At 41.6% G+C, this 144179-nt stretch overlaps 2 protein-coding genes across 8 annotated transcripts; both read right to left on the reverse strand.

The window, feature by feature from the left end:
* Positions 1-10885: 10885 nt before the first annotated feature.
* TBC1D4 (TBC1 domain family member 4) lies at positions 10886-120046 on the reverse strand. Of its 4 annotated transcripts, XM_072994723.2 has the most exons (20): positions 119454-120046; positions 75947-76534; positions 73986-74075; positions 72376-72480; positions 67882-68014; positions 63367-63458; positions 62934-63044; positions 60538-60660; positions 56600-56674; positions 55226-55452; positions 49132-49281; positions 35974-36134; positions 34293-34502; positions 28938-29096; positions 28169-28327; positions 24327-24571; positions 21747-21906; positions 20395-20564; positions 16749-16925; positions 10886-14917 (listed from the first exon to the last, which is right to left on the reverse strand). In XM_072994723.2, the coding sequence occupies exons 1-20, from the start codon at positions 119895-119897 to the stop codon at positions 14699-14701; spliced, it is 3798 nt and encodes a 1265-aa protein (XP_072850824.2). In that variant the 5' UTR covers positions 119898-120046; the 3' UTR covers positions 10886-14698. The 4 variants fall into 4 exon arrangements, with proteins under 4 accessions (XP_072850824.2, XP_072850825.2, XP_020639157.2 ...); XM_072994724.2 differs by lacking the exon at positions 49132-49281; XM_020783498.3 differs by lacking the exons at positions 49132-49281; positions 55226-55452; positions 56600-56674; ... (6 more) ...; positions 75947-76534; positions 119454-120046 and adding an exon at positions 39138-40649.
* Positions 120047-133515: 13469 nt separating this feature from the next.
* Positions 133516-143976, reverse strand: COMMD6 (COMM domain containing 6). Of its 4 annotated transcripts, none has more exons than XM_078390778.1 (7): positions 143540-143976; positions 141318-141376; positions 139862-139927; positions 139671-139747; positions 137913-138081; positions 135830-135982; positions 133516-134062 (listed from the first exon to the last, which is right to left on the reverse strand). In XM_078390778.1, the coding sequence occupies exons 1-7, from the start codon at positions 143628-143630 to the stop codon at positions 134012-134014; spliced, it is 666 nt and encodes a 221-aa protein (XP_078246904.1). In that variant the 5' UTR covers positions 143631-143976; the 3' UTR covers positions 133516-134011. The 4 variants fall into 4 exon arrangements, with proteins under 4 accessions (XP_078246904.1, XP_020639214.3, XP_020639215.2 ...); XM_020783555.3 differs by lacking the exon at positions 143540-143976 and adding an exon at positions 143257-143449; XM_020783556.3 differs by lacking the exon at positions 143540-143976 and adding an exon at positions 142811-142943.
* Positions 143977-144179: the final 203 nt, after the last annotated feature.

The raw sequence follows: 144179 nt of genomic DNA on the forward strand, positions 1-144179 counted from the left end.
CATAAATTAAGATTTGGAATTCAGATTTTGAATCCACAATTACAGTCCTTTGGATACAGAATTTGGAATTTAAAAAATGTGGAATTTCTGTATATCTGGAGCTCTGTTACAAATTAATACAAATACTGTCTGGTGATTATTTTCTCCTTTAAAAGACACACAGGTAGGCAAAATATTTTTAAAGGATTTCCCCCATGCCCTCTGACACCTTCCCAGTGATTGTGCCAAACAAATAGACTGCACACCAACCACCAGCAGTGCCCTAGGTATTAGGATATGGCCAGTGGTGGGATTCAAATAAATTAACAACAGGTTCTATGTCCTAATGATAGATAGATAGATAGATAGATAGATAGATAAATAAATAAATAAATAAATAAATAAATAAATAAATAAATAAATAAATAAATAAATAAATAAATATGGATTGCTGCCTCCCCTTCATGGATTGCTGCCTTGTCATGGCGAAGGGGCTTGAGTAACTCAGAGAAGCTATGGGCTATGCCGTGCAGGGACACCCAAGACGGACAGGACATAGTGGAGAGTTCCGACTAAATGCAATCCACCTGGAGTAGGACCCGGCAATTCCACTCCAGTATCTTTGCCAAGAACGCCCCATGATCAGAAACACAAGGCTAAAAGATATGACGCTGGAAGATGGGCCCCTCAGGTCGGAAGGCGTCCAACATGCTACTGAGGAAGAGCGGAGGACAAGTACAAGTAGCTCCAGAGCTAATGAAGTGGTTGGGCCAAAGCCAAAAGGACGCTCAGCTGCGGATGCACCTGGAAGTGAAAGGAAAGTCCAATGCTGCAAAGAAAAATACTGCATAGGAACCTGGAATGTAAGATCTATGAACCTTGGGAAGCTGGAGGTGGTCAAACAGGAGATGGCAAGAATAAACATCAACATCCTGGGCATCAGTGAACTTCAAGATGGGAACTTCAATGGTTGGAAGGCAGAAGATACAGTGTCCCCATATGCCACACAAAAGCTTAAAAATGAAAAGCCTGGAAACATTATTTTTGGTTGCCTTAATGGACACTAGTATTTGGGTGTTACGTTTCTCCCTCCAACCCTGTTTTCCCAAGATTGGGGGCAAGGTACTGGACAATTCTACAGAAAACCTTGAAAGCTACTACCTTAAACACTCACACACACAAGAGACAATAAACCTATAACTGGAAACACATTCAAGCTGTCCCTGCACAGTAGCTGCATTTGATCTGAAAATGGAGTTGGGGTGAGAAGGTGTAGGCATGATGCCCCCTAGCCTGGGTGTCAGAAACATAGCAAAGGCTTCTAAAGCAATGACAGCAAGGTGAGGGTCGCTATAGGACAGCAGCAACGGCTCCCAGGTTGCTGCCATTCTCCTGGCAAAACCTCAGCAGGAAATTATATAACCCTAGAAGAGCTTCAGGGAATAATATAATAAGCCGGCCCATAGGAACTAGTGAGGGGATCGACAGGAGAAGAGGAAGAAGCAAAAGGAGGAACCCTATCAGGGAAGCAGAAAGGAGCAAGAGCAGATAGATCCACAACAATGCCTGAAGAATCCATGGGAGATTTGTACACATGGCTCATTAACCACTGAAGGTGAATGTTATTTTCATCCTAGCAGTCTAATAGCAGATGTCTGGGAAATTCCACTACAATACATAAAAGCAATGGGGACATCTAGTGGCTCAGATTATAGATGGGGATGAATAAAAAAATGGTGATTTGTTTTGATCCCTTATTTATCAAGGTTAACGGATCAACGAATACGAATATACGTATGGATATTCTTCCATGAATCAATCAATCGATGTCAATTCATCTGCAATTTAAATGGCTATAACTGGCCAACAATGACCTAGAGACACCAAATTTGCAGGGAAGCTTCCTCAGACACTTTTCTACAACTCCTGAAAGTTTGGTGAACATTGCATCATGGACCCATGAGTTATATAGTCACAAAGAGGACCCCCCAAGAAAGTCCCCCCCAGGTAATTAGAGAATCCAGAATCACAACGGAGCTTCCTATGTCTTTCCCCAACAAGCCTGCCAACTTTGATGAAGATTGAATATCAGAATTCCATGTTATTCACCCACAAATTGGGTCCCCCTGGGAGAGTTTATCACACGGCACAGAAATCCACGGCATTGAGGGAGTTATATTTAGCCCCAGCTGAATGAGAGGTCCCTTTGGCAGAGGCATGCATGAGGCATTGAGTTTGTCTTCAGCTCAGCACAACATTACATTTGCCAGTGAAGTAGAGTTTGCCCTCAGGAGGACTGGAGGCAAGGAGGTATTTGGCAGCAAAGCGGGCTTTTTGGCTCCGTTGGCTACAGAGGAAGTTGGCAGCAGCAAAGTGGCATGTCTTGCCCCATCAGGGCACTGAGGCAAAAAGCAGCAGAACAGACTCTGGTCTTCTTCAGCAACATCAGATTTGCCTGAAAAGGAAATGTTTTTGCCCCCAGGAGGCAACTGAGGTTGCTTGCAACTTCCAACAGCACCAGCAGCACCAGCAGATGAATAGGGTCGGTGCTACTAACAGCGGTTAATCCATGGGGCTGTGGGGCTGTCGGAAACAGATCAGCTCTGCAATCTGAAGCCAGGTGATGGGGTGATAAAGATGCTCATTTAGAACTAGAAAGCTGGGCATTGCTTGCAACTTGGCTGCTGAGACCACCCGGATGGGATAAAGATAGCCCTCAGAGGTTTTGGGGGGCTTAGACAGGCCGTCCCCCCTTGGCATGGGTTGAAAACCAGACAAGCTCTGCAGTCTGAAGCTGGGCAATGGGGCGATGGGGACACGCCCAGACAGACTCTGGGTGGGGCAGAGCAGAGAGACCTTTTGGAACTTAGCCCAAGTGGAAGGAGCTGCAGGATTAGGAAATTGTTCAAATAGCCAGCAACATCGTTGACTTTTTGCCCCATCAGGCACTGAGGAAGTTCGCAGCCGGAAAGCAGGCTTTTTGGCCCCATGGGGGAACTGAGGCAAAAGGCAGCCACAGGAGACTATGGTCTTCTTCTTCTGCAGCATCACATTTGCCTGCAAAATTACCTAAGTTTGTCCCCAGGAGGCAACTGAGGTTGTCAAAGCAGCAGCAACAGCAGGAGAATAGGGTCTGACTAATGGCGGTGAATCAGGGTGGATGCTGGGCTTCTTGAACAGAAGATCAGCAGTTTGAATCCATGCAATGGGGTGACCTGAGCTCCTGTCCCTTGTTCCTGCTTCTGCCCACCTACTGAGTTAAACTGCCACTGAGCCACTAGGCTCGTTGATCAGAAGGTCTGCCAACCTACTCAGACAGTAGCCCGAGTGGACTTTGGAGCACCGTGTTGGCATGGGACAGCCGGACAGGCATTGGGTGGGGCAGAGCCTGGCCCTCTTGGCATAGAGATGCCTGGACAGGCTTGGGGTGGCAGAGGAAAAGGAAGAGGCAGGGGCAAAGGGAAGGAAGCAGACTCTTTTCTTCAGCGCAAAGGTAGCTCAGTTTGCCCCCAGGAGGGAACTGAGGTTGCACAACTGCAGCAACAACAGCAGATAAATGGGGTCCAAAGTGCTACTAACATACGGTAATGGTGGTTAATCCATGGGGCCACTTGTGAGCTGAGCTCCCATAATTTGTTCAAAGTTCTGCCTACCTACTGAGGCTGTAGAATAGCTAGGAAGCTGGAATGAACAGTCTGCCAGTTTCAGGTAGGCCTGAGACAGGCCCTCTTTGGCACAGGGGGTGCCCGGATAGGCTTGGGGGGGGCTTGAGACAGGCCTGGTTGGCATTGGATGCCCAGACAGGCTTGAAAGCAGACTCTTGCCTTCTTTGGGAACATCACATTTGCCTGCATACTTAAGTTTGCCCCCAGGAGGCAACTGAGGTTGCACAACAACAGCAACAACAACAGATGAATAGGGTGGTGCTGCTAATGGTGGTCGCTGGGCTTCTCAAGTGGAAGATCAAATCCATGCAATGGGGTGAGCTGAGTTCCCATAGTTTGTTCCAGGTTCTGCCTGCCTGAGGCAGTAGGAAGCTGGAATGAATAGCCAGGAATTAGGAATGAAGCCCGAGTGGAGCACTAATGTAGCCCTTTGAATAAGGAGGCAGGCAGGCTGGAAAGGACTTGGCCTGATGAGCTAACTTCACCCAACAGTCAAGATGTGGAAGGCCCTTGGCCTGATTCTTGGCACAGAATCAGCAGCAGGGAACCCCAAGGCAGCTGGAGAGGGATGCAGTATTTGGGGCCAGCATGGCCCAAGGAGACTGGAACTGATGTCCGGTGAGGTGGGGGGACGCCCACACAGGTTACACATAACAGTAAAATTGACTGTGGCATTGCAGGTTGAACCGCTGAGCCACTGGGCTTGTCCATCAGAAGAACAGCACTGCCTTTTGAATCCGTGCGACGGGGTGAGTTATGTCCCATTGCTTTTCACCCAGCTTCTGCCAGCCTACTAGGGCAGTAGAGAAGTCTAGGAGGCTGGAATGAACAGGCATGAATAATTGGAATGAAGCCCAATGAGGCTGGAATCAAGAAATACTTACAAATATGCATTTCCAAGATTTTTCAGAATACATGAATCAGTGGATATTGATCCTGGTGATAGGGAGGGACATGTCACACACAGCACATCTCAGGAGGAGGGAGCACAATGGTCAGGTTTGGGTGGGGCTAGAGCTGGCCCTCTTGGCACGGGGATGCCCAAGGAGGGTAGGACACTGAAGTCAGCAAGCAGCATTTGAGAATCAAGCCTGAGGAAGATGGAATGAGCACGCAGGCCTTTTGGAAGTGGAAGGAGCTGCAGGAATCAGAAAGTTTTCATGTAGCCAGCAACGTAGACTTTTGGACCAATTGGGCAGCAAGGTACACAGTGGCGCTGTGGGTTAAACTGCAGTGCTGCTGAGCCACTGGGCTTGTTATAGGTGCTGCTGCTGCTGCTGTTGTTGTCCATCTTGGGATGGGGGATGCCCGGACAGGCTTGGGGGGGCAGAGCCAGGCTCTTGGAGAATCAGTAGCACCAACAGGAGAAAAGGGTCCAAGGTGCTACTAACGGCAGTTAATCCGCAGGGCTCAAAAGCTTTTGGAAACAGATGCTCTGCAATCTGAAGCCGTGCAATGGGGCAACGCCCAGACAGGCTTTGGGTGGGTCTGAGACAGGCCTAGGAAACTCACCTGTCACTCACCACCAACATCTAACTAGACTTGTTGACAACCTTCAAAAAAACAAAGATGCTCATTTAGAACTAGAAAGCTGGGGATTGCAACTTGGCTGCTGAAATCGCCCGGATATGATAAAGATAACCCTTGGAGGTTTTGAGGGGCTGAGACAGGCTGGCCCTCTTGGCATGTTTGGGACGCCAGGACCAGCTTTGGATGTGCCAACTGCCAAGAGGCCCAGCTGGCCCTCTTGCCATGTATGGGAATGGGGACAGGCTTTATGTGTGCCAGGAGAGGGTTGGCTGGTGCTCTTGTCACATTCAGGGGTGCCATGACAGGCTCTGGATGTACCAAGAGAGGGTTTAGGCTTGGATGCCAAGAGGGCCAGTCTGAGTCTGCCCCACCCAAAGACTGTCTGCCTATCACCCCATCATCATATTGCCTGGCTTCAGATTGCAGAGCTGATGTGGCTTAACCCATGCCAGGCAGGAGTTCTGCAAAACCTAGCCCGCTGGGACTACTTAACCCAGCAGACAGGCAGGGAAGCAGAAGGTGGAACAGACTTGGAAAAAGCAGCAGGCAGGAGTTCTACAAAAATTGGCCCACTGGGCTGACATGACTCAGCAGGCAGGCAAGCAGGCAGGTAACCAGGACTTACTTGGAACTTGGCCCAAGGAGGCGACTGGAATTGGCAGCTGGACTTCTGACTGAGGGGCAGGTTTACAGGCCAGCAGGCAAGTAGGCAGGTCTTTTTTTTTTCAGGAGGATTGGAGGGTGGGTAGATGGGCAGGTGGGTGGGCAGAGAGGCAGACGCAGGCAGGCAGGCGGTGTGTTAAGGGAGAGACTGTCATTGGGTTCAGTGAGGGGAAGCCCAACAAGGGAAGGTTCACATTGATGAACGACAGTTTCGCCACAGTAACGGGATCAAAAACACGACTGGTGTGGTTGGAGTATGTCTCTGAGATGGGAAAACATGCGCTCGCTCTGGACACTGGTGGGGCGGATGGAAAGGAAGTCCATGGCCACATTGGACAACTCTGGCCATATGACTAGTTTCCTAGCCCAGTAATGAAGAGGATCTGACTGGTGGGGCTGAGGGGACTCAGCCAGATATTCCTGCACCATTATCTCTACTGAATCCTCCTCAGCTGGTTGTCTTTCCTCTGAGGCAAGTGCCAAGGTCACCACAGAACTCCAGTATTGTTGGTGGTGAATGGAGCCTTCACCAGGTGAAGTCCTTCCCTGTGGTTTGGGCAAACCACCCTGCCCCTCGTGGCCTGACGTTCCCATCGCCCCCATGCAAGCGTTCTGCCCCCAACGCCCTGTGGACCTCTGTGGAGAGCTCTGTTCTCTACTCCTTGAGGTCTGAGGTGTGTGCTGCCAAGCCCCCCTTGATTCAAGGCTCACACAGGCAGGCCATGCAGTAAGCTCTGTCGCTGTCGACAGAATGGAGTCACTTCTGCATGCCTTCCTGCAACCTCTTCACCAAAGCCCTGGTCTGTGGAAGGAGGGAGGATGCTGGTGCCACAGCAATCTCCAGGGACCAATTGAGGGCATGAATCAGGGAGATAACCTGCCCCCGGCTTGCCATATAACCACACAAGATGTCTGTGGTTTCCAGGAAGGGCTTGAGCACCTCCACCATCTGGGAGAGGGCCAGCCAATCTGTGGCACTGATGCCCACCTCTCTCCCCCCCCCCAGGCAGAATGGGCATGGAGGACATGATGTCCTTCAAAACGGCCTTCTTCACCACAAGGTGGGACACCATGGTGTAGGTGGAGTTCCACCTGGTGGGCAGGTCTGTCAGGAGAATGTGGGTCTCCTGACCTAACTCCTCCTGCTTCTCATGTAGCTGGCACGTAGCTTTCAGGCTGTGGGAGAAGTGGCCCACCAGTTGGTGGCATTGCTCTAGGAGTGCCCACATCTCCCAGGTGCCTATGTCCCACTCGGGCTTGACGTGGCTGTCCAGGCCAAGGGCATCACACACCACAAGGTGTAATTTGTGCACCATGCATATGATGCCCTCAAAGCCTGTCGCATTCAATGCCGCCAGCATCTGTGACCATGTGGTCATGGGTCACCTCCCTCTCTGGTGCCCACTCCTGCAGCATGGACAGGAACTCATTGGCGATGTTCCTCCCTGTCACCCAAGCTTCCATGTGCCATGCCTGCAGCAGAATGGACCTCCCCCTGTGGCCCTGTCGCCGATGCCCTGCCACTACTCAAGTCCTCTGGCTGCCACCAGTGGGCTGTGAGACGTAGCCAACCTGACCTCTCCTCCACAGGTCCCCTGTGAAGTGCCCCTTGTGCCCCTGTAGTAGTGAAAAATGGTCACGGACCACCTCCCTCACAGAATCACAGAGCAAGGGCAGCACTCTACAATGGAGAGTTCTCCATGAGGAGAGGTTGTACCAGGGGGCAAAAAAATGCAGCAACTGGTGGAAGACTTGGGATTCCATGATGAGTAGTGAAAGTCCGAGCAGGGCGATCGTCTCAGTGATGAGACAAGTGGCCGTCTGCTGGGCCTTGCCCTTCGACTGCTGGCCGAGGGTCATGGCCAACCCAATGGGTAACACTTTGTGGAGCGTGGCCTGCCTCATGCTCCCGGCCCCAGAAATCCCTGTGGCTGCCATTTTGAAAGGAGGCACCTCCTCCTGCCTCCCCTGGAGCTCCTTTTTTCCCTCTCCCAGATGGCGTAGATGAAGTGTCTTCCCTGAACAGGAGCCTTTGGTGGTGCCTCTCCAGATGTTGGCGGAGGACGGTGGACAGATGCCTGGGGTCTGACCACCACCCCGGACCACCCCAAGGCAGGTATTGTAGTGTGCCAGCCGTGGGTCATCGATGAGCACCACGAAATGATCCCACATGGCCCCTCTGCCATGTTTGCCCAAACGAGGACCTACTGCCTGCCCGACTGCTGGCCTGGGAAGAACTCTGTCTCCCAGGGGTGCTGCTGGTCTGGGAGGAGGGAACAGGTGACTCTGAGGACATGGGTGGGGTGGGGGCTGTGCCCTGATGTTACTGGTTTCAAATTGGACTGGGGATCTTCGGAAACCAATAACTCCTCAGATTTCTCTAGAAAGAGGAGCGGCATTTCTTTTGCCACCTCTGAAAGTTTTGGTTCTGTGCCTGCCTGCAAGGCCACCGGAGGGGGGACAGTGGCACTGGTAATCGTAGACGTGGTTGTGCACGTGGTGGCCATAATGACAGTGCTGCTACCTAGCCTGTGTAGCTTCACAGCCTTCTTCCCCTTGGATTGCCCCTGAAGAAATCTCTTCATTTTCTACTGCCTGCCTAACAAACCAACTAAACAAATAAAGCAATGGAGATTGAGGAAGGAAACTAATAGAGGGCCAGAGAGTTTGTATAAATTTTATTTTTAGTATGATGGTGGTATAATTCTTTTACTAAAACGTGACCTGCCTGCCTTAAACAAAGCTCCCCCCCCCATAATGTAATTAGGAAAACTTCCTCCCAACCCACTGTGGCAGAGAAGCCAAAAAAGTCCAAAAAGAAAAGCCCTGCCAGCTAAGTTTCAGTCTCACACTCACACTCACACTCTCTCTCTCACACACACACACACACACACACACACGTGTTTTGGAAGAAAAAGGAATGATGGATCTAGCCACCCACCAAATTCTGAGAGACACAAGCCCCCTAAAATAAACTTTTGAAAACTGAATAATCCTCCCACCTAGACAGACAGACAGACAGACAGACAGACAGACAGACACACACACACACACAAATAAGTTTTGGATGAAAAGGGAATGATGGATCCAGCCACCCACCAAATTCCCTGAGAGACACAAGCCTCCCTAAAATGAACTTTTGAAAACTTAATATAAAGGAAAAGAGATTCCACAGTTGCACAACAGCCCCCCCTACTGGACAATACACACACACACACACAAACAAACAAGCCTCCAGGGAAAAAAGGCTTGGCTAATTTGAATATGAAGTGGAATTAAGCCTTTCCAAAGAAGTAGCCTAAGCTACCTGAAATCCCTCACCAAATTCCCAGTAAAGTTGATGATGATTGATGATGAAAAAGAAAAATATAAATCTTTGCTTTGCTGCCATAAAAGCGAAACCACAAGAGCACCAGCAAGCCACAACTGTTCTCACTCCAGAGAGCACAAACAGAAGTGGGGAACAGCTGGACAGGAAAAGCTTATATGAAGCATCTGTAAAAACAGATACACCTTTTAGCAGTGCTATTGGCTGCCAGACATGCCAATCCAGGATCTCTGCCCTGATTGGCCAGTGCTTCGATTTCACACCAGCAAGCTCAGAGAGGCCTCCAAAAAGGATAACAAATATAGTTGAATATGAACGGATTGATGAATAAAACGGAGGAAATATTCGTCAAGCCATATTTGTCCTGATTTAAAATTTTACAAATATGGATCGACGAATATATGATGAATCAGCTATATTCGTCAGAAAAACTGATCCATTTTTATATTCATCCCCATGTCTAGCTAAGATAATAAGGGAATACTGGCTTTCCTCATTCTCCATCTGTCTTGGGCAGCAAATAGGAGGAAGCTTCTAAAAGAAACCTTTAAGCTTGCCTGCAGTGTACATGTGTGCCCTGTTCTCACCAAATGAGAACTGTGGAAATCTTACTTACTCTTGGCTAAAACAAGAAAAGTTTCTGGGAGAAACCACATGTATTAACCATTGGGCCTGCATTTCAAGGGGAACCGTTTCTTCTTTCCCCTTCTCTGACAAGGTTTTTAATGTGTGCACAGAAATCAGGCATTTAGGACCTTGATTCCAGAGACATTCTATGACTCAGGAACTGCTGAGCAAAGCCATCATCAAACTGTTTAGCAAGAGAGTGTTGTTAGCAGTTCAAGGGTGGGGCTGTAGACAAAAAATTGGAAGTGAGAAACCATGTGATTTGATCATCTTAGAGGGTTCTTCAAGACAGAGGGGCTTCTAGTGCTACTTCCACATAGAGCTATTTCATCTTTTCCTCTGTTGAAAACAATCACATTCACCTCCCTTCCCTTACAGTAAAGTTCTGTGAATGAGTCAGCCAGCCCAGATTGACTGATTTTTAAGTCACATTTTTGTTGCAATCACTGTCCCAGTGACTTCCAAGACAGTGTTACATGGCTCCACACAATACCCCTGTGAAATAGATCAGGTAGGAGGAGGGAAAGAGAGAAAATGGCCCAAGAGACCCCTGAATTTTAATGGCCCACTATGAAAATGAACCTGGGACTCTCTAGTTTCTGTCCATCAGACTAACCGTTGCATTATGCTGGCTTTTGGATGCCTATAGGAAGCATAGCTTGCAGCCAGTGGCACTGAAACCTTGGCCAGCTTTGAATATGGAAGCAACAATTAACAGATGAAAAACTACTGATTCGCTCTTCGGGACATGTATGACCCTCTTCTAGAGTCCTTTAATATAACAGTGGCCACATCCCTGTAGCTTTTGACAGTTCATTTATTTATTTTCTAGTTGCATTTATATCCCATCTTTCCTTCATTGTGCTCAAGGGAGCATAACGGTTCTCTTCCTGCCCAACGTACCACTTCAAAAACCTTGAAAAGTACAGGCTTCATCTTTAAAAAGAATTAGCTCAAGAAATAAGCTCTTTTATCAGTCCTGAGTTCATGGTTGATCTGTTTAACTTTGGTGACCTTGCAGAACAGGAGGAACAATTTCTGTTTCCATGGACAAGACCCTGTACTAAAAATGAAAACAAACAAACAGAGGAAATGCGGCAATGACATTTATTGGAAATTCTTCAGGTGATACATGAACAAATCAGTCCAACATAGAGTGAAAGGTTCTGTGCATCTAAAAAAAGGTAAAAAGAAAACAACAAAAAAGGATACCAATGTGTGTGTCTTAATAACTTGATCATTACATGACCATTCCAACAGTTCCCTCTGACTAGTTGTGTCTGAACGAGATTGCTCCAAATGAAACAGAAAAAGACTAGTAGACATTTTCCTCCACCTGGTAAAATACCATTATTACTACCTTTTCTAGATTCATTTGGAAGGAAACAGCAAAGGCAAGATAATAAATCTAGGCACGATCAAGTAGAAATCTCTCTTGTACAACTGAAATAATTATATTGTGTCCCACTTATTTTTTCGTTCTTCAAGAAGTGCCCATCTTGAAACAACTGAAAATAAACAACTGCACAGAAATGTCAGCAGGTCCAAAACTCTACAGCCATATTGTTTTGGTAACTCCATCAACTCTATCTGACAACAGGAGGGAGGGGGGAAGACTTATATTACAGCAATAGAACAGCAAACTAAGTTCATTTTCCCTTAGGGTTTTGCTTATTGTTTTGCATAAAGCATTTTACAAAGGAAGCATTGGCACCCTCCCCACCTTGCCACATATATAATTTGTAGGAATAAGACACTTGGCTGAATTTGGCACTTTGCTTATTATTAAAACTAATATCTGGAGGAATCAAACACATTCCTACTGAATGTTCACAGCAATTCAAGCTTGTTCCAAAATGAGAATGCACATTTCTTAGGTATAACTGCCTGCTATTTTCATAGTTGTGTCACATCAAGTATAGATTCAGTGTCTGATCTACATGATAGAAGTGACTTGCAAAAATTAAGCATTTTCAGATTATGTGCGGAGTAGAGACCAATAAAAGGATAAAAGCTGCCTGCAAAGCCTCAGAGGTGTCTACAGTTTTGGGTACCCCATTTTTTAAAAAAAGTGCACTACTAAATAATTGTTTTAAGCTGAAATGTACCATCCACTAGATCTGGATAATAACTTTCCTGTAGAAATATACCACAATTAAAGCCTATATGCTTGTTTGAGGCTACTGCATTTCAGAAACATGATAATATTTAAACACAAGGGCTGGAGAACATGTTATCCACTAAATGTTGGTGGGTTAACTGGTAGCTCATGGACTACTCAGAAAGGACACCATAACCTGACATTTTGGGGTGAGACAGATCTTCTCCCTGTGCTTGTACCACCATCTGCCCCTGTTTAGTCTGTGACTTCCACTATCCCACACCATAGGCTATAGTAGCTGGGGTTGACGGGGTGGTGGGGGTGACCGTCAATAACACTGGAAGTTGGGGGCAAACATTTCCATCTATCTTCTTCATATTTAAGGAATCCTAGTATTTAACTGTTATCTACTTCCCTTTTCCCCAAAATTGAAAGAAAAAGCTGGATTTGCTCTTTAAAGATAAAAGGGTGGGGAATGTGACACGGTTTCTTTGGCTCACTGAAACCCTGTGATTGGCACACATTTAAACTGTAGGACAGAGCAACAAAAATGGACACTATTCTCCATTTTATGTGTGAACTCAGAATAGCAGGAGCCCCATGGGATTTATCTGGACTACACCATGGCAGAAAGCAGCTAAAAGAATAAGTATTTGAATGCTTCCCAAGATAAAGTAATGCCTCCTTGTATAATATTATGTCGATGGAAAGCTTACTCTAGAGTATTGTTTTTAACATGCCAGTTCTGCATTAGGTGCAAAGATATTACACAGAGAGCAACCAAACATCCCATCTGCCACGAACAGGTACATCCTATGAGACTTCTGCTCTTCTATTTTGGCTCCTGATTTCACGTACTGGTGTACAGGGAAGACAAGAGGTGAGAAGAGATATTTTCAGTCCTTCACCTTTCCTGATCTCAAACACAGCAAGGAGCTTTAAGGCTTGGACACTTTTTGTCACACATGTGAATGCAAGCTGACAAGAATGATGGGCTGGATCCCAACTGGCTCTTCCACAAGCCCTCTGCCACCCTGAGAAAGACTTTTTTTTTTTTTGGCCTCTTTTGCAAGGGTTTTGGGCTGAGAAATTCCTCAGAATGCTGAGCTGCCATTCTTACCTTTCCATGAACAGGGGGACTGTGAGATTTGAGAAGCCACACACCATTCTGCACAGCTTTGCGGCTTTTCTGCCTGCTTCATAGAAAGCCTCTTTAAAGACTTTAACAACATGGCTTTTTCCTTTGGAGCTTCTGGTTATTGCTGCCCATTAAATGAGAAAACTGAGAGAGGTGTTCTTGTTGCTTTGTGTTTAAAGGACTTTCTTTGATTATTCTAAATTTGCTGTTGCTAATTATCTCTGGTGCTTTTAAAAAGTTAGTTTGAAGAAAGGTGGATGATAGGCTCTAGGCATTAGGAGTCCAAAGAATTCCCATTGTTTACTGAATTTATTCTGACCACCAGCACCTTCAACTTCCATGGATGTCCAGCCAAGCCCTGTATTTAGCCTAATATCAAAAATGCCATCAGATAAATTAGGAAGAGGAAAGGAGGTGGGGTGGGGGCCAGTTAATCAAGATCTTCTCGCTGAGCAATGTTCATGACCGGCAGCACTGGAAGATGAAAACTTTTCTGCTGCTAGATCCACCCTACCCCACAGCCTCTCTTGCTTTGAACTGAAGGTAGGAAAGGGACTCCAGGAGTCCTGGGGGGGGCTCATAATGCTGAAAACCAACTGTGTACTTTCATTCACGTTCAAAGCACTCTATGACCTGCACATACAGTGGTCTGAAGTCTGCAAAAAGTTGGAGGTTACAGTAATCAAAAAGTCTCTTTAACATAAAAACAAACCTCCACTGTTTATTGCATTTACTAAGCAGCAGCTGTTGAAAGACCCAAGGGGCAAAATCAGAGGGCAAGTCCTTTAAGATGCTTTCTAGGAAACAGAAGCAGCCAGGAAGGATGAAGAGCATCAAGGAGGAACACAAGTACTGTACAGTTAAAGAAACAGCCCTCTCCCCACAAGTCCTGTAACTTCATTACAGTTATGCAGGCACAGGAGCCTTACAGCCCTCCTTCCTTCTCAAATAATCCAATGACTTTCAGTTGCAATTTTTTCACCTCTCTCCCCTCCCCCCCACAAGAGTTGAAAAGAAACAGAAATTTTCAGCACAGTATTTCCTGTGTCTCTTTTAACTTTTCTTAGCAGCACAGCTGCAGAATGACAGTCCAGAAGAATTGCTGTTGCATGTATGCATTTGTCAGCAGAATCAATTACAGGCACATAAAAATGTACATGGAGTTTCCCCCACAGAAAAGTTAACAGAAACAAAAGCCCTACACAAAACTCAAAGAAATCCCCCATTAAAAAGGGAAACATGCTATTCTTTGGAGGGGGGAAATTACATTCTTGCTTTTCTTTTCAAGTATTAAGCAACGTATAGAAAATACATGACTTGTTCCTTTCACTCTGTGTCCACGGAACATATGAAGGTTGACATTTAAGTTAACAGCAGTCTGAAAGGGTGAACTTTCATCCTCTTTCTTTTACATCAATCCTAAATATACATCCAATGGTCTGCATTAGATTCAGTCCTTTTGCTTTGCACATTGCAATTTATGTACACACTCTGTTAAAAACATTTAACCTGGGGTTTGCATATCAGGATTTAAAAGGCCTCTCTGCTGCCATAAGGTTCCCAGTACCCGTGTGAGATTATGTAGATACCTTTTAGAGCAGCCTGTTTGTGTCTTTCCTTTTCTTTATTGACAGAAACCACGTGGCTTGCAACTCTTCCCTTATGGCTTATTTCTGGGTTTTGCTTAGGTTACAGTTCACCTCCTTTAGCAGCTGTCTGCAATCAGACAGTGCTTCCTCGGGCAAATATCTACAGATCTTCTCAACCGTCATTTGATAACGCAACTTGTCTTGTTCCAGTGATTGGATTAAACTCTTCATTTTGTTCTCTCTTGCCAAAGCATCTTCGAGATTTGACTCCATAGTCTGGATTTTCACATGGGCTACCTATTGGAAAGTAGCAGGAATGCAATTTTAAAACAAGGGCACCCTCCAGACCAGACATGAGCACTTGGTATTTTGCATTAAGGTCTGGGAAGGAGGCGGGACAGGAAGTATCTCCGCTCAGCTGATGGGTGGTCAGCTGTGTGGGGAGGTCGGGAAAGGCTGGCCAGGCTCCTTCCCAGATTGAAGTGTTGGCACTGTCGAAGGACCCCTGCGCTATGCAGAATCCAGGGAGCAGCCTGACCTCTTCTGGTGATGGGTGCCACAGTTCATATTTTGTATGCTTAATACAAAATATGAACTGCCCATGTCTACTCCAGAGTAATGTCAAAACAAGTAGGAGCTGTGCTCTTGTACAGTCATCCACCCAGCCACATTCTTCTCTGTGATAGTCCAGTCATTCCCTCTTCAGCCTGGTTTTCCATGCTGCTCATCCTCTGCCCAGAGCCAGATAGCTGTCTGACTGTTACCACCAAGCAGCCTCAGTCTTCACTTGATTTCTATTGTTTCACAAACCCCCACCTTTCAATAAAAATATTCTGTACTCCTGCAAACAGTGCCTCAAAACTTACTGATACTTCCCTCTGCCATTTTGGCAGCATTTTTCAGACTACAACTTGACACTGGCTGAGGAGTTCTGGGAGTTAGAGTAAAAAAAGCCTGGTTAACATTGCACTGGCATCTATGTATATGTATATGAGTTGGTTTGCTCCTTTTTCCAGCAATCATATTATACAGTGGTGCCCCACATAGCGACGATAATCCATGCAGCAAAAATCGTCACTATGCGGATTCGTTACTATGCGAAATTAAAAAGCCCATAGAAATGCATTGAAACCCCTTCAATGCGTTCCTATGGGCTTAAAACTTACCTTTTAAGCGAAAATCCTCCATGCGGCAGCCATTTTAGCTGCCCGGTAGGCGAGGAATCCATCCCTGTTTTACCCGGCAGCCATTTTGGAACCACCGATCAGCTGGGGAAAAATCAGCTTACCGATCATCACAAAGCGATTTTCCCCCATAGGAAAGATCGTTATGCGATCGTAAAAGCGACCGCAAAAACATCGTTGCTATGAGGATTCATCGTTAAACAGGGCGCCCGTTATGCGAGGCACCACTGTATAATCATTGCAGCTGACCAAAGTGTCCCCACTGCGTTCCTACCCACACCTTTCTGAGCCCGTCATGGGCTTCTAGATTTTTTTATGCAGGTAGGATTGCTCTAGTTTGGTCTGTTTCCAGTATGTGTGATTGCTGGGAATAAGCTAAAAGCAAGCCCTGTCTCTCAAGGCTCCTTCCAGTTTGGATTTCTGATATTGTGAAGTAGTTTAAGCAAGCCACTTCAGGATACCAGAAAACTGAACATTTCCTCTACTCCTTGCCAGAGGAGCAGGGGAAGTGAACTGTTTCTTTGGACTGCAGTAGATCATCAGTGCCAAGGCTGGTTGAGAAACTGCCCATATGACATCATATTCTTCTTTCTGCCAATTTGCTAACAATTGTTCATACAAACTTCTTTTATGTCTAGCTTATTGACAACAACTAAGTACCTTCAGAACTAAATTGTTTTGAAGGTGGTGCTTTAGCCTGATTCCTTTTGTCAGCCTACCATCAGTAATTCCAACACTGTGTGCTAGAGCACAGCAATGTGCCATTAGAAGTAAGCAATAGTTTCTAGAGAATCAAAGCACCCAACGTAAATTCTTTCTATGTGTCCTGAAGTGATATGGGAGCATATGCCTCCAGAGTCTGCTCTTTGTCACATTTTAAATGCTCACCAGAGACCCAGATTCAGATCTTCTGCCAGACATCTAGCTTGGTTGTTAGGAGTTACCTGTAGTTTCTCCAAGAGCTCCATATTTTGTCTTTTCAACTGATTGTTTGCTTTTTCAAGTTTCTCTGGAGCCTCAACGTCATCACATAGATTTGAGTTTTCTTGGAGCTCATCCTGCAGAACATGGTACTCCACCTCATAGGCATGAAGCTGTTTGGAAATATCCATCTCAAATACCTAACCAAGAGAAAGTAAAACAAGTTTCTTCATGAGACCTCACACTCTGTTTAATCCTCAACTCTGAGGCAGAGAATTATGCCCAACAAGGTGGCCCACTCATTTGGCTACACAAAGCAGAGCATGCCTACCAGTTTGGCTAAGTGAATCAAGACAGCTTTTATAGGTGCCTACCAGATTGCTGCCTTGTTGTGGCGAAGGGGCATGAGTAATTCAGAGAAGCTATGGGCCATGCCATGCAGGGCCACCCAAGATGGACAGGTCATAGTGGAGAGTTCTGACTAAACGTGATCCACCTGGAGCAGGAACTGGCAAGCCACTCTAGGATCTTTGCCAAGAAAACTCCATGGACAGAAACAAAAGGCTAAAAGATATGACGCTGTAAGATTAGCCCCTCAGGTTGGAAGGCAACCAACATGCTACTGAGGAAGAGCGGAGAACAAATACAAATAGCTCGAGCTAATGAGGTGGTTGGGCCAAAGCCAAAAGGACGCTCAGCTGTGGACGTGCCTGGAAGTGAAAGGAAAGTCTGATGCTGCAAAGAAAAATACTGCATAGGAATGTAAGAGCTATGAACCTTGGAAAGCCGGATGTGGCCAAACAGGTGAAAACATTTACATCCTGGGTGTGAGTGAACTAAAATGGACAGGAATGGGCATAGGAACCTGGAATGTAAGATCTATGAACCTTGGGAAGCTGGATGTGGTCAAACAGGAGATGGCAAGAATAAACATCGACATCCTGGGCATCAGTAAACTAAAATGGACAGGAATGGGCAAATTCAGTTCAGATGATTACCCTATCTACTATTGTGAGCAAAAATCCCGTAGAAGAAATGGAGTAGCCCTCATAGTCAACAAAACAGTGGGAAAAGCTGTACTGGGATACAATCTCAAAAATGATAGAATGATTTCAATACAAATCCAAGGCAGACCTTTCAACATCACAGTAATCCAAGTTTATGCACCAACCACCGATGCTGAAGAGGCTGAAATTGACCATTCTATGAAGACTTACACCTTCTAGAACTGACATCAAAGAAAGATATTCTTGCTCATTATAGGGGACTGGAATGCTAAAGTAGGGAGTCAAGAGATAAAAGGAACAACAGGGAAGTTTGGCTTTGGAGTTCAAAATAAATCAGGACAAAGGCTAATAAGAGTTTTGTCAAGAGAACAAGCTGGTCATCACAAACACTCTTTTCCAACTACACAAGAGGCAACTCTACACATGGACATCACCAGATGGGCAATACTGAAATCAGATTGCTTATACCCTCTGCAGCCAGAGATGGAGAAACGCTATACAATTAGCAAAAACAAGACCTGGAGCTGATTGTGGCTCTGATCATCAGTTTCTTATAGCAAAATTCAAGCTTAAACTGAAGAAATTAGGAAAAACCACTGGGCCAGTCAGATATAATCTAAACCAAATCCCTTATGGCCTTTTTAAATGAACAGTGCAAAGATATAGAGGAAAATAATAGAAAGGGAAAAACCAGAGATCTGTTCAAGAGAATTGGAGATGTTAAAGGAACATTTTGTGCAAAGATGGACATGATAATGGACAAAAATGGTAGGGACCTCACAGAAGCAGAAGACATCAAGAAGAGGTGGCAAGAATACACAGAGGAATTATATCAGAAAGATCTGGATGTCCCGGACAACCCAGATAGTGTGGTTGCTGACCTTGAGTCAGATATCCTGGAGAGTGAAGTCAAGTGGGCCTCAGAAAACATGGCAAACAACAAGGCCAGTGGAGGTGATGGCATTCCAGTGGAACTATTTAAAATCTTAAAAGATGGCGCTGTTAAGGTGCTACACTCAATATGCTAGCAAGTTTGGAAAACTCAGCAGTAGCCAGAGGATTGGAAAAGATCAGTCTACATCCCAATCCCAAAGAAGGGCAGTACCAAAGAATGCTCCAGGTAAAGGTTCCACTTGACATTTAGTCCAGTCGTGTCCGACTCTAGTGCGCAAGGCTTATGCCTGTTTCCAAGCCGTAGATCCAGCGTTTTGTCCATAGACAGTTTCTGTGGTCACGTGGCCAGCACACCTAGACACGGAACACTGTTACCTTCCCACCATAGTGGTACCTATTTATCTACTTGCATGTGCATGCTTTCGAACTGCTAGGTTGCACTCATTTCACACGCTAGGAAGGTTATGCTCAAAATCCAACAAGCTAGGCTTCAGCAATATGTGGACTGAGAACTCCCAGAAGTACAAGCTGGATTTCAAAGATTTCAAGGGGGCAGTGGAACTAGAGACCAAATTGCTAACATGCACTGGATTATGGAGAAAGTCAGAGAGTTCATCAAAGCTATGGTTTGTCCAATAGCGATGTATGGAAGTGAGAACTGGACCATAAAGAAGGCTGACCGCCGAAGAATTGATGCTTTTGAATTGTGGTGCTGGAGGAGACTCTTGAGAGTCCCCTGGACTGCAAAGAGAACAAACCTATGGAAGAAATCAACACTGAGCACTCACTGGAAGGACAGACCCTGAAGCTGAGGCTCCAATACTTTGGCCATCTCATAAGAAGAGAAGACTCCCTGGAAAAGACCCTGCTGTTGAGAAAGTGTGAAGGCAAGAGGAGAAGGGGACGACAGAGGACGAGATGGATGGGCAGTATCATCGAAGGTACGAACATGAATTTGACCAAACTCTGGGAGGCAGTGGAAGACAGGAGGGCCTGGCGTGCTCTGGTCCATGGGGTCACGAAGAGTCGGACATTACTTAGCGAGTAAACAACAACTAGAAGGTGGGGACAAACTAGTCAAAAGCTGAAACCTTTAGGGGTTTGTTGTTGTTTAGTCGTTTAGTCGTGTCCGACTGAACGACTAAATTAAATTTAGTTGTTAAAAATTAAAAATTAAAATTAAAACATATTAAAATTAGAAAACATTATTACAAAATCATCAAGGTTTGAGAAGAGTGGGTAAAAGGAGGGAAGGGAAGAGAGACTGAAGTAGGTGGGGAGAGTGCAGAGAAGATAGGCAAAAGGGGGAAGCAATCTTTGCTGGGCGTAAGACCTCAAGGAGCAATTCCAGATGTGTGAGAAAGGTACAGTAAATCCCCTACATACCCAGCAACAAATATCTTCTTAATGGGTGGACCCTCAATACCAGGATAAGCTATTCAAATATGCAACAAAAAATAACAGCATGAACCTAGGGCAACCACAGAAAGATTGAGAACAATACCACAGTGTGGGTGAGCCCTCTGTAAGGAAGGGATTATCACAGGACAGGGTTGAGGATGTCTTGTGTACGGTTATCAAGTGAATTCACAGAAGAAGCAAGTTTTAAGCTCACTTGTATTCATTGTTTACTACTTTAAACAAGAAATCAAGCAACATGTTAGTCACGCAGTATCAAGTAACACACTCAATATCACATGTCAACAAAATGGTTCACACCTCATTAAGTATACTGGCATGAGGGGTGAGGAGGAGAACTGATCATTACCTGGTTGACAATCTTTTCCATCTGGAGCTTTGTCATGTCTGGGAGAGTATTTTTAAGAAACTCAACAATGCTTTCAAAAGTCTCACACATCATGATGTGCTCCTCTTGGCTACTAAGCAGACTTAGTGCCACTTTAAATATGACTTCTGTTCCCTGAAAGAAAATAATATCTGGACCACAGGATGGGGAACAAAACAATAGGTTAGACTGCCTTTTGGATGTAGGACAAAATTATGGCAACCAATACGTTCTAAGGTTTACAAGTGAATGACTTTAGATATTTCCTTTTTCTTGTGACAATAATCTGTAACATTTCACAATTTACACATATTACACACTTTTAATGTCATCAAAATGTTTCATACCTCATTAAGTAAAATCAAAACAAAGCATATACCTTAACTAGCAGCAGTCAACCATCCTGGCCCAAAGCAAGTGAAATAGATACAGTATGTGATTAATTTCATACTAGAATTATTGTACTAAATTAAAATCTCAAGGTATTTGCCTTTTCAAGAGATAAACTGTATAAATACATCCATGACTATACCTATTGGCCAAAATCCTGTTGTGCAGTTATTCAAAGGGTGTAGCTTTTAGCATCAAACTGCCAGCTTTACACTGTTTTATACTTTATAAGAGTTTTATACTTTATAAGAGTTATTCTAATTAGAATTTCCTAGCTCCTCTTATGTAACAACAGCTGCCTGTATTATGAGGAACAGAAAGACTCGCAACAGATCACTTACTGATCCTCAGAATTAACAGACCCAGTTCATCTTAGACTAAACCGAATATAAACTCAGCTTTAATATTTCTGCCAATTATAGTTAACTGGCTAAAATCCCACGTTTACTAAAAGAAAAAGAAACTCGGTTCTGATCCACCAGCCTGTAGACGTTACCAAATATAGTGGTACCTCAATTTACAAATGTAATCCGTATTGGAACGGCGTTCGTACATCAAAAAGTTCATAAGTCGAGGTAAACTTTTCCATAGGAATGCATTGAAAACCATTTAATCCATATCTACTGTTTTCGTTCATATGTCGAGGCGCTATTCGTAGGTAGAGAGGCATTAGTTCCCATAGGAACTAATGCAAAGCTGGTTAATCTGTACTCTTACCACTAGGGGGAGAATTTTTTATTTTTTTCTTCTTTTGACCTAAGATTAACTTAGGTCAAAAAAACGGCAGGAAAGGTGTTTTTTTTCCCCTTTTTTGTTCATGAGGCTCCGTTCGCAAGTCGAAGCAACTTTTTGCAAATGGAGCCATTCGTAACTTGAATTGTTCGCAAGTGGAGACATTCGTAGGTTGAGGTACCACTGTATATGCATATATTTAAAAGACCTACCAAATACTCTGGCTACAAAACCCAGTGGGAACTGAGAGGCAAATAAAGTAATAAACCAAGGTGCTGCGTAAAGGCTAGGACTGATTTCATTCTCCTCAAGATGGTTGTAGAGGTCTCTGTGATAGTCGTGGAGGAGTCTTGATAGCTGGTACATCTGGATCTGTAGTAAAAGATGGGGAAAAGGAAAATATTGAAAACATCTTAGGCTCTTTATTGTAGGTTCATGGTTGTTCTTGCATTTGTGGTTCCTTTCCTGTAGTGTTGCTACAAGTCAAATCTGTGTCTGAGAACATGCCACATTCCTGTGCACAATGACAGATGTTCAGTGTTCCTATGCCTTTGGCTCTTGGAAGTTAAGAAGTACACAGCACCATACTGTGGGAAGGGAAGCCAAGAAGCACAGACCTGAATAAATTCCTCAGACTGACCACTTCCTCTAAAACTGGGACTCAACAGCTGCTTACTACACAACAGGCTCATGACATAAAAAGGTATGTATGTATAAGGGGAAAATCATCTGGCAATATGTTCATAGCAAATTAATTATCAAGGAAACATTGAGGAGGCAGCCTAGCAATAAAATGACTTGTAAGCATATCACAGGTGAATTTGCTAAGGTAGCTTTCATTTTTGCATAAAGGTACTGACTTCCAAGTGTAACACCTAAATCTGATCTTCTGTGTTGCTGATATAAAGACTGTTGCTAGGCCCAACATTTTTCTGCTCTAAACAATAAAAACCGGTGTTATCTCTTCCTCAGAAAATTGGGAAGAAGCTAAAAATATACTGCCAAACAGTTCGGATACTGCTGCGACCGTTAAAAAGCTGAAATTTTGGTACAAACATTCCCAAAGATACTGTTACTAGAACAGTCTGAAAATGTTGCAGATCAGGATTAGCTCAAAAATGTGTCAGAATATGGAAGAGGAAGCCAATTATTTACCTCCCCCAACAGAAAGAGCAGAGATTTCAAGCATAAGCCACACATTTGCACCTTTGTTGGCAGAAAGAGAACTTAATCTTACAGTCATCTATCATGTCCTCCTAAAGCTAAGAAGCTCCACTTCAACATTTGATGTTCTAGCCCCTTCAGAAACAAATACAACAGAGGCACAGCTTACTACCAGCAACACTGAAACTGGCCTTCTCTCCAGTGTGTTGCATTCTTTTAATGGATTACAATTCAAAGCACAGCCTCTCAAACTCCCCTGAAGAGAAATGAGGCAGGGAGATATTGATTAGCTGCCAAATACTATTACACTGTTAACAGAGGTTTACACTTAAGAAAGAAGCTATTCCTAAATCTGGAAATGGTTTGTCAGGCCAGCTGCTCAATTCCATGCATGAATACCTCTGAAATAAACTGGTTCCGGGGATCCAACTGGCTTAATAGCAGGTAACTGTCATATTTTATGCCAGGGTTGGCTGAATTCAGAAGCACTGGAGGCTACTGCTAAAGGCAACATTTTCTAGTTAAGAAAACAGTCCCTGTATTGGGTGAGCAATACTGATTGTCTTTTACACCTCACTCAAAAACCATCAGCAGCCTTCCTCATATCTTATTTATTTAAAATATTTTTACTCCATCTTTCTCCTGAAAAGGATCCAAGATGCCCCTTATAAATATATATTTCCTTCCGGTCTTCTTCCCTAGTCCTCTTTGGTGTGTGTATTTTTACCTCTTCATTTCCACTCTCTTCTTCATGTTCAAATTGCACATATTGATAAATACCTACAGGATGTATTTTTCTTGAGAGGGCATATAAAAAAATTGAAAAGAAGTATTTCTGGCACCTTACAGACTACCAGATTTATGTAATAAATATTTTTTTTATTTCCATAAAAGCTCAATCTGAAATAAATCAGGTAGTTTTTCAGGTGTAACAACTGCCTCCTTAAAAAAACAGATTCAGTGGAAACAAACTTAACACACTGAACTTCTTTGAGTATTACTTTCTGGGAACAGTACCAGTATGAATCAATTTTTGTTAGAACCTGAGTGGATAAGGAAAGGGTTATGCCTTTCTGCCCTATGAATTGTTCTTATAAACATCCCCCCCCCTTGTCCCATGTCTCTTTTATGTATTATCTTAGGGCATGGTTGATTATTACTATGTTTTGCATCATGTGTGGTTTGAGCCAGACATCCTTCCAAATTTGGGCAGATTTTCTGACCTACATCCACCTAAGCAATTATACTACCACATGGCACTCACTGTGCCATTCCAGTTGTCTACTAGCATCTAACACTGGCCGAATGTTGAGGTAATTAATAATCCCAATGCTGTTAAATGTTGAAGGAAAGACAGGTAAGGGAACTTGCCACCAAGGCAGGAGGGAGGGCACAAAAGGTAGCAAGGGCTGTGAGGAGGACTACACACTGAAGATGGCTGGTGGCATGTGTAGAACAGAAAAAGAGCAAGAATGAAATAAAACCACTGGGCAGTCCAGATGCAATTCACGAGTCTCCGAACTGACTAGGAATGAGTCTTCCCCCGCCTCTTCTTAAAGTCTATGTAATATTTCAGATTTCAAACAGAAATCTTCTCCCTTTTTTTCCCTTTTCTTTTTTGGTCTTACCTGTAGTGACATCATATCTGGCCGGTACTGTTTGCGGAAGCCAAGGTCATACATGAGAAATTTGAGCATTTCAAAGGCTTGCTCTTCGCTCATGTGGAGAAGCAGCACGCCAGCCACAAAGCTGATACCTTGGCAGTAGCCCACCTCTTTGTCCAGCAAGGAATAAGCTTTCAGAAGGTTGAAAAGTGACAGCTGCCCAGCTCCCAACTGAGCAGAAAAGTAAGGATGTGTTGGGAAGGTCCTTCCTGGGGCAAAAAAGAGAAGTCATGAGTTGCCAGGTGACATTGAGAACCCTCAGGAAGTTTCTGCACACTGCTTTCATGACACATTAGCCGTAATGGCTCATATATATATATTGTTAAGGTTAGCTAAATACAAATGACTATTTGCCTAAGAGTTTGAACTAACAGCATACCATCACTTAGGAAGCTGGCCAACATCAGCTTTCCAAAACACAAAACATACATACCACATACCACATGAGGGAGAAACGACAAATGCTGCACATCCTAACCAAGACAGGGAAATAACCAAATGATAAATATTCCTTGACACTTGCCAGGACTTAAATGCCTAATTCCTTCTCTCATGTCACTGTCATGCCGTGTTAAAAAACACAGTGAAGATAAAACCACCGAAAACCAGTATTTCCTTTTATCGATGAAAAATAGGATGCCTACTGCCAGGAGCAGTTTCCTCGTACAGCAACTGGCAACCATTAACTAATTAGCCTAAAGTATGCTATAGAGTTTTGGATGACACAGGAAAAGCACTGAACACAGTACTAGCCACCTAATTCAGCTTCCCAAATATCTCTGCATGTTTAGAGGTAACACCAGTGAAGGTATCAGAAAGCAGAAGAGCTGAACAAGATTTTAAAAGACAAGGCATGTGCCTCCACAAACTTCTTTGCCTCCTGGCTAGCAAAATTAGAAAACATTTGTCCAAATGAAAGAAATCATGCAGGTAATTAATTTAAGTCGGTTATGCAAACTGCAGAACTGGATTCTCATGGAACATAACTGTTTACACACAAAGACAAATATATGAATCAAATGGCCAGCTGAACAAACCTGTGCTACAGTGCACCAAGCTGAAATGTATATTTTTTTGTTTTGTTAAGCTGTTAAATCATTTCTGACTCTTCATGACCCCATGGACCAGAGCATGCCAGGCCCTCCTGCCTTCCACTGCCTCCTGTAGTTTGGTCAAATTCATGTTGGTAGCTTCGATGACACTGTCCAACCATCTTGTCCTCTGATGTCCCCTTCTCCTCTTGCCTTCAAACTTTCCCAACATCAGGGTCTTTTCCAGGGAGTCTTCTCTTCTCATGAGATGGCCAAAGTATTGGAGCCTCAGCTTCAGGATCTGTCCTTTCAAGTAAGCACTCGGGGTTAATTTCCTTCAAAATGGATAGGTTTGTTCTCCTTGCAGTCCAGGCGATTCTCAAGAGTCTCCTCCAGCACCACAATTCAAACGCATCAGTTCTTTGGCGGTCAGCCTTCTTTATGGTCCGGCTCTCACTTCCATACATGTATTTTTTATTTTACTCATTAGTATATGTAATTTTCCCTTACATATTTTTTCTATGAAAAGCAAAACAGTCAATGTAGATTATACAGTGGTGCCTTGCACAACGGGTGCCTCACACAATGATGAATTCACACAACGATGGCTTTTTCTGATAAATTTGCCGCCTCACACAACGATGGTTCCTATGGGGGATTTTCACACAACGATGTCTCTTTTCCCTCATTTAAAAGTGCCTTAAACTGTTTGAAACCTGTTTTAAATGCTTGCAATCATTAGCCCACCTCCTGAACCCTATGCAAACTTAATTTGGTGTTGTTCTGAGTCTTCGTTAATTTTTGGTGATTTTTTGTTTTCTCTCTCATTGAAATGTATTGGACGGACAGTTCAATAGAGTTCAATGAGGGAAAAACAAAAAATCACCAAAAATTAACAACGACTCAGAACAACACCAAATTAAGTTTGCATAGGTTTCAGGAGGTGGGCTAATGATTGCAAGCATTTAAAACAGGCTTCAAACAGTTTAAGACACTTTTACAGGAGTGAAAAGGGGCATCGGAAAGAGCTTTAAAAGGGAAACTGAGATCAAAGAGCTCTTTCCGATGCCCCTTTTCGCTCCTGTAAAAGTGTCTTAAACTGTTTGAAGCCTGTTTTAAATGCTTGCAATCGTTAGCCCACCTCCTGAACTCTATGCAAACTTAATTTGGTGTTGTTCTGAGTCTTCGTTAATTTTTGGTGATTTTTTGCTTTCTCCATTGAAAGCCATTGAATGGTCTGTCTAATGGCTTTCAATGGAGAAAACAAAAAATCACCAAAAATTAACGACGACTCAGAACAACACCAAATTAAGTTTGCATACGTTTCACAAGCTGGACCATCGATGCCAAGCATTTAAAACAGGTTTCAAACAGTTTAAGACACTTTTAAATGAGGGAAAAGAGACATTGGAATGCCATTCAAATGCATTGAGTTGGCTTCAATACATTTGAATGGAGGAAACATTGTTTCACTCAACGATGTTTCATTGAGTTGGCTTCAATACATTTGAATGGAGGAAACATTGTTTCACTCAACGATGTTTCCTATGGGGATTTTCGCTTAAGGACGGCAATCCGTTCCAATTGGAACTGATTAACCGGTTTTCAATGCATTCCTATGGGAAATGGTGTTTCACAGAACGATGTTTCACACAACGTTGATTTTTTTGGAACCAATTAACATCGTTGTGTGAGGCCCACTGTAATTATAAATGAAAGATCAACAGAAGGATGAAAATGTTTAACCTATTCCTTCTTATCATCTCTACTCAAAAGTGACCTTTCCTTCAGTTGCTTTACTATCTTAAAAGGGGGGGAAGCACCTATTTCAAAAAATATATTATGAAACTCTTCTTCTTTAAACATAATCAAACAAATAGCCCTCACTGCTGATTTTTGTCTTTTACCTCAGGGGCATTTAATGGCTCTTTTATCATCCAGATGTGTTTAACAACAACTTCTATCATCCCCAGTATGGCCAGGGAAAGACTTTTATGTGTTATAGATAGAATTCTGTGTCTTGGTAGAGCACAATGCAGGAGTACAAAATGGAAATGTAACCTGACTATTCTATCAAAATGGCACTCCACCAGAAGCATTAATCATTCATCTAAGGCAAACTATTCAGAGCTTGGAAAAGTTACTTTAGATAACCAGAAACTCCCAAACAACAAAAAAAATTCTATGCACTATAACATTATTTGGTAAACTTTCCCAAGCTTTGGTATACATTCCTCATGAACTTGAGAAAAGCCCAGCATGAATTGAAGGGCTTAGTCTGTTACATGCACACACACACACACCAAAACTCTCTTCTGCCATAATTTTCACCATTTGGTCCAAAATATCTATTAGCCAAGAGAAAAAGCTGACAGGAAATAACTGATTCATTTGAAATCTGGTGCGGGAGAAGAGCTTTGCAGATACTCTGGACTGCCAGAAAGATGAACCAGTGGGTCCTAAAGGAATCAAGCCTCCCCTATATCTGGAGGCAAAAAATGTTGGAAGTTGAGTCTGTCCTACTTTGAGCACATCATGAGAAGGCAGAATTCTCTGGAAAAGATCATGATGCTGGGAAAGATGGAAGGCAGCAGGAAAACAGGAAGACCAAATGTGAGATGGAATGACTCCCTAAAAGAAGCCATAGGCTTGAGTCTGCAGGAGTTCAGCCGGGCTGTTGAAGACAAGACATTTTGGAGAGCACTCATTCATAGTGTTGCCATAAGTCGGAAGCAATTGACAGCACATAACAACAACAAGATGAGAAAAAGTTACCCAGATCGACAAGGATAGCATGTTGCTGGGCTGTCAATTGTTTCAGGAGTTCTTTATAAGAAATATCAGGAGGTTGCTGTTTATTCGGCAGCCGATGTCTTACGCGATGCTGAACAGCAAGAAATTGCCAGATTTCTCCCCTGCAACTTTTGGGTACACCTGAAAAAAACAAGAAATTGAAAGTGGGTTATAGAGAGAGAAAGAGGTGCAAAACCAAATTATTCAGGTAATTACGCAATGGTTGAATGATGAATTATTTTTCATCAGGTGTCTATTTTACATGAGCACTTTTAATGCTTTATCAACTGGAGCCTTCCTGTTGGTCAAGGCACTGTAAGCTATTGCTTTCCCAATGGCATTGATAAGAATGAGACAAGGTTGGAATTAAAGAGCTATTCTATGAGTTTTAGGGGGAAAGTATGGCTCTTTTTTGCTACTGCCTTCTGAGTCTCACTGCATATTTATTTCCTATGTACGGCACATCAGGTCTACATATTCATTGGCTATCTCTTTCCCAAAGATGAATGGTAATCCAACCCACCCACCCTCCAAAAAGAAAAAAAGGTACAAGTACTCAGTTTTCACATAAAAATGCAGGGCAACCAATGCAAAGGGGAAAAAAAGGACTACAGAACTTTCAGGATACAGTAAGTCATTTACTTTGCATTATGCTCTCTCTTTACATATGTTCACATTTAAACTGAAGTAAGTGGTAAGATGCTGTCAGACCCGTTCTCTCTGCATTAGGCATACTGTACCCCAAAATTACCATCTCTCAAAGTAGAGTGAATATCTTCCATGTCACATCTGATTTTTGCTCTGCAGTTCAAAAGTTTCTTATCCCAGATATTAATAGCATCTTTCTGGTAAGTACCAACTTCCTCATAGTCCAGCTTAACTTTTCTGGACTGGAGCTCATCTTTGCTTGCTGCAGAAGAAAACAGAAGGCACACATCACTTAAAATTAGCAGTCACATATCTGCAGTTCATGTGACAGAGTTTGAGCCAATGATAACTGGACTTCAGACATAGTGATCCCATGTGTCTGTCCTATGGCATACAAGCAGGAAGCCATGCCTCAAAGAAGGTACATGCGATACACTTCTCTCACTGAGCAATATACTCTAGAAGCCTGAAGTTTCACACCAATTCTGCATGTTATTTTAGAAGAATCCAGACAGTCTTGAACACTGGGCCAGTTTGTACTTGCTATTTGTTTCCTATAATATTGGTGCGGAAAATGCTTGCCCTCAGCAACTCAGTATCATCACCATCTGCTCATACCAGGGTCACATCACGTGGTTTCTACATATATGCATGTGGTTGATTTTCTTAAAGGTAATCAAACATATGATGAATTATAAAGGAGTTTTTTTTTAAAAAAACTACAAGAAACAAGTAAGATGAAAAGCCACTTTTCTATTATAACTCAAACAGCCTATGTCAAAGTCAGCACTAAAGAAGTGTCATCATAGTGTATACAATAATTCAAGACTAAGATATTGAACACTTAATATATCTTCTAGATATATTTAGACATAGAAAAAAATGTACCAAGTCAATTCATCCTATCAGTTTATATTTTTATAATAAAAGTAGATCTATAAATCTTATAGACGTTATAATGGATTTCTCAAAATGTATCCCAGTAAGAGATGCTGAAGCACCATCTTAACTATTAGTTATTTCAGCGAGGAGGTGGGCTAACAAGAAAAGAATCCGATTACTGATAACTGAAATTACCTTCTGTCCTATGGAGTGCAGATGGAGCACAGGTTCACTGTAAATAGACATGGGCACTCTGTATTTGTTTCCCTGGCCAAACATGCCTCCCAGAACCAGCTGGGCCACTTACCAGGCTCTGCGCAGTGCTCAGCTCAGTCATCATTGTGCCAATTGTGGAACCAGCATGGCCGGCCCTTCCTCACCTCTCCACTCAGCCAAATACTCATCGGCTGAGAGGGGAGGCTCCCAATCCCGCCTCTGCACTGCACAAATGTGAAGTACCCATATCTATTTGTGAGCAAGGAGTATTGCCAGACAGTAGACAAGCCGGAAATCTGTTCTTGATTTTTTTAAAGGTACAGTGCAGAGTAATGTTACCTCTGCTCAAGCCCAAAGTATCTGGTTTTGGGTTCTTAACTGTATCCTCTTTATGGATAACTCAAGATTCGGTCTTCTCATGTACACTGTACAAGCTGACACAGTGTATTATGAAACATCCACACACACACACACACACACACACACCTTGACAAAGATTTAGAGCTGCAGTTAACATTTAACACTGTTAAAACAATTTAAAAGATGTGCACACAAACCTAGCACTTTATTTTATTTTTAATTCACTTTATATACCACCCCATTAATGCAATCACTACAGAGTGGAGTTTCCACAAGATTTAAAGTTATAATCCTCCACAATAACAAAAAATACATTCAAAAACAATAGGATAATACAATAGACAATAATCATCACCTAAAAATAAACAACCCTATAAAAATGTAAATTTTTTAAAAAGCTTTTATTGACAGCATCCCAGAGATTCAGTTATTAAAGACAGCTTTAAATTATTCCATCTTTACCATATTTTTAAACGTAAGGAGAGAAGGAGCATGGTATATCTCTGTTGGCATTTTGTTCCAGAGACTAAGAGACACAATCAAAAAGGCACAATTCCTTGTATTTGCCTTTTGGCCTCCCTTGATGTGGTTGTTTTTAACAACATGGATTGAGAGGAGTGAGTGGAATGAATAGCTGATTTCTGGGAGAGACATTCTGAGAAGTATCAATGTTCTAAACCGTTAAGAACTTTATAGGTTATTATCATCACCTTGAACTGGTCATGGAAACTAACAGGGAACCAATGAAGGCACACTGAGACTGGGGGTATATTATTAAATTTATTTCATAGCCCTGGTAATCAGTCTGGCTGTATTTTGGACTTGCTGAAGTTTCTGCACTGTTTTCAAGGGCAATTGTACATAGAGATCATTAGAGTATCTGGTTTTTGAGACTACCAATGTGTGAATCACTGTTCCATATTAAAAGGTCCTGGGTTCACCCCTGGCATCTCCTCATAGAGCTGGGGGTGAGAGTGGGGAATCAGGTCTGAAACCCTGGACAGCTATTGTTGAACACACTAAATAATCCTGACCAATGGTTTGCTTGATTTAGTTCAAAAAGGCAGCTTCTTAAATTACAAAGAGAAAGAGATTTTTAGACCTGCACTTGATGAAATCAATTAAACAGAAGGCAGTGCTAAAAAATCTTGCCCAGCAATGGGAACTCCGAAACTCGTGGACAGTTAATACTGGAAAATGCTATATGCTTCTTGATGCTGATTTTAAAATTCCCCTCTCACAGCAAGAGGCTATTGGGTCTTAAATTATTACTCATGGCTTTCTTTTACACTGTTGCTTCATTCTTTGTCACTTGATGTTTTGGGAGCTCTACAAAACCTACAGACCTTTTCACTCAGTATTATAGCCTGGATATTTACTGTGGGGCAAGATGAGAAGAAGCCCTCAGACTTCCCTCCTTCCCTCTCTCCCGCCCCATCCTTAGGAGATTTTACTCTCTGTGTCAAGAAGATCATTTGCCCAAATAAACTGCTTAGAAGACTTGTTCACTTCTACTCCTTAACTCTTGCAAATATGAGGGGGGAAAAGGCCCAGAAAAAGCAGGCCACCACAACCAGATTATGACAGGCAGAAAACATGAAGTGCTGTCAATCCATCCAGATGCTTCTCAGGCGTTTTTTTCAGGACACAGATTCAACCAGCAGAATAGAAGCACTACTTTTAAGAATACTGCTTGACGCGTGAGATTTCCACTTTGGAAATAACATTTCCATTCTGAAAATAAAACCTAAACAGGGGTTATTTACAAAATGACAAAGCCTCCCATCAATCACGTGGTGAGTATGCACATATGTGAAGGGGGTGGGGTGGAGAGAGATTTCCATGCATCTTACCTTCTATAAAACAAAATATCGTTCAAGCCTCCTCGACAGCATTAGGAAGAATGGGAAGTATTTTTATTAGCATTTTATTGAGAAACTTTGTATGAGACCGACTCCATTATTCTATGATTGAGCGTGCAAGGGGAGAGAGCTCTCTCCCCTTTTCTGTGTATGGGACCAGGAGGAACAGGCACCCAGCCAAATGTTATCTAACTATGCTACTTACGCTATGTTAAATGCTGAGTAATACAAGCCACTTCATTCTGTGAATATATTCAACATATTTCTATAGCAAGTCTCTTTTTTGTGTCTGTTAAATAGTTATCATACAAATATAGTTCTGAGGCAAACAAAGCAAGCCTTTAAAGAGGAAATTAAAATGTAGAGCCTACAGTAAGGTGAAGACAATTTTTCCATGCAACTCAGCACCACCTTCAAAGGATCCATAATTCAGCACTGCTTTCATCAAGGTTACAGAGCGATAGCTTACAAAATGTGTCATGTCCAAATGCGCATGAACACAAATGCATACACACTCCAATCCTACAGCAAGACAGGAGCTCAGGAGAAGACTAAAATTAAACTCTTTTCATTAGTAAATAAGCTTCATTCATACAACAACTTCTAGCACAGCTTTGGCACCAGAATCTAGAGAGCTTCTAAAAGGTAGTGCTTGCAGACTAAAGTTTCAGCTACGCAGTACATACGAACATAAGAAGAGCGCTGCTGGATCAGGCCAAAGGCCCGTCTAGTCCAGTTTCCTATGGACTGGATCGTGCAAACTTACTAAACTGTTCTGAAAGGATCTTCAATTGCACAATACATATGTAAGGCACCATTTAGTTTACTTCCAAGACAGGGGGATTCTGGAGATAATGTTCTAGGATAGAGGCTTTTAGACTTCCTGTTCGTGAGAAAACATGTCTATGGTACTGAAGTCCATTCAGGCATGTTAAGCAATGAAGGAAGAGTGGGGATGAACGAGCAGACTGCACAGTAGTTTTGTCCTCCATAAGATGGAGGCCAAACTGTTGTAGTGTGGATTGTTTAGGTCTTACCATTTGTAGAGCAACCTCCTTACTGCAAACCACCACATTCCAAGCAACAGAGGATAGCAGGGGCTGCTTCCACCTCCCTATCTCACTCCATGGCTTTACACAGGACAGGGGATTTTTAGAGTTCATTCTCAGTTCATGTGGAGTATTAGCCTCAACTTTAACCTGTAGAAACTGTCATCTGTGCAAACATATACAGTGGTGCCCCGCTTGAAGATGACCCTGGTAGACGAAGAAATTACTTAACGATGAGGTTTTTGCAATCGCTACTGTGATTGCAAAACAATGTTTCAATGGGGAAAATCCACGATGATTGGTTCCCTGCTTCGGGCACCAATTTTTCGCTTCCCGACAATCAAAAACAGCTGATTGTCGGGTTTTCAAAATGGCCACCTGCTGTTTTCCGGACCTATTTCGAGAAGACAGAGATTGAAAATGGCTTCCCCTATGGAGGATCTTCGCTGGGCGATGAGGTATTTTGCCCATTGGAATGCACTCAACCGGTTTTCAGTGCATTTCAATGGTTTTTTTCTTTCGCTTGACGACGATATCACTTAACAGCAATTTTAACAGAACGGATTAATGTTGTCAAGCGGGGCACTACTGTACCAGACTAAAGTTCACCAGTACAAGTTATTCCAAATACCAGCAAAAGCAGGCAAATTGTGTTTATGGAAACATGTCCCACCAAACTGCCCTTTTCTTCAACAAAGTCCTGTTAAGTTTCTAAAAAGCATAGCTGAAAACCACTATGTGATGAACAGAAAAAAATAAAGCAGAATCTAGCCAAGACAGAACACTGTAGGAAATGCTTTGGAGAAGGAGCGAAGATTGGCAGCAGATCTTAGAGGAGAAAGGGGGAGTGGGAATGGCTTTAGGATTTCTAATTCCTACAAGATCCCAGGTCCAATCAAGGCCAGAGAAAATTCTCTATATTAATAGGGTTGGCTTTCAGCTCATCAAATAAAGGAAATTTAAGTTCATTCATCTGACAATGATATTTTATTGGCTCAACCACAAACCCATTAGCGGACCGTTGGGAAGACTAAGGTGGTATGGGGGTGTGAGAAATCCTTATAATTCTTTATCTTAGCTCCTACTAACCTTCCAATTTCTGGTTTTCCTTTTCCATTCGAAGCAGCAGTATCTGTTGGTGAATGGCTTTTCTCCATAGACTCTGCAGCTCTTCAGAATTCTTTTTCTCTCCAGCCTTATCTTGACTATCATCATTTTGCAATATGGAAACAAGGGGGTCTTCATCAAAATGTGGTGCATGAGGAGACAATGGTAACAATTCATTTCCATCACCCCCATCTGCAAAGAACTGTATGTTAGCCATGGATTAAATAAACTTCAACTGATGCATCTATCACATTGGCAAAAATGTACATCAAGAATTGTTCTGGGATAGGGACACCTCATCTGAGCCACAGTGGTAAAAATGTGAATAAACTCGCATCATTGTTAGGGTTTTATGAGAAAAACAAAATCAAAGTAACTTCACATGCACCTCTCCAGCTATAGCTACCTTTGGCCCATTCACCTCTCCCCAGGCTGGTAAAGTGTAGATTGTAAGCTCCTCAGTACAGAGACCACGGCTGTAGTATAGTTGATTTTTTGCTTATGTTATATTAGTTTCATGCACATTGTAACAAGTAACAAAGTCAAATAAAATGCAATAGTTCGGTAAAGTATACAGTTCCTCTTTGAATCTCTCAGCTGCTGCCATGAAGTGTCCAGTATGATACCTAAGTCAAGACCAGACTGGGATGGGACAAATTTAAGTTCAGCCATCTGACAATGATACATCATTGGTTGTTGTGGGTTTTTCGGGCTCTTTGGCCGTGTTCTGAAGGTTGTTCTTCTCTGTGGCCGGCATCTTCAGAGGACAGCACTCTGTGCTCTGGAGCTTCATTGGCTCTACCACAAACCCATTAGATGGGTATCATCCATTTTGCCTCAAACATGTATGACAGTACACTAGCCAACTTTGTAACTGGCTGGAAGTATTTTCTGGCATGGTTTATCTGTAGCAGGAGAGATGTCCCTCTCAATCAGAATATATTATTTCTGTGCACTCTGATAAACACACTGTATACTACCAGTGCATGTTATGGGCACTTATTATGTTAACATAACACTATGCAGCTCTGCCATCTGCTGGCAAACGTCCTGTAAACATCCTTGGTCTTTTGGAAAGATCAAAGGTCAAAACAACACAGTGGAGTAGTATGGAGAAAGTTGTGGGCAGACACAGGTATTTATTTATACCTCTCAAGTAATACTCAACCAAAAGTCATTCAGTGGAGCTGACAAGCACAACGCATAACTATTCACATGTAGCTAATCTATGGGACTCATGCCTGCAAGAACTGGTGATGGCTACTAGCTTAGAAAACTAGTCACCCAGAGAGGTCTGCATGAAACTAATATGCACAAGAATATATTGTTAAAACAGTAAAATTAGCTACATAGAGGGCTTGTAACAATGACTTTTTATGGCATTTCCTACTCCTATTCACAGGCCAGTTGGGTTCTAATGGCCTCTGTGGAGGGAGGAGGGGCACAATCCACAGCTTAGTGAAATAGCAGCTAGTGGGGAAGGTGACAACGTTAATTTCCAATTTTCCAACTATGCACCAAGCCAGCCATACCAAGTACTGCAGCTCAGATATACACTTTGTAGCAAATGTCCACATCTTTAAAAACAGAGCTGCAACTGCTGCTCTTAGACAGGGAAATAAGATTAGAATCCTTAAACCGTCCTCTCCAAAGGCACACAAACCTTGAAGTTGCATTGCTGAGGGGGATTTCTTCATGGGCGATGCAACCCTGAGGAAGATCTTCTGCCGCCAGGAGATTCGGCGAGGAGTAAGAGTGATTCCGCCACCATTTAAGGACTCGTTGCTGCAGACAGAGGAGGTCCTTTTTCTTCTTTCCCCATTGCTGTCAGAAAAAGAGAAAAAGAAAACTTGTCACTATGAATTGATAAAACTAATACTGATAAAAGCCTAGGAATGACTCGTGCAAAACCAGCACAACAGTCTTAAAAACACACTGGACATCATCCTACCAACGTAATCATCATAGGCAGGGGCTGTCCTTTTATTCCACTGTTTCATTTTGGCCCATGGGTTCCCCCAACTTCAACACCTGGTTTACTGTCTTCTTCCCTCCACCTTCCCAACAACACTTACAAGACTAAAGTTCACACAGAAGGCTTTTTTCATAAGGTAAATCAAAGCTCCATATTACCAGTCTCTAAAAACTAAACATTTATCCTGGCAGCAAACAATGTTTAAAATCGAGAGTCCATAGTAACTAGAAGGGGGCACTATTGAGCAGTAGTATCTTCTTTATCCAAGCCAGGGCTCAGTATTCCAAGCCACTCCTGTATGTTTTGTTGGATCATGGCACTATTTTAGCCCAGCTTCCAGTTACTTGAAGATTCATAATGGCTTTTGACCTTTTGGATAAATGAAGCTACAGTATACTGTACTTGCCAGGCACTCCGGATGAGGCTCAAACTAAATATGTTTCCTCCCCTCTCCCAAAGGCACTGGCATTCCAGGAGGCACCAGCAAGCAGGCAAAACAAATCAAATACCAAACTCTACTTCTTCTGCAGGATAAGAGTTTGTTCCCCTTGCAGATAAATTATTAATTGTTTTGTTTCCAACATATTAGCAAGTAGCAAGTGGAAGTTAAATACAATGTTGGGAAGTAATGAAGGCTGGGGAGTAGCTGGCAGGAGAAAACACCTTTTTTTTTAAAAAAAAAAGAAAATTTCTTAAAAAAAAAAAAAGAAATATTGCCACATTCCAGGGAGAAGGGAAATGGTAATGGTGCTGCTCTGTTACACACTCATTGATTCTCAGATAGTTATGTAGACTTCTCAGTGATCCACAGGTAAATCCTGACCTACATTCTACCCCTTTTGATTTGTCAGTTATCAAGTCAACCAATTCATCTCTGCTATTGTGTGGCAACATCAAAATAAAAGTAAGCATTCTTCAACTCAGAAGCTTCAAACATTCTAAGAAACATCAATAGTCTGAGACAAATAGGCAGTGATGTCAGCCATGATGATGACTCCTGGCTATTAGCCAATTAGCCTCATGGACAGATCTTCCTTGTGCCCTGCCAATACTCAAGTTCCTTCTGGCTTCAGAGTCAACAAGGCATGTGGTTATCGAATTAATCGACTCACTCTGGGTTTTTTGACATATTTATTTTACCTGATAATATTTACTTAAGATGTCACCCATCTTAAGGCTTTTTAAAGTGTGCTACTAATAGGGACGTGGTGGCACTGTGGGCTAAACCGCAGAAGCCTGTGCTGCAGAGTCAGAGACCAGCAGTCGTAAGATCGAATCCAGAAGACGGAGTGAGTGCCCGTCACTTGTCCCAGCTCCCACCAACCTAGCGGTTTGAAAGCATGCAAATGCAAGTAGATAAATAGGGACCACCTCGGTGGGAAGGTAACAGCGTTCCGTGTCTAAGTCGCACTGGCCATGTGACCACGGAAGATTGTCTTCGGACAAAACGCTGGCTCTATGGCTTGGAAACGGGGATGAGCACCGCCCCCTAGAGTAGAACATGACTGGACAAAAATTGTCAAGGGGAACCTTTACCTTTTACCTTACTAATAGTACATTTTAAATGGAAAATGAATCAGAAAAAAAATCAATACAAGCAAACTAAATAGAAGACGACTGGTATTAATCAATTAAAAAAGGTGCATGATAGATATGTGGGTCTGATCTAGCCTTGATTGAAAAACAGCTGCTGTATGATCCTGATCAGGAAATAAGGGTTAAATGCTTAGCTTTGGAATGGTCTCTTTGACCAATATTAGGACAGCAAGCATAATGTTCCTACAATACGCTGTTTTGCTATACACACAGTTTTGTTTCTACATAACACCCATGGGCCAAAGGACAATCCCAGTTCACAGCCATGCCCATATCCACGTCACAGCCCCACAGATAGCAAGAGTACCAAGAACCAAAGGGAGGGGGAAAAGAGACTATACGTCTGGAAGTTCTGACACGGACACAAGTGCCAGCAGAACAGCTATTGTGAAATACAGTTATAAATGAGAATCCTTATTAATGCAGAAGGACTCTTTGCTCACATATACATTTTTCTATTGGAGCCTATGCTTATAGGGTAGAGCTGTCATCTATTCCTACCAAATTTTTATTTTTATTTTGACTGTATAAAAAAACAAGTTCTGGCAGATGAGTAACATCGTATTCAAAACAGCCAATACAATGGACAGCTCAAAGATTTCACAAAATTTTGCTCTTGATCAGATCTGTTCTAAACGTCACTAGGCTTCACCCATTGCACTGGCAATGGTGCGGCTAAAAAATATTGTAAATAAATAAATAAATAAATAAATAATACCCGATTCCATCCTGGCTTTGTCCCTAGTCCTTTGAAACTGCCCCTATCAGCCCAAACATGATACCCTTGCTCACCACATCTTCTTCATGAGTCCTTGCCCCAAGAACTGGACTTTTTGTATCAATAAATTAAAGTCAGTTTAGAGCAATCCAATATTTTCTGCTAGCAATAAAAACAAAACAAAAAATGGAGTGTTCCACATTTCTATTATAAGCCACTACCTCCTTCCCAAAGAATCAATGAACATGAACAGAATGATTCACTATGCAATATTAACAGGAATCATCATATTCATCTTCATACAAATTAATTAATGGTGCTCAAAATCTTATTATTTAACTCATCAACCACAACATAACTACATAAAATGACATTAGAATTTTGCCCATTAATTCACTGTACAGTGGTGCCCCACATGACGACAATAATCTGTTCCGTTAAAATCGCTGTACAGCAAAATCGTCATCATGCAAAAAAAAAAACCACAACCATTTGAATGCACTGAAAACCAGTTAATGCGTTCCAATGGGGGAAATACCTGATCATTCTGTGAAGATCCTCCACAGGGCGGCCATTTTGTGATCGTTGTCTTGTGAAAATCGGTCCGGAAAACAGCGGGGAGCCATCTTGTGAACTGCTGATTAGCTGTTTTAAATCGTCGACTTGCAAATAATCGGTTCGCAAAGCACGGACCTAATCATCATTAAACGAAAATCCCCCATAGGAAACATCGTTTTGCGATCGCTATAGCGATCGCAAAAAGTCATCATCAAGCGATTTCATCGTCATGCGGGATAAGCGTCTAGCGGGGCACCACTGTATCTTAATATGAATTACAGGAAACCAATGTATAGACAAATAAATAAACTAGGGTGTAGTGCAGGGGCTGTCCAGAGTGGCCTCTGACTAGATGGGCTGTATATAAATCAAATAACTACCTAACTAAATAATCAAGTGAACAATCTACTAAATAAACTCAAAAAGAAAAGTACAAAGAAAGAAACAACAACTTGTAAAAAGTGTACATTGGGGGAATTACATATAGGCATGAACCATGGAACTAAATGCAAAACTTTAGACTCGTTGTCAACATGTATTCCATTAATACAGCAAAGTTATTCAGGGGGCATTTTGTTCAATTATTTGGCAACTTAATATTTTACTTGCAAAATGTGGGATACAGCTCCCCCTCCTCCTCAAATAATGCATCTTCTAGGCAACCTTTATATAAATATTTCATCAAAACAGATCTCCATTTTCTTTTGTTTGTACAAAATTAGTCCTACCTAAATGTTATTAAACTGCAAACAAGCAGGCTTATACACAATTTGCAACTTCTATTTAAACACTCAATCAACAAATCAAAAACAAAGTACAGTATCTGAAACTCCAGGGCTACAGTTTCAAATACATCGAGTTCTATGCTTCATTCACACAAAGAACATTTTTCAAAAAGAAGCAGAACACTTACCTCCTTTGAAAAACCTATAGACACACATTCCACCACTTGAACAGGTAAAGAATCCTCAATATATGAAATACTTCTTGAAACAACCAACTATACCACCATTAAAGTCAAAATTGCTTTGGAGCATAATGTAGGGTGACCCATCTCCACAGAGGCATAGAACAAAATCTAGACTCTGAAGCCATTTCCGTCAATTTCAGCAACCATAAGCGGAACCACAATCGAGCTATACTAGAGAAGTTCCCTTTAAAAAGCTGTCAAAAGCGAAACTAAAATCAGTGAAAGCTATGAAAACTACCTTCCCCAGGCCCAGTATGTGGTAGAAAGCAAATAAAGATAGCTGAGTAACCATCTCTAAAACTGTTCTACAATTAATTAAAACTCAAATGTCTGCTAATAAGAGTAATTTTCCTAGGACAAATCAAACACAACCCACTTATCCTAAAAGGATTACGGGCAGCAGAACCACTACTGACATTTGCCTGCATATAGTAAATTGCTGTATTTCTGTCCAACACACACCAGTTACACCATAATCCTTTTTTTTGGGGGGGGGAATGTAGTAATTCAGATCCTAAAATTAAATTTAGCTACAATACTGCAGATTGCTCATGTGAATTGATTATGAAAAATTAACATTCATTTTAAAAGGCACTTGACAGACTTAACTTCAGTATTACCCTTCCAACATTTCACCATATTTTCTTATTTGAAATTAAGCTCCACACAAGTTATCATATCAGAAATATAGTGAAAAACCTTGGAAGTCTTATGTTTTACCTTTAAGCAGCTGATATATTGTGCACCAGCCAAGAATAATCACCAAAATACTTGACTTACCTCTGATGCCACCATGAGCTTCTCACTTCCCCCAGTTACCTGATATGGCTTAACTATTTCTCTACATTTGCAAAGCCTCAAGGGGGTAACAGGATGTTTTAGAAGGATCTGGTACAAAAATTACATTATAATTACAGAACCTTTTTTCTTGTCCCTTCCTTGTTTTTCATTAACTTAGCAGTCAGCTTCTCCAAATATTAAACAGGGTTTTTCCTAAGAGGTAAGTCCCCTTTCACCACAAATGAAACACTAGCTCGTTGTTGCATCCATAAAAGATTATTATTCCAAAAAAAATCTCCTTTCTTTTGCACATAGAGTATTTCTGCATTGTTTCTGAAATATAATCTCCAAATTATCAGTGACCCAGCAGTAGCTCTTTATTTGCTGCTCCCTGTGACAAAATTTGCATTCCCTGTATTTCAGATCTGCTTTCAGTTCAACTTCTTTTCTTTGCAAAAACACACACAAAATCAAAAAAAGAAACTCACACTTTAGCCTGCAGTCCTTGAGCTGGAAAACCAACCCACATGCACATGCACACACAAACAAATCCACAGTGTAAACAGAGAAGAACAGATAAAAATTTCAGCAACTTTACCTAACTAAAATGATTCATAATAATGAAGAAATGAAAGCTTTTCTCCTTGAGGGAAGTTCCTGTCAGTCTTAATCCTTCAACTGACTGACCCTGATGTCTACACTGCTCATTTCTTTGTACTGCTTTGAAGGACAAGCACAGCAAGATCACAGACACCTCCAGCTCATCTATTTTTACAATATGAAGCTGAAAGTGATTCCTACTAAAATGACAAGGAAAAAAATTATAAGCCTTAACTTAATACATTTCGATGCTGGGGGAAAACACTTCCCATGTGGAGGAAACCTGTCAAAATGGCAGGTTGCTCAAGAGAAGAATTCACTTTCAGTTCAGATGCAGTTGTCACTAATCCCAAAAGCCACAATGTGCTTTCCGTAATTCACAAGTGAGATGAACCATCACTGAGACTCAGACTGTTAAGGACTGAAGGAATCAACTGCTAGGCATGGTGGCAGCAAAAACAGAGCATGGGAAGGTGCCCCTCGTGTTTCCGCCATCCTCGCCGCCAGCCTAGAAACAACGGTTTCGGATGGTAACGGGGCACTGCTTCGAAGATAGCACTAGGATGTTTGCTCACAAGCTGGGTAGCGAGTACGAAATTCAGGGTTGTGTATAGAAGCATACTACCTGGAGTTGACGGTTATGAGACCCCACATATAAAGGTATGAAACACCAATGAAATGAAGACTATTAAGCAGATTAAATAAATCTTAATCTATTAACTCTAAATTTCAATTGATCAATTAAATCTATAATAAAAGGTTTGGTTGAGAAGAAATGCAATGTTTCTTTTTTCCCTGTGAATTATGTCTACAGTATGTGAGTTCGTAGAAGAGGCATTCTTCCTGCTCTTCAACAGAGCAAAATGCATCTTCTCAAATAGCAGCTGTCGACTGCAATGTTTAACTACCTGCATTATAATCCCCATTTTATTAGATCTGCTGCCTATTCTGATCACTGGCATCTGAGCTTTAAAGTCAACCAACAATATTAGGTTCTAGGTAGATCAAAGAGTTTTCTAATGCCACCCAGTTTAAATTGGCAAAATAACAGTTCACATACGTATACAGCTTATTACTTGGAACCTCCACAATCACTCAGCTGTGAATTCCTGAGACTCGTAAATATTCAAGCATTTGCTTTACAGTACATCATGCTATGGTCACAGACAAGTTCTTTGGACATACTCTAGATTTTACCAAAAATAATTATTCAGTGGTGTCACCGGCCTTCGCCCAGACTAATCACATTTAAAATGCCCTTACTTTTAAATAAGCTTTTAAATATGAGCCCAAGCAGTTTTAAGACTGAAACATTTTTAAAAAGATATTTATTATAACATAACAACTGGTGAAACTAAACAGAATTCAACTTAAGGTTACAGTGCTTTACATGCTAGCTCTCAAACATCCAATATCTCTCTCCCAGATACAGTGGTGTTTTGACTTACGAACGTAATCTGCTCTGGAATAATGGTCATAACTCGAAATGTTCGTAAGTCAAAGCATCATTTCCCATATGAATGCATTGAAAACCCATTAATCCATTCCAGCCAGGGGGAAAAATCAGAAGGAAAAAAACCACACTGCAAGCCCCATCGGAATGTGTTGGGGCCAAAAAAAAAAAAAAAAAAAAAAAATCACCAAAAGCAAAAAAAAAAAAAAAAAAAAACAAGTCTCATCAGAACGTGTCAGGGCCGGCGGGGGGGGATAACAACAACAACAAAAACCAGAGCAAGCTCTATCAGAAGACGCTGGGGCCGGAAAAAAACACACAAAACCCAACAAACAGAGCAAGCCCCATCGGAACACGTTGGGGCTGGGGGGAAAAACACCAAAAAAAACAACAACAAACAGAGCAAGCCCCATCAGAATGTGCTGGGGCAAAAAATAATAATCAAAAACAATAACAACATAGCAAGCCCCAGCAGAACACGCTGAGGCTGAAAAAGTAAACACACAAAAACACACACACACAAAATCACAGCACAGAAATATAACCCCCTTGCCCAAATACACCCTGCAAAACCGTGTATATACACACTCAGAAGCAGAAAGCATCACCAGGCAGTCCGAAGCCTCCTCCGATGCACACTCTCTAACCGTTGGGGCAAAAGAGCTACAAAGAAGCAACCTCTTCACTGACTAACGGTTAGCAATTTCAATTCCCTGCCTTTTCCCCTCCTTTTTTTCTGTAACTCAAAGCTTTGGTCACAAGTCAAAGCAAAATTATGTTGCCGGAGATGGTAGTAACTCGAAATGGTCGTAAGTCAGGACATTTGTAAATCGAGGCACCAAAGTAATCCTCTCATGATCTTTGTTGTTTAGTCCTTACATCGTGTCTGACTCTTCGTGACCCCATGGACCAGAGCACGCCAGGCCCTCCTGTCTTCCACTGCCTCCCACAGTTGGGTCAAAGTCATGTTGGTTGCTTCAATGACACTGTCCAACCATCTCGTCCTCTGTCCTCCCCTTCTCCTCTTGCCCTCACATTTTCCCAACAGCAGGGTCTTTTTCAGGGAGTCTTCTCTTCTCATGAGATGGCCAAAGTATTGGAGCCTCAGCTTCAGGATCTCTCCTTCCAGTGTTTTTAGTCCTTTGGTGTTTTAGCATTTTTAATGTTTTTAGATTGCTTTTATGTTCCCAAATTTAATAATGTATCTTAATTTTGCTGGTCAATGACCGTAATAAAACATTTTGAGTTGATTTCCTTCAAAATTTTTAGGTTTGTTCTCCTTGCAGTCCAGGGAACTCTCAAGTGCCTCCTCCAGCACCACAATTCAAAAGCACCAATTCTTCAGCGGTCAGCCTTCTTTATGGTCCAGCTCTCACTTCCATACATCACTACAGGAAAAAGCCATAGCTTTGACTATGCAGACTTTTGTCAGCAAGGTAATGTCTCTTCTTTTTAAGATGCTGTCTAGGTCTGTCATCACTTTCCCCCCATAAGAAGCAGGTGTCTTTTAATTTCGTGGCTGCTGTCTCCATCTGCAGTGATCATGGAGCCCAAGAAAGTAAAATCTGTCACTGCCTCCATATTTTACCCTTCTATTTGCCAGGAGGTGATGGGATCGGTGCCCACAATCTTAGTTTTTTTGATGTTGAGTTTCAGACCATTTTTTTGCGCTCCCCTCTTTCCCCTTCATTAAGAGGTTTTTTAAATTCCTCCTCACTTTCTGCCACCAGAATGGTATCATCTGCATATCAGAGGTTGTTGATATTTCTTCCAGCAATGTTAATAACGGTTTGGGATTCATCCAGTCCAGCCTTTCACATGATGTATTCTGCATATAAGTTAAATAAGCAGGGAGACAATATACAGCCTTGTCGTACTCCTTTCCCAATTTTGAACCAATCAGTTGTTCCATATCCAGTTCTAACTGTTGCTTCCTGTCCCACATATAGATTTCTCAGGAGGTGGATAAGGTTTTCAGGCACTCCCATTTCTTTAAGGAATTGCCATAGTTTGCTGTGGTCCACAAAGTCAAAGGCTTTTGCATAGTCAATGAAGAAGAAGTAGATGTTTTTCTGGAACTCTCTGGCTTTCTCCATAATCCAGTGCATGTTAGCAATTTGGTCTCTAGTTCCTCTGCCCCTTCGAAATCCAGCTTGTACTTCTGGGAGTTCTCGGTCCACATACTGCTGAAGCCTACCTTAGAGGATTTTGAACATAACCTTGTTATGCAATTGTACGGTAGTTGGAGCATTCTTTGGCACCTCCTTTCTTTGGGATTGGGATGTAGACTGATCTTTTCCAATCCTCTGGCCACTGCTGAATTTTCCATTAATGATGATAAAAAAAATAGCGTGCTGGTTCTTTGATACTGGGCTGTGGCACCAGGGTGGGTGACATAACCTTTAGCCTGGTTTGTTCCTTTTTGCACCCCACAGACAGAGTGATTAAAGTGGCAGGAAAAGCCCCCCCAACTCTGTGTTGGCTGTTTCTAGCAATCACGTCACTGCTAGCACCACTCTGGCAGCCACTGATGATGATTAAATCCTCTGCGAGTTAGCAAAAATTTAATGCAACTTGCTAGGCACGTTGGACACCTCACTGCTTCCTATTCCACCCCATGGCTGGAGTGCAATGTGTTCCAGCAAACATAGTGCACAACTTTATTAAATTTGGTGCATTCTGCTAGTTCAGTACATAGCCTGGCAGCCATTGATACTGATGATCTATCCTACTAGTTCGGTATACAGCCTGTGTAGATTCAATAATATTTTGAATTCAAATCATCTATGATTTCCATCCTTTCAAATCAAGGGGGTAATGTCAGCATATATGATTTGGGGGGGGGGGGTAAAGGTAAAAACGTTCCCTGACCCCTGCTTTAACATCTCCAATTTTCTTGAACAGATCTCTGTTTTTTTCCCTTTCTATTGTTTTCTTCTATTTCTTTGCACTGTCCACTTAAGAAGGCCCTCTTGTCTCTCCTTGCTATTCTTTAGAAGTCTGCATTCAATTTTCTGTAACTTTCCCTATCTCCCTTGCATTTTGTTTCCCTTCTCTTCTCTGCTATTTGTAAGGCCTAGTTGGACAGCCATTTTGCTTTCTTGTATTTCCTTTTCTTTATGATGGTTTTTGTTCTGTTTCCTCTACAATCTAGCTCACTCCTAAAAAACCTCCCTCCTCAAGATACAATTTAACTCTCTCTTATTCCCGTCACTTCATTTCTCACAGGCTCTTCTCCTGCAATCACCTTGTTGTTGTTGTTGCTAGGTAAAACTGGTAACGGTTTCATCACAAGTGGTATCATTCTGGGTTTGTAGAATTTTAGATGTATTGAAAGATTTTAACAAACCTTGATGTATTATGAGCAAGTAGGAATTTTCAAAAAAAATGTAAATACATTTAATGAACACATCCATCACCTTTTCATGATGTGCTGCTTAGCTGAAGATGAACTGGTAATCTGTACTTGAAAATCAAATAAGATGCCAATAATTTAAAAACAACTGAAAGCTGACATTTTGATTTATAGGTTAAGAGAAAAAACTGACATGACTTAATGCAAACTCACAGCAAATCTTTAAGCTGTAGGATGAAGACGGGTTCACAAGAAGAAAGACACACCTTAGTTGTCAGTCTCATCCCTCCTCTACATATGGTAAGACTTGGCACAATATTTTCAGAAGGGTGAATTTTTTTATATTTAGCCATTTGTTCATTTTGCAAAAATTTCTTTTTGAAATGCAAAACTGCCTTTGGAAAAGAGCAATTAATACTGCTGCTGCTGCATTTTGTGTCCAAGCTATCTCACGGACCCTGACTCCCATTATGAGGCTGCTCAGCTGTTCAGGTATCAGGAGAGGCCTTTCTTTTGGACCTACCACCTTCACAAGTGTGTGGGGGGGGACTAGAGAAGGGAGCTTCATGCTTCCTAAGAAGCCCTCAGCATGGCACCACAGGTGGTGCTGAGTTCCATCTCCCTCCTCCAGGCTGCCTGGTCCACTTATCGGACTCTGCGTGCTGCTGGGGCCCTTCTTTGGAAGCAGCCCTCCAATCCAGACAGGAGCCCAGCCAGCCTTTCCCCACCTCCTCAGGCAGCCAACCACTCTGGTGAGGAGGTGGGACAGGGAGTCTCCCTGCACAGCCAATAAGTGGTCTTCCAGGGTATTAGCTGTATCACCCAAATTTGTGTCATCTACAAATCTGATCAGCATTCCCTGCACACACATACACATTCAAGTCATTAATCCAAGCACATGATCCAAGACTGAGCCTTGTGGTAACGCCACTTGTTACCTCTTCCCAGTTTGAGAAGCCATTGATAATCGCTCTCTGAGGGTGATTCTGTAGCCAAATGTGTATCCACCTGGCAGTTGTTCTATCCCACACCTAGTTATCTTGCTAATCAGAATATCATGGGGCACTTTTGAAATTCATAGGTAACAGTGTGGAAATGATGCTTTGAAATTTTTTTTCCCTTCTTTACTGTAAATTCTGCAGTAGCCAGCAGTATGTTAAGAAAATCAGAATGAATGCGTTTCCAACATACTCACACGCTAGTCTGGTGAAGACCAGAACTTCCCACAGAATCCTACATTCCCCAAAGTTGTGAGTCCACAGCCACTGAATTGCACATTTTAGACCTCAATTTATAGGACACCTATCCCATGTGTGTGCACACGCATGCACATCCATGCACACACACACACACACACACACACACACACACACACACACACACACACACACACACACACACACACACACACACACACACACACACACACACACACACACACACACACACCATAGATACTAGAAGCAAGGCAGAAGTATATGATCATTGAGGAAGTACCAGGGTTTGGCCCCTGCATTGCATGAGCAATAAAGATAGTGAAACCAGATTTGCCAAGGCACTCAAATATAGTCTTGGTTACATGTAAAATTTGCAATATTGCTTTTGAGAATCTGAAGGTGGGAGAAATGCTTCCAGCATGCATGATGAAACTGTCTACTTAGCTGTAGGGAAAAAAAAGATGTAGGAAAACCCTTTTCTCCCACCAGCCCTAGAGGATGTAAGAGGAATCTACATACATAGTTGGCCTTTGCATAGCACCCATTTCCCTGATCAGAGTTGCAGGCAGTACACATTGCCAAGGTGGATTGAAGAGGATGGATGCATAATTCAGTGTTATATCTTTGAATTCAAATATAGCTGCAACTCTGGAATCACACCACTAAGAAATGTCTCAGAAACACAAATGCCCAAATCCAGACTCACATAAGGCTCCACCTTTGAACAAGTCTCATTGACAGTGCATACTGGAACTTTGTTACAGATGGTGTACATTATATTAATTATTTTAAAGCATTTTTTAAAAAAAGCATGCCAATGTTAATCACACTTGGGCATATTTAACACTCTTCTTGCCAGCAGCACAATGTAAAAAACAAAAACTGATTAGTAGAAGGCTCGAAAAAATTATCAACATTGCCAACTCTTATAAATGCCCTGGATTAAACCAGGCCCACCCCTCTAATATTTTACCTAAGTTAACTCAGCAATAATTCAAACTGGGTTAACAATTTTCAAAGTTACAGCCTTCACCTGCAGTGGTTTTGCAAATATGGCATTTTACCTGTGCAAAATGCTCTAACCATCATCTCCTCAAATCAACCAAATAAAGATTCTATGAGGAGGAATTACAGTCCTTCCATTTTAAAGATGCGGGCTAAGCAGGAGAGACAGACACCTGAACATAAAGGACTTCCTCATGCAGGCCAAGTCCTGAACAGGCCCTGGTGGTTACACTCACAAAGGTCCTCTAGTAGCATAAGACAGAAATCTCATACATTAAACTAAACAAAAAAACATATAAAACACCTACAAGGAACTTTAAAGAGCCTTATGATTTCTTACAGATTAGGTTTGGCAATGTTGATTTTTAAAAATAATTATATTGGCATCTGAATCACAAACAGTGCAGGAATGAAGCGAGATCTCTTTGCTGCCGACTTTGACAAGCATTTCTGCACAATACTCTGTTCAGAGATCTTCGTGAAATACCTGAACTATTTCACACAGGAGCGAGTGGGGGGAAAAAAAGCCCTACTGCAAGGCAGCTGCGTGGGAAGTGCAATATTGCAGAGCAGGCAAGAAACCAAGGCTCTCACCTCTTTGGGTGTTCGTTTTCAGACTGAGGAGTTGGCTTTCCTGAGCTCTGGTAAAAGCTTTTCAGGAAAGATGGGGCAGAGAAGGAAGAAGGGAGACTGGTCGGCACAGAAGAGTCACTGTCACTGTAAGTGCGTCGGGCAAGTGTCAGCCTGACAGCAGGCAATAAGAGAAAGGGTAGCAAGTAAGTTTCAGTACAACATTTTTCAAACAGTTTCCAGGTTTTTCATCTATACTTACCATATTAAAAAGACTGCTTACACATGGAACCTGAAGTAACACTGACATCATCATCATCTAAAAAGGGTGCAAACTACAGTGGGGTCTTGACTTAAGAACGGCTTGAGTTAAGAACATTTTGACTTAAGAACCGCCCTCATAGGAAAATATTGACTTGACTTAAGTACTTAGATTTGAGTTAAGAACTGAAAAAAACCCACGTGGGAGGCAGGGAAAGTGCAAAAAGTGAACTTTCAGTTAACTGTTGGGCAGTGAAAAGGGTGCCTGTCTGCTTCCTCACTCCTCCCAGCGTTTAGAGAGTGGATTGGGAGACAGTCTTCGGACTGCCTGGTACTGTACTGCCTGGACTGTATTTTCCCTGCCTTCCCTGAACCTTTCTTGACCTAAGGGAAAAAAGAAACAAAATATCCCCCTCTAGTGGTCGAAGGCGGAATAGCAGCTTCCCATTAGTTTCTATGGACGGAAAAGAGCAGATACGGATTAAATGGTTTTCAATGCATTCCTATGGGAAATGCAGATTTGACTTGAGAACTTTTTGACTTGAGAACTGCCTTCCAATACGGATTAAGTTCTCAAGTCAAGACCCCACTGTACCTGCATTATGAGTTGCTGCATCAGGAAATTGGGCATTAAACTGACATGATGGGAATAAATCTGAAAGCAACCAAACAAGTGTGAGGTGTGCTTAACTTCCTGGCTCTCAAGCATGACTCCAGTCTAGATGAACCCCTCTCCAGCACCCAAGCTATCTACTTCAGACCTCTTCCTAAGATTTTCAGGTTTTATTACATTTAGAAGAGACACAAGCCCTATGCTATATGGGAACATAAGGAAGTCATATGACCAGTATTCTGCAGGCCAAACTATTCAGTCGTTGTGCTGCTGCTGAAATTATCAGCCCTGCATCTACTTATAATTTTCCTTCTGCAAAATCTGTTCCTTTCACAAAAACTGGGGAGAAGTAACATAATTATACCTTGGTATCATAATATTCCAATATAAGTGGAACCCTATTCAGGGGTTATTCCGAAACTATGGAAAGCTAAACAGATGGTGGTAACATATGGATCCTGAAAAGATTCCCAGACACAGGAGCACTATGCATTCATTTACTTGAATGTACTTACAGACTCTTTCGCAGGTTTTGGTGTGAAACAAAGTAAGATACTGGGTTTTAGGGGAAGGCCTTACATGCATGCCCCTGTTCCTATCATCCATTTAGCTCTCCACAGTTTCAAGCATAACACCTAAATGGGGTTTAACTTCTGCTATAAGTTATAAAAGTGCAAGAGAAAGCTTAGAGGCACACTACCTTCAGCAGCAATGGCATACTTACTACGTCTGTTTATAGCATCCCTTTACCTGCTTTAAGAATCTAGTGTTTCAATCAGACAGAGGTTCTGGATGACAGCTAACCACTTGGAGACACTGTTTACTTGGTGTTTTTACAAGACAGAGTTTTCACTAGATAAAATTATTTAACAGCTTCACTAACATTAACCATATAAGATCACTCATTTTGGGGATTTTGCTGTTCTTCTTCTGCAATGTAAAGTCCTTCTCACCACTACCAGTGTATCTCCCTACAAGCCAAAAGATACCTTATTCATTTATTATTCATTTAAATTATTTATATGCCACCTTTCTCCCCAAAGGGGACCTGACTTGGAAGGAAAGAAGTGCTACAGAATAAAAAAACAGAAAACACCCAGTGAAGTAAGACAGATAAACTTGCTCTAAACAAGCAGCTGTGAGGTACCAGAATCCCAGATTAACTTTGTTTTATAAAACCTAGCTTCCTTTCACTCAGTACTGCAATAATTATCTTGCCTTTCTACTATGCAAATAAGAGAGGAAAAACTCTTAGCAACCTTCCAGCCACTCATGCTGATTTATGGAAAGATGTGTTATGTTAACTAGTACAGTGGACCCTCGACTTACAGACGGCTCGACTTACAGACTTTTCGAGTTACAGACTTCTCTGGCTGCAAAATTTAGATTCGACTTGCAGCCAGAGAATCGACTTACAGACCAGAAAAAAACCAAAATGGAATAAAAATAGAATAAAAACCACTGGTTATGGGATTAATTGGTTTTCAATGCATTGTAGGTCAATGGAGATTCGACTTACAGACTTTCCGACTTGCAGCCACCATTCCAATACGGATTAATTCCTTAAGTAGAGGGTCCACTGTAGTATCATGTGATATGCTTACTATATTGGGTATGATGGTTTATAACTATTTTATGGCTTTGTGCATTGTATCTTATTAAAAATTTTAATAAACAAAAAACAAGCATATGTGACAGCAAGATGTTTTGCATACTATACTTACAGGGAAATAAATATTATGGGGTTACTAGCTTTCAAAAACTAATATATTGTTTGGTTATACATTTAATAGTTTTCAAAAACTGCTTATGCCAAAAGAGTTGAAAAACATTTTATACCTGATACTGGACTACGGTTCAACCAACTTTTAAACACTTGGTGGGAGCAGCCATATAACAGAAAGAAGTAATATCATGATTATACAAGGATTCTGAAACAACATCATTATTGCTCTTATTGTTTCAGAATAGACAGAAATGACATAATGATTATGTCAGGACCTTTAAAAGAGGCTTATCTTTTCAGTCTTTGCTACCAAATATTTCTAGGTGGGTAATTTTGATTCCTCCACCTGCCAAAAAACACAACGTATGTTCATGCTATGATGGAGCTGCTATTTTGACTAGAAAACATGCTGACAAAGCAAGACTGCTACTCTCCAAAAATGGGCAAACAAATGATGTCAGCAAGTCTAACATAATTATTGTTCAAGCTTCCTCTTTCACTGCAACGTGTGATTACAATTTGAAAACTCAAAAACAAAAAGGCACTTAGTTTATGTGCAAAACCCAAGGCCACTTTACCGACAAGCAACAACCTGATTCTGTCTCTCCACTCCTACCCCCCTTTTAAATAGAATTTTAAAAAGAATTCTGACCTAGAAATATCTCTAAATCATGGATGGGGAATCTGACCTTCAAGACATCATTGGACTACAGTTCCCGTCATCCTTGACCACTGGTCCTATAGTCTTGAGGAGTACAACTAGATCTGGATGGCAAAGGGTTCTCTTCTGTTCCCTTAAGCTAACTAGGGACATGGAAGGGGATAGAAGTGGCTACAGATGTCTCTGATAACAAGAAGGCTTAATACTAAGGATAATTTGGTACCAAGAGTTTGAGAAGAGGCTACAACACAAAATTGTAGGAACATCTTGAACCTTGAAGGAACCTATACCAGTCCTATAAGACTAAGGACCTAATCCTGTAACCTTGTGTAGATACCGATGTGCACCAAAACACAGGACAGAAGTAAATCCTGCTTGGGGTTGGGAGACCAGTGGAGGTATAGGCTGTGACTGGAGGCAATGTGCTGCTTTCCATGAAGAAGCTTGGCCCTAAAGGCTACTGGGATTGAAGATATCACCAGTTTCACAACAGACAGCTTTTAATGAGCTGCAACATCAGTCATTTCAACAGAGAAAGAAATTAAACTGGCAAAGTACATTATCTTGCCTTTCTACTATGCAAATAAGAGAGGAAAAACTCTGTATTAGAGATGTTAATGACATAGCTCATGTAACTGTTTTCCACAAATCCCCTCAACTTGACTTACATAAGTAGTGACTCAGGATCAAAGAGACACTGTCTAGAAAGTTGTTTTGCACATGTTTTATGAGTTCACTATAACTCCTGGAATTTGTACTGCAATGGTGCTCATGAGGTTCTCCCTGCAAATCTCATGAAATACAATTTAGTTTTAAAATTTGCACATAAGACATAAGGTTTTTGTACAATAAACTTTTGCATATACACTGGTGCCTCGCATAACGAGCGATTCATTTAACGACTAATCTGCATAGCGATGAGATTTTTGCGATCGCAAAAGCGATTGCATTGCAATGTTTTAGATGGCAAAGCATCACTTTGTGATGATCGGTAAGCGTTTCGCTTACCGATTATCGCATAACGATATTTTTTAAACAGCTGATCGGCGGTTCCTAAATGGCCGCCGGGCAAATAAAATGGCCGCCCGCAGTGTTTTCGCGCCCTTTCCTCGCTACCGGGCAGGAAAAATGGCGGCCGGATGGAGGATTTTCGCTTAAAGGTGAGTTTTTCCCCATAGGAAACGTGTTTTAATGCGTTCCTATGGGTTTTTTTGCCCCGCATAGTGACGAATCCATATAGCGATGATTTTTCCGAACGGATTATCATTGCTATGCGGGGCACCACTGTAGTCTGTTTTCCTTTTGTGTAATGTATACATTAGGTGTCTGTGTTTAGATCTGCACCATTATTGCAAATCAACAGATTTTTTTAGTTTATAGACACAGAGGGACACTTGAGCAGTCAATCCACATCTACTTAGAAGTAAATCAACATGAGTTCAACAGGACTTCTCTCAGGTACATGTGTACAGGACCTCAAACCTTTAACAAGAACCACTGCTTATGAATATTCAGCATTGGTGAACACTAGGGATGTGATGAGTACTTCCCAAATTTTTCCTTCTTAGGAATTTTCCAAGCCTCACCCTCTTAAGACTCCCCACAAAGGTCTTCCTCCTACACCTGTAAGTTTCCCAGATTCTCACAAAAATACAACTCTAATCTATCTCTTTCCTGTTGTTTTGCATGCTGTTCTGCAGAAATTGCAAGATTCTGTGCAACTTAATACCCTTTCCAGTGAACCCTACCTTTAAAGGCCTAAATGCCTGGAGATTGTATTAACAAAAGATATATGGCTCTTACATTCTCCTCCCTGTATCCTACAATGTTTCAACATCATCCCATCATATATAGCTCATGGGAATACCCATATACTACTTGGCTATAGCACCCAGGCAGCAGAGTTATCCTTCCTGCCTAATCTTTCAATACCTGAAGCCTGCCTTTTAAATAATTCATTCAAGGTCAGTTAAATTGTTTCCATCCTGAAAGGGTGTGGTGCTGGAATAGTATCGCTGCCAATTTACCCTTAGTTTTGTGTTAAGATCTTTGTTATCCAATGCCTCCTTGTAAATTAGACCGGGTTTTAGGGTACTGACAGTTTTTAAGTGTTTGGGATTTGTTTGTTTGGTTTTTTGGCTGCTTAAGACAAATAGTTATAAATGTTTAATGAAAACAGGATAGAGCCATTGGGTTGCACTATAAACTACTGGAGTGAATAATGGATTTATTCTACAACAAAGCAACATCAGATCAAAACAGATTTAGCCCGCACTGAAACCAAAAATAAAAATATGGTACTTTAATTTATAAAAGCACTAAATGCATTTTTAAGATTTAAGCAAGCCACATTTCACAAGTTAACAGATCTAGTTGCTTTTCTTTATCCCAGCCAGGTTTGCACAGAGCAAAATAACCCCAAGTACCAATTTCAACATTCAGATAAAGTTTATATCAAGAGGTTTTAACTTCTTTCTAACTTATAAACATCCAGTTGTTCAAATTATTTTATATTACCATCATACAAAAATAGTATTGCCAAATAAAATGAAATGAAATGCACATGTTCATAGGCCAAAGGTCTAGAGAGGCTGCAGGCTAAGACTGTCGTCAAATTCTCAAGTATATGAGAAAATGTCTCACTAAAGTCACTGGACATACTTTTCAGTACAGCATGTGATAAACAGTAATCTTTGGAAAATAATGGGAGTGGGGAACAATCCCAGCAATTATTCTGATGTTCATTTTTGCATCCTATGCTATATGTCACCTCCAAGGAAAATGTGGAAAGCGGAAAAAAACTCAACAACCCTAGCTCAGCGCTGATTACAGGAATGTTACTAAGCTCAGAACTCACCTGCTGTGCTCCACAGAGTTCTGTTTCAGGAGAGGAGACCTGGCGCTCTGGGATCTCCCCTCTTGGAAAGTAATCCTCTTCTTTGAGCTGGAAGGTGGATGGCTAAATGTGTGTGCTCGCCTTCTGAACTGGGGAGAATCGGAATCCTCTTCAGGGAATGGCTGCCAGACGGAGGCGACAGGAGACGCAGGAGGGGTCGGAGGAGGAGACTCCCCAGAGGAGCAGTCCTAAAAGCAGTCAGTCACAGACAGGAATGAGGTGCACCCTCTGTGTGTGTGTGCGCCCCCACAAACCTCTAATCTGAGTGACCCCGATGTTTAGGGAATAAAGAGCTGAAGCTGGTCTTCCTTCACAAAAGAGAAACCACCCTATTGTATGCTAATGAACTATGAACTATGCCAAACATCCTTTGCCCTGAAGCGCCATGCCGTGTCATGGACAACGCTGCAACAAAACTGAACGGTGCTTAAAATGATCTGCTTGCCATTAGACAGAACTTTTTATGTGGCTGGAAGTGGGGCGGGGGGGGGAGGCCTAGGTTCCAATCAAATTTGGCTTCTTCACTCATTTCCTTGCCATATCATGTTTAGGGTTTCCTGTTCTGTCAAGGCAGTATCCTTGAAAACGGCACTATTAATAAACAGCTACATTAAGAACAACGGCAACAGGAAAATTAAAAGTCACAAGCACCGGTCCACGTCCACATCCCTTGGGAGGGGCAAAATAGTTCTGAGTGTAAATGTAGCCGAGAAGCCATTTAAAACAGGAAATCAATGGGAAGTGTACAGCAAAAACTGTTTTCACATGAGCAAACTGACAGCAAAGCACGATGGAGTGGAAATGTGACTGCTTTTAGAGACAACACGTGAATCTGAATAAATAAAAACTTTTTTTTCCTTGTATCTTCATTTTCTCCTAACTGCTTTTCATTCTAACTGGCAAAAAGCTCCTCTACCTGTACTTTTTAAAAAGTTTTTCTAAGCTATTTTCCTGTAAGATGTTCCCTATAAAATTCTGAGTAAAAAAGAACAGGCAAAATCAGCCTGCTCTCTCCTCTAATTTTTATTTTAAAGCAGCCTTGCAAATACGGTGGCACATTACCAGTCCACGTGCAGCTCCCAAATTACTAATCCAACTGTCTATGAATACTTGGGCTAGTCTTCGTTTCGTTTTAAGAGAGTAGGTTGACACAAACTCTTAAAATGTACATAGACTTTATTTCCCAGGTTGCCTGGAAATGATATTTACAGCTCGTCATCAGCCAAAGGTGAAATACAGTATGTTTATATGTTCTGAATGTAAATATATAAAAGTAAATTGTAGACATATATTTTGCAAATCTGATACATATTCTTATACTGCCCCACGACCTACCCTGTCAGAAGTGAAGTTGTTGCATTTTTCGAAACTATCCATGCTTCCCAGACGGCCACGCATCCTGTTAGCACCCTAGAGGACATTAAATAAAAAGTGAAAATAAAAAAATAAAGACATACACAATGTATTAATACAACTTTTTCCATTCCCTATACTTCATGTTCAGAAGCAAAAACAGGCCACAATCTCTGGTGCATTCTGAACAGTTTTCTGCCCATGTAAAGTCTACATACAACCTTGAAATACAACATACAGCAGCTGAGTGCAAAAAAAGATATGTCTATTTCCCCCAGAATAGGGAAATTGGCCATCAAAGATATAAAGATATCCAATTTGAAACTTTTACCATATCAGTCTTAAACTGGCCCAATCTGAAAACTGCAATCTTGTGCAATTTGCATTCCTTCTCTTTTCTAGGTCCTACTGCATCCACGACCCATTAAGAACAATAAAGGCTTAGATCCTGAGAGTGCTACTCTGTTTACTGGAAAAAGGAGGTGAGGGAAGGAGCAATCTTTCCCCTACAGGAGTTGAGAACTTTGTGTCACAGATACACACAGCAGAAAGAGGGACTTATAAAAATTGCCTTCCTTTTATCATTAGGAGCCTCTGTTGGATCAAAAGGCCTAGGTGTTTGCAGAAGACACAACAGGATGTGAACCACAGAGTTTACTACAGATATTTGTGTGCACTCCATTTTGCACACAATGCTAGATCTGAGCCAAATGTACTCCTTCTCCTTCTCTGTACTTGAATATGGTCTTAAAATACACACTTTATTGAGAATGTTTTTCTTTACAGAAATGAGTTTCATTACACAAATAAGATGCAGTAACCCCCTGAAAACCACAATAGCAGTATTTGTTTTCAGACTGAAATGTCAGTACCTTGGAAGATGACTAGGCATTTCTATTCTATTTTCCAAGGAATGGGGAACAGAACTTCTGAAAGTGGAACGAGTATTTACTGGCTCACAAAAAACAACAAGAGAAAGAAAGGAATGTCTTTCAAGAAGCTCAAGGTTTTGCTTCAAGGGACTATCAAGGGTTCCACAGTTCACACTATATTTTTAAACTACCAAAACCCTGAGTCTGTCATGTTTTGAAAACAAGAGGCATTTATTGCTTTTATGAGTTCTCAGGTTGAGTAACGGTTAAATTTATTCAGTCAAATGAAAACCAACTTTGTCCTTCACTTCCACTCTCCAATAGAGTATAGCATTTGAGCTACCTCAATGCAATGAAACTAAATCGCTACTGACAAACACAATTGTGAGAGCTTATACTCTTGTTTGACTGATTTTTAGATTAAATAAAACAGAATTTACTTGTGAACACTCTATTATATTGTGGAGCCTTAATGCAGAGACACTAGAACCGTATCTTCTCTTCTAAGTTCCCCCAGTCTTGTCAGCTTGTAGCCCCTCATCCCACGCCAATGTCAGCAGTCAAGATGGTCAGTCAAGATGATACCCTCTTCTGCTCACTATCTTTCACAAAGTGAAATCAAGCAAGGGAAAATCCCAGAAGCTGACTTTCTCACCCACAACTGTCAGGCCTGTTTTTTAACAATATCTCCCCTTTCCTGCCCATGAAGTTACAACAGTGTATCTACGTTGCAAAAGGTCTTGCTGGTGAGCCTGTTCCACACATACTCAGTGTGATAACTAAGAAACCACTGTTTCTCCCTTTTGAAAGGCCTTTTTTGAGGATCAATATTTCAGCCCCTATAGCTGAGCTTCTTTCCAAAATTTAAAAAGTGAGTAGGCCTATCATTCTCTTTCAAGATAAACATGATTGGCCTTTTCAATATATATGAGCTATTTTAAATTTGAGAACAATTAGGGTTGCCTATTCCTGAATGGGTGGAACAGTTTTACTTTTAAAAAATCATAATTCAAAACCCCCTCGCCCATCCCCCACCTACTCTCCAACATTTGGCACAGATGAAGAGAAGACCATCTGCTGCAATCTGTACCAGTTTTGGTACTAGTCTGAAGCCCTGTGTAAAAGTTACATTTTTTTCTTCGGGCTGCCCGTTTTTGGAATGGCTGTACTGTATAGAATGAAAGCCACATTGTTCCCAGTTGAGCCAGGTAGGAAAGCTATGGTTACGAAGGAAAGGAGTATGGAGTGATCTGTGAGGAATGAGAGAAAAAAATAATTATTTGGCGAAGTAAGAGCATCATCTGAAGGGTGTTTGTGCCATTTGGTGTGACTTCTGACAAGAAAGTGGAGGTGCTTAACGTAGGTATGAACCCGAGGAGGACACATAGAGCTGCAGGCCTGTGTGAAAAGGTCCGGGAGTTGATCAAAGTTGTTACAGTGGAGGTGAAAAAGACAGAGAATTTGGGGAAACCAAGGTGGATTCGGTTACTATGGGGTCACTAGGATGCAGTTCATCTGTCATCTTGGCTATTCATCTGGTGAGGAGAGGGAAGGAGGAAATGCACAAGGAATAGTCCTCACCAGGTACACAAGAAAACGTTCCCCAAAGTGACCTTCTCGTTTGCAGAACTTGGGGCACTAGGCATTTTTTAGACAAGTGAGCAAGTCTATGAAGGGATTATCCCATTGTTGGAAGAATTGGCAGATTACCTGAGGGCTAAGCAGTTACCTGTGAAATGAGGTCTCCCCATGGTTCAGTCTGTCTACCGTCTCTCATTGCTCCACAGTCAGCTACATGTCAAACTGTAAAGATCTGCTATGCACCTATGTGGTGTGCTTTGGTGTAAAAAACAGAGGTTGTAAACTGGTAGTTTGTCAAGAATGGGTGCAAAACATTATTTCTCCTATAGAAATTGCTGATAAGCTCCCATACATGCCTGGTAGTTAGCACTCATCCAGAAGAGGGCTGTAGTGGCATAGATCTTCTTGCCAATGGTGTGTTTTGGCCTCAACAGAGGAGTCCTTCAGCAAGGGAGAGGTTGAAATGCTCCAAAGCCTGATGGAGTGGAGGACTTGCTTGACCCTGGAGATCCTGGATCCTCAGGGAACAAGGAGCCTAAGCTCAGAGATCTTGGATACTGATAGACGCAGGAGTCTAAGTCTAGGAGTGACTGGGGATTCAGACGCTAAGTCTGAGGAGGAGGTTGGATGATCCTCCAGTCCTCAGGAGTAAAGGAATAAAGACTGGGATAGTAACTGGAGGTTGAGCCTTAGCTTGGACCCTGTGGAAGATGGATAACCAATGGTCTCTGTTGGTGTTTGACGAATGATAGAGTTCAGCATGGAGAGGAGGAGCAACACTGAGGGAAGGAGCCAGAGACAGAGAGTGGGAGTGTCTGAGCCTGGGTGAAAAACAAGCAAATGAAAAAGAGTATAGAAACTTGACACATGATAGGAAGTTACAGAGAGACAATAGTTGTCTATCCCCCTACTTAGCCAGAGATTGAGAGGGGTTGGTGAGATGGTAGATGCAACTCATGACTAAAGAAATGGAGTCAAATGCTGGGGTTGGAGTGATGACCTAAGACCAACTTTGTGGAGGATAGGATTGAGATTGAGAAGGTACAGGGCTGTCAAGAGGTTTGCCATCAGAATAGACATTGGCTGAAGAGGAGATTAACAGTGCAAGAAGCTAGGAGAACCAATCAAAGACTGCTGACAATGGAGTGGATATGATAGATACGAAGGAACTGACAGCAAGGCCAGAATCCTGGATATTTATGCTATCCAGCTGGGTGGGCAGGGTTCCCATCACTGCACTTTAGCTTTCGATAGAGAATACCACAAGCTGTCTGTGCAAGTGTAGGACTAGACCCATCTATGCGATGCACAAAGACCCAAAGAAGAAAATACTGATCTTGTGAGACAGACACAAAAAAGTAATGACCAAAATAGACACAGATTCCTAAGGAAGCAGCTATTGAGTTATCACAATGTTATTCACAATTATATCCCAATGAAATCTTGATACTAAACTATTATTCTTACCCTTGAGAAGATGTTTTCTAGAGAACTGGTCAAGGATTTCTTTGCTTTGTTTTTCAAAATATCAAGTTTGAACCTCCCACCACTGGCTGCATTTTCTGGAATTGTGTTGTTGGAGGCATTCAGCTAAAATGAAATCAAGGTTTAGAATTATAATAAATAGCTGACTAGATATCAAAAATATACTATTGCCAATATAACCTATGCTCACATAAAGAGCATCCTAAGAACAAACAGAGAGAGAATTATACTCCCCTCTTTTTAAACACATAATTGTTTTGTTTTGTATGAAATAAAGAAAAGTAAAGAATGGTTCCAAGTTATTTTGCTACCTTTCCTGCACTAAAAATGTTTAGTGAAATATAGCTCTTCATTCTGGTACAGTTTAGCGGCTGAGGTCAAATCCAGTGCATCATCCTTGATGGAGGGAATGTTAGAAACACAGAGAACAAGTAAAATCTTGCAAAAAAAATTTTTTTCTTACACTGTAAGCAACTTCTACTGGGGAGAAAGCACAAAAGGTTTTACACTTAGGGGCCTCTTTTGCAGTTCTGATACAGACTAGAAGTACAGTGGTGCCCCGCATGACGATGATAATCCGTTCCATAGAAATTTCTGTTTAGTGAAAACATCATCTTGCGAAAACCGTTTCCCCATTAGAATGCATTGAAACCCATTTAATGTGTTCCAATGGGGGAAAATCATCATCGTTTTGCGAAGATTCCCCATAGGGAAGCCATTTTGCGAAGCTCCAATCAGCTGTTAAAATGGCTGCCCTGTGAAGCATAGGTCCCAAAACCACCCATTTTGCGAAGCGCCGATCAGTGTTAAAATCGTCATCTTGCGAGAAACAGTTTGCGAAGCAGGGACCCAAACATCATCCAGCGAAAATCACCCACTGGAATCACTGTTTTGCGAATCACTATAGCGATTGCAAAACCTCATTGTCATGTGGATTTGTCGTTTTGCGAGGTCGTCATCTACCAAGGTACCACTGTACCTATAGCTACTTTTAGCAAACAAGCAAATGACAGACATGTCAGAAACACATTCATTCATGTAACAGTGTATATCCAATTGGGACTTATGAGACTGAGCTGACGTAAGAAGTATCTAAGTTTGTGATTAGATAGGCGTTTAATTCCTGTTTGGTCCACTGCAGGGGTGGTTCACTCCTTTTCTCAGCAAACACAAGACGTAATTGCTGGAGCAAACCAGAATGCGCTCAGAGTGTTCCTACCCACAACTTTCTGAGTCCCTGTCAAGGGCTTCTACTTTTTTGCTGTGAATAGGATCACTCTGTTTTGGTTCATTTCCAGTGCATGTGATTTCTGGAAACAAACCAAAGCAGCTGTTAAGACCCCTTCCACAGTCCATTTCCCAGATCATAAAGTGGCTTAAGAAGACAGACACTTCAGAATATTTGTAGATTTAAAACTTCCTCTGCTCTGTGGAAGGACAGAGGAAGTTAAATTTGCTTTAAACTGTATTAGGGCAGATTTAAAGTTTTGAAAATGTCCTCTCAGAAGTGGGAGGAGACAGAAGGGAGCAACAAGGGATTTTTTTCTTTTATTTGTGACTTGTCAAGAATTTGCCCATAGCTGGAATACTGCCTACTTTATGTAATCACAATCAATACATTTCAAGAAAGTGAAATGAATTCAGTAACTAAATAAACATATCAAAAATAAAGCAAACCCAAAAGCTTATGATCTCAAATGACTTTTGGCTTCTATAAATCCAAATTTTAGACCCACAAAACTACTGTGATTAACTGATTTAAAACTAATAGCATTCCCTGAATTTTATCCACTTCTCTCAGTTCTGCTGTTGAGAAAATTGTACACACTGATGCCAAATCTGCATTACAAACCAATTAACAGCAGCATCATGTTTCTATTGCAGTAACATCAGTAAAATATTCAGCGTACAGCCCAAGAGCTATTATCAAACAAGAGTGTTTCAGAGGATGGAGCATATAATATTGTCAGTGGTAATTCCACCATTGTGGAATATAAAAAAGGGGGGTATGGGTGTGTCCAATTTGTATCTTTATCATATATTCTAAGAAAATGTACCAATTTTAGTTTGGTGCTGGAAAATGCCTTAATATCTGCTAAAGTTTGGCTTCCATGCTTTGATACTGTTAACTTGAAGTAGGATTCTTATATTGCCTGTGTTTTTACCAATTGCTTTCAGCTTCTGAATCCAAAGGTTTACAAGACAGTAAAAAATGAGAAGCCAGTCTCATTTATTTCAGTGGGATTTATATCCAGCTAAGTATGCTAAAACTGTTATACTAAGATATAAACATGTGGAAGTTTTATGAGTATAAAGTTTTTAGTGCCAATTGCTGTCTTCCAGTGTAACTAAACAACTCCACAGAACAAAGATGTTACCATTGGTGCCTCTCCAATATGAACATGTGTCTTCTGTTTAGCTTCACACAGCTGTCGGAGATGTAAGATTACAAGCTCATTTTCTTCCTGGTCGCTAATAGGCTTCATTTTCTGTGAAGTGAGAAATAAGCAAGATAAATTTTTAAAAGAAATGCAACACCTGTGATTCTGCCCAAGTTGGATTTTTTATGACAACAGCTTTTATTTCAATTATTACTAAAAAAGGCATCAAAATTAATTCATTTCATCTGAGTTTAACGATAATTACAGGAGTATACATTTGTGAATGGTTGCATAGCAAAGTAATTTAGAATGGAGAGTGGTGTTGTGGAGGAAAGAAAGAGAAGTTACAGATACAATGCATTTGATTCTTGACAGTTTAATCTTGCGAAATTATTTTAGAGAATGAACAGTAACAGATTCAGTTTATTACCTGAACACGCTCAAAGATGTCAGCTTGTTCATTGTCACTGAGAGATGACAGATGTCTCTGAATCACAAGTTTAGCTCTTGGTGGATAAAGACCTTAAAAAGGAAAGGCAGGCATTGACCAGACAAGTTACACTCATTTGACAAACTCTCTCTTCTTTATCTTTCCACAGAGTTGTGGAACATCACATATAAAACTTGAGAACAGGTAGCTTATAGCACATTAGATTGTGACACATTTCACATTTTTCAAAAAACCAAGCAACATAGATTGTTTTCTAATCCACATTTTTCACATCATTGTTGCTACTTATATTAAAAATTAAATAAAATCAAATTAGGTCTCAAATAAGCAAGCAAGCAAAATCCTCATATATAATTCAACCCTATCACTAATGAAAAGCTGATGCTGTAACATATAAAGTTGTGTCCTTTTCTTTCCAGATGTGTGTCAGTATGTTGTTACCCACAGGTCCGAAACTCGGAAGTGTTCACTCCCTAGGCGCACAACTGAATGTCTGTGTCATACAGTGGTGCCTCGACTTACGAACGTCCCAACTTACAACCATTTCAAGTTACAATCAGCTCCAGTCACAAAATTTTGTTTCGACTTCAAGTTACAATCAAAAAAAGGCAGGGAAAAAAGGCAGTAAATTTAAATTGCTAACCATTGGTAGGTAAAGAGGCTGATTCTTTGTAGCTCTTTCACCCTAATGGTTAGAGTGAGTGCGATCGGAGGAGGCTTCAGACTGCCTGGTAAGGAAAGCCTGCTGCTTTCTGCTTTTAAAAAAACTATTCTGGGTGGGTTTTGCAGCGTGGTTTTGGTCTGGGGGGTTTATGATTCTGTGCTGTGATGGGTCTTGGGGGGTTTCTTTGTTTTTTGGTATTTTCCCCCCTCCATTTCCAATGGGTCTTGGCGGGTTTGTTTGTGTTTTTTGTATTTCCCCCTCATTTCTGATGGATCTTGGGGGGGGGGGGTTGTTTGCTTTTGGGTTTTTCCCACCACATTTCTGATGTGTCTTGCATGCTTCGCTTGCTTTCGGCTTTGCTTATCCTCATTTCTGATGTGTTTTGCATGCTTTGCTTGATTACTGCTTTGCTTTTTCCCCATTTCATATGTGTCTCAAAAGCTTGGCTTGCTTTTCTTCCCCTCCCCACTTCAGCCGGAATGGAGTAATCACATTTCCAGTCTTGCAGTGTTTTGTGTGTGTGTGGGGGGGGGGGTGTTTTGGTTATTCTTTCTTCGACCAGAATGGATTAATGACATTTCAATGCATTTCAATGGGAAATGGTGCTTCAACTTAACAACCATTTTGAGTTATGACCATCTTTTGGAATGGATTAAGTTCGTAAGTAGAGGCACCGCTGTACTTTCCGTTTAAAAAGTGAAAATATTCTAGAAGTAGTCTTCTGTATTGGAGACTGAACCCAACTAAGCTGAGAAATGTTGAAACAGAGATTGTCTTACGTTGGGCATATCATGAGAACACAAGATTCTCTGGAAAAGACACTAATGCTGGAAAGCAGCAGGAAAAGAGAAAAACCAAACACAAGATGGATCGCCATAGGCTTGGGTTTACTACAGCTGACCAAGGCTGCTGAGGACAGGACATTTTGGAGAGCAATCATTCATGGGTTTACTAGTCAAGGGTGAATTGATGGCACATAACAAGAAACAGCAGCTAACAAATCCTAACATTGAACAGAAATGGGAGAAAATCTGAATTAATACAGAGTGGTTTAGGGGTGGCTGGGATGAAAGAGGAGGGTCATAACCTTTCTTAGGCCCCAAACCCCTTTGTTTTATGTACAATTTTAAAAAGTGGGGACAAGAGCACTGCCTTCCTTTCAAGATCTAACCCTTTCCTAAGATTTCTGTCTGGAGGTGCACAAACCAAGAGATACAAACCAGCTGCTTTGACAGACATGATTTATTACAGAACAAAGCTCCCCCCCATGCTACTTCACATTTGCAAAAAAGAAAAGAAAGCTATTTGTTCCTCCAAGAACATTTTAGCACATGGCCTATATTTTTGAAAAAGTTCTACATACATTTCTTCTTTGCCCACCAGGAGGAGCTAACAACTAAATATGTGACATTGTTATAAATATTAATAAATGTATTTAAAAAAAGCCAAGCAACCCCACAAACAACTCAGATTGTTTCCTAATTCACAGGTTTCCAATGTCACTGTTGCTACCTATATAAAAAGTGAAGTAACATCAAATGGAGTCTCAAATAAGCAAGCAAATAAACATAGATACAATCCTCGTATATAACCCAAGCATGGAGAAAGTAAAAGTCAGAGCAGGCCTGGACTGTTCTGAGACTTACAAAGCACCAGCTTTAGACACTTTCAATGCCAACCAACGGTCTATTGATTCCCCCAGGGTTTTGGTTCAATTTGTGTGGCTGCACTTTGTAAACTTCAACTCAGCTGCTGGTAACTTACAAACTGATTATATGATTTGAATTATTCCAGTTTTCAATTTTTTTTAAATTGATCACAATATTTGATTTCATCAATCAGTGCCAAGGCTTCATCCGCAAGCAAATTTATTAACTGTCCTGGGCAGAGCCACCTGTCGTTCCAGCCACAAATGCGTAGCCTCAATGGAGGGAACAAAGAATTTCAAGCAAAAGCTAGTGCATTTTCATAAAGCATTTTTGAACTGGAGGTGGGGACCTGCTTCACAGAGATGGACAGATTTGTCATTCTCTCAGCAGAGCCTATTCCTCCCATCGGCCCTCCTCCACTCTGAATAATCCCCCCCCCTTAATACATACTGACTGCCTTTCAAGGGAGTTCTTTGTTCAGGTTGACTTGAATATATGGACCAAATGTAATTCAAAGTTACCACCACACAGCAAAACAGAAACAAGAAAGCTAGCCCAGCTCATAGGCCCAAAGGTACTCAAGACAAAATGTTTTCATTGGCCACCCAAAAAGAAACAGACGGCAACTTACAAAAAGTATGAAGAACACATGCATTCTCTTATGAGCCAGCATTCCTCAATAACCTCAAGTGGCATGATGAACCACAGTGGATTGTTTGCAGAACCTCCATGTTCACAGGCAGTGTATCTCTGAATATGAGACGCTCAGGAAGAGGGGGAGAGAACAGAAGGGAAAGGGTTGCCAGCTTCCTCCTTTGTGCAAGAGTAGCTGAAAAGACTGCCCGCAGCCAGACTGCTCCAAGTTTTTCTCTTTCTCAATATACTGAAACTGAATAGTGGGACATTCAGGGGAGAGAAAATGAATCACCTCTTCCCCCCCAGTTACACTCTGGAATGTGCTACTCTCAAGGGCTTGTGAAGGATGCAGCATTCATAGATGAAATTCACTATTGAAAGATGTAGTAATGGCTGTCAAAATGGATGGCTTTTAAAAAGGGAACTGATATAATTTAATGGGCCAAGCCTATTTTGGGGTAAAACGATACATATAATAGGAATCATGCAACAGATTTTCTCTTGTCTCTTGCCATCTGTTAAGCAAGTAGATGGGTGACTGATTCCCTGACCCAAGGAAGATGAGGGATTACAACAGCTGGCTAGCAACACAGGAAGGCTTAGACTGTGTGGGACCCAACAGAATTTGGGCCATGGAAATTGGAGCTATTTCTCCTATAGTTATGGGATACACAAAATAATCTTAAATGTTCAATGCCACGCATGACAACGATCATCCGTTCCAGGAAAATCGCTGTACAGCAAAATCGTCGTCATGCGAAAAACAATTCCCCATTGGAATGCACTGAAACCCATTTAATGTGTTCCAATGGGGAAATTACCTTGTCGGCCAGCAAAGATCGCCCATAGGGGAAGCAATTTTCCGAGCGCCGATCAGCTGTTAAAATGGCTGCCCTGCGAAGCATGGGTCTGGAAAACACAGGGCAGCCATTTTGCAGAGACGGAAAAATCATCGTATTGCAAACAAACAGTTCGCAAAGCAAGGACCTAATCAACGTCCAATGAAAAAAACCCATAGGAAACATCGTTTTGCGATTGCTATAGCCATCACAAAAAAGTCATCGTCATGTGATTTCGTCGTTCTACAGGGTCATCGTCATGCAGGGCACCATTGTATTTAAGTGTCCAAATGATGGCAGCCATAGTTATGTATATGAGGACTGAGAGACTGAACAATACAATACCCCCAACAGGCAGTAAAGATACTGTAGGACTGTAGTATCTGTGGGAAATCAGTTCCAAGACTCCCCCTCCACTGCATAGATGCCAAAAACCACAGATAAAGAAACCCTATATAGAGAGCACGTTCTCTGGTTCCCTCTAGTTGCCCCTTCTATTAATATATCTTGGAAAGACACATTTTGGTGGAAGGTATTTTATATTTTCAGGCAACAAGTAACTGAAACCGCATGTATTGATCTTGCGGATACAGTGGTCCTACTCTACTGAGAAGCCATTCCCTGTAGCTCTTTTGCAGCATGAAAAAACACAATGTTTCAGATTACAACCAGACAAGAAAGCAAACAAGAAAAGGCTTAGAGGTACCTTCGATTCTTTCACAGAGTTTATGTAATGAGTGCATTGGGCAAGCCTCACACAGTTTAATCTGAGTTTTGGCATTCTGTAGGGCTGCAGCAGTGCTGAAAGCTTGCTTCAGAGTGAGCATTATCTCATCCACCTGAGAAAACAAGGGGAAATGAAAAAAGAGGGGAGTGGGAGGTTTTTTATAACTCAAACTGACAGATGGGTAAGAAAGAGAGGGACACACACGTGGAAAGGAGAGGCACAATATATTCAGGGATTCTCCCACAAAATTCACATTGAAATGAATGAGAGATACATAAGAACTGAAGCTGGGCAATACCTTTATCAGACCACTAAAGACTTATAAGCTAGATATCCTTTCAAGTTCTCCTTTCAATAACTTTTCAGGCTCTTCCTCAGGCAAAGAGCATATAAGGCTCTAAGGCAAATGGCCCCAAAATTAGTCCAGACATGATGCCCACAAAACCAATCACTCCTCTGTCTGCCGAAAAAAGCTTGGCTTAGGCCCCTGTAGATATGTCCGTTGTACATCTTGGATCTGTCCCATTCGCCTCACCTAAGGCAATGGACTGGCCCATAGGGGTCCAACCAGGAGAGAGGGAAGATTGTAAACGGATACATTTAACACCTGTCTCACATGCAGAATCTGCACATTCCCAATTTTTGGACTATCTGTCTTAATCCCAAATATTATACTTGTTGCCTGAAAAAGAGTTCTGGGGAACTAGTGACCCAGCAATATATTACCTACGCCTACCTCTTCAGTTTCCTTTTGGACAGAAGGTAAGAGCCAAGCTCCTTTTTATTTCAACAGGGCTTCTGCAAAATAATCCTCCATCAGATTGTGGCCTCCGTTTGCTCTTTGCACAACAAAACAGACTGTCCAAAGCAGCCTCATTGAAAAGCTGTGGCTCTATTTCACAATGCTTACCACAAGTAACATTTGGCTGACTTTGTTTGTAAACTGTTTGAAAAAGGACCAGAGTGAAAGCCTTCTGATAAGTGTAATTAATTTATGACCGGCATTCCTAGATAGCAGAATTCAGAATGCTGTTCCTTTACTTGCTGGATTAAAAGGCACGGAGAACCAGCTACCAGCCTATTAGTAACCAGCTGGAAAGCTCATCAGCTTTTATTGTTTCCAGACACTAGTCCGAGCCTTGTCCCTGGCATAATAATGAATAGGGGTATGCAAGATTCCCACACTCTTGGGGGGAGGCAGAGTCTACATTCTGTGGAGGGGGGCAGGGTCAGAGGTTACAAGGCTTCTCCTCATCTGGCATAGAGATTCAAATCTATTTTCATGCCTAACATAAAAGGCTTCTCGGTATCTCTTTTTCCCTTAAAATATTTCTAAATTAAGAGATGGCCCCATTAAACACACACATACACAACCTGAATCTAGAAAGCACCGGGTAAGATTCACTTTTTACACTAGCTTCCTGTCTACTTTGACTATTTAAAAATATTTAAACACACTACTACAGTGTTTGTCTGAAGAATGTTTACAAGAAATAGAGTGAAAAAATGAGATCATGTTTGAACTGATTTTTTGTCGTATATTCAGAAGCTACAACCATGATTTACATCCTCATACACGATAAATGTGAAGGTGCGGTATTCTATCGCATGAGGTCTCTGTGAAATGCTTATGGCTATTAATGACATCATTAAAGGCCAAATTCAATGTCAGTCCTATCTAAAATAGCTGTGAAAAGCAAGTTGCATTCACATCAATGGTTTGCTCCAGCTAGGGTTAACACTAAGCTTAGCCCTACATGTTTTCTTTTTCTTTGACTGCTTCAACACTGAAACGGAAGTTTAACTTTCCACTTCCAGATATGGAGGCCATCGCAAATGTAAGAGCTCAGAGATAATCTGGGGCTCCTAGATGCCATGGCAGATATTCAGAGTGGTGCAAGAGAAAGAGTAATAGACTTAGGACTCAGGAGATCTGAGTTTGATTCTCCAGCTCTGCCATGGAAAGTCACTGGGGGAGTGGAACTGGTAAAATCACTCTTTCAATATTTCACTTACCTTGAAAAGCCTATTAGGGTTGCTATAAGTCAGTTCTAACTTGATGGCACATAACAACAGATGCCATGGTAGAGGATGTATATTAGCCTTAGTTCATGTAACTCTGTAATAGGTTAGAACTCAAATGATACCTGAGTTAAAACCAGGCACCCTTGAGTCAAAATTTTAAGTAGACCTGCTTCATCGTTCTTACACTTAAACATAAATGTGTATGAATTTTATCAATCAGATGCCATAATACATAGGCATCTGCCTTGCAACTTGTAGAGAGCAATCCTGTTAAAATAGTTAAAATAGTGGATGAAGAGTTCCCAAATTTGGATCATCAGATGTCCCATAACTCCCACGTCCTAGTCAACATGACCAATAATGGGACTTCTGGGAGCTGCAGTCCAACATCTGACAACTGAAGTTTGAGATTTCTAGAGAGTCATTACTTTGAGATACATCTAGACTTTCTGTCAGTGTTAAGCTTTTTGGATTTTCCCACATTCTTTAATTTTAAAACAGGTAGATCATGCAACCTTAAACGTGCCCTAACTCTCTTCCTCGTGGTGATGTCACTGCCATATATTGTTAGAGAGGGAAAGTAGGTCAATGTTGCAGACAGGACAGAAGTGCAACAACAGGTACTAAATGTACTAGGAATCAATGCAGGAAAATCTAGGAAGAGAACACAGACTTGGCAGTTAGGTCATGTAAAAAAAAAAAGGATTGGGAAACTATGGTTGATCATAAGCTAAATGCAAGTCAGTAATGTGATGTGGCTGTAAAAAAAAAGCTTATGTAATTTAGTCAGACTCATACTTTCAAAGTACAACAAATAGTAGCTCCCCTTTCTTCCATACTAGTCAGATCTCATCTGGAACGCTACTCTGTGTTTCTATGACTGGTGGTTTCCAGTGCTTCTTTTTCTGCTACTCCATATTGTACGAAGCAGTCCACAGCAGTGTGAATAATCAGAAGGAGATCACTATAGGGCATGGAGTAGATAGCCTACAAGACCCCTTGCCCCCCCCCAACTTGTAGGCTACGCACATCTACATTTCTATGGCTGAGATTCAGTTGGCACAATTATGTAGGAATAGGTGATGACATAATCAGCCATCAAAGTTACTCTTTGACTTACACTGAAATCTTCCTACCCCATCCTCTTCAGGTTCCACAGCTCCCTAGGGATCTCTTTTGACCTGGGGGGAACCTATGGGAACCGTGGGGGAGGCGAGAGGGCTTTATGTGCATAAAATTGCCATCAGAGGTCCCAATTCTGGTAACAGTGATTTAATATTAAAGGTTCCTCTCCCCCCCACCCCAATCCTAAGGCTCCCAAAGGCTTCCACAGGTCAAAAGAGATCCCTAGGGAGTGCCAGAACTTGAGATGGTATGGATAGGAAGGTTTGAATTAAATTGAACTAAACAGCAATGTCACAGGCTGATGGCATCATCACTATTTATGCATGTGTAATTATTTAGGCTGTATATTGTCCCCCGGCTTATTTAACTTATATGCAGAATACATCATGCGGAAGGCTGGACTGGAGGAATCCCAAGCAGATGGAGACAGCAGCCACGAAATTAAAAGACGCCTGCTTCTTGGGAGGAAAGGGATGACAAACCTTGACAGCATCTTAAAAAGCAGAGAATCTTGCCAACAAAAGTCCGAATAGTCAAAGCTATGGTTTTTCCTGTAGTGATGTATGGAAGTGAGAGCTGGACCATAAAGAAAGCTGACCGCCGAAGAATTGATGCCTTTGAATTGTGGTGCTGGAGGAGGCTCTTGAGAGTCCCCTGGACTGCAAGGAGAACAAACCTATCCATTCTAAAGGAAATCAACCCTGAGTGCTCACTGGAAGGACAGATACTGAAGCTGAGGCTCCAGTACTTTGGCCATCTCATGAGAAGACTCCTTGGAAAAGACGTTGATGTTGGGAAATTGTGAAGGCAAGAGGAGAAGGGGACGACAGAGGATGAGATTTATTTATTTATTTATTTATTTATTTTGATTTATATCCCGCCCATCTGGTATATTTATACCACTCTGAGCGGCTGAACTAAACAGCAATGTCACAGGCTGATGACATCATCACTATGGTTGGACAGTGTCATCGAAGCAACCAACATGAATTTGACCCAACTCCGGGAGGCAGTGGAAGATAGGAGGGCCTGGCGTGCTCTGGTCCATGGGGTCACGAAGAGTCGGACACGACTAAACGACAACGACAAATTACTCAGGATTGCAGCCTATCATTGGTAACTTTTTTTTGCTTCTTTTCCTGCTACTCCATACTTTATGAACACATCCACATCAGAACTAAGAATGAGAAGGGAATCATCATATTGATGTGACTTCTTTTCACAAAAAGAGGGAAGAATCTTATCACCTTTTAGAATTTTACAACTCCTGGATGACAATCACTGGACAAAGTGAGGAATACTGTAAAGACAGCAGTTGCTTACCAAAGATTCACTTGCACACTGGAATACATAGCAAACATATTGGTTTATTCCAGGTTCAGTAGGTTCCCGACAAATAAAACCAAAATGATCAATATGTTTTATGCCCTAGAGGGAAAGAAAAAAGAGCTAAACACACTTTCATAACTTAGTGAAATTACATCAATCACCAATAATTAAAACTCACACTTTAAATATATCAAGGGTAACGAAATTACAGAAAAGGCCCTATATAGTACTTTTTTCTGGTTTACTAATAGAAAAATGTTATCTTCATGTTTTGTTTTGTTTTGTTTTTCATGGGAGAGGTATAAATTCCCCCAAAGCCTTGTGCAAATAAATAGTACTTCTGAGATCGCAGTATCTTACCGGGAGATGGGGGATGGGGGGGAGTTCTTACTTTTTACAGCTCCTTACACTTTCCAAGCCTTAACATTAAATAAATAAATAAAAAACTCCACAAAAATGTGGCACTCTTAGTGAGGAAAATCATTTTCCAACTTCTGGGCTACAGAATGCAGTCTGAATTTAAGCAAGGCACAATTTGGTCTCATCTCATTTTTTTTATCATTTTTAATGATATCAGTAAAATAAAAACATGAAAAAGTGATTCTTTAAAATTCTTCAATTTGGCATTGACTACATTCAAAACAGTCAAAAGACAAGAAGCACTAAAAAAAAAGTAACATACACCCTTACTTCTGTATAGATGTGCACGAGACTGTGCTGTAAAAGCAATGTCTGTATTAGTGGGGACACAATGACTTCAGACAAATGAAAACATGGACCAGAATTTCCTGCTATGACAAAATCATAAGCAACTTTCTTCTGCTGCTGTAGCACAAAGAGTAAATATAATCACAGGTGTTTCTTTTACCATAACACAATGCGCAACCACCACACAGTTACTTTTATGTTATACAGAAAACTGTATGTATGGATAGAGTAAAACAATATTTGAGGCCATTATTCCTATCAGTTGGGTTGTCTGGAACTTAATTTCAGCTCCTTCCTAATAGTGTACTTCATTGACCATTTACTGTTCTTCACAGCATGAGACTACTCAGTTACTTTGAACATTCATCATTAACATTGTTTACACCCATGTTCTACTTGATAAACCTTCCTATTTAAAAAATGACTTTTGTTAAAAAAATATTGTCTAGAAAATAATCCAGATTGTATTAAGGCTAGTGGGTTTCAGGAACAAATCATGAGAACTAATCAGCAAACTGTGCACAAGTCTGTTCATACAACAGAACAATTCTCTCAGGCACCATTTTCACTATTTTGAAGATTGTAATCTTCTAGAACAGTGGTCCCCAACTTCAGGCCTCCAGATGTTCTTGGACTACAACTCCCAGAAACCTCCACCACCACCTCTGCTGGCCAGGATTTCTGGGAGTTGAAGTCCAAGAACATCTGGAGGCCCAAGGTTGGGGACCACTGTTCTAGAACATGCTGAATCTTACAGTTACAAATAGTAAACATCCACTACTAACAATATTTGTTTCCCAGTGTCACTTTTATTGTTCCTGAATTTTCTATTGTTTCCTCATAAAGAAGCCCAGTCTTTTTCTCTGATGTCTCTTCTGCCCAGTTAATATGCCTACCTGAGAACATGAGGAGATGTCTTTAAAGTTCTTGTCCAACACAACAGATTTAGAGTCTGGACTGATAAGGTTAATTTCAAATCGACCAACCTTGAAAATGAAATGAATATGTCAAGACAAAATACATTTTGGAGTACCTTGGATGAATAACTATTCTTAATATGTTTAAGGGGACAGATTTTGTTTATTTCTGTGGCTTACCAAATGCTATATAAAAGAACAGCATCATGAAAGTCAATGTTTTGCCAACTCAGTAGTTACAAAGGGAATACATATAAACTCGTAGAACTGTATTTGCTTTGGTATAGGCTAGGGAGCAGAAAGCTGGCAAGCAAGCAAAACAAAATGAGATGACTGTAGCCCTGTAATATTATTTGGACCCACCACAGTAAAACATTCTCTTCCCCAACATTTCCAACCGTAACTCTGACCTGACATGTCATAATAAACCATGAAGGAGTCATTACATTTCTCAGCAGAACTAAGAACCTCATTCTAACAAATGCCCCCACCGTTCTTTAGACCAGGGTTCTCCAAACATTTGAGCATGAGGGCCACACCATATATTTTCCAAATTTTGGAGGGCCGAAGGAATGTTCATGGATTCCATTAAGGATGGGGGGGAGTGGCATTAACAAACATTCAGCCATTAATTTTGAAGCTGGTTTCCACAACGCAAGTAGATTTGGACTCCTGTAACTGCAGGATCAATGTCCACGGTTTCACTTGTCCGTGATGTGAAAACATTAAAAATATTAAAAGAAAAAAAATCCAGAAAAACTATTTTCACATGTATTACAAGAACAGTACACTAATACTTGTTAGTGAAGAACACACAGCATAATCTATGCCATCCTCTCATGGCATGTTCTGGTAATGTATGTGAAAATATTTTTATGTGTTTATTTATCTCCCCTTTACCATGCTGTCTATCTCTATCTCTCTCTATCCCTCCCACTTGCTATTATCTGCAGTTTTCTGTATCCATAGGGGTTTAGAACCAATCCCCAGTGGATATGGGGTCATACTGTACACCCATCACATTAAATATTAGAATTATATTCTGGCAAATTTATTTTAATATGTGTTGTTGGTTTTTTTACACCAGCTGGAGGGACCCAAAAATATAAAAGAGCACATGACTTCTGGTTTGATGCTGAGATGAGACATCAGGAGAAGGACGGAGCTCCATCCCCTGGGCTGAATTCCAACTTGTTGAGGTGGTGAAATGGGGGAGAAGCCTGTTGATCACTGGGGGGGGCGGGGAATGGAGATTGCCCACATTTGATCCGGTAAACTCCCCAATCAACCAGCGGGCAGAAACAAGCAGCTGAAATAGCTTGCTTGCAAGTCGTCGGCAGCCAGCAATGGAGAAGTGATAAATCAGCTAATTAATATCATGTTGCCACTGGATGAGAAATATTTTTTAACTGTACTGCTTTACAACTATCCCTGAATGAGACAATCCCTACAAGAGAAATAGGATGTTCTATCCCCCACCACTGATTGAGCAGTGGTGAATCTGGAGAGAGGAAAGAGATGCAAAGAGACACAAAGAAAATAAATTGGACATTAATTAGACATTTACTTATACTTCAAGGAAGGAAGCTTGGTATTACTTTGCTGTTAGAAACTTAAGAATCTTTCTCTTAAAACCATCATTAGCAACAACTCTGGGAAATAAACTTGTTTATGTTATGGTAACAGCTATCTAAAGCGCTGGCAAAAAGCTTAGAACAATGACCTTGAACACTTTATGGTTGTTTGGAATTCCCTTTCTTTTTGAGGATTGAACTGAAGTACAGACAAATTAACCCTAGAAAGCCTAACCCAGCCAGATCATCATCATCATCATCATCATCATCATCATCATCATCATCATCATCATCATCATCATCATCATCATCATCATCAGGTGGCAGTGAATAAGTGAAACCACGGGCACTTAAAAATAATCATACCTGAAACAACATTGTCCTGTTCTTCTCAGAATCAGAAGGCTGGACATGGCTAGGGGCACTTGCATGTCGTCTACGGGACTGTGTTTTCAAACTATTATCATGAACCTTCCTTTGCATGACGCCTGTGACACTGCTGCACCGGGAGCGGAATTCCTGCTGGTCATCAAACCCAGAATCCTCCAAGATCCGCTCAGGGAAAGAGACACGGAAAGTGGCCAAGTTGGTCTGGCTTCCAACTGTGAACATCCCGGTGCTCCCACCATTTGAGTCATCTATCTCCTCAAATGGACTGTCTAAGGGAGAAGATGGCTCATTCACCTCATAATCGGCAAACTCGGTGCTGGATTCTGCATTCTGGCGCTCACTTAACAGTTTCAGCCGCTGGCGCTCATGCAGTGTGAACTTCTCAATACAGTCATCGATCAAGGTGGAAGGGGCCTTTTTGTGAGCCACCGTCACTTTCCCACAGTACAGAACTTCAAATTTTTGAGAGTTGTAGAAGGCATCTTCACTATCCTTAGTGGGCTTCACATCTTCTTTGAGGGCTGCTTTGGAAACCTGTCTTATGCTACTAATAACATCTGGAACCTGTAGGAAAAGCGGGGTGGGGAGAAAGAGAAAGAGCACATTTTCATTATCAAAGCAAGCAAAACTTACCTTTTTTTTTCAGCTGGGGAAAGATATCTTCTACATCACCACTATAAGTGTGCACAGGGTAAATAAGCTGTCTCTGGATGTAAAATTTTGTCCTATACTCACTTTGGGTGAACACTGAAAAAATTCCACTGCTGCAGAAAGGGAATGGCCCAGTTCTTAGAGGGAAGGTCATTTTCACAGAAAATGCATGGCTGTTCACAGTAAAGCTGCAAAGCTATCATGTCACTATCTCTACTGGATGTTACTAGGAGAGCAAACTCTCCTTCTATTCTGTATTCCACAGCAGTGTATCCCTGCAAATATTCCATTTTGCCTGGGAAAGGTTAAACAAGCTAAGTTAAACATGGCAACACAAGGCAAATCCAAGGTTTCCTAGTTTCTTCCCAAAACACTCTCAGTGAAAATGAACCATGAACCCTACCCCTCTGTGTTATTCAGCTAAGGAACTTTCCAAATCATGAACATCCAACCTCCCTGCAGTTACCATCTATTCAGAGGGCCACCATATATACTGAATTGGCCACTGAGAGTCCTACGTACTAAAAAGGGATGTACGAGAAGTTCTTCCATAAGATCTTCCACACCAAGCTCTTATGGCCAAAATAAAGAGACCAGACAGGGCAAATCTAGCGGAGTCATTAGGATGGGACCTTATGAGGTTACGGAGTTGGGGCAGGCAAAAATGGGAGAGTATTTGTTCTTCCCCCTTTCAGCCTTTGCACCACTGCTGCCAAGAGTTGCGCCAAAAGAAAGGTTATGTGTCATGTTGTCCATGCTCCCACTCACTGACTTGCTTCAAAGAGACAGTCCAAACATCAGCATGCCAAAATTCTAATACTGTATCAAGAACAGGGAACTAGGGAAATAGATAGTGGTGTATCTTACATACAAAAATAGGGGCTGCAGCCTTGAGATTTATCTCCCTGCCAAACTGTTCAGAGAAGTTCGGCTGTTTGAGACTGCAGTTGGTACCATGTAACCTGGAAACACTAAAATATATCATAAACCAATTGGCAAAGGAATCAAATTCTGAAACCCTACATTATTCAGAATACCAGATATCTAATATCAAGAAGTTAAATTCATAATGTTCTTCAAAAGTCTCTTTTACTTCAACCATGTCCATTCATTCAATGGCTTTTTTTTCTTCCCTAGGAGTATCCTCATCGATTTGCCCTGACCCTTAGGAATTTCCGACACTCTCCATAACCTCTTCTAACCTGAAGGAAAACTGAGTAAAACATCCACTCCTCTGGGATTTAAGAAAGGTGTGTTCTATAAGCTTAGATCAAAAATAGACATGACCCTATGGTCAGATATATTCAAAGTAATTTATAATATATGTAACAATATACAGTAGTCCCCTGCCCCCAGGCTTAGAATAAAAAAATGTAAGACATGACATAAGAGGAATAAGGGAAGGAAAATCTACCACTTAAATAAAAAGGGAGGTGGATTTCCTTCCCTTGTTCCTCTTGTGTTGTTGATACAAAATGCAAAGGCAAGAGTAGGTGATATCTTTATAGACCACAAATTTTAAAAAATCATACAATATTCAAGCTTCCAGGGGGTAAATCCCACTTTTCAAGGCAAAGTATTAAAAGTCCAAATGTTCATGGCAAGATTGATTTTGCCAGGCACTTTGAGATGTAAAGTCCAAAACGTCTTAGCAAGATGGATTTCACCAGGCAGTCTTTCTTAGATGTAAGCAGGGAGCAGGAAGGTTGTTTAAAGTTACAGCTCAGGTTGCTGTGGATTGGATTTCACACCCTGGTTCTTCAAAAAGTGTCAGATGCCCATGTGTGCACACAAACCCCTCTCCCCATTTGGCCCTTCTTCAAAACATACATGTTTCTGCTTGGCCTGGGGTGGTGGGGTGATGGAGAAAACCCATGTCCTCCATCTGGGAATGAAGGTATAATTTAGTAAACTCACTAAGTGTAATCAATTGAGGTCAGATTAAGGTTAAAAAGAGTATTACCAAATGGTTGCAGTCTTGCTCTGCTGATGTTGAGAGTCCATGTGCCTTCTTGCTGGTAGGTGGGGGGCGGGCGCTCTTTCTTGGTATCTTTATAATTTTATTGAAATAAAAAGGGAGGAGATGTGTGGCTGATACAGTCTAGACTTGCCGCTGTCCATATATTTGCTGCTTCAGCTCTCATGATCCCTGACAACTGGTGCTGCAGATTGGTACTGCCCTCCAAAATATATGGTGGGCACCAGTGTGGGGAAAATTGCTTTAGACACATGGACCCCAACCTTGGGCCTCCAGATGTTCTTGGACTACAACTCCCAGAAGCCTTCACCACCATCTCTGCTGGCCAGAATTTCTGAGAGTTGAAGTCCAAGAACATCTGGAGGCCCAAGATTGGGGAACAGTGTTTTAGAGCAGTGGTCCCCAATCTTGGGCCTCCAGATGTTCTTGGACTTCAACTCCCAGAAATCCTGGCCAGCAGAGGTGGTGGTGAAGGCTTCTGGGAGTTGTAGTCCAAGAACAACTGGAGGCCCAAGGTTGGGGACTGTGATGAGATGGGTTTTTGAGTTAAAATCTTTTAAAGGCATATGGGTTTTGTAATTATGAAGTGAGCCAGAGAGGTTCCATTTTGTTTCTTTGTATATAATATCTGTGCTATGCTGACAAGTTGTTTTCTAGGCGAGCAGAGAGCATGTTATTCTGAAGGCCTGAGAAGGACTCTGTGTGATAAGATAGATGGAAATGTTGTGACTCTTTGAGAAACCACCGTAACCCAAATAACATCTGCTGTGTATGAGAAAGAATTCATGTGATGTAACAGGACTGTTTGCCTAGTAACGAACTCTGATTGGATGACATCGTGGGAAGGTGCATTAGGCCCTTGCCAGTTACTCTTGAAAAAGGAACTTTTTACCTATGGACTTTGTCTTTCCAAGACCGACCTTTCAGTGATTCGTGACCTACATTTCAGCCATATGGGACTTACCCTGATGTCTTGAGAGAGGGTTTGGTGGCCTACCTACATGGACTGGTTTCTATGATTTGCTGGATTACTTTTGGACTTATGGGATTTTCCTAAGGACTGTACATGGACTATTTTCTATGGACTGTTACCTATGGAATATTCTTTATGGACTTCTTTTCTTGGAATACTCCATATGGACTATGCCCTTGTAATTTAGTAAGGACTATGGTATATTTACTGGATTTTTCTTTTCTAAGGACTATGGGACATATAATGGATTTTTACTTTTGTTTAGGGATTTTTATTCTATAGTATCACTGAGGACTATAGCCTTGTTATAACCAACTTGGATTATTTTGTTTACTAATGATTTCCTGGACTGGAACTGTTTGTATTCTTTTTAATGGTTTTTTTTGGCTTTTTGAATACTTTTATATTTTTTATGTTTTCTTTGCCTCACTACATCTGTGTAACTAAACAGCACAATGCTAGATTATTTGTTTTGGTTTAATTTGGCTTAGTAACATGCTTTTTCTTTAATAAAATAAAGATTATAAAACTCATTTGGTTTCCTGAACAGTACACTTGCCATAGGGTCATCTGAGAGTGCTGCCTCGGCCTAGCTTACTTAGAGTCCTGTCAGTGGTGCAAGTTAAGTCTAAGGACTACAAAGCCCACTTGACCTTTTCACAATAATATCTGAGAGTACCAGGGTGTTCTTATGTGGGCAGACTTGTGAGAAGGAGTGTTGTAGCATGGCTGGCTGAATTTGGACTCTTCAGCCCATTTTAGCATGTGCAAACTCCTGATTGCTCTCTGTCCAAGCGTACACGTGTGTTTTCGAACCCGTGTTCGTCACAGGGACCACTGTTTTAGAGCACAGATATTCACTGGGGGGAGGGATGGTTGTACAGTACTCACCCATCTAAGCAAGATGGTCACCCAAACTTCAGCAAAAGTTTGGAATTGTGCCAGTTTCTCAAACACTGAGAAATCACAGAAGCAGACTTCAAATCCTTGCAAAACTATGCATTGTTCAAACACAAACAGAAGCACTTGAGTAGCACAGGTGTTTTTCCACTACAAAGCCTCTGCCAAAGAAGGGCTTGTCTAAAGCTTGCTTTAATACCTAAGAAAAAATACACAAAACTAGCCAGCTTAAGCTATGCAGTACTATGGGGTTTTTTTTTACTCCCTACTGAAAAGGATGGAGAGGTTTAGTATGGAGGATATTAAGGACCAAACTAACATGCACTCAAATATATATGTTAAATTTAAAAGATTGCCAATAGTTATTAGTTTAAAAAAAAACAGGAATTACAATCCAAAAAGATTCAGGTAAGGCAATAACAGGACTTTTATGTACACATGTCCTCAAAATAGACACATGAAGTTTTGAACCTTTATCTCCTCTGTCCCAGCCTAGCAACCAAATCACAGCATAACACTGAGAAAATGGTGCTTGCTCGGGCACATCATGTCGAAGAAAAGGAAAGATCGATGTATAGTAACAGGTTAAACTTCATTCCAGCAATTGCCTAAGAATGCTTTAAACAGAATAACATATTTTGCTTTAACCAATTAATTACCCTGCATATTACCAAAATTTCATTATAGGTGGTGGTGGTGGGGGGTTTCCTGATACATCAAAGTGGGATTGCCGAACAAAATGTTTCTACTTATCTTAAAAGATTTTTTGAACATAAGTAGAAACATTTTAATTTCTCACCACAAAAAATACCATAATTTTAAAAAAATCAAAAAGCCAACAAAAATGTGGGCAGCCCTGCCACTAAAATTGGCTCCTACTGATGATCAAAGTTTTAGTTAATTACAAATGTAAGTTTCAAGTAGTGCACTTGGACACAGACACTAAGCCCACCCGCACTGTTGGTCTTAATGAGCAACACTAGTCTATGTTACCACGGCACGCACAAGACCAAAACATTTCCACTCTTACAAGAGCAGACTGAGATCCCTGAGAGTGGAGTGAAGAGTCAGAGGATGTCACCATTTCTAAATTGTGATGCAGTGACACCGAACCCCCTTCCTTGGTTCTTTGTCGTAAAAACTCACCTACTCTTAAGGGTTTTTTCCCCCTGTATGTTACCATTTCATTTTTATTTCGTCTCTTAATAATCACCATCATGTATGAAATCTTTGTTTAGAGTCATATTAATCTCTCTTTAAAGCATCAGGTATTTTCACTATAATCTTTTGCCTGTCCACTCAGTGGCAAGACTTTCCTTCTATGTATAGGATTGAAACCCCAGCCTTTGCAGGACCTTAAAGGCTGACATGCATCTAGAAAATAAGTTTTTGCAGACCACAGACCACTTCATTAAAAAAAAATCTTTCCATGAAAGTGTCTAAAAATTCATGTTCTTAGTATAAGGTGTGTTTTTTTCAAGTATTTTTTAAAATAATCTTGATGCAACACTTACTGCCCCCAACATACTGCCATTATACATTGAATTGCCCCATTCTTAAAGTCATCACTTGTTCAGGCTCCAGTGCCCTGCCAGTTGCAATCCTGTTTCTCTGTGTAAGAAAATGTATATCTTTCAGTCTGTTTCTCATACAAAAAAAAGCCTCAACTGCAATTTTCAGGAGAGCGGATTGCACACACAAAGCTAGCATGCTCATGTGCAACAGGGACTTTTTATTTAGTAGTTCAGAATACACTGAAAGTTATAAATGTTCTTAATGCTAAGCAACAGGATATCAGCTACTGTGTAACACGTTTTCCAGTGCAATTTTAACATGAACAGCAACAGCCAGTGGATATTTGCAATATATTTGCAATATAATTTTGAGTGTGTCTTCCTTTGTAGCATCCAGATGGAACATCAGGCATTTCTCACTCCATATAAAGTACAGTAAGTCTTTGTTGTAACTTTGCTTGCATGGAAAATCAGAGCAATGGTCCCGTAGTTTTTGCACTCCTTAGCATCTCCTTTCTCAGAGACTAGTATGTATATTGAACACTGCTCAATATAAAGGTTAGCCTCTGCTTTTGTAATCGGTATTACTTTTCATTTTCTAAGCTACACAACCATGCCTGCAAACTCAGTTACTCATTACCACGTTGGCACACAATTCATCTCTCACAATGATCTTTAAGAATGTATTATAAGGCACAGCATGGCTAGACCTGCGAGAAATGCATTAATATTACACATATGCAGAGAGATTTCAGTCACTGAAATCAGCCCACAAAAACAAAAAAACTTTCATTCTTGAAATACAAGTGTGTGATAAGCCACAATCAATAGAAATCCCTCACAAAATCCAGCTTCTCATCTATTATTATTTACCAACATAGCATTAGCCAGTATGCACTAGATAGTGTTGGACTAAGATTCAGGAGACCAGAGTCTCCAACCCCCACTTGCCTCTGAAAGGTCACTGTGAGGGGTGGCAACATGGGAATCGTAAATTGTTCCTTGAACATGTCACTCTATCTCTTAAACCCTATTAAGGCCATCAGAAACACATGACAATCACTCATTATGAGGCTTGCTTCCACACTGCTCCTTTTCCTTGCAAGAGCCATCCTCTTTTCCCTTGCTCTATACAGTGGACCCTCTACTTACAGAATTAATCCATATTGGAATGGTGGCTGCAGGTCAAAAAGTCTGTAGGTCAAGGCTCCATTGACCTACAATGCATTGAAAACCAATTAATCCGTAACTGGCCGTTTTTGTTCCATTTTGCATTGTTTTTTCCCGGTCTGTAGGTCGATTCTCCAGCTGCAAGTCGAACCTAAATTTTTGCGGTCAGAGAAGTCTGTAACTCAAAAAGTCTGTAAGTGGAGCCATCTGTAAATTGAGGATCCACTGTACAGATTACAGGCAATGCATTAGAGCATTCCACTGTGTAGGTTGTCCTCCTGTTTTTTATCATTTGCAAATTTGATTTTGAAGTTTGCTAACACAACTCCTTTGCAGTACCAGCAATCCATTGAGTGTACCGAGGCTTTACAAAGCTAATAGTAGTACAGTACAGTAGTAGTAATAGCAGTAGCATCTATAATGTGCTGTCAATTCGATTTTAACTTATTGTGACCCTTTCCATGGTTTCTAGGTACAGCATTTACCCTCCCTTTCTTCTGGGGGCATCCTGGGACTGGGTAGCTTGCCCAAGACCACACAGGCTGGCTCTTTTCCAGAGGGACACAGTGGGCGTTCCGACTCTGCAGCCAGGCACCCACCTCACTGAGCTAGTCAGAACTGTTGTGCTTTAAACAGAAAGCTTTCTGCCTCTAGGTATGGTTTGTCTTTATCAATTCTGATTCAGCAAAAACTAGGAAATCAGTGAACAATTATTCCTGAAAGTCATTTTCCGTTTCTGTCCTGCTGAATAACTGATCCCTTTCTCAGTTTTTTCCATTTTTTTTAATGAAGCGAAACTGAAAATGGGAAGAAATTTCCTTTCCAATGGGAAGTTCATAATAGTGTGACAATTGTGGGGTTACCCAATGGCCAGTTAAGATATGTTTTTTATTGACTAATACTGGAAGGACCTTAGCTGAAAAGGAACGTCTTCTAAGTACCATTATAGAAGCACTTGGCCGTGGGCATTGCAGGATAGTACATAAATGATACATTAGATTGCTGTGCAACCACTTTTTCCGTTCCACTTATAGCAAACTGCAGAAAAGTAATGCCTTAACATCATTAAGAAGGTTTGGGAAAAGCTGCCATAGCCTATTTCTGTTTCCTTTGATGAGGTTCACTGAAAACGATTTACTTTCAAATACAAACACAACTCAGTAAATGAATTTTTTACCATTAGAAAACTGTCTATTGTTCTGTTCAGTACCATAGTTAAAACTGGACCTAATTACTTGGAAGAAAGTTCAATGGATTTCAGTGCAATCTGCTTCTGGGTGAGCATGCTATACATCAGACTTCAAGTCAGAATTTGCAGATCATGTAAAAGGAACTATGTTGTTCTTTGTGTCCCTCCTGTCTCCAGAGCAGGGTGTCTCAAACTATGGCCCGTGGGCCACATCCGGCCCACCTTGCCTTTTTATCCAGCTCAGCAGGCAGGCAACTAGGAGGGCGGGTGGCCAGGCAACCATGAATGCACAACTTCCTTTGGCCCTTGAAAATCTGGAACATAAAAGTTTGAAGACCCCTACTCTAGAGTGTAATACAAAGACAAAATGAATGTCAAAAAACGCAAGGTACAAAACCTTTTTTTAAAAAAATCGATCCCAGGCATGTATACAGTGCCTTACTTGAGTATTCTACTTGAGTATTATTTTTGTAAAAGAAATGAAAGGAAATACTCCCACAGTATAGATTTCAGATGTTGGAACAGGGATGCAACCAGGAAGGAAGGGCTAGTACATTCCTATCACTCTCTCATGTAGAGGACAAAGGTGAGGAAATCAATTTAATAGTCACACCATGTCACAAAACACCCAAACATATACAGTGATAAAGAAATAGAGTGTGTGGATCCACTTTTAAAGAATTAATTTGATCTTAAAATGTTTTTCACTGGTTCTTAGTAAATTTACCTATTGTACATCTCTGTGGGTGCCCTCCTGAACAGGAAAGTGATAAATGTTTTAAAAATAAAGGATAAATTAAAGAATGAACTATATCGCAGAATCTCTAGTGCTAAACTCATTTATTGATCAGCTGCTGGGGAACATGTGCTGAGAGATGTATTTCCACTGAAGCACTGCTTGTGAAATTCCCACAGGCATCTGCCTAGCTACTGCATGGCCATAATACAATAGCTTAAATGAGCAGCTTCTCTTCTGTTCTTAGGAAGCTTGCCTCAAACGACCAGAGATTAACTGATATTTCACTATATGATATGGCTCATACCTGTGTTTTGTTTTAATCTGGGAAGAAGCCAGAACAGCCAGTAATCTCTCAAGATCATAGATACTTTTTTTTTTTTTACAATGTGCACAAGACAAGTTCTTACAGTCCTCTAACCCTCCATACACAGTGAATGCCTACATTCCTGACTTGGGTTATGCGAAGGACAAGGCAAAGTACCTCAGACAAAATCTGCTGGGTAAACAAATGCCTTGCTGAACTACTCTACACTCGTTTTCACACTGCTGAGTTGTGGGCCAGGAATATCGAGTCCTTTATTCAATATTTACAAATACTGTACAAACAGGAAACTGTATCAGCTTCTCTGCTCTGCTAGACACAGTCTTCATATATACAGTACTTATTTGCTGAGCTGAAGATGGACAGATTAAATTGCAGTCCTAAATAGACACAACTTTGAATTTAGTTCTGCACAACCAACAAACCACAGTGCCCACTGAGGTAATTCTAGACTTTTTGCCATCTGGGTCAAAGCAGCAAAGAGTGCTCCCTTCCCCCAGGTTGAGATACCACGTATTCAAAAATGAAAAGAGTATATTGACGCCCAAGAGAGGTCATTTAACAAATACGTCTCCTTCTGCCTGCCAATCCAGGATGAATCTAAGTATTACAGTTAGCATGAAACTGGACACATACATCCCTCTTAAGAGGTAAAGGATGTCTGTGTGTTTTGCTACAAGCTGCCCTCATGTCGTCTACACTGGCTTTCTTTTGTTTTGGGAAAAGTGATCATGAGAAAAACAGGGGCTTCGTTCACAATTCTGATCCAAGCATGCAGCCTTGAAAAACTGTCACTGCAGCCTCTAACTGCAAAACTGCTGTCTTGTGTAGCTCAACCCACGATCATAATAAATTTCAAAATTTAGATTTTGCTTTCTCAAGCTAGGAACTCTGTGATTGTGGATAGTCTTGGAAGAGCTGCATACTTGGGGAGGGGGCTGCTGCGGCTGAGGCCATCGGAACTGCAGAGAGCCAAGCAAAATGCAGTTGGCTCGTCTACACATAAACTCCATACAAGTGCACCCAACTCTATTCATTGAAAGTCTAGAGTGCTGCAGCACAAGGAAGAGAAGAATTGGAGTGTGGGTGTGACTACACTGAGAAACAATGTGGGACATGCTCTAGGATTAGGATGGTCTTCACATTATTTTCCACTGATTATATCACGTAAAAGCCCATGCAAACCAGGAATCAGTTGCCCACTCCCCACTCAATCTGTGGTATTTTTTTCTCCGCCACTGGGTCTGCTATGAGTACTTTTTTGGAACTGAATGCTTTTGTTATCACTTCAGGTGGTGTGATCGCTTGAGCCAATGTGGAATGATTTGCAGCCATTGTATTCTAAGCCCTTCCAACTGACTCTGGCAGCAACAGGAAAGGCATGGCAATGGGGAAACTGGCTGCCATTTGAATCCTGTCCTCTCCACATACAGTGCCTGGTTCTGCCGTCATCTTCTCTTCTGTTCCCTTCTTCTTCTTCTCTCTTTTTCTTTCTTTTCTTTTTTAATGGCTTGCTAATCTAACACTGGAACAGCTAGCTGACCAAATGGGTGAGCAGGGGGGAGTTTTAAGGTAACTTGGCTCTTAACTGTGCCTCCTTCAAATCTGAACAGCCAGCACTACCATAAGCTAGACATAAAGCATAATGGAAAAATCCTCCCCCCCCCTCTCTGTGAATCATCCCACCCCTCTCTGGTCACTTTGCCAAGGAAGGAAGGAAGGAAGGAAGGAAGGAAGGAAGGAAGGAAGGAAGGATTTTAAAAAGACCCAGGCATCAAGTAGGTTAACAAGATGCAAACAAGGCTGATTCCTCCCTGCTCTCTGCTGACTCTTGTGTCATCGGATTAAACAAATTCACCCTAGGAAATCTGACTTCTCAGGTGCGACTTCACCGTGGATCCATTCACATTTTTTTCTGCTGTGGCAACCAGCTTTCAGATACGTTTCCACTGTCGCCAACAGAAGCTTTTGGAAACTTCAGCCCGCAGGCCACTGCAGGCTTTCTCTGGCACAAAATGATCCTGTTTGAAACCAAAACAAGTTTTGAAAGCAGTTGGAATATGGCATGCCCACAGCCTATTCAAAGTCAAAAATCCCACAGGGTGTGTCAGAAAGCTCTTGCATGCCTGAAGTAGCTCTTTGGATCCTAGCCATTAACTTTAACCTATCTAGCCAATATTCAAAGCATATTGCTTCATAACTTGGGAAAAAAAACTTTCAAACTAAGTCCTACAATGAGAACTGGTTTTTGGCCTCAACTGTCTGAACTTAGCTAGATAATGAATTTGATTTATTATACTTCAGAGCCTTAAGATGTTCTTGCAACAGCTCACAAGGATTCAACTAAGGAAGGTTAATTTGTTTTCCCATCAACAATCTTTTAACTTTCATCATCCCGTCCTGGGGGGGTGGGGGGAGAGAAGAAATTTAATTACTAGTAAAACTATAGCAAAAGATAACTGAAAATGTAAATCTCCAGTAAAAGATAATTGAATTCTGGGCATTTTGAAAAGTAGAACTGACATTTAGATGGAAGAAATGGAAGCTTCAAAGTATTTTCTTTGCACATGTAATATCCAAAGGATAAAAATCAGCAAATGAATAAAGCAAAACTGTTCAGGCCATTAATTTAACTTCTTTACAAGGCAGAAAACAGACTGTGGGCAAAACCTGAAAGCAAAGTATGCTGTTTATATACCACCCCATACAGCTTAAAGCACTCTCCAGACAGTTTACAATTTAATTTTGCAGGCTTCACATCCCCGCCAGCAAGCTCAGTACTCAATTTACTGACCTCCGAAGGATGGAAGGCTAAGTGAACCTCAAGCCAGCTACGGGGGATTGAATGCAGCTTGTGAAGAGAAGGAATATTTAATCCTATTAAAATTCAAACCAATTCCTTCTTTTTATACATACTATATTGTTCTTATTAGCCTTTTCCATTTTTTTCTGACACCACTTTCAGAGTCAAAAGGTGAGAGAACAAAATATGTAAAACCAGTAACAGTGATAAATTTTGGAAACAATAAAAATAGATTGATCCATTGTAAAACATCATAGCATAATGAAGTTCTTAAATTCAGTAATGTTATCATAATCCGTGCCTTAAAAATCTAATGTTCAAGGAATATTTAATCCCATTAAAATTCAAACCAATTCCTTCTTTTTATACTTACTGCTCTTATTAGCCCTTCTCATTTCTTCAGACACCACTTTCAGAGTCAAAATATGAGAGAACAAAATAAGCTGTTCTTGGAAGTTAACGTATTGCAGGAAGTTATATTATATAAACAGTGGAACAGACTAAACTAACTCATTCCCTCAAGAAACAAGTACGTTCTAAACTAAAATTATGCATCTTAATAAACCAACAGCATTTTGTAATTATGTGGTCTACTCTCCTTCCTCAGAGAGACCACAACATAAAACGTTCATATTTACACAATCCGTAAACAGATACTTTTATATAGAAAAAGGAAACAGAAGGAGGAGACAATGTAGCAAAACAGAGGTCACTGACTTCAGATTATGTAATCAGGTGACAAGAAAAGTGTGTGTCTGATCACACTGGAAAGGGTTGCTTTGTCAAGAGTGCACATACTCCCTTAAAGTGACTCCTCTGTCAGGGATTTCCACCAGTTCAGTCACCAAAAGTAAAAAGGTCCAGCTTGGGCATGGATTGGGGTCAAGCTGGAGCACTGTCCTCTTTATGTCATGCGATTGTTGGGAAACAGCGTGCATCACAAGTGGTCCAAAATATCAGCTATATGCCTGTGTGAGCATATCCTCTGTTAAAAGCTAGAACGTCAACAAATGCTTGCGAACGTTTTCATCCATGTCCAAGTAAGTGCCGCTGCATGAGAGCGCAACAATGATCTTGGGCTAGCAGAACAAATCAACATTTTATAAGGCAAGTCCAAAAATGGGGGCAGACCAAACAAAACAAAACAAAAAAACCCTGTAGTTTTCCAACTAGACTTAAGAACAGCACACTTGGCAAAGTAGTAGCAGACAGTCTGTTCTTGTTCTGTGTCAAATTTGGGGGCATTTGGGCAACTCTACCCAATTCTAAGTCTTTCTGAAGGAGAGACCATGTCATGTTCTGCATTCCTATCCAGCAATTCTAGTATCCCCATCTAGATAAGCTCAACCTCACAACTTTGATCATATGCAAAAGACCTTTCCTTGCCCTAAACATTCTCAGATGCACAAACTGTGTGGAAACCTTAACACCCCACTGAAATGCTCTCTAGCTTTGACACACATACAAGTTTACCTATTTTGAAAATAAATTACATAAAAACTTCGAAGTGTCATATTATAATTTCCCTGCACCCACTCTTTAGGCTAGCTAACAAATTTTTCAACTGCACTCTTTCAACCAGTGGGTAGAAATCACATAACCAGAGGCCTTTTCAAGAAGATGATTTGCTATAAATATGTGGCACTCATAAAAATCAAGGAGGAAATGGAACTAAAACTTCCTCCATTTTGCCATTCTATTTTTAACGCATATCATTTTGTATATTTTTATGGGAGAGGAAAAACTAATCACCCAATTTCCCTTCCTGCAGTGACACAGGCCACAAGCTGTTTTACAATAGACACAATCAAGCTATGGCCCTCCACATTTACAATCTCTTTCAATTGTGAGAAAAGGTGAGGGGGGTTCCAACCCTACAAAATCTGGAGGGGCACAATTTGCTGAACCCTGGCATAAGCCAAGCATAAAATATGGCTACTTCTCCAATTATTACTCATTTCAGCTTGGACTGACTCCTCCCTCAGTTGAAGAATCAACATGCATTTGCTGCATGTACCCAACTGAGCTGAACACAGCTGGAGTACCCATGTCTAAATTTTGAAAATTATTAGGCTTTGCACATGAGAGGCTTAGAGCTATGGGCTTATCAGTCGACACATTTCAAGTGACTAGCACGATGCCATACTGATTTTATTACTGCTGAAAATGTTATCACGATTAAACAAACACTGGGGTGCATAACGGAAATCAAACACTGCTGAAACCTATTAACACATTTGAGTTACCATGGAGTAGTTCTATTGGCAAAGACACACTGTACAGGAGGAGTCCATTATATTGTCCTGTAAGAACACTTCACATGTTGCATTTCCCCTCTTCTATGAAGATTAATGCAGCAAAGACTGTTAAATGAAAGCACCTGGAACAAACACTAGCTTGTTGGCAGAGAAATTCAAGCTCAACATCTCTTGGTGATTTAGTACTAAAAGGTTGTGTACTCTACTGATTTACGTTTAAGGCAACTACAGTTTAAACTAGCTATGTTCAAACACACTGCCTGAAAAAATTCCTTGCAACTATCAATGCTCTCTATAATCCATAACTTTTAGAGGCAATAAGGGCACACTAGCACTGCATTTTAGAAAATAATATAATCACTAGGAACACCATCACTGTTTTAAGTAATATTTATTTTTCACTGCTGAAGTGTTAATTTTAGAAGATCTTTTTCAGTGGATTTGGTGCCATTTTTAATGTATGGGCTTTTTAAAAAGTAATTAATTTGTAATGCTAATTATTCTTTAAATAGCAGGGAAGACTAACAAGTTATTTTTTAAAATAAATGCAAGTAACTACTTTAAAATCATGTTCCAACTCTGTCCAAACAACATTGAGGTAAGGAAACCAGGGTTCCTTCAATGCTGAGAAACCTCAGATTAGATTACCAAAATCAAATTATCCTTGCCAATAGAGAACTTATCCTGCAACAGTGTTCCTTCCCTATAAGGTAGGACCTCTGCAACTTCAAAGGTAAGCAGCTCCCATCCCAATCAAGGCCAATACCTTGTATGAATGGAATGTGCATCTAACAGGACTCCCCTCCGCCATATAATTCAAGATGCAGGAGTTCTAGCACCCAACACACATGCTTATATACTATATACATTATATAGAAAGGGCTTCTTAAGGTTCAGACAGACAGACAGGCAGACAGACAGACAGATAGATAATGGAAAACACAAGACAAAGAGGAAGATTGATTTAAAACACTTTATCTTGTCTCCTATTAACCATCTCCCAGAAGCTATAACAGCACAAATCCAAAGAACAGTAGTTCCACTTTTAAGATGTAAATGTGCATCTATGCAAATCAGAAGCAACTATCACCCAGCAATTTACAACACTTCTGTCACTAAAGGTATCAGCCCTTAATTTAGTTTGATCCCATCTTCTGCTTAGGGAAAGACCAGCTTCACATTTAGTTTCAACTCCCTGCCAGGTTTGACCAACATCATGTTACCTCTACTAAAATCATTATCAGGTAACACTGCCAGAACTAGCTTCCAACCCTGAACATTACTTTCAACCAACAATTAGAAAAACTTACTTTTGGGGACTTCAATTACCACAATTCCACCATCGCCAACTTGGTCACTGGTCATGTTTTCCAGGCAATTTTGGAAACTACATTCTGACAACAAGAACAACTTTTCTAAGCTCTGGGGTCAACCATGTGAAAGTACATTTTTAGAGGTACTGTACTATTTATATGAACACATACATCTTTCAGCAGTTGACAAGTTTTCTTTGCCTCTTTAAGAAGACACTAGCTTATTTGTGAGAAATCAGTGCAAATCAGAGAAACAAATACTCCCATAAAAAACTTACTTTTCTCAAACCTTTTTTTCTGAATCTGGCTAAAAACTGAAATATAGCATAGGCTTCCATATTAGGAAAGCAATGAAGTAGGGGAAAGAGGCCCTCCCTAGCTATATTAAGGCAGAACACATGCTCCCAATTGGCTATTGCTGGAGCAGGCACCTATTTGGTACACCTTTAAAGAAGGAAGATCTCACCGAGCCCTAGAGTAAACTTACTAGTCTCATTACTAGGCTCATAGGCAGCATGATGACTGAACCAATTAAGCTGCTCCAGCACACTCAGGTTGCCAAATTATGTGACAAACAGAGCTCTATGGCTCCTGTGCTTTACAGAGTATAGATCTAAACATTATCACTTGCTGATTCCAAACTATATCAAACAAACCACTAAATTTTATCTTAACTTGTCTTACAATGAGCACTTAATTACATATAATCACATTTTATTTTATGCTTATATACAAAATGTAAGGAAAATCAGTTTTGCTGCAGAGCTAAATTCGCCTCTTTGTAATTAAACAGCCTGCCCTGATTCTTCACTTTCCAGGACAGGGTCCATCTAATATTCCTGTGTTGCAAACTACGACTGTCCTGAGAACACAGAAGCCTTCTGTTCTCTATTGTTCCTGCATGTTAATCATTAGCTTTATTAGTACTGCCAAGAGAAAGCTAATTCTTTAACTTTAATGGGACCATTAAATTGCATTTCCTTATGACTTTCAGGTGTCCCTCCTAGTGAAGCTTCTCCTACATTTCTTTTGTTGTTTCAAAGTTACTCCTCCTTCATTCACAGCTTTAACATCACATCACTGATCATTTCAAGCCCTAACCCCATTAGTAGAACAGCATTACTAGAAGTACTTTTAATTTTTTAAAAAAACCCAATAAAGAGAGATATTCAAATCACTATTCAGCTAAAGTTAAGATTTCAACCAGAGGCAGGTAGGTGTGTGTTTCTGGACCATAACTCCCAGAACTCTGCAGTCAGCATGTCCTATTCATACTTTATGAGGAAGCTACAAAATAGATTACACATCTTTGTCTTAGTTTGTTTGTGGCAATGCTTTGTAAGGGTTCAGTCAATACTGAGAAGTATAAATATATAAATAATAACAGAGGTGACTGGGTCTTAGAGGCACAAAATCCCAAAAGCTTCTATGTTATTACTGACTGACTGGGGGGGAGAGAATTTGAATGTTGTATAGAAGAAAGAGAGAGAGAAAATTGAGGAGTAAAATAGTCAGACAGACCAGACTGGGGTAGATATGTTCACATTGGCGGCAGCAGAATTTATTTTTATGTCCCCGTCCCCCCCCCAGAGCAGGACATTGTTCCCTGGGGCTTGTGTCATCAAAGGAAAGTCACTTCCTGCTTGGAAAAACAAGTTACACTACAAACATCATAGGACCTTTTGCATGGACTTTTCACTAATGGCATTTTGTAAATAATTATTAGCAATACCGAGGCTGGAATCCTAACTTACTTTTTAGGAAGTAAGATAAACACATACAGGCTTGCACTGTATGGCACATGTCCTTGGGTAATGAGAAAAAGGCGTTTAAAGACAATTCCTCCTTCCTTCTGCCTGTGGTTTCTTTGCATCACAGGTTTGTTTACGATTTCCCTCAACCAGAGAGTGTCTTCTCCAAATATTTCACAAACACAAATGGATCATTTCACCTAAGACTGATTTTGAAAGGCATCCACAGATCTCTGCCACAAACTCGCTACATCCCCTCAGGCATATCACGTTCTTTCATGTCCAGCTTCCTATTCCACCCCGCACCTACAAATAGGAACAGTAACCCTGTGACATGAGAAGGCGAATATTGATAAAACATATAATGCTTTGAGGACTCCAGCAATAGAGAAACAGCATGTATCATGGCTCAATAGACCAATGACAACTAAACAGCTGAAAGGGAAGTTCTCTATGGAAGGGATGGGCAACTCTGACAGGCTTAGAGGCCAAATTTTTACCTCCAGACTCCACTGTGGGATGGAAATGGCAACAAAGTATGTATTTAAAACTCAAAACTGGAACTGCCCTGAACATCCATTCCCCGATTTAGTTGTGGGAGGGAGGCACTGCCCCCAAACTGTTTTTACAAGAAACTGCAGGTCCTGGAAGCCCTCAAGTGTGGGAAAACCCAAGTTTGCTTGTGTGCTTGTTTTTCACCCCTGCTCCACAGCTTTTAGTCAGTGATGGCTGTCAAGTTATTGCTTGGCATGACACTCACATGTAAATGTATTCTTAAAATTTGATTTAAACTGGCAAAACACATGAGGTGCTGTCAACGTATATTTACTGTACATCCCACGTTTCCTCCCAGTAGCTCAAGGTATCACACACAGCTCTCTTCCTACACATATTTTCCCCAAGAAGAGCAACACTGTGAAGTAGGCCAGGCCAAGAGAAAATGGCCAGCCCAAGTTTATCCAGTGAATGTCACGGGGACTTGGCCCTGAATTTCTCAAACTGCACTCAATCATTCCAATTGCTACAGCACGCCAGCTCTCATGAAACTGCCACCTCAGAATCCATATGATGATCCACATATTTTTGGATAACTTGACATCCAGCACCAACTTTGTAATGGCACAAGAAACCCATAAAAGAATTTCATATCATATGCTCTCCTCTTAGTGCAATCACCTCTTTAAGCAATTTTTCATTTTGTCTTTGGTATTTAAATACTCATAAAAAAGGTAAAGGTTCCCCTTGACATTTTCAGTCCACTCGTGTCCGACTTTAGGGGGCGGTGCTCATCCCGTTTTCAAGCCGCAGAGCCAGTGCTTGTCCAAAGACAGTTTCCGTGGTCACGTGGCCAGCATGACTAGGGAACACCGTTTTACCTTCCCACCGAGGTGGTACCTATTTATCTACTTGCATTCGCATGCTTTCGAACTGCTAGGTTGGCGAGGAGCTGGGACAAAGCAACGGGAGCTCACTCCGTTGTGTGGATTTGATCTTAAGACTGCTGGTCTTCTGACCCTGCAGCATAGGCTTCTGTGGTTTAGCCCACAGTGCCACCATGTCCCTTAAATACTCATACCCAACAATTAATTACATGCCCTATGTCAGCGCATGGATAATGTAGAAGTGCAAAATGTGTTTTTTTTTTAAAAAATCAGATGCAAGCAGCAAACATGTGTTTTGTGTACACTGGTTATATCTAGTCAAGTATAAAAATCTAATTCATGACTGACATGTATAATGGGATGAAGGACTATGGAAGAAACAGGGCCTTTTCAAAAAAAAATGAGTATAAAGAAGGCTGACCTGTGTTCAGAGGAGCAAAGGCATATCATTTATTTGCAAAAGGTCAAAGAATCTCAAGCATTTTGCATTGGCTGCCTCAATAAACCAAGGAAACAAGAAGATACCTTAGCACCAAAGGCCAGGATCAACTGGGAGGCAAAGCAGATATCCAAACTTCTCAATCTTATGCTGGGAGGAAGTCACATTTGATTAGATAAATCCATATTCTGCCTTTTGTCTAAAGAACTCAAGGCAGTTGTTTCCTATGTTATTCTCACAACAACCCTAAGAGGTAGTTCAGGATGAGAAAGAAAAGACCTGACCCAAAGGCCTCCAAGGGTTTCATGGATCACAAAGGATTAGATCTCATAGGTCTCGGTCCAACAATCTAACTACTACACCATACCGCCTCTCATAAGCAGGCATACATATGTCTGTGCAGTCAACCCTATTTTCTACCTCCCTAGGCCTAGAGAGAAAGAAGAGGATCCCTACATAGCTGATGGGAAAATGTCCCTTCTCATTATTATAAAAAAGGGTACAGAGACTGGAAAAGACACTGGGGGTGGGTGGGAACCTGTCCAAGGTAACTGACATGTCCTGGCACTGAAATGTAAACGCAGTTTTCAGTAAAACCAGCCTAGAGAGAAGGAATAGGCTCCCTATAGACCTGATGGAAAAAATGTCCATTCTCATTATTACAAAAAAAAAAGTTATAGACACTGGGGAAAGAAACTTGTCCAAAGTAAAGAATTCCTGGCACTGAAATGTAAATGCAGTTTTAAGTAAACTAAACAGCAGGTGCGCAGTTCTATTCAAAACATGTATTTTAGTTCCTTAATTGGTGGCTGAAGTAAGCATTTGAGTTACAGCTTTTTTTTTCCGGGAACAAACATTAGGGTGATGCAGCTGAGGAGTTGTCTGTCCTCTCATCCTGTAGCTCTAAATAGGACTCTTGAGCTGCTGTGCACAGCTCAATATAGCAACCACCGCTGCAGTATAAATATCTCCCCTGGAATTTCCTTACCAGATGCAGTTCACATGTTAACTACCTGATCTATGCTGAGTTGTGTATGTACACACAGAGAGGGGGGGGGAACCCAGCGAAGTCTTTCCATTGTCTGAACTGCTTCTAGGAAAGTGGACAAATCCTCCTCCTCTCTTCCCTTCCACCCTCTCCAAATCTGCTCCAAAGGGCAGGTAGACTCTTGGGAGCAGAGGCAGAAAGAGTGCAAGGGGCTGCCAAGGAGAGAAGGGAAGAAAATCTACAACCCTGATGTCCATCCTCTGCTTTTAACAAAAGGAAGCTTCCTCCTTCATGATCAATAAGGAAGCTGAATGGGATGGAGGAGGGACAACACACTCTTCTTTGTCCAGTGGACTTGCTCACCAGCATGGAACTCCTCATCAACACAGGGCAGTCAGAATGTATGAAAGAGACACAGGCAGCTAGTGTTCACATCCACATATCTGAAAACAGTGGGCGTGAAAGAGTGGATACAGCCCTCCACAGCTCTGGGGTGGGCATATGGTCACTATAAGGTGCTGCAAAACATTTGGTTATTTTTGCTGCAGCAACTATCCCTATAGAGTAATGGTTCCCAACCTTCCTTCCACATATGTTTTTAGACGACAACTTCCAGAAATCTTGGCCAGCACAGCTAGTGGTGAAGGCTTCTGGGAGCTTCAGTCCAAGAACATCTGGGGACCCACGGTTGGGAACCACTGCTCTAGAGGTTATTATCACATCAAATCAAATCAAATAGATTTATTGTCATTGTAAGTATATACGTAGTATACCCATACAACGTAATTCACACAGACACCCAGAGACCAGACCCACGTGCACACACATAAAAAATCCCCCCACCCACTAAAAATCCCCCACTAAGAATACAAATATCTACACCACAGGCTAAGTAACACTGTCCAACTATTCACTACTGGTGGTCTTTAAGCTCATTATTAAGTGCAATTATAGCTCTGGGATAAAAACTATTCAGAAAACGTGTGGTCCGAGTCTTAATTGTTCTATATCTTCTGCCAGATGGCAACAGTTCAAAAAAAGTTGTAAGCAGGATGGGAAGTGTCTCTCAGGATGTTGTGTGACTTCCTCAGACAGCAGGATGTGAAGATGTCATCCAGGGTTGGTAGCTGGAGCCCGATGATATTCTGGGCAATTTTAATGGTTCTCTGTAGAGCTTTTTTGTCCGCTACTCCCAAACCATACCAAACCAACCATTATCACTTCATTGGCAGTAATACAAAGGTTCAAATCCAATAGTACATTACAACTAGAGTAGATTGATTGAATCAATGGAAATTACAGAAGAGTTGACCCACCAAGTTACCACAGATTCAATGGCTCTACTCTAGTTTTGATTTACTGCTGGATTTCTAGCCAAAGAGTTCCTAAGGCTCACAGACATTATATATGAGGACAGCCATGAACCTTTGAATGGCTCACCTATGGGAGGGGGAGGCAAGACATCCGTACACTGAAATATTATAAAACATGGACCCCAACCCTAAAAATATTTGGGGAGAACTATCCACTGCAACAAATGATACTGGATCTCAGGCAAGTGTGCAAAGGGTTACAACTGGGTCATCTGTTAATTTTTTTTAAAGAGAGACCATATTCAAAACAGACAAAAAAGGCTGTGGCAGAACCCTTCTCCTAATATCCACTCACCACTGGTAGACAAATGCGAAGAAGGGCCTCTCTGCTTTGGTAACGAGCCACTTATGCTTCAACCCCAACCCCGGTAATTCTAAAACACAAAGAGAAGCCTGTTTATCCTCCCTCAACCCAACATAAGCAGCAGTTCGGCACAGTTCTTTTCCATGCATCTCAGCTGCTCACTCCCACTTCCCTTGTCCTGGCGAGCTCATAAGCATAACCAACTCATTCCTCTCCTTCCCAAAGGGCAAAATTCTGCCAAAGCCTCTGCTACTGTTCACACTGTGGGAATGGGCTGAACAAACAACACACTCGCTCGCTCTGTGCTCCACTTTCAGCCCTTCAGATCTAGCTATGTCACAGATGAAATTAGCCCCCTTCCCCACCCACCCACAGCACTGTGGGAGACGCATAAAAAATCTCCTGATTATGAAGTGTGTCAGTTCAGCCTATTTATTCTCAGTCTGAGCAAGGCCACGCTTTGCCACATGGCATACATTATTCATTTCTGCCAATCCTGGGAGGTAATAATCTTTTCACTGACCTTGCTGGAAGTCACAGGACCCCAGTCACACACTGACACACACACACACACACATACACACACAGTTGTTGATTCAAGGTTACAATTGCTCCTGCTTCTCTCTCTCTCTCTCTCTCTCTCTCACACACACACACACACACACACACACACACACTCACACTCACTCACTCACTCACACACACACACACACACACACACACACACACACACACACACACACACACACACACTTAGGTACATAAGTAACACAAATATCATCATATTAAGAAAGCCAACCCACACAATGTACATGACTATTTTATTCTAGTTTTTTGGGGGGAGGGGGATGACATTACAGCTCCATATTCAACAATTCCACTTTTGTGAAGCACTGATTTCTTGGGAATGTCAACTTTTCAGAACTACCCACTGTTTGGGGTAGCAAGTGTGCTGTCTGACAGATTACAGTTTTGCATATGGCTTCCACAAATATATGCTAACTTTGCCTTTTCTAAGGAGCCAATCAGAGAATAGCAGAAAGCTGCACACACTAGATGCTTGACTTTGATTGATTTTTCAAGTATTTTTGCAATAAGAAGACTGTATTGTTGAAGGATAATACTGCAGCACAACAGAATGATGACTAATACACAGATCATAAACAGTGACCACTTGATATTTTTAGCTGCCTGGTGAACATATGAAATACTGCTCGAGAGGCATAAGTTACAGCTCAATCCTTTGTCTTCTATGGTGATACATTTGGAAAAACAGACTTCATGCAACTCTTCAAGTATCTCATACCATAATATATGTATATATATCCTTCAGGTATCTCAGTTGTGCCTATTTTTTTATTTTCCCAAAATACTGTGTATCAGCAGGCGCAGGGACTTGGTAATGGGCTCACTTCTCGTGCCCTTGCTGGGCCTCAGAGCTGAGAGGGGAAGCCAGCAGATGAGGACAACCTGGATGTTGAGGTGGAGATGAAGCTCTGCTCCCAGCATAGCAGGGTAAAGGTGAAAGAAGAGGGGGGGGGAAGAATCTTGGAAGGAGGAGGAAGCCGCCACTTCAACGAACACCATTAGAAGAGCAGGAGGGGGCTGGAGGATGGCGTTTTCAACTACAACGTCATCAAAAGCACTGTAACTGGCATACTGGTGGAGATGTGACTCCTGTATGATTGATGATGGGGCAGGGGATCTGAGTTCAACCCTGCCAGCCTTGACCCAGCAAACGGAGCGACTGTGTTCCACTGACCTGCCAGGCCTGACCACAATGCAGAAGGCAATGCCAGAGATGCAAACATCGAAAGGCAAGACAGCTACGCCTTCAGGACTGGTCAAGAGGGCCTGTAGCACCATAGCCACTCACCAATACAAGATGTCCTTGAAGGGAGCAATTCATACAACTGCAAAACTATGGACTGTGCCAGTCTTGGTGGAGTTAACCAAAGGGACAGCAAGACCCCCAGACTAGTGAAGGGAACTAAGTCTAGGAATGGACCAGGGGAGGGGGTAGTGAATCCTAGCTTGAAAACTGTCAATCCCTCAATAAAATTTTCATAACATCTTTATTTTCTTTTTGGATCTTTTAACTTTATTTTATCTGGGGATAATTATTTTATGGTATCACAGAGATGAGGTGGGAGTGTTTCGAGATGTTTTCCAAGTATTAGCCCTGAACCATTGGGAATTGGACTTATTACTTGATAGTTGCAAAGTTGCCTTCTGCTGAAGAAAAACCCAACCCCAAACAAACACCCAAACCAAAAACATGTACAGTGAAGAAGAGGCACATGTACTTGATTTAGGAATGTTCTAGAAAAAGACAAAAACATCCACTACCAGTTGTTTAAAATGCACACAACTTTTTTTTCTTGCTCTTTTCTCCTAAATTCTACTATGAGGGGGCCTGGACAAGCTCCTTGAAAATTAGCTCCAAAGCTACAATACAACAACACTGACTATCCTCTTTTGGATCGCCACAACATTTCAGTCCATAACGAAAAAGAATATGGAGATAGTACACTCCAGTAACCCTCAAAGGATTGTGTCATTCCTGAAATTGCACATCCTATTAATTTTTGCCATATTTCATAGTGAAATATTTTGACTTGATGTAGACAGTGCTGCAGCTCAACTTCCTCACTCTGTCAAAGAAATCAAGATCAATCCACTGCATTGTTGTTTTTGGTTTCTATTTACCATTTATCTATATCTTTCTTTCTTTTTAAAAATACTTTTAGATGAAAAACTCAATTTGAATGAGAGACAGAAACAACCCTGTAACATCACATACAGACTATTTATGCTATGGACTGTTGCAATCAGCTTCTTTGAGACTCTGTCTTCAGACAAAATGGCCGAATGTATTCTCACAGTAAACATCACTTGGACCGTGTACATACAGTTACAGAGCTAATTACAATTACTTATGCATTTACAGTGGTGTCTACTAATCACAGACAGTTCATGCAAGAGTCTGCAAAGTCCCTTATCATCCTAGCAGCAAACCAGTTAGAAAAAACACTAGTGAAAACATAATGCCAACTAGGCATGGGCAGTCTCCCCCTAACTTGGCCCATGGTCAAATAAGAGCAAACAGATCAGGGCTCACCTGGCCCTACACCAATGTTCCCTTTAATTTTCAGTCCCGCTGGGTAGGGCTCCATCATCACATGGGTGACACACCTCACAGAGTTCCGTTGTGACTGGGAACCAAAAGGTCTGAAAACGATTGCCGTGGGCACACAGAGGAAGAGGAACCCTGGATGGAGGAGAGCAGCATTGTGCGCTCACCTTAGAGGAACTTTACCCTATACAATTTGGAGATAATTCTAATTCATTCTTTGTGTGACTGAAAGCATTTGTGTGCTTCCTGCCCATTATGAAAAACTCATTCCCAAAAAGAATGAAATTAAAATAGCAATAACTTGGAGTGCAGGTCACACAGCTCCATCAAAATGATTTCTCCCAGTGTTATTTGCCTTCTTCCAGGCCAGGAGAAAAAGAAGCACAAGTCAGCTATAATGAACTTTGGCAATGACACCACCACGCCACCAAGAAAAGAGAATACAAAGGGAGCAAGAGCCTATGGTGAAATTCTGACCTAATCATAAGAATGCAGCCGTTCATCTTCACGTGTAGGAGGAGGGGGAGAGAGAGGGCTTGGTGTGACAAAGTTTTTAAAAGGCAGAAGAAAAGCAAGCCCCAGATAATATGCTATACCATCAGAAGTCTCTCACTTCACATTGCAGGAAAAAATAAACATGGGCAATGCCTGCTATGGCCAGATAATATCACACAGAGTCAAAGACCCTCTTTAGCACCTTAGCGAGCAACAAAGAGAGGACTTAAGCTTATTGAGAAGTTCAACTGTAATTGTTTTTCTCCCTTGGTGCAGCTTAGTTCTCCTGATTTTTCATTTTAGTTTCTATTTTTCTTTCCTTATATAGCTTTTTTAAACAAAATTCTTCCATTTTTGAACCCAAGAATGCTGGCTTGAACATCAAAGATCCAGACAGTATGCTGCTCCACACACCATGGGCAACAAGGAGCTACCATGGGGCCACACAAATAGCCTGATTGGGGCTGTATTTATCCATGTGGAAGACAGTTCGTATCCCTTAATGCCAACCATGGCTCCAAAATGGAAATGGAAAGAGAAACGATGAATTTAGTGACACAAAATAGTTATGGGGAAAGAAATATGACATATTTGGCAATATCATGTTTTAACCCTGGTATAAATAAATGAGAAACAGAATAATGTTGTGTCTGTACCAATCCATACAAACAGGCACACATAACTCTGATGCGCACATAACATCAAATCATAGTTAATCATATGCATATAACAAATCATATGCATATAACTCAAGTTCATGCAACCCCTTCCCCTCCTTCCCCAGCATCTGCTTCCATCTTCTACTGTCATCCATTCATCCATCCATCCAGCCTCCAGTTCAGAGCTTAGAAAAGTACAGTAACTCTTTGGATGATAGTCCCTAGTATTGCCCTGGCAACATGACCAACAGCCTTCCCAAGCTGTGGTTCAAATTTAGAACGGTGGTGGTACTGTTTTGTCTGGAAAACCCAGAATTCAGAAATGTAGTGTGAAATTAACTTGTTTAAGCAATTAATCACAGCTTTTCTGATAACAAAACATAACAGTTGAAAGAGGAAGTAGTTCCAATCTCCTCTTGCAGCGGGGAGGCTACATGCACCTGAAGCAGAAGCATGTAATGCTAAACTATGGCGTGGTAAAGAGATGCACAACCTTTTTAACCCTTTGGGCTGCATCTGGCATCCAATATTCACATATGTACAGTCTGAGACAGATATTCAGGATCAGAAAATTTAACCTCACCCACATCCTAGCAGTCCTGTTCAAGGACAGGTACAGATGGACACTGCTTCAGGTTACTGAGAGAGTGAAAGACTCCCTGAGATGAACATCTCTTTTGAACTGTGACCTCCCTCTACTGGGACTGCTACTTCCACGCCACAACTAGAGATCCCACTTATCTGAGGGTTACTGAAAAATAAGAGACAAACACTGCCATTTCCTGCACCAGAGCCCCCAATGAGGACTGTGCTTCAGTGGCATGAATGGCAGTGTGGAAAAGCAGTGATCCCAAGTTGGTCAGGGAGGAAGCTCTGATGACATGACAAGTCATGGGAGCCATACACTAGGCCTTGGAGGGATGCACAGGACTCACAGGCTGTGCATTGTGCACCCCTGGCAATGTATTTCCATGCATACAGTTAGCTATAAAACAATAAACATGACATCTGAAACCATTTCCATTTTCAAGGGCAGACTCAAGTAACAACACCCTGGCAAAGGCACGAGCACAAATAGATGTTATCGAAACTGAACAAAACGTCAACAACAAACAATACTGCTCCAACTATATTGTTTGGTTTGATAGGACCTGTCAGTTAAATGTTTCAGAAAGATAAGGTATGCTGTTGGTTTTAATACGTACAAAAAAGGTTCAGTGGCCAAAATCCTACTGTTGCTTGCATAATGTTTGATGATCTGCCATGACTTAACTGCAACTAACTTACAAGGTGCTGGGATACAGTATGTCACAGAAGTGAGTACACACCCTCATATTTGATAAATATTTTAGTATATCTTTTCATGTGACAACACTGAGGAAATGATACTTGGCTACAATGTAAAGCAGCGAGTATACAGCTTGTATAACAGTGTAAATGTGTTGTCCCCTCAGAATAACACAACACACAGCCATTAATGTCTAAACCACTGGCAACAAAAAGTGAATACACCCCTAAGTGACAATGTCTAAATTGGGCACAAAGTGTCAATATTTTGTGTGGCCACCATTATTTTCCAGCACTGCCTTAACCCTTTTGGGCGTAGAATTCACCAGAGCTTCACAGGTTGCCACTGCAGTCCTCTCCCACTCCTCCATGATGACATCACAGAGCTGGTGGATGTTAGAGACCTTGCACACCTCCACCTTCCATCCTCGGGATGCCCCACAGATGCTCAACAGGGTTCAGGTCTGGAGACATGTTTAGCCAATCCATCACCTCAGCTTCTTTAGCAAGGCTGTGGTCGTTTTGGAGGTTGTTGTCATGTTGGAATACTGCCCTGTGGCCCATTCTCCAAAGGGGGGGGGGAAATCATGCTCTGTTTTAGTATGTCACAGTACGTGTTGGCATTCATGGTTCCCTCAATGAACTGTAGCTCCCCAGTGCCAGCAGCACTCATGCAGCCCCAGACCATGACACTCCCACCACCATGCTTGACTGTAGGCACTACATACTTGTCTTTATACTCCTCACCTGGTTGCCGCCACACACACTTGACACCATCCAAACTAAATAAGTTTATCTTGGTCTAACCAGACCACAGGACCAAAGCCAACCTCTGAATATGACACTGAGCACGGGCACTCAACTTCTTTGGTCAAGCATGACGAGGCCTGTTCTGAGTGGAACCTGTCCTGTTAAACTGCTGCAGCTCAGTTTCAGGGTTTTGGCAATCTTCCTATAGCCTAGGCTATCTTTATGTAGAGAAACAATTTGTTTTTTTTTCTTTTCAGATCCATAGGTAGTTCATTACCATGAGGTGCCATGTAGAAATTCCAGTAACCAGTCTGAGAGACTGAGAGCGATAACACCTGCTCCCCCTTCACATCTGAGACTTGTGACACTAACGGGTCTCATGACACCAGAGAGAGAAAACGGCTACTTGGGCCCAATTTGGACATTGTCACTTAGGGGTGTACTCACTTTTGTTACCAGCAGTTTACGTTATTTTGAGGGGACAGCACATTTACACTGCTATACAAGCTGTATATTCACTCCTTTACATTGTAGCCAAGAGTCATTTCTTCAGTGTTGTCACTTGAAAAGATATACTAAAATATTTATCAAATGTGATGGGGTATACTCACTTCTGTGATATACTGTATGTCTCAGTCACATGCCTGATTACGTGCCCAACTGCACAACCAATGCACCCTATCAATCATCATCAATTAGCCACAGCAAGTTATGCAAAAGTTATATGAGCACCAACCAGATGCTGGCTATGAAGAATAAATCTCTCTTTGTAATCAAGTTTTAAAAATATATTTCACACATCGTTCTGCATGCTATTCTTGGCAACAAAAGTAAAATTATGAAGGACAGATGGATCAGATAACCCTTGTAGAAGGATGCATTTATGAAGTGATTTTTTTAATGATTCAGGACATTTTCAAGGATTTTTTTTAGTACACCAAACAAGAGTGATTAAGAACTGACTTTCAGACAAATCTGAATGGTCAAACAATATTGCCCTCAACATAGGCAGAAAAAGCAATTAAAATTTCCAAAGATTTCAGCAAACTTGCTTGCAATGGCTACAAAAAAACCCCACACACATTTAAAAAGTCAATTATTAGTAGTAATATTGTAAGAGCTCCTTTAGTGAGCTCAAAAGACCCTGAGCTCTCTAGGGACGCAGTGTCCATATTCACCAACTGCCGGAACTTGTTTCATTATTACAAGACCTTATTCCTTGCAGATGGTTTACTGAATGCTGAAGTACGGTACATTCTCAACTGTGTCAACTAAATGCAAACCATTGTTGTTGAGCTTTCACTTATTACGCAAACAACCATTTCTATGGAGAAACACAGGCTTTTCTTATCTCATAAGCACAATATTGACTTTTACAACAATCATGTTTAAAAATAGCACTTCAGGAAAAAGTCACATAGTTTTCACTCACTACACACGTACTTCACTATTCCATAGGACTAACCTGTCATGTTTTGCTCCTTCCGTCATCTCTGGGCCTCACACACCTCCATCCCCCCCCCATAAAATGTAATCGGAAAACAATACTCTGGTACAGTCAGCAGATATGGGGAAGAGGTTTAGTTTTAAAAGCCTTTTTAAAAGAAAATATATTGGGAATTGACAGAGTACACAAGCAGGTTGCCCACCTCTGCTTTAAACTCTATGCACAATTGCAACACGGAGCAGCTTTAAATATTCAATGAACCATTTGAACTCTTCTTCAATAAAGGAGAGGAAAAGGCGATCAATATTCTTGAAAGGCATGAGCTGCCTTCTTCCAGGCACTAAACTGAGCTATTCCAGCACCTTTTAGAGCAGTGGTTCCCAACTTTGGGCAACCCAGCTGTTCTTGGACTGCAGCTCCCAGAAACCCTGGGTTGCACAGCTAGGGGCGAAGGCTTCTGGGAGTTGCAGTCCAAGAATATCTGGATTAACCCACCTTGGGAACCATGGTCTTAGATCTCAACAGTTACTTTTTTATTTTAAAAAAGATAGCCATTGTTTTCTTCTGATAATTATTTTAATATTTCTAAGGAAGACCTCTGATCCAATGTGTTGCACATTCTCCCCAAAATAAAACTACTTTTTTCTATTGCCATCTTAATCCTTGTTTGCTCCTTGGTCTTCCATTTTTTGAGGTGCTGCTCTGTCACTCCTGTTCTGCTTTAAGACAACCTTTTCTACAATATGTATCTGCAGGGAGATCCCAGCTGTGACTTCCCATTTCTTCCTTTCCTTGCCCTGAAAGCCCTCCTCCCTGATCTACATCCTGTTTGCACATCTACCAGGAGCCTGAAATTCCAACATGACCCATCACTCACCCTATGAATTTTATATTAAGGACACCACACCAAACATTACCGAAAGCAAAGCAATAGCACTTAAAATCTGTTTGACTGCTATTATGTCCATTGACATCTGCAAATCAATATGGAAAACATATACCAAATATCAAGGAAACACAGAGGTGGGAAAGACTGCAAATACAGAACCAGGTACCAATTCCACTCATGCTACATCTGAATTGTTCAAATCCCCAATGCCAAGCCAATAGTGATGCTGTGAAATAATTCTAACTTAATATTAGAGAAACATATAACTCACTGACTTTCAAGATTAATGAAACAGTAAATGCATGTTTAGTGAGATCTACAACAAAATGTCGCAGTGTAGCAGAGTACTCTTGTTTAAAGTTCGAGCCACCTAGCCTGTCAGTTCTCCAGAATGCTCCATTTTTTCCTCCCTCCTTCCTTATTTTCCATTCCTCCCCTCAAAAGTTGGTCAGCAGTCTGTGACCATGGACCTTACCCGGCCCTTGCTAGATTGTCTTTGTGTCCCACCCTCCTGCTCCTCCTCTTCCCACCCCCCTTTCCTCCAGTAAAACCTGATGTTTCGTTGAGCCTGCTGAGATTTATCTCTTATGCATGAATGATGTCATTTTAGCAACGTTAAGTATCTATACTCAGAGAATGAGATCATCATTACTATGCAGAATTCCAGGCTGTTGCTGGATTATTATTTTGAATGCCTGCAGTAACAGGCCAATATAATGTCCTCCAAAAACCTACTTTGTTAGTAATGCTTTTTCTTCCTTAGAAATATTAAGTAAACTATACTATGCTAATGTTCTTATGCAGACTGCCTAGAACAAAGTAAAAGATAAACTATACACTGCATCTGAGGAATACAAAGAAACAAGATATATTCAGCAGACGCTGCTGTACAATTTCACACATAGAACCCCTGGGTTGTTTCAACTTTCACTACAATAAAACAAAACAAACTTTACAAATAAATGCTGCGGGCACATGTGAACTCATGAATCTTTTGGACATGCTAATACTGCCAAGTTATATCTCGAGTGGGTAACATATTTTATGCTACTAGAAGCTAGCACACAAAACTAAAATGCTTTGTACACATTTGTGCAAGCTTCAAATCTGGCAGAGAAACTCAGGCTTACATTATCTGGGTAAAATTAATTTGAGTTCACACTTGGGGCTGAAAAGATGGGGAAAAAAACCTGAAAACTGGCCTACCAAATGAGATGAATTAAGTAGCATGCACACATGTACAATATTCAAACCACACACTGTCATCTTCAGTTATATAACTCCTTAACGTGGCGTGGTGGCTAGCATGCTGGACCAGAACCTCCAGGAAACATACTGGATAGTCCTTGGGCTGGTCATTGTCTTATCTTCAAAAAGATAACCACAGACCTGTAACAAACTTAATTATGTAACACAAATTAAGAGTTACTTTAAACCTTTTTATGATACTAATTTATACGTGAAAACATAAAAAAGTAAAGAGTTGGGAGTCTTTGGCTGCCAGTCAAGAATGGAGGGATGTGGGAGGTATTCTGGATGATGGCTAGAGTCAAAACCCATCATCTTCCCATCCCCATCCAAAACTAAAAGCAAAAGAAACCTTTGAAGAATTTGTCTTTAAGATCAGTTTTTCATTGGGGCTTGTAATGGTTATTTCTCATATACATTTTTTGCAACACTGCCATGGCTTATATTACAACATTTCTCTGCTTGTGATTACTCTAATTTTATTCCCGCTCCCGTGTACTTCAAACATCTTCTTGTGCTAAGTACAGTACTTAACATATTAAGAATTAACTACAGTATTATCATTTTCCCTTGAGTTACACTATAAAATGAAAAGGATACTGGGGAAAGTGAATAGCAGAATAACATGTATCGAAAACACATCTGACAACAAACAGAATAACATGTATCGAAGATACATCTGAAAACCACTATTGATTGGGAAGGTATTAGCTTACCATGAATTCGATAGTTCATGGACTGTGGGAAAGTACCTAGCCCCTCTTTGTGGGGGAGGGGGCTGTTCCATCGCTCTGCTCCTGAGATGTCACAGCTCAGAATGCAAGATAATCTGTACGGCCTCAACAATGGTGGTTTCCAAGTGGAAAACACAGCATTTAACATTTTTCTTAAAAGAAAAAAAAATCCATGTTACAAAGTTACATTTCCCTACAGATTTACACACAGTCTTAAAGTGCCAGCTTTGTGATCTTCTTCCTAGTCAGAATGAAAATAAACAGAGCACCCAGTGCTATTTAATATTGTACTTAAAAGGTATGGAATGGGGTGGGCAGCCTCACCCTCATCTAATTTCCCTCCTCAGACTAATGTGATCAGTTCAGGCCTCTGCAAAGGCAATCTGTTCCTTCTCCTTCCCAAACACAAACATGAGAGAGGGAGAAACCGAGAGAGGGGCTTAATGCTAACTCTCTAAATAACTTTGAAATAGCAAGAAGCTGTCTGTTTTTCAAGCATCACCAAAGCCATGTGTGACCTCAAACAGGAGCTGTCCACCCATCTCTGTCGGCAGATGAAACATGCACATTTGTGGAACTCTTGAGTGCTATAAAAGGCAGAAAACAGAGTGTCTTTGCACCTTACCATAAAATTACAGAATGGAAAATTTGTATCACCAAAATAGTTTTGAGACCTCAATATCTGAAGGAGCACCTCTTCCTATAGACATCTGCTTGATCATTATGAACGGGGAAGGTAGTTGCCAGTGTGTTCTGCCATTCAGAACAGTGTATTATATGAAACTGTGAGAGGGATCTTTGTCAGCTTTACCACACCATTTCTGGAATCCCCTCTACTCAGAGGGCTGCCTGGCACTGAGATTTAATTTAAATTTGCCCCAAGTTATAATCTAGCTACCTAAACACCCGAGTCTCAGTAAGATTATGGCTTAGTTTAACATGATTACATTGACTGTACCCCTCCTTGAAATCTGACAAAACAATATTTTACTTTAACAAATATATAAATAGAACAAATATATGTATAGTGTCATAATAGAGCTGAGTACAGCATTCTATCCAGAATACATGCAGTGGAATGTTACACACATGCATTGTTATTGCTATGGTCAAAGATCAGAGTGGAATGTTGAGATATAGGAATTCCATTGCTTTTGTTTGCAATTGGTGTGTTTAGTACCCAGTAAGGGTATTCAGAATAAAAACTTCACATACGTAAACACACACATGCATAGAAATCAGTGTCTTAGATCTGTGCTTCTAATTTGGCAAAAATGTGGAAAATCAACCCATACATACCCAACCACACTAGAAGCCACAGATCAAAATTTTCAGCCAATGGCCAATATACTCTTGCATATGTAGCAGAAGAAAGGATGGTGGTAGCAACAGATTGATGCTTATCAAACAGTTTCTTTTTTCAAGCACACACTTCCCTTCCAGGCTTATGCCACTGATTCAGTAAACTGATGTGATCTGCAGTACAAAGCACCTTGCTGGTATTAGATCTAACTGATAAAAAAGAGCCTTATAAAGAATTCCTCTGACCTGCATCACATGCACACATGCATTCAGGGTAGCTGTAATCTGGGAGCATGGACAAGATGTTGCCAGCAGAGAATTCCGCATACCTCATCAAATGAGAAACTACAGAACTCCTTAGCATGGAGCCATCATGACAATTAATATGGCAATAACTGATTTAGGCATCAAGATACACTTATTGCCTCCCATTCATCTTGTAGGATGAGGAAAAACCTGCACTCACTATTCTAACTCAATGGTTTTGCAACAATTGAACCAGCTACTGCCTTTCAATGTGCTTTATCAGTAAGTGAACTCACTAACTGTTACAACTTACATACTTCTGGACCTCAAGAGATTTTAAATAGAGCTGACCGACTGACCTCTGTGCTGTGTGTGCATATATACAATGTGTAGTCACTGAGGTGACTTCTTTCAGTTTCCAAATTGCACCCAAACCCACAATCTGCCTACCTGTAGGCTTTCCCCTCCCCCCCCCACGGGCTTTTGAATTATTGACCTGTACCACTGGTTTTTCTGGCTTTGCTTCTTTGAATAAGGAAGGAAGGAAGGAAGGAAGGAAGGAAGGAAGGAAGGAAGGAAGGAAGGAAGGAAGGCAGGCAGGCTGCACCAGTGCCTCCTAGGAATCATAGTCTCATTGCCCATAAGCCTCTGGAGAGGTTGCCTCCCATAGAAAACACCAGGGCAGCTTTCTTTTTTCCATTTTAAAAAGAAATCAACAACAGGAAGCAAGGTAAATAACTCAAAAGTCCTTCTCTACAATCTGTACAGATTCAGGTTTTTAGAGTGCAGTTCCCAGAATTCCAGGATGAAGAGAAACACAAATCTCAAAGAAAGAAAAACTGAAATGGAGAACAAAATAGAAGATACAGGCTGAGGTTGAGATTCAGTGGTTTTAAGCCCAGAGGAATCAGTTGTGTTTGTTGGTACATCACACGATACAAATGTGGCTTTCGTTTATGGTAGATTTGTACCACAGCCTAGAGAACCTTCCTCATTAACAATCTAGCTTTGAGAATAAAGCTGGCAGGAGTATCAGTTATGCATATCAGTTATTCTGATTCCTCAAAACAGATTAAAAGAAATTTACACATTTTCCTGTACTTATCCATCCCCCACATCAGCCTCTGGAAGGACTTCAGCCATAGTCAAACAGGAGCGATTATGTTTCAACCACAATTTGAAAAAAAAAATCAATGAAAAGAAATTTCCATTTGATTAAGGGACAATCCTAACTGGATTGTACTCCAAAAAGACAGGAAGGCAACAAGCAGGAAAGGCTGCTAAGATATCAGAATAGGCAATGGATAGCTATTATAGCCGCCTAGAGTGGTCGAAATGACTAGATAGGCGGGGTATAAATACAATCAATCAATCAATCAATCAATCAATACCTATCAGATTCCTTCCCCTCTAATCACAGTGTGCTGCTTCACTTACCTGCAGTATCACTTCTCTCATGTCATACTTCTCCTCAGTTGGTTGGGGAGCCAATGATGTGACATGATACTGTCATCACAGGTTAATGAAACTCAGAACTGGCCCTATCATTACACAGAGTGAAGTAGTGATCTGAAGTGACCGAAATGGGTGTCATGAAACTGCTGCAAACTGATTATCATTTGATTTCACAGTACTGTATTATATATTTCTGCCTGCTGTGGGAAGAGATGCTTTGGGGATTTTCTGTCCCAGATGTCAAGATAAATGGGATGTGTGGAAGATGGAATCTATTGCTCCCCCACAGACAGAAAAACCTCATTGGGCCAACTCTCATAAAACAACATGCTACAGTGGGAGACAACTTGACATACAGAATATCTCCTTGAAGCTACAATGTATAACTTACCTCTGGGGAAAATTCTAATGGCATCTGAAAACTGATAATATGAATTTAAAATCAGAACCTTCCCATAAAAATATTTTGATAATTTATAAACAAGGAAATTATCTCCGACTGTTCCCATATTGTTATTAATCCCACTGACAACTACTGCAGTAGCATATGCCAAAGGATGTTGGCAGACTGTTGCTAAGTTTTCCAAAACGAGTGTACTGTTTATGAATTTCAAAGCATATGCTAGGCAGATGTGCCCCACCTACAATTAGCTGCCCAGCACTGCATCTGAACCAGGAGGCACAAATGCTTGCTTGACACAAAACATGCCCAGAGAAGAGATATGAGGACGTGTTATTCCATGCTGAGCAGCTCCATGTGCTGTACAAGGAAATTCAATATGAATTTCCTGGAAAACACAGTAAAGAGAAAGGAATCCAGACTTGAGCATTTCTGAGCCAAAATGCTCAACAAACTTGGGAGTATCAAAGCAAATGTAACAACTGTCACTTAGCTGCAACGTTCCCCCACGTAGGACAGACCACTGATAAACTTATAAATGTGCTTATCACAAAGGCACGTTTGGGACTGACTTCAGAAAACTGAGACAGAAAGCTCAAAGCAAAAAAGATACAGAAAGTGCAGAGAACTGATACATCCTTCTGTGTATATCCTCTCCAAACATGGATACATACACTGCCCAAACTAGGAATTCTGTTACACTTCAGGGAGAGGCAGACAGCTATGGCCCTCCAGTTACTAGATTGTAGCCATGATCAGCTTCAACCAACACCACCACTGCTGAGGGATGCAAGAGGCAGAAGTGCAAAAATATCTGGGGAGGTATAGTGGTCCACCCAGGAGATAAGCCAACGGGAGCTTCCATCAAAATATATAGGGCTGTGATGGCGAACCTATGGCATGTGTGCCACAGCTGGCACACGGAGCCCTTTCTGCCAGCACGTGAGCAATAAGTTGCGAGATCGCTACTCCCCCCACACACACACACAGCCAAACCTGAGAAGGCGGCTGCAGCCGTGGTGCTGGTGCTTCTGCGGGTGGATCCAGAGCAGCTGGTGCTGGCAGCGAATCCAGAGTGAGGTCCTGAGGCATCTCCATGCCAGGATTCTCCCTTCCGCTGTGACTTCCGGTTCCGCCGCTGCCACCATCACCACCACTGCAGCACACTGTCTGCTGTTTTTTGTTCGTTTGTTTGTTTTTCCCAGTTTGGGCACACAAGCCCTAAAAGGTTTGCCACCAATGATCTAGGGGCATGTTCTTGTCAGAACTGTGCCCCTTCCACTCTCACTGTTATCAGAAGAAAATTAAGCATCTTCTTCACTTTTAGCTTCACTTTAAAGCTATGTTGTTCAAGAGAAAACCCAGTTCATATCTGATACTGATCCATCAAAATCTAAAATATTGTTCTGGTCTTAACTTAAAGTCAGAGGAATTCCAACCTGCCCCTACTTGACCAAGAATGAAGATTATCACATAAACTACACCTGTTACATATCAGATGGAAGTAAAGCAGAGGAAGCAGATGCTTTATCTCTTTCCTAAGGACAAGTTGCTTTATTTTAACTGGGATTTAGTGGCAGTTTGTTTGAAAAATCATGCCGGGCCGCCCAGTGTTGATTCCCACTGTGGAACATTCAGAGAACACACGTAACACAGTTTCCATCCCTGTAGGCTGCCGAAGATTTACTACTGTGATGTAAAGCTGGGAAACAATCGCTGCAGTAGTTCCAAAGAGGAATGCAAACAGGCATGCAGGCCAGTGACAATTCCATTCCATGTCTGTCCTGGCCTGTACCAAACAGTACACCGTGCAGACAGCTGTGATTGCAAAATCGGGGCATGTGGTGGGAATGGGTAGGTAGCAGTAGTTTCAAAACATCTTCAGAACCTAGGAACCAGATGTGACCCTCCTAAAGCCATCTAGTAAAGGTCCCCAGACAGATGTTTGGCTATTGGCTGCCTGGATTCACGAACCGTTCCACATATTATCAATTGTACTGCTATCCCAGACTCATTCATTTTCCAATAAGCTCACGGTGGCTTATACTCAATTCCCAAATTATACCAGATGCAGACAACATATTGAGCCAGACCTGAGCGTCAGCCACAAACTGTCTCAGGTGTCCGGATAGGGAGCCTGGAGACTTCTCCACCTAGAAGTTGCATGGCTAGATTGTATCCAACACTAATCCTGTTTATACTGGCAAGGAACAATGCCATATTTGACATTTACGGTATATATGTCAAGCCACAACAAGCTCAGAGAGCTGCATTTATGGACGCACCTTGATGCAATGTACATATTCATTCTGAATTTGGATGCAATAGCTCTATGTACTACAAACTTGCTATGCTGGATCCAAACTACTCTCCTAGGCTTTTCAAGCCAACATGTCCTTTTCCCTCATGCACTTCAGAGGATTCAAATGTAGTGGCTTTTGCGCCAGAAATTACAAACCTACCAGATGACCTTACCAACTACTGATCCTGTTATACTGAACATGAATACTTTTCTACCTGCCCAAAAACACAGGGTGTCTGAACCACAACACCATCTAATATTTCACTTTTCTGGGCAATCATCTAAGATTGGTTTCACACATTCAAAGTAAGAGTGAAACAATAACAAAGATCTAATGCCTCACACTTACTGCTAGTGTTCTATTTGATAATAGATAAAACTGAAATTGTACTTATCTCCATATCCTGGGGATCAAATGTGGAAAACATTTCAGAATCTGTAGCCTTCAACATCAGCACAGCAAATGATAAGAGATGAAGGGAGCTGGAGTGCAACAATGTACAATGCAATGCAATGCAATAACTATTGGGCTTTGCCTTGAGATGGCTAGCCTTCGGATTCAATTAAAAGCAAACCAAGATTGACACATACAATTTAAACAACATTGCTGATGAATTTGAAGTCCACATAAATAACAGATCTGCATTACGAAACTCAGTTGAACATGAATCAAAAGAACTGTAGACTGAAACCAGAGAAACTATTAGGGAGGAATGCAAAAAGATAATTCCTACAGTAGAAAAGAAAAACCTAGATGGATAATTGAAATAAAATTGCTAAGGATAGGGGAGAAACAAAAGTAAAAGATAACAAAAATAGAGTCAGAACCCTGAATGCATTTTTTCAGGCTGCCACATAGAGACAAAGAAAACTTCTAAAACAGCCAGGGTAAAGAAACAGAACAACAGAAAAGGAAAAGCTAGATCTCTTCCAGAAGATCCAGGAAATCAAAGGGAAAGTTAAACTTAAATTAGACATCCTGAAAGACCAACAAGAAAGCCCACTATCTGACCAGGAGAAAATAAAGAGAAAGGTGAAAACAGAACACGGAAGACGTGTAAAAGAAGTAAAAGGATGACAGATTTCTTTGAAGAAGAATCCTATGACAAAGAACTTTCAGTTCTAGAAAGTGAAGCGAAAGCTGCTCTGAAAGTATGGGAAAGAAAGAAATCACCAGGGGTAGATGGGATACCAATAGATCTCTTTCAAGATATAGAAATGGGATCTGTCAAAATCCTAACAAGAATATGCCAATGAATATGGGAAACAAAGCAATGGCCCACAGACTGGAAACATTTGATATATGGTATATTCCAATTCCCAAGAAAGAGAATGCCAAGGAGTACAGTAACTATACAAATATCTACTCTAATTTCTTGTGAAAGCAAAGTGTTCAAGATGTTGCAACAAAGGCTTTTACCTTTTATTAAACAAGAAATGTCAGATATTTAACCTGGATTCCAAAAAAGGAAAAAGCACTCAGGGCCATATTGGAAATACCCACTGGTTACTGCAGTGTACCAAAGAATTTCAGAAGATTAGTCTATGCTTTATATACTACAGCAAAGCCTTTGACTGTGTGGATCACGAAAAACTATGGTTTGTTCTGAAAGAAATGGTTATGCCTCAGCACTGATGTGTACCCTTTATTATGGACAAGAAGATACTGTAAGGACAGAAAGAGACAGAATTGTTTCCTATAAGCAAAGGTGCAGATAAGGGTGCCTTTTATCCCCTTGTTTGTTCATTGTATACGTAGAACATATCATATAGAAAGCCAGTCTAGATTCAGATGAAGGAGGAATGAAAATTGGTGAAGGAAGCATCAATAATTTAAGATATGCACATTACACCATCTTACCGGCAGAAAGCCACAATGACTTGAAATTAGCTTCAATGTAAAGGAAAGAAGGAAGTGCCAAAGCAGGACTGCAGTTGAACATTAAAACAAAAATCACGAGTATAGAAGAACTACACAACTTTAATGTTGATAATGAAGAAGCTGAAATTGTTAAAGAATTCTTATACCTTGCTTTAATCATCAGTCCAAATGGAGACTACATCCAAGAAGTCATAAGAAAACTGGGACTTGGTAAAGCAGCAATGAAGGAATTAGAAAAGGAATTCAAGTCTAAGGATATGTCACTAGAGATTAAATCCAAGATTATTCACGCTATTGTATCCCCAACTACTATGTACAGGTATGAACGCAGGACAATGAAGAAAGCTGATGGGAAGTAAAATGATTCATCTGAAATACTCTACTGGAAAAGAGCTTTGTGTATATCCTGAACTCCCAGAAAGACAAGCAAGTAGATCCCAGATCAAATCAAGTCTGAACTTTCTCTGGAAGCACAAATGGCGAAGGCAAGATACCCTGGAAAAAAGAATAATACAGAGAAAGGTTGAGGACAGTAGGAAAAGAAGAAAACCATATATGAGAGGAACTGACTGAAAAAAAGAAGCCACAGCTTTGAGTTTACAAGAGCAGAGCAGAGCTGTTGAGGACAGGACATTTTGGAGATAACTCATTTATAAGGTCATCATAAGTCAGAGGTGACTTGAGGTCATATAACATAGTGGTCCCCAACCTTTTTAACCCCGCAGACCGGCTGAAGCTCTCGCGCAGGCATGCGTGTGTTCATGTGCATGCATGAAGGAGCGGGAGGGCGCTTGTGCAGGCGTGCTCATTGGTGTGCATGTGCAAAGAGTGGCACGGCACTCGCATGCACCTGTGCAAAGGGGTGGGACCTGCGCTCGCACGGGCACAGGTGCGTGGGCGCGGGCACAAAGGGACTGTGGGCTGTGCACATGCGGAGGTGGGGGGGAGGCCGCGGACTGCCACCAAGCCACGGACCAGGGGTTGGGGACCTCTGACATAACAACATATAACCTCCTTCTCTCTCTTTTCCCCAGCCTCTTATTACCCTGTTTTATAATAGTAATAATCTTAGAACTGCAGACCTGGAAGAGACCCTATGGATCACTCAGTCCAGCTCCTGTCAAGAAGGCAACACTGTCTGTTGATTCAGAAAACAGTACTAAGAAAAGTTCCTTCATTAATGCAGAGTCACAGGACTTGCATGACAGATTCTGTACAGGAAATTCAACAGAAGTGCTAAAGGCAGTTTTTGCATTCCTTACTTCAGAGTAGTTCCACTGTCATTCACAGCATCACTCTTGTGTGAATGAAGGTTATCACCCTGCTATTTTTTTTTAATGTAACTAAATCTTTGCAAATGTATCTACTCTCTATGGTTCATTAAATAAATATATTAAGAAAAAAGATTACTTTCTCTTTTGCATACGTTTCAGTGAATCACAGAACATATCAAAGTGATCAGCCAGAATCCTACCTACTGTTCAATGTAGGCATGCACAGGGAGTTCCTGAGTGGAAGGCATGGGAAGCAACTAGCAAACAAAAGTGTTGAGCCAATAAACTGCCCTTCAATCTTCAAGATGGCCTTAACTACATATCTGGAGGCTCGGAAAGTTCATAAGTTTAGCTGTCTATTAGAACTGCACAGTAATACTGTAGTTTAATGCCCTCAGCAATGGACATTACTGTGCAATACTTGCCTTTCAGAAATAAGTCTCATAAAAGTCAATGGTCCTTTTTCTTGATGGTAACCTTCCCTTTTAGGAAACACAGCCTGTATTATAAAACCCTCTTGCATGTCATTAGCCCCGTCTCCCTCCATAATTCTCTTGTTGGTGAATCTATACTAATTTAACAATACAGTACCTTTAACACCCCATCTCTCTCCACTAGTCAATGACATTTCTGAAAATCTTTTGTGTACTCAAGGACATCCACATTCAGCGTCCTCCTTATGAAAACAAGTGTTTAGGGTAGAAGCTAAAAATCAGTTTTTAAAAGCAGCTAAAGATCTATTAAGGCTCATGTTAGAAACCAATACCTGGCGCAACTACTAGCTCTGCCTGTTAGTAGGTACAGATCCTACACAGCAGCCATTCTCAGCGTGGGCCATATGGTCCCCTGGGGACACTGGCACATTTGATGGGGGCCACAGACTGGAAAAAATTCTTCACACACCACCTTAGAAAATAGTTATGTGACTTATACAATCTTGATTTGGCCTATAACTCTTTCATATTGTGTTTATGGCCATGGCCAAAAAAAGGTTGAAAATGGCATTTACAGAGCTTTACACCACAAGGATAAGGAAGTCATAAACCACAGTAGAGTTTACACAGAGAGAATATGATAAATGGAACAACAAATCATGGAACTCTACTTGCATAAACAGATGAGAAGTGCATTTATCACCACAAAATTTGCATGACTATACGGATACATCAGTGCATGCGTGTGCGTACCAAACACATGCACCAACCCTTCTCTCAATCCAAGAGATAATATTATGCGTGGACAGAAGGAACTAACACTCACATCAGCCTCCCAAATATCTGAGGAGGGAAAGAAAGAAGAGTGTTTGGGCCTCCCATGAAGGGGCAGCTCAGGCAACTCTGGCTCCTCAACTATTTCACTACCAGCAAGCAATATATTGAGGAGGCCCACAGAAATAATTTTGACAAACTGCAGTATTAGAACCAGGAGTGCATATGCTGTCCTAAAAAACATGGGGATGCACATTTTTGTTCACTCTGAGGCTACAATCCTATCCCTGCACACTTTCTTGGGAACAGACTTCACCAAGCTCCCTCGAACTCATTTCCGAGTAAAATATGTCCCGTATGTTTATTTTTGTCCCGGTCTTGGCACTTTATCCGGGGGCCCACACGCACCATTTTAACGGCACGTAAATAACCGTTATAGAGGGAAGCGTGAAAAAAATAGTGACGGCCAACGAAGGGAGCTTCGGGTGAAAAAGGACTCTCCCGGGAGGGATCAGATCCCCTCCGTTCACCGCCTCCGGGGGAGGGAAGGGAGCAGGAGCAGGAGCAGGAGCAGGAGGCGTGCGCCGTCCGGGCAGCCCGACGTTCGGGTGAGCCGCGGGCCAACCTGACGGGCGGGCACGGGGCGCTCGGCGCGGGGGGGCGCGCTTTCCTCGGAGCCCCCAAGCAGCCCCCCCGGCCCCCCGCCAGGCTCCTCGACTTGCCTGATTGGGGTCGGTGGCCTTGAAGACGTGGCAGGCCATCTGGGACTCGGGGTCGTCGGGCTGCGCCTTGATCAGGTAGGCGAAATAGGTGAGGTCGTGGCTGTTGTGGATGAAGCGGGCGATGTGCTGCGCCTTGTGCTCGAAGATGAAGACGGCCGGGTTGGCCGCGCTGCCGCCCGACGGGACGCAGCGCAGGTTGGGCGAGCCGAGGAGCAGCACCACTTCCCGGGCCGGCACCGCGCTGGGCTCTTGCTTCTGGCTCCGCCGCCGGATCTCCGCCATCAGCCAGGGCAGCATGGGCAGCGTGGTCCGCCGGTCCAGGCAAGACCAGCCCACGTACCACAGCTTGAAGCGCTTCTCGCCCCCCGCCTTGCCCGCCGGCGGCTCGGCTTCGGGCTCCAAGGGGTGCGAGAGCGGCGCCCCCTCGGCGCGGGACGTCTCCATGAGCGGCGGTGGGAGCAGCAACCGGGGCAAGCGAAGGGGCGTGGGGAGGGGGGCAGAGAGGAAAGACACCCCCTCGCTGGCAACTCCCGGGCGGCCTGGCTGCTTTTAAGGCACCTTCCAACGGGGCAGAGTGTTGGAGGTTCTAATCCGGCGAGAGGCTCGCCCGCCGCCGCAGCCCCTCGGCTCCCTTCCTGGGGAGTAAGCCGCCTTGAACTCAGCGCGGCTTACTTCTGAGTAACCAGGCTGCAGGGGCGCATGGTAGTTAGCCCTTGCTGCAACGCACGGCCCGGAGCCAGCGAGGCAGCTCGTCGGAGGCGGCCCCCGTGGCTTCCCCTGCGCGGCGCCTCCGCCGCCCCCCCCCCCCGCGATCCCCGGCCCGGGCTGCAGAGCCGCCAGAGCCCCCCCCAGGGGTTGCGCAGCCCCTCGTGGCGCCCACCTCCCCGTCCGAGCGCCGACTTCCCTCGCTCTGGGTCTCGCTCGGGGCTGCGCCTGTGGGGCCCGTCCCTGCCCGCCTCCTGGGCCCGCCCCTCCATGCGGACGGCACCAGTCAGGTGGCGCCTTCTCTTCGGGAGCTGCGAGGGGGGGGACACGCAGGGAGGAGGAGGAGGAGGAGGGCCGGCGGGGCTGCTGAGTGGCCCTCCCTCGCCTGCCAGGGAAAAAAGAAAGGGTCCTCCTTCTTTGCAGGCGGCCAAAAGAAAGCGAAGCCCGCCTCCTCCTCCTCCGGAGTCCCCCTGCAAGAGCCGAGGCCGGCGGGGCCACGCTTCGGCGGAACGGCGCCGCTCTCCCGGTCTGCCCGTTTTCTCTGCGGGCCGCGCTTTTGAGCCCGGGGGGTGGGGGGGAGAGTGCAATATGCGTGTACCACCGTGGGAAGCCTAGGGAGGAAGGCGGCTTCACTCCCGCCCCTTTCCCCTCTTTCTGGCCGCTTTGTCCTCGTCCTCGTCGCGCTTGGGCAGATCGACTGATTCCCCGCGCGGGGAGGCCTGGGCGTGATTGGCGAGGACCGAGGCCGGGCAGAGGCGAGCTCTCGCCCCTGAAGTATTCGGGGGGGGGGGGGCTTCCTCCAGTTCCTGTCATAAGCTGCGTCCGGTTGCAGCAAAACTCCTCTTCCGAGGAACGAGTGCATCCGAAGCAATGGGCTGCGGGCCAGGACACCTTCTGCCAAGCAAAGCCTTGTTCGGCTTCGAGGCGTCCCAAGATTCTTAGTACAGCAGTTTTTCCTTCCGCATGGTAAACGGTGCGCCCCACGGGAGGTTTCGCCACGGATCGCTCTCACGCCTTTGGCCACCGAGGCCCCGTGGGGTGGGTTCCGTAGTGCTTCATAGGTAGGGTTCCCTCTTTCACTCAAGCCGCTGCAGCCAAAGCAGTTTGTAGGCAAGTTGGAAGTAACGGGGCTGCGAGGCACTGGCCTAATTCTGATGCAACGCTGAACTGTGGTTTAGTGCCAGACTGAGCGAGAACGGGTGCTCATCGTACATCTCCAGTGGTTATGCTCTCTGGGGTTGGTGGAAACGGTAATCCAGAAACATCTGGAAGTTGCTCGTCCCTTAGTTCAGACAAGGCTGGGCAAGCCAGAGGTCCCCCTCCCTTGTCTTCCAGTGTGGCCATGAGATGAGAAACAGTTGCTTCCCTTTTGGTTTAACCAGCCCTCTGAGTTTCAGTTGACTCTTAAGCTTGCCTAATGTCGAACAGTTTAGTGCAGTCAGTTTCATAAATTATTTGAAGTCAGGATTAATTTGCAAAACGAAACAAAAAGTAAAGTCAACAGTTTGTTGGATCCTGAGCCCAACTTGTGTTTAATAGAAGTAGAAGTTTCTGATTGCCTCCTTGTGATGATGCTGGAAGGGTAGGAGCATGCAAAAAGAATGAGAGAACAGAGTAGATCAGGGGTCAGGAAACTTTCTTACCTTTTACCCCCCCCCCAAAAAAAATATTTACGTTGACATTACCCACCCACCCCTTGGCTCTTGCCGTCCGCGGCCAATCCCCGCCCCTCCTGCACTCGCCCAGGACCTGTGGCCACCATCCGGGCAGCCAGTCTGGAGCTGCCACCCCGCTGGGAAAGCGCATCCTTGGCGAGGGGAGGCAGGCCATGAGCTTGGTTTAACCAGCCCTCTGAGTTTCAGTTGACTGGCCATGAGCTCAGGGGAGGCGGGGTGGGAAGGGGGCCTCCTCGCCCCGGGCAGGGCTCCGACAGGCAAAGAGTCCAGCTGGCCTGGTGCACCACCCTCCCCTTCCCCAAACCATCAGCTCCCAACTTAACAGAGGCTGAACTGTCTTTCAGATGCTGCCTCATGGGGTCTGTAACCTTCTGTGTTGACAGCTGGGCTATTGCTGGGCCAGGGCCCATCAACTCCCAAATGTATTTTTCAAGGTGCTGGGACAGTCCCTACATCTGTAATATAGAGTTATGTTGGAGTATGCAAATGTTATACAGTTTAGTGCCCTGCAAGTCTGAGCTCGAACTGTTAAGGTTGACAGACTGCTAAAAATAAACCTGAAAGATAGTTTGCCCCAATAATTGATTATGTTACCCTTTACAGGCTTTGGCTTTGTCCCATGTTGCAATTTGTAGTTCTGTCTCAAAGATATGAGAAAGACAAGAGAATATTTGGTTCTTGGGCCATGACGTCCTGATTAGGGTAGACAGTGATAAAGTATATCCTGATTAGCCACATTAACTTCACACTGGGAATTCAGGCTTAGCAGCCAGATACTGTATTAGCTATGTTCGGTCTAAAGAGTTGCACTTTCACATACACACCAAAGACCACACATTTCTTTCTTTCTTTCTAGGAGATAAAATAGTGGAGCTCAGCTCTGTGTTTACTTGACATGGAACGTACAGTACAAGAAGGGTCCAAAATCCGTGGTCTGAATTTCTCTGATTTGGGAAGTACAGCTGCAAGCATAACTGGTTTTCAATCAATTTTTTTTCTCTTTGGAGAATGTATCTGTCTTTTAAACATGGGAAGACATATACAAACAAAAGCAAAATGAAACGAAATGAAATGGTAGTAGGACCTTAAAGACTTGTACGTTTCAATTTGAGTTTTTGTAGGCACATCCCCTTCTTCATAAGGAAACCTCCTTCCCCGAATACAGATCAGTTGGTCTTGATAAATAAAGATTACCTAATGTGGGATAGGACTGGGTTGCAAATCTTGTGTTTGGAGATTATGACACTGTCAAAACTTGTGTTACATTTCAGCACTCCCTTGTCATTGCTGATGCACTACATGAAGAGCAGGGTTGCTAGTAAAACTATGTTGTGCTGTTTTCTTGAAAATTAAGGTGGAAGAAAGATACGTGAATGTCCTTGGATTCCAAGTGTGTATAGGGGTGTATGATTTTTTTAAATCTGAATTTCCTTGCTTTGGGGATAAAATTAACCACTTTAAACTGAGAGGATTTTTCACTTTGCAGAATGGTGTCAACTCTTGTGTCGACTTGAATGTTGATCTATAGAAAACTTATGTTAATATCCCTTAGTTTAGTGAGGAATCAGTCTACTTTACACTGCAGTTATTATGTCATGTTTCCTAACCAAGAAAACAGGACCACTAGGAAAGGTTAGGATTCATTGTTAAATAATTAGAACAGTTGCAAGATTTTTGGTTACAGGCTTCATTTTAATTAAAAGCTGCAGTTGAAAACTGTTTATCAAATATGTTGAAACCTAGATTCTTCACTTCTGGATATGTTTCAAAGCTGTGCTGTAAAGCCTCTGACTGGTATTAGCACTGTGTTTGGTCCCCCTGTTTCACAGTCTGGGGACCATCCACATCAACCCGTCTGATAATCCTCCTCATCTCTTGACAGGCTTATCCACTTATTTCATCATTTAGCTTCTTATCCTTTAATCCGCCTATTATTTGTTATCCTCAGAACTGTACAGTAGCTATTTTCACTGGTACGTACAAGGCAGTTCCTCTGGTTTCAATTATATTTTTACTGATGAAGTCAGCATTTCATGGTATTTTACACTGTGATACAATTAAAAGCTATCAGTTGCTTGTATAGCCCTTAGAAGTAATAGAATAGTCTACAAACTATGGGGTCAGGGTACAATAGGGGGTTTTAAGTAGGGCAGTTAAAAGATGAATGAAAGCAGAGATGGAGAATTTGTGGCTCTCCAGATGTTGTCTGGTGATAATTCCTGTTACCATCCACCAGTGCCTAGCCTGGCTAGGGCTGGAGTTGCAGCCAACAAGATCTGAAGGGTCCCCCATATGTGCAACTTGGTTTAAAGACTTCCAGGAGCTCAAGCTACACACAGTCACACCTATAATAGACTGGTCATTGCACCAGTACAAGTTTTGCCTTTCTGTTTTTCTCTTTTACTGATCTCCAGAGGCAGGAAACATTTATTTCTGCTGGATCTCCTCTGAGCACAGTAATGTTTAATTCATTTCCCTCTGAAGCAGAAAATCACCAGCAAAGAACACTTTCCATCAGCATGCTGTGCAAGTCATTGTGAGCCTCAGACACCATTAGTTCAGAAACACAGCTTTGCAGAAAGGGGTGAAGAAAGCAATGGAGAGGTTTTTCAGCAGACACACCTCTGCAACTGCCCTGGCATCTAAACGTATGGGTTAGAAGAGCGGCTGATGGATTTCTTGAAGGCTTGGTATTTTGCCTTTACCGAAATTTAATACTTAAGTCTGAATCATAATCTTTGCAGCTTTAGGACATAATAAGCCACTCCACTTGAGGATAAAATTTTAAAATGCTACAGAAAAAGGCATAGCTTGTGTGTGCGTGGGCATGTCTTAAGTTGGACTAACTCCCTGTACTATTGAGAGGTAGCCTTGACATTTTTCTCCTGGAAACTCACAGGAAGCCAACTCTTACAGTGCCCTCTCCTCCGGCACCATGGACACAAGGAGAATAAGCTTTGGCTTCCTTGTTAGATTCCAGAACATTAATTTTATATCAGAACCCTATGCTGGCTTTGTAACCCATGGCTGGAAGTTGACTTCTTTTAATAAACCATAGCCAAGATTAATGAATGTTGGTGTTGCTGTCACACCAAGCTGTGGCCAACTAAAAAGGCCACAAGTTTTTTTCAAATTCTTCCTGACAGGAAGAGTAGGCAGCATATGAGTTTACTGTGACCGATCTTCATAATGCAAAATATGGCAAACATTAAAATATAAACAGATATAGTTAAGTTTTGCTTTGGATTACCCTGAAATCCAGTCAATTGATTTAGCTGGTACACTGGTTAGAAAGCTCAGTCCCATTCATTCATAGTCCAGAGTGGGCTTCAGGATTTTACCTTTTATTTACTCACCATGAAGTGAACTGGCTTCTACGGCTCTGCCTTAACCATTTGGTCTGTCATTACAGTGGACCCTCGACTTACAGACGGCTCGACTTACAGACTTTTCGAGTTACAGACTTCTCTGGCTGCAAAATTTAGATTCGACTTACAGCCTGAGAATCAACTTACAGACCAGAAAAAAACCAAAATGGAAAATAGAATAAAAACCGCTGGTTATGGGATTAATGTTTTCAATGCATTGTAGGTCAATGGAGATTCGACCTACAGACTTTTCGACTTGCAGCCACCATTCCAATACGGATTAATTCCTTAAGTAGAGGGTCCACTGTATTATTAGTCAGACAGATAAAGTTACTCTTTATTACATGTTAAAACAAATGTAATACTTCCATGCTCAATTTCTATATGAGGAAGTTTTGACCAAGATATATATATCTAGGTAAAAGGTAAAGGTTCCCCTTGACATTTTTAGTCCATTTGTGTCCGACCCTAGGGGGCGGCGCTCATCCTGCTTTTCAAGCCATAGAGCCAGCGCCTGTCCAAAGACAGTTTCCGTTGTCACGTGGTCAGCGTGACTAGGGAACGCCGTTTTACTTTCCCACCGAGATGGTACCTATTTATCTACTCGCATTTACATGCTTTCGAACTGCTAGGTTGGCGAGGAGCTGGGACAAAGCGACAGGAGCTCACTCCATTGCGTGGATTTGATCTTACGACTGCTGGTCTTCTGACCCTGCAGCACAGGCTTCTGCGGTTTAGCTCACAGCGCCATCATATCCCTTTATATATATCTAGGCTCAGATATATCTCTTTTCTTCACTGAAAATGTACAGTAGTACAGCAATGTTTCACTAAGCATATAGCCCACCTCCATATTTTCAGTCATACGAACAAGAAGACACTACATTCCAGTAAATATAGAAATGTCCCCTTATCATTTTCTTATCTTGGGATGGAATAGTGGTAATTGTATATCTGGTCCAGACCATGAACATAACAAACAATCTTGTGCATAATCTTTATAGTGATGTCACGGTATCAATTTATTATTTTTGGGAACATATGCAATTTTTGTAATAAAGTTAGAGTGTTTATTGAAATAAAAATCTCTTTCTATTAAAGCCACAAACATTTGCAGAGAACAACTTGGGGGAGACAGGTTTTGAGGATCTTTATGGGTTTCTTATTTCCCAACATACTGTGCAACATTTCTGGAGAATTAAACTGTCCAGACCACACGTATGACAGTACATGACACAAGTAGGAACACTACAAATACCTAATTGAAACAGACTTCTAGTTTTTAAAACTCCCTCCAATCTTCTTTGTAATTTGCTTGTTTTGTAAACACAAAATCAAGTTTATGTTAGTCCCCCAAATATTCCATAAACTGCCCTATATAAGCCTCTATCCTGGAGGTCAATATTTCACATTAAAAATCTATCTACCAAATATTATTGTCAGATAGTTTGATAAGAACCCTTTTGACTGAGAAGATACCAAAAAATGACACACGTAGAGATGAACCAAATACAGTTCTTAGCTCTATTTTGTGTGATTCTTACTCTAATTTCAAAACCAAGCGCAAGCTGTCAGAAAGCCTGGTATTTCCCTTTCATGTCAGCTGCTGGACAGGGAAGAAGTGCTGAAAATAAAGAAAAGGTGACCACATCCTTTTGCTGTTAAACCAGTCTACCATCATCAGCATGCAGCCCCTGCAAGAGAGAGAGAAAAAAGCTCACCTCTGATTTAGAGGAGCAGGTACTTTTTAAAAAAGTAATTCTACAAAGCCCAGCCCAACCAAGTGAAATTTGTCATTTAACAGCATTTCCTTATCCACGGATCTGTTTATTGTAGCAATTCTGTGTATCACAGAGAAAGCTGACATGGAAACATTGCATTCCTCACCATGTTACCTATGCATATTCACTTCCCACTCTAGGATCTTATTAAGAAATTACAGTCATGCCCCGCTTTACGATTACCCCATTTAATGACGAATCCGCTTGATGGTGAGGTTTTTGCGATCACAAAACGATGGTTTGAATGGGGTTTTTCCACTTTGCGATGATCGGTTCCCTGCTTCGGGAACCGATTTTCGCTTTACGACGATCAAAAACAGCTGATCGTCGGGTTTCAAAATGGCCACCGGCTAAAGAAAATCCCCCCCGCTGTGCTTAGGGACGGATTCCTCACTGCACAGGCATGGAAAATGGCTGCCCCATGGAGGATCTTCGCTGGATGGTGAGTTTTCAGCCCATTGGAACACACTGAACGGTTTTCAATGCATTTCAATTGGCTTTTTTATTTCGCTTTACGTTTTCGCTCTACAACGATTTTGCTGGAATGAATTAACGTCGTCAAGCGAGGCACCACTGTATATTTTTGTATTACAGACAACTGTATTTCTTGTTCTTGTTCTTGTCTTGCTATATACAGTGGTGCCTCACTTAACGACAATAATCTGTTCCAGGAAAATCGCCGTTAAGCAAAAACATCGTAAAGCGAAATAAAAAACCCAATTGAAACGCATTGAAACCCGTTCAATGCGTTCCAGTGGGGTAAAAACTCACCGTCCAGCGAAGATCCTCCATACGGCGGCCATTTTTGCTGCCTGTATAGCGAGGAATCTGTCCCTAAACACAGTGGGGAGCCATTTTGAAACCGCCGATCAGCTGTTAGAAAAACATTGTTTTGTGAAGAATCGGTTCCCGAAGCAGGGAACCGATCATCGCAAATGCGAAATTCCCCCATAATTGTGATCGCAAAAAGATCGTCGTAAAGTGGATTCGTCATAATGCGGGGCAATCGTAAAGCGAGGCACCACTGTATTTACTATCTGGCTGGATAACTGAATGAGTTGGGTATCTGGCTGCAGAGCCAGAGGTTAGGAGTTCAGTTCACCTCTGCACACTCCAGAACAACCAGCCTGTGTGGCCTTCAGCAAGCTGTACAATCCCAGGCAGGTCCCAGAAGCAGCGAATGGTAAACCATTTCTGAGTACTCTCTACCTGGAAAACCCTGGCAGGGGCACTGTGGTGTTCGCTCCTCATGGCCTCTGCCTAACTCTCCAAACACAGAGCACACGAAGGCAAACCAATACTCCTTTTCCACCCACTGCCACCAGTTGATCACTAAATCAACATTAATTATGGAAGGATGAATATGCAGGTCCAAACTTCACTGTCTTTTAAATAAAACTTGTTTATTGATTACAGATGTGTTGATTATTAATCATAGGTAACATCTACGGGTTTATTTATCATCAGTCTCAACCTTCTATTTGATATAACAGTTCTTATTCACTCTTCACTCTAATCACACCTCAGATCTCCCAAATAACACACTCTATCTCTCCACTCTGATCTCTCCTCTCTCACACTCCACCTCTTTATTACATATCTCTCGGCTCCGCCTCTTAGTAACATTAGCCTGCAACATGAATACAGTATGTATGACTACTTAACATAATAAGGGTGAACACTACAGCCACCATAAGTCAGAATTGATGTGACAGCATATTGTTATTGTTGTTGCTGTTGTTACTCAAAAATATCTGGCACAGTCAATCAAAATTATAAAAACATTGAGTGGTATTATATAACAGAGTTTTACAAGTTTTAACCAAAAAACCTTAGTATTTTTAAAATATTATAATTTTTCAAAAATACCAGGTGTAGCCAATCAAAGTACAGCGGTGCCTCGCAAGACGAATTTAATTTGTTCCGCGGTTAATGTTGTCTTGCGAAAAATTCATCTTGTGAAACGCATTTTCCCATAGGAATGCATTGAAATCTAATTAATACATTCCTATGGGCAAAAAAGTCAGAACAAAATCAAATTTGGTTTACAAAGGGTTTATTAAGTGCTCTTTAAAGCCATAAATATTGTGCAGATGATTTTAAAAATTTCAATAAAAAACTTTAACTTTTTAAATATCATAGAAAAACATTTAAAAATCAGCAAATGTGAGGCAGGAACAAAAAAACGGAAAACATTTGTCTTGCGAAGCAAGTCCATAGGAACATTTGTCTTGCGAGTCATCAACCCCATTGCCAAAACCATTTGTCTTGCGAGTTTTGTTGTCCTGCGAGGCATTTGTCTTGCGAGGCACCACTGTATTTACTAATTGCTATATCCTTCTGCTCTGTGTGCACAAGATTCCTTTGGCTGCTACTGTCTTATCTGCAAATGACTGCTCTGTAATTCTTCTTGTGGTTATTGTGTTGGTTTAAAGTGAAAGACTATCACTGAAAACATACAAGTACAAATAACTACGACCCAGAAGGTCATTATCGCTTTGCATGTTTAATTTTCATACCACAAAAGTTTTGCATCTTATTCCAAAAAGAACTGAAACAGAACAGTAGTTGAGATTGCACATCTACTCATATTCAACTACAAATAAGTCCCACTGAACACAGTAGGACTCAGGAGGTGGGTTTGCACTGAAAACTATTATTATAACAAAAGACACCACAATTTAGAATAAATAACCATATTTATTTTTGCAGGAGCAGGTGATACGTTTAATCAAAACATTAAGAAAATAAAACAAAACAAAAAACAATGAGCTTTCAATGGTAAATAGTATTCTTTAAGGATGTGCATTAAGTTCTTGAGGGGAGTTCCAAACCTATGTACTGTTATTGATGTCCCAAATTCACATGGCTGATGGTGTTGAGGCCAGATGAGCTTCTTAGATGGAAATAGCTGCAACATGCATGTTGATTTCAAGCTCCTCCTCAGCTACCAGTTTGGAATGTATGCCCCCCCTCCCTTTATGCCTATCTGAAACTCAAGGAGTTTCTTTTTAGCTGGGAGAAGACTGTCCAGTGCATGACCTGCCTCTAACAGAGTTGGGATTAGGAATTTAGTTAAACCACCAGGAACAGTAAATTTAAAACAAATTAAATCCAAATAAATAGTTTTACCTGGTCAGTGCTTTCTTTAGCATACAGTACTGCTTATTTTCTGTCAAGAGTCCAAGTATCCTTACTCCATCACTTTATCCATTATACCACATTGTCTTTAAATAATTCAGTTTAGTGTTATAATCTCTATTAATATTAGTGCACTCAAATTTGCAGTCTGTGCTACATTAATACATTTCTCAGTTCTAGTATATATTGTTAGACAGAATAATACAGTTTCACAGCTAATGAAGTGAAAACTTCTAAGGCACTACAAAGAATGAAACTACCTTACATGATAAAATAAAATAATCCCATTGTAAAAGCCAATTATGAGGGTATACTAATAACTTGCCATCTCATTGGATTGCTGGGTAAATGAATGTAATGAACATTAATAAAGCATTGGGAGCAAAAAAAATGTTTTTTTCCATAGTACAGCTCATATCCACATGCTAAGATGGTTTCATACGACACAAAACAGCCTGTAACATTTTGCACTGGATGTTCTTCATTATGCATTACATTTGAAATATGGCATTAATATTCAGTGGACCAGTCTTGCAGTCATGGTCACGAGTTTTTAATTGCAGGGCTCCTCGTTATTATAACCTCTCAACCAATGCTAGTACTGTATTTTTACACTTCTGCTTTGAATTGCTTTTTCTTTCCCAACATGTGCTTTTAAGCTCACTTCCATGTTAGAAACTAGGCCAGTCTGTTTCTTGGCCCACTGCAAACTGCTGCTTTGATCTATGTGCCTTAAATAGTCTGACTCAGTAATGACATCACAGATGTTTCTTCCTTGTGCCTTCTGATCTGACAGGGAACCACTGGTCTGTGTTTCTTCACTGTTAGACACATCAACAGTGGTATTAATGTCAAGGCTTTGCTCTTTTGTGGCTTCCTTTGCCTGGAATCCCTTCCCTTCTCCCTCTCCCTCTCCCCACCCCACCACCAACAGACACACACAAAAGCAGGCTGCCCTCGCCAGCTCCCTGCTGACATTCAGGCGGCTTGTAAAAAGCTCTCTATCGAGGAAACCCTTTGAAATTCTGGAAAAATGATAAGATTGGTCTGAATTTAGTTATTCACGCAGCCTTCTTGGTACTGGTTGTCCTGTAACAGCCTTCAATCAGATTTCTCCTCTGTGTCTGCTTCATAGGTACAACTGGGCTAGTTGAAGCTGGCTTAGTGTTTAAAATAATGATTTCAAAAGCTTTTGCAAAACACTTTAACAATATACAGTATTCCATGTATCCCTAGATCTGGTTTGCAATCCATGAAAGCACCTGCTAAAATGAATCAGCTAATCTTAAAAATGGCATAGCTCTTATTTAGAGTGATGACAGAATCTAACCCTTTTGTTTCCTAACATTTTCAAAAGGATACTTTGCTTCATACAAGGATAAATGCAAGCGGGATCTGAAGGCCTTAGGAATGGATCTCAACAGATGGGAAACCCTGATATCTGAGCATTCAGCCTGGAGGCAGGCGGTGCAGCATGGCCTCTCCCAATTTGAAGAGACACTTGTTCAGCAGGCCGAGGCAAAGAGGCAGCCCCGAAACCAGCAAAATCAGGGAGCTGGACAGGGATCAGATTGTATTTGTCTTCAGTGTGGAAGGGATTGTCACTCTCGAATTGGCCTTCTCAGCCACACTAGACGCTGTCCAAAGCATGTTACCATAGTCTCTTGAGACTGAAGGATGCCTACAACTTTGCTTCAGATGATAGATACGTAAGATATAGACAATGGACTGGGGAAAAGACAAGTAGGTAAAGCTGGGGAAGATGGCTACAATTTCCCAACCTTGGCCTGACATGGAGTCATGTAATAGGAGAAAAAAGCAGAAAAGAAGTACCATCAGACACCAACCTAAGAAAAACCAACTCATGTTCCCTCCCTCTCAACTTACAAGTAAGCATGCAAGAATCATTAACTTTAAAGAACAGTGAACCATTGCTCCATTAAACAGCTGTGGTTTGGAATACAATCTTGGGGTGAGAGCATAGGGTGCATGTCCCACACATAAGAGGGACAGGTGGCCAAAATGGACATTACAAGGTCATGGAAGTATATTAACTGTTAACTTTTTATTTTCCTCTGAAAATAGAAGTCATTTGCCTTGCAAAGTGGCTGTAACTGCACATAAGTTCTGGGTGGCTCCTAGCAACAGGAGTGGTGAATATTAGTAACTGTACATAGGGGAAAAATAGTCCTGTGGAATGTGTCAGGAACATGAAAATTCACATTAATGACTTACTAGAAGAATGGCCTACGATGCAGTTGAAAGCCCAGATACCTGCTGCTCAGAGGCCTAGCAAGGACAGCCAGCCAAGGCAGGTGGCACCATGATTGCAGATTTACATTGCCTTTTCATCTGCTGTGCTTAGCAGTGCAGATTTGCACAGGAGTAGAACCAGATGAAAGCCCCCGCAAAGAAAAAAGCAGATGTAGTGTTAGCTCCTGCATGGTGACACTTACGAGACCATACTCACAGGAGGATGGTGGCCAACAGGTACTAGGCCTTGTCCATAAAATTACAACTGCTTTTAAATTCTACCATTGGATCAGTGTTCACTATTCATGTTAGGTTGAGTTTGGAGAGAAAGCCATAAATTACAAATCAGTAAACAAGATAGCAGTCACCTTATTAGCTATTCTTCACTCAATTCAATTGTTGTTTTTCTAATAGTACATATCTGACCAGCCAGAAGCCAAGAAGTTTGCATGGAGAAGCAGAAAATTCCAATTTCAGAAGAAAGGCTCCCTAATTTTCAGAATCAGACTTTCTGAAAAATCAACCCCAACATCCCAGTGCAGACGAGGAGTTATACAATCATCATACCTGTAGAGATTGTATAATAATGCAGACAACGATCATACTGAAGGCCTAGTGCTTTCCACTGAGTAAAAGAGCTCCTAAATGTCTCTTCTGTTCTTACCAAAGTTCTAGGGTGAATCTACTTTTTACAAGTGTATGCTTCATATTGCCTCATTCACAGAACATCAGAAAGCTACAAACCTAATATAAGGCTGTGAAAATATAAGCAGATCAAAAATAATTTATTTATTTATTTATTGTATTTATACCCCGCCTATCTAGTCATTTCGACCACTCTAGGCGGCTAGAATTCCTGCAATGACTATCTCTTTGAATTCCTGCTTAAATTTGCACATGAAAAACTTGTATCACTGAATACTTACCGTACACTATGTGTTGCCTTATCTTTATAGGCTTTGATTGTCTCATTAGGATTGTTCTTTTTTCTTTTTTGTTGACTCTATGCTATATTTATATTTTATAAACTGCCCCTAGTAGTGATTTCACTAAGTTGGACGGTCTATAAGCTAAATAAACAAAATATTTACGTAAACAAGTAACAAAGAAATAGTAGACATTGATAGACACACAGATGTAACAATCAATGTCCATAATTTTATTAGATTAAACCTTTTTTTATAGAGTGGAATTGTAGCTTCCAAAATATATAGCATGCTATTTTTCATTAGTAACATATTAATCATATACTATGCATCTCCAATTTAACTGATTATAAATACAGAGGGTGCTAAATGTTTGACAGATGTCACAAAAATCACAATTATGCACAAATGAACAGTTTATCGTGTGAATCCCTCCACTCTGGATTTAACACTATGGTGTGAGTTGTGTGCTCCATTCCTCTTCTCTTAAGCAGCACACCCCCGTAGAATTTCAGTCAATAACAAAGTGCATATTCTAAAGCATGTGGATCTTCATCTTTTATACAGCCACTGTTGAGCAGATGGACATTACCATGCAGGAATTCCGATTATGATCAGCTCATATACCTTTCCTTAACAGAACCATTACATTTTACAGAGAAAAATTAAAAAAGTTCAACTGGTTCAAATGAAGAGCTCGTTTGCTATTCACACTGTCTCAAGAACACTTGCCATTTCCTTGAACTTATTGTAGAAGTTCTAAAATGGAGAAAAGAAAAAGGTACATAAATATTTGCACTGAGACTATGAAATGTAGTATCTAGATGTCCACCCTGTCTGTGTCAGCTCCAAGTCCCGCCCACAGCTATTTCACTCTGCAACAGTTTGTGCATTACAGCTTTCCTTTTCATATGCAAATTTCCTGCATTGTCTCTTTATGGAACCAACTGTAGCAGCCAGCTAGGTCTTTGCACCAGCATTTTCAGGTTTTGCTCACATCCAGAGAATTTATGAACTCATTTTTAACTATAGTTGTCAAGAATGGTTTACAGCTAGCTAGAGTCCCAGTGAAACTGCTGCTACAGATGTCATATCATACCATGGTTGCTTTTGAAAAAGGAAGGAGGAGCCATGTGCAGAGAAAGGTGTGTACTCACAGTCCACACCAGGCCATAATGCAACAGTAAGCACGTCACATTTGCCACAACTCTGTCAAACTCTATTTTAGTTCTTTGATATACAGTGGTGCCTCGCATAACGAGCGTACCGTTTAACGACAAATCCGCATAGTGATCTATTTTTTTAGATTGCTAATGCGATCGCATTGCGATGTTTTAATGGGTAAAACATTGCATTGCGATGATCGGTAAGCGTTTCGCTTACCAATCTTCGCATTGCGATGTTTCTAAAACAGCTGATCGGCGGTTCCAAAATGGCCGCCGAGTGCCCAAAATGGCCACCGCAACCATTTTCACACCCTGCCCTCGCTTATCAAGGGCGCGAAAATGGCGGCGCTACGGAGGAACTTCGCTGAACGGTGAGTTTGAGCTCCACAGGAATGCATTAAACGAAGTTTAATGCATTCCTATGGCTTTTTCCGTTCCGTTTAGCAATGTTTCCTCATAGCGATGATTAATCCAGAACGGATTAATGTCGCTATGCGGGGCACCACTGTATACATATTTCTCTACATGCTGTAATACATAAATGTGTAATAAACATGTAACTGCAGAACATCACTTTGTGTTAACTTTCACTAACGAGGCAAATAGAAACAAGAAAATGCATTCTCTATTCACATGTGACGTGCAAAACAAGCATAGTTCTCAACAGCTAACAGCTCAGTAGTTAACCTTTGGCAGACCATATTCCTTCAACCTAACCTCAAGGGGTTTCTCAGATTACATCGAATTAAACCACTTGCATATGGGGAAGTTCTGTAAAAATAGTAAACAATGTGTGATTATTAATAGCAAAATGACTGCCATTATGACCCACATGAGCACAGCTATCATAATAAGATTTCATAGATAGAGGGCATATATCTATTCATTATAAAAAGAGAGATACAAGTAAGTCTATCATGAACACACAGCCTTTAATAAGAAACTACTTAGGGACTAGCTGAAAAGAACAGACATTGCATTCAGCAGGATCAGGTTTGAAACTAGAGGTGTAAAACACTTCAGATCAGAAGTAGCAACAACAAATAAAAAAACAAAGCCAGCGATTACTGTATTGTATGGTACAATATAACAAAAGGAAATCTAATAAAAATAATTTTAAAACATAATTCAGCTATTTCCATTGTCCTGGGTTCTTACTGCTTATATTCTCTGGAGCTTTTAAACTGGTATGGAAGTTTATAGAAGACGGATGCCTTTACCAAGACTTACTTAAAATGTACCATTTCAAACTGATTCATAAGTGTGAACATTTTGTTCTGTTTCATGTTACAGAGTTGACTTATAACAATATGTACACACCTGTAATAGACATCAAAGTATATGAAAGCTGACTACAAACCTGAAATTGTGGAACTGTCATTTCAAAAGTTTTGTTTGTGATGTGTCCTGAAGCATCTGCCACTTTTACTGCTATTGTCACATAAGGGGATTTCAAAGATTTACAGCTGTCAGAGCTGACCGTCACCCCCAACTTCCACTGAAAATCAATAAGCTGCAAGACATACAAATATTTTAGGTGCTTGCTGTTGCAATCAAAGTGATTCTGAGGAACGTAAACATACTAAGTGGCATGTTTAAACCTAACGCCAAAGGATGGTTTGGAATTCCATGAATACATAGGCTTAGGAGTGCTCTCGAATCCCCTGCCTCCTTCCTCAGATTCCTTTCCCTATTTCCTGGCTCAGAGCAGAACAGAAATTTGCAGATTTACAAGCTAAGTTTGTGCTGGATCCTAATCAAGCCTGCTGGATCTTTGTGTTCTAAATCACAATTACATGCAGCCTTTAGAACAGACAAAAGTCTTCCTTACAGTTATCCTTAAAAGGAGAGAGTCCATAGAGGAAGGGGAAAAAAACACTTTAGGGAAACTAAAACCAGTAATGTTCTAATTCACCAATCTGCTAAACTGAGGAGCTGCAAGATGGCTTGAAACACAATTTGACACCCAGTATACATATTCTGTAATTCTGAGTTACATGAAAGCTATATTCTTCACATAAGTCAAGAAGTTTTTATACCATAGTCAGAACCTGTTCCTAAAATATAAGTTAACTCTGGATAATGTTCTGGACAACTGGACAACTAGGACATTATTTTTGTTTGTGCTATAGCCCCACCTTCTCCATCATTGCTTTTTTCATGTGAAAGGAGTGGCTGAAATCCAGTAGTAAGTCACAACTAGAGTAGACTGATTGAATCAATGGATCTTATCGAGGAGTTGATTAATCAAATCCAGAAATAATTCAATGAGCCTACTCTAGTTGTGACTTACTACTGGGTTTCAGCCTTTGCATCTGAAGACCCTCTGGGATTCAGGGAACACCTGTTATGCAGAATCTTCATGCTTATAGAGCAAAGTGAAGTATGCTGCTTCTATACTGCCCCATAGTGCTTAGAGCACTCTATGGGCAGTTTACAATTTAAATATGTAGATTAAACATTGCATCTGCAAGCAAGCTGGGTACTCAATTTATTGAACTTAGAAGGAAGACTGAATCAACCTTGAGCTGGCTACCTGACTGAATGCTGGTCATGAGTGGAGTCTTGACTGTAGAACTGCAGTTTGACCACTGTGCCACAAGGCTCATGGCACAAGATTTCCTCTTAATATACATCACCAACATGATAAGAGCAATGACAGAGGCTGGAGCTATTGTACTTTCCTGCTGACAGCGGTAAGACCGATATCTTTGCCTAGAGTGGTCGTATTGACCAGATAGGCGGGGTATAAATCAATCAATCAATCAATCGATCTTCAGTCTACTGAATGATTTCCTTGTCAAGTTTCCCTTCCTTGGAACATCCACATGCCTGCAATATCCTTTGAGGACCCCAGTGGAATTTACTTCAAATTTCACTTCAAATAGCCGTTCTCTCTTTTCAGAACTCCACCCTTATGCTAGAACAACATCTAGCCAATCAGCACATTACATTGAATAAAGAATTCTGGGGCTATAAATATTAAAAGGGCTTTGACCTGCACACCCATCTCACTATGTCAAGTTTCTTCAGCCACGTGAGAAGCAGTATGTTATTACACCTGTGGTCAAATTGTGTGGTAAAAATGTTAAGAGTCACCTTGGATTGTAAAAATCCACCCCAGAATAGTTTTCCCACCAACATGGCCAGACATCAATACATGAGGCAGGGGGTGGACTTTGCTTAATCTTAATTACCTTCGGAGGCTCTCCAACATATTCAGACAAATTTAATAATATTATAGAAAGAATTTCAAAGATAGATACCAGGCAGAATCTAATGGGTTTCTCAGTGCCATCAGAACACAGTGCTATTCAGTGTTCATTATACAGTAAGTAAATAAAGATTCTCAAGAAAAATTATGCAGCTGGACATTTTACTCACTTCCATTTTCCACAGAAAGCATTCCGGTATTATCTTCATCAAAATAAATACATGTTTACCTGACCAACAGCCACCACATTCTTTGCATTTTCTGCTACTGTGATGGCTCTTCCCTGTTCATTCCATACGTGTCGAATAACCTGTACCGCTTGTTTTGGCAGAGAACTGACTGTATGGCCCAGTCTGGTAGAGAGCTCTTCTGAGGAGAGTTTATTTTTTGCTGCTGTGCTATAAACAGAGAGGAGGAGGAGGAGACAGAAAGGTAAAGAAGACTCGTAACTGAGAGATTTTAAATAGTAAAACTGGATTTTAAAATTGTTTTCACTCAAGAAAATGGCTACTAATTTTAGTTTTGTTTAAAATTGAATACTTTATTAATCATAACTGTAACACAGTTTGCCTGTGATTATTCAATTAAATCCTTGGAAATAACAAATACCATGGCATAGATTAAAAAGAAATGCAGTAGTTTGTTTTGCACCAGTGGTTTTAGAGTTGTCAGACTTCCAAGGACCCTTTCTTCCTTGACATATCTGTCTTAAGAACATCCATTCTGTAAAACTTCTCCTAATTGTAGAAAGTCGTGAGGTCTAATCCAGGGTGCCAGAGCAGATGTCACTACTCTGCATGAACCTGTACCGGCCATTAATATGCTTGCAAACGCAGCTTGCAAAGAAAAATGTGGTTGATTAATATGGACCTTCCTTATGAATTAAAAACTGTGGAAACTACTGTTCCTGTCCATCAGCTGAGCAGGTCTCTGAAACCTTCCCTAAGCCCTAAGTTATGGGGAGAACATTTGCTTTATGCAGATCTGCACATGCAAGATATCAGGTAGAGTTAATGAAACCTCTGAGTCAGTAGAACTAAAAATATTCTGTCTGGTTGCATTTAGTTTTCTACAGCTCTTAACCCAGCTGAATTACACAAGTGCAGAAGGGCAATTGTTTAAACAGCTCCCAAGTTCCATCAGGCTCCACATTGCATGCCCAGTCTTAGACTCATTTCAATTACATGATTGGATGCACTGGCCCAGAACAAAGGAGCATTTACACTATTCCTCTTACACTCCAAAGAGGATCCTTGCCTGTCTTTGTACTGAGGAGAATTCAACACTGCAGTCTGTAGTTTCCTCCTTTCCATTAAAAAAGAGGTTAGCAGAGCCAAAAACAATCCAAAGAGCCATTTGTCTTATTTGTGAGTTCATATTAAACCAAATTTTTCATAGCCTGGCAAAATGCATATCTATGATTTCCACAAGGATATCCTGAGGTAAAAAGCAGGTTCAACACTTTCTATCAGGACTGTAAGAAAAATAACTGTTTTTTTTAAATTTACCAAAGCATAACTTACATTGAAAATACTTTCTAAAACTCAAGAAGACCCAGTGTGATGTAGTAAATATACTGATGGACTAAAATTCAGGAGACGTAGGTTCAAATCTCTGGTCAGCCATGGAAACTCACTGAGGGGGTGGAACTGGTAAAACAACTCCTCAAACATAGCACATGGCTTGAAAACTTTATCAGTCACCACATGTTGGATGCAACTTGACAACATATAACATGCAGGTCAAATATTATTCTAGAATTCATCACCACCATCTTAGAACTGCAGACCTGTCAAGGAGGCACAGCAGGAAATCAAACTCCTAATGTCTGAATCCACAGCCAGACACCTACTAGTTGCCTTGCTGCCCCACTGCAAGTCCTCCATGACAGATACCTAAACCACTGAGCTATGCTATGTACAGCAGAAACTAACAGTCATGTATGTCAAGAGCCGTTAAAGAGGAATCAAGGACTGCCTTTGCTTACCTGAATATAAATGAAATAGCATTAACTACTTTTGCCAGGTCACTAGCAACTATTTCAATCCCTGCTGCTTGAAATCTCTGGAAAATAAACACAATTCACAGGATTGGGGGGAAAAGGAGAAAGAGAGAGATTGTCACCTCTTTATAGTACTGTTTTCATATTACTAGAAAAACAAAAACAAAACAGTTTACCTGACACAGCTCAATTGTATTTACAGCTGGGATCTGGCACTGTAGATACTGAATAACCTGTTCACACTAGACAAAAAAAAAGGCAAGGAAAAAAGGCAGATTTTAATGGTTGTGGAAAAACTATAACTAAAAAGCATATATTTTTCCTAAAAAGAAATTATATTCCTTTGCTTTCAGTATAGCTACATGAACATTGAAATTATAGCAAACAAACCCCTAAACTCTAATTCTTTTTCTTTTTAATTACATGCTCTCAAATGAATTCTGATTTGCAGCATCCTTTTTCAGGGTTTATTTTATTTTATTTTATTTATTTGTCCCCCGCCCATCTGGTCTAAAAGACCACTCTAGGTGGCTGGGTTTCCTGGTATAGAGCACTCCGAAGTGATTTACCATTTCTTTCTTCTGGGAGTACTCTGGGACTAGGAAGCTTGTCCAAGGCTACAACAAGTTGGCTGTTCCCCCAGGAGGCACAATGGGGAATCAGACTTCTGGCCTCTGGATCTGCTGCCAGGTACCCAGTTCTGTGAGCTATCCAGACAGCTCCCTGGCTCAAAACACATGGTGCTCTAGAATGGTAAATTCAAATAACTGAAGATCAATTATTTAGCAACTGTATAGACTGGAAAGCCTTGGCTAATCAACTTTCACAGTTCACTTACACTTGCAAGCTTTAATAAGTACAACAACCCACCATTCTTTAATTAGTAGAGGTACAGTGAAATCAATGAGGCAAAGAATCCACGGTATACCTATTTTTAGTTGAATTTGGCTCTTGTATGTCACAGAAAATAAGGATATCCATTTGTTTCTTCTGTCAACTTCCATACATCTGAGTACCACCCAAACTGCACACACAGAGGGGAGCCATTGTATCATGATCTCTTCCACCTCCAGTTTTGTAACTATCCTAAATGTGCAGCACGAAGAGTCTGAGGAGAGAACTGTCCTAAAGTAAGTCACAGTTAGAGTAGGCCCATTTCAATCAACTGATCATAAAGAGACATTACGTCACCACTGATAAAATGGGCCTGGATGTTATTTAGTTGTTAAGTCATGTCTGACTCTTCGTGACCGCATGGACCAGAGCATGCCAGGCCCTCCTATCTTCCACTGCCTCCCGGAGTTGGGTCAAAGTCATGTTGGTAGCTTCGATGACACTGTCCATCCACCCATCTCGTCCTCTGTCGTTCCCTTCTCCTCTTGCTATCACACTTTCCCAATATCAGGGTCTTTTCCAGGGAGCCTACTCTAGGGCAATCTACTAAACTAAGCAGCAGGATTTTCATCATTATATTTTGCATGCAAAGTCACATGATTCAGTATGCAAGAGATAACCCCTAGGGAGATTTCTTAATTTACAACAATTTGCTTGCATATGTTATGCCATTTGTGTAACGACACAACAGAATTTCAGCCATTAACTGATTAAAAAAGGGAAACACATTTTACTTACTAATTCTGCAAACAGATCTTGTGGTATTCTTTTAATTATATCACTTGTGCTGCCAAAATCTACAAAGTAAAGATATTCTGCAGTTATTCATAGTCATTTCTACTCATGATTCAATGTAAACAGGATTTTATTTGACCTTTAAACATTAATGTTATATTTTCCACTTTTTAAATGTACTGGCAATAAATACAGAGAGGTGGCCTGCTACTTATTAGCTGCAGCAAATGTGATAAATATTGACAAGTAAACCAAGCATGCCCTAGATCAGTGATGGCGAACCTATGGCATGTGTGCCACAGCTGGCACACGGAGCCCTTTCTGCCAGCACGTGAGCCATAAAGTCACCAGATTGCTACTCTTCCCCCTCCCCCCGCCAAACCTGAGCAGGCAACTGCAACTGCGGTGCTGGTGCCTGGACAGGCGGAGGGGTCAGGATCTGGAGCAGCTGGTGGATCTGGATTGGGGTCTCGAGGCACCTTCGTGCCCGGGATTCCCCCTTCCACCGCCACTTCCAGTTCTGCCACTGCCACGTCCACCCCCACCCCCACTTTTTGGGTTTTTTTCTCCAGTTTGGGCACACAAGCCCAAAAAGGTTCGCCACCACTGTCCTAGATATTCAGATTTAGTAAATATGGAATCTAGAAGAACAATGAAATTGAATTGTTTTGAAGAGAGGAATTCAGAAATACAAGTGGCATGTTTCACAGGAAATACTGAGATTGCTAAAGGAACATGGCAAGGATGTCCACTTTCCCCATTGCTTTTCATCATTTCATAGGAAATATTAAACAGAGAAATTAGACGGAATCAAAGAATACAAGGAACAAGGATTAATGTCAAAGTTTATAAACTTCAAGCCTTTGCAGATTGACTTCATGTGGATATCAGTTCAGGTTTGCTTGAAGTTTACTTTTTTTTTTTGGCCTTCTTTTCACTATGATAAATTCCAGTTTACTTTCTGTCTAGATACACTTTTAACTTGTTTTTTTTTTTAAGTTGCACTAGTCCATGCCCTCCCCCCTGTAACTACTAGCCATCTCAACATTTCTTGCTCCTCACAGAACACCTTTAAAGTTGGTTCTCTTATTTTTAAATGTAAAAGTAGCAGATAATAAACCAGGGAAACTGTCTTATGGACAAACGCTGGCTCTACTGCATGGAAAGAGGGATGAGCGCCGCGCCCTCGAGTGGGGCAGACACCACTGGACTAAAAATGTCAAGGGGAACCGTTACCTTTTACCTAGCAGATAATTTCTTTCAATGTCTGCTATCAATGGTATAACTTGACACTTTTATCTGGGAATAGATCTCCAGTGAATTTAACAGGAACTACATCCCATCGAACTGCATAGGAACCGACTGTAGATATCTGATATGGAAGCTGCGTGTCTGGACTTTTATCATACCACTGTTTCCAAATTAGGTCTGCAATCAGTCATACACAGAAAAAAAAGCTTCCGGCGGCCCCAAGAAAGCGGCTCCCCTCAACTCACCCCACGGCTCGCTCACCATCCCTGCAGCCATTGGCCTGAAGAGCCACGCCCTCCCTCTCTATCACCGCCTCTCAGGACGTGCCATCAGGAAGCCAGCCGTCCACAAACGGCGCCCCGATTGGCTATTTTAAAACCACTCCTAATCACACGAAGGGACCTTATTCGTCTGGAGCCTTTCCTCCTATCCAATAAAAAAAAGGCACCCGCCCCTAAGACTGACTAGAGACGGGTGCGTTGCAGGCGGCTGGGGGAAGCAGGGGATTGTCGCCTCCTGGAGAAGGGAAGGGCTGAATGTTTGGATACATTTCTGGGGGCCCAAATCTCGGGGAATCCTGCATCTCGCGAGATTCTTTCTTCGCCGAGTGACCCGCTGTGCCTAAGGCGCAGCCCTTGTTCGGTTGGCATTTGTTTGTCCCAGAGCAGGCAGTTTCCAGTGCTGGTCTTACCTGCTGCGTAGAGTCCCTCCGGCCCCTGTGCAGTGTGGCTTCTTGACATGCTCCGTGCTGTGGGACTTCTAAGTAGCCCGGGATGAGGCGGTGGGAAACCTGGGGGGGGGGGGTTACTTCCCTGCAGCTGCTTGAAATAAAGCTTCCTCATTGCTTTTCATTCCTTCAAATTACTGCCTTCCCCTTCTTTGCTTCTCTTCATGCACCCTACTTTCTCCTCTAAAAACCAAAGGAGGGGGAAAAATCCCTTGTTTTGTTTACAGTTCTTGAGGGTTTCCCTCACCTGCTAGTCTGTGATGCCTCTTTTGCCTGCTTTTGGACTTTATTGCCTTCATTGGAATCTCGCTCTGTGTGGGTTTTTTCCGCTGTTTCATCCCAGCATTTTTCTTGCTGCAGCTGCTTAATTTCTTTCCTCTTCAATGCAGTCGTTATCTCTACTCTTAGCAGTGATTTGCTTGGTTTTGTTTTTTTTTTCTCCCCCTCCTCTTGCCTCTCAGCGCCGCCCCCCCCCGGCTCGTCCTTTTTAAAAACTCATTTTTAATCCTGTGCTTCAAGTCCTCCTCATGCCGCATCCCCTTGCTCTAATTTTGCCTCCCTCCCACATTAAACGATTTAACTCTTTCTGCAGCTGCAGCTTTCTCCAGGACATTGCCGTTTTCCTTCTCACGTTAGAGTAACTCAATCTTCAAGTTTGATACTCTTTACAATCAATCCCGTTACAGTAAATCCCATTTAAAGTCACACCATTCACTCAGTAACAATGCGCTCCAGATCACAGAAATCTCTTTCACAGGTGGCAGATAGTGATGTGTATCCTTTTCTTGTCGCTGATCCTGAAGAAGCCATTTTGGACAAATGAACGTCAAAGGGAAACTCCATGAAATTGCTGAATCGCCAAGCATCAAGAAATTTCATTCTTTAAC

The sequence above is a fragment of the Pogona vitticeps genome, chromosome 3 (assembly GCF_051106095.1).
Source record: "Pogona vitticeps strain Pit_001003342236 chromosome 3, PviZW2.1, whole genome shotgun sequence".
NCBI lineage: Eukaryota > Metazoa > Chordata > Lepidosauria > Squamata > Agamidae > Pogona > Pogona vitticeps.

What these genes read in the sequence shown, in the direction of transcription:
- TBC1D4 (XM_072994723.2), bottom strand. Translation starts at nt 119,897, where the DNA reads ATGGAGACGTCCCGCGCCGAGGGGGCGCCGCTCTCGCACCCCTTGGAG. An exon ending in ATATTGGAGAGGCACCAATG is followed by an intron (nt 60,661 to 62,933) that starts GTAACATCTTTG and finishes ATTTCATTTTAG; the next exon opens with CTGAATGCCTCCAACAACAC. An exon ending in AACTCTGTGGAGCACAGCAG is followed by an intron (nt 49,282 to 55,225) that starts GTGAGTTCTGAG and finishes GCCTGCTGTCAG; the next exon opens with GCTGACACTTGCCCGACGCA.
- COMMD6 (XM_020783555.3), bottom strand. Translation starts at nt 143,407, where the DNA reads ATGAGGAAGCTTTATTTCAAGCAGCTGCAGGGAAGTAACCCCCCCCCC. An exon ending in GCTATTTCATTTATATTCAG is followed by an intron (nt 138,082 to 139,670) that starts GTAAGCAAAGGC and finishes CTCTGTTTATAG; the next exon opens with CACAGCAGCAAAAAATAAAC. An exon ending in ATGTGGTGGCTGTTGGTCAG is followed by an intron (nt 135,983 to 137,912) that starts GTAAACATGTAT and finishes TATGTCTTGCAG; the next exon opens with CTTATTGATTTTCAGTGGAA.